Below are 144,179 nucleotides of genomic sequence, written 5' to 3' on the forward strand. Positions count from 1 at the left end.
CCATTATGAGCTACGGAAAGGGCAATGCTGTGCTTATTGTGTGGTAAATCCAGCATATTAACCAGTTCTTTGGTGCCATTCACAGGCTGAAAACCTGTTCTAGAAGACGCTGCTAAACAGGCAGGACTTATCGGGAAGACAAGGCCCTAACACCAGTAGGGGTGCAGCACCTGGCAGCACTGGCAGCACCTAAGGCTGCTTTCACACATTTTTTGCAGTGCGGCTCAACGGATGCGGCGAACAAACTGTATCCGTTGCATGTTTTTCCATGCGGCCCGTCCGTTTTTTGATGGATGCGGCTTGATAATGAGCATGCGCATTGCAACAAACCGCATCCGGTATCCATAGGCTTGCATTGTAAATCGCGCCGGATCCGGCGCGATGCGGTTTTTTCACCGCACAAAAGAACGTGCCAGGCAATGTTCCATCCGGCTGCCGCATGGGCTAAATATGCCGCATCCGGCAAAAAACGGACGCAACGCCAGGCCATGCGGCACAATACAGCGCTAATGCAAGTCTATGCGGGAAAAAACGCAACCAGCGGCAAAAAAAAAACGGTTGCGGTTTTTCAGCAGAGCGCTGTATTGTGCCGCACTGCAAAAAGCGGATGTGTGAAAGCAGCCGAAGATTGGAAATGGGCAAAATGTGAGCGATCGGCGACTCGTCCAGACAAACCGGAAGTAGACAGAAAATATGCATTCTACAAATGGGCAAACATCCCCTACAGAGCCAAGAGCCAAATACACAAAAAGGAGCTGGACGGTCAGTCATGATGAGCCGGTACTGCGCTAGTCAGCTCTCTAGTGCTGCGTTCACACACTGCGGCGCAGGTTTTTTTTTTTTTACAGGTTTGCTATAGGACAACAGCCAACGTTTTTGCCTCCATATTGCTAATTCACAGCAGAACAATACATTTGTCTTGCACTGATAGGGGCCAACACCGCACACTGAGGCCGCGCTCCCGCCCGTGTGCTCCGGGGTATACCTCATGCTGTGCAGTGACGTCACTGCGCCCTCACATCAGCCCTATCGCTGCTGACTGGACTACACTCGCCCCACCTGTGCTGCCTGCAGCGCGCGGCGTGCACGACTAAGTCACGTGTTGCGTTACTAGGTAACCTGTAAACTAGATCACTGAGCGATGATTGGTCGTTCTTCGTTCCCCTGGAAACGGCTCCATGAGACTCGGCGCAGCGCAGGCACCTTAGTTAGCGACTGTCAAAGAACAAGTGTAAAGCGCTGTATGCGGTAAGTAGGTTATATGACATGGCCATGGCTCCGGAGGGGTTACTGAGTGCTGTTCCTTTATTCACCCAGCCCTGACCCATGTATATGCGCTGTACTGTACTATGTATATCCCAGACTCTGTATGTCTGTCTGATCTACATTCTTCAGCGTCATGTAGTCTATTGCTCTCTGTTATCAGCCATTTGACTGGTGGGTTCATTGTAGGCAATGCATAGGAGCATTACAATCAGTGGTTCCGTGGACCACACTCATTTCAGCATCCGGAATTAGCCCTGTTCCATAGGGACCTATAGGGACACGCATCCGGACAATGAATCTGGTTCAAATGTAACTTCTATGTGCTGCTATACTGTTTGCATGTGTATACTCCTCTCCCCCCACACTCCTCTCTCCCACACACTACTCTTCCCCCACACACTCCTCTCCCCCCACACTCCTCTCCCCCCACACTCCTCTCTCCCACACACACACTTCTCCCCCTTCACCCACACACACCACCCTCACACACACCTCTCCCCTCCCACACACTCCTCCCCCACACACTCCTCCACCACACACTCCTCCCCCACACACTCCTCCCCCACACACTCCTCCCCCACACACTCCTACCCCACACACTCCTCTCCCTCCCACACACTCCTCCCCCACACACTCCTCTCCCTCACACACACCTCTCCCCTCCCACACACTCCTCCCCCACACACTCCTCTCCCTCACACACACCTCTCCCCTCCCACACACTCCTCCCCCACACACTCCTCCACCACACACTCCTCCCCCACACACTCCTCCCCCACACACTCCTCCCCCACACACTCCTACCCCACACACTCCTCTCCCTCCCACACACTCCTCCCCCACACACTCCTCTCCCCCCACACTCCTCTCTCCCACACACACACTTCTCCCCCTTCACCCACACACACCACCCTCACACACACCTCTTCCCTCCCACACATCCTCCCCCACACACTCCTCTCCCTCACACACACCTCTCCCCTCCCACACACTCCCCTCCACACACACTCCTTTGCCCCACAGACATGCACACCCCACTATACCACACACACTACCTCCCCACACATAATCTTTTCCCCACTCACGCTCCTCCTCCCCACTCACACTCCTCCCCCACACACCACACACTCCCCTCCGCACACACTCCTTTGCCCCACAGACATGCACACTCCACCATCTCACACATACTACCTCCCCACACATAATCTTTTCCCCACACACACACTCCTCGCCCCACACACGCTCCTCCTCCCCATTCACACGCTCCTCCTCCCCACTCACACGTTCCTCCCCCACACACACTCCTCCCCTCACACACACTCATCCCCCACACACCACACACTCCCCTCAGCACACACTCCTTTGCCCCACAGACATGCACACTCCACCATCTCACACACACTACCTCCCCACACATAATCTTTTCCCCACACACACTCCTCGCACCACACACGCTCCTCCTCCCCACTCACACGCTCCTCCCCACTCCCCACACACCACACACTGCCCTTTACACATGCTCCTTTGCCCCACAGACATGCACACTCCACCATCCCACACAAACTACCTCCCCACACATAATCTTTTCCCCACTCACACGCTCCTCCTCCCCACTCACACGCTCCTCCTCCCCACTCCCAACAAACCACACACTGCCCTCCACACACGCTCCTTTGCCCCACAGACATGCACACTCCACCATCCCACACACACTACCTCCCCACACATAATCTTTTCCCCACTCACACGCTCCTCCTCCCCACTCACACGCTCCTCCTCTCCACTCACACGCTTCCCCCCACACACACTCCTCCCCCCACACACACCCCTCCCCCACACACCACACACTCCCCTCCGTACACACTCCTTTGCCCCACAGACATGCACACTCCACCATCCCACACACTACGTCCACACACATAATCTTTTCCCCACTCACACACACTCCCCCCTCTGCATTCACACACTTCCCCCAAAACAAACACACAAACACTCCTCCTTCCACACATACAAACTCCACACATACTCTTTTTCCCACATACATGCACAATCCCCCCTCCCATACACACACACACACACACACACACACACTTTCCCTCCTCCCCACACACACATACACTCCACCTCCTCAGACATATATGTTTCGCCCAGGGAAGGGGGTGCTCGGTCCCAGGCGGTTGCAAATGGGGATGTCACCCTGGTGGCCGTTGCCTGGTCCCTGGGGCTTCTTTTGTAACAGGGGTATTTTACAGGGGAGATCAGAGTTAATGTTTGTGACGCCATCTGCGGGTTGCGGTTAATGATGGAGAACCGCCGCTGCTGAATGTGGGTACTCCTAGAGCTGGTGGTGATTGCAGCAATGGTGTTAGGCCCTCCGCAGGTAGGGCCGTGCCTGGGAGATGTGTCAGGGTAATAATGGAGACCACACCAGGTTGTCTTGAACAGTCTCTACTCACTCAGGCCCTTGGATTACTGGTTCAGGTCCCTTGGAGTATCAGTGCCAATGTAGTGACCCAGGTTTTCTTTGTTCCCGGCACTCTCTGTTGGTTGGGTCCCCGTAGAGTGGAGCGTTTTGGGCCCGACTGCCCCTTTTGGGGGTACAGTCTCCTTCTCTGTACGGCGGGCAGTGTGGACCCTGTGGGGAGGTAAGTGTCCGAACCCCGATCCTAGTTTACTGCTGATGCCCCCGGATTATTTGGTTTGGTGAAGTCCATGAAGGTGTCCTCACTGGGCAGGTATTTATCAAGCTGTGTAGAACTGGCGCCTGCCTGATCTAGGGCCCTGTGCCACGTGCGTGCTCCGGTCCCAGCGGTACTTGTCCGTACCTGTCCTGGCGACCTCTCTCCCGTGCCCCCGGGCTCACCGTTGCACGGACCCAGCTTCGGCACGTCCGCACACCTCTCTGTGCGCTTCACTTCTCTAGACTGACTCCTGACCCCTCCCACCAGGCTGGCTAATCCTGGGACTGGTTACTTCCATGGCAACCATCCCCTTACATGGTTAACCCTCTATGCCCGGTGTAAAGTGGAGAACTAGGATTTTGGTTGTGCTTTGGTAGTATCGGCACTGGTACTCCAGGTCCCAGGGGGTAGGTCCTGCATCCCCAAGAGGATGCAGTTCCTTGTAGTGCCCTGTGTGGCTCAGGGGCGCTACATTCCCCCTTGGTTAAACACAGCACGTCCTCGGGCTGTAAGCAAAAATAGAGTTTTTATTTTTTTATTTAACCGCAATAAAAGGTAAACAGATTAATGCATAACATTCTTCCCACACAGTGGACGCTCATTTCTTAAACTTTGCAGTAACCTCCCCCATCAACCCACCACCCAAAAGGTCCTGGTCCCCAAAACCCTCTAAGGAGGCAGGTCACCGGACCCAGTGGTGACCAGGTCTGGGCCATCTCTATCCCAGACCTTTCCTCCAATCTGCCTCTCCTTGCTGGTGTTATCAGTGCCCTGATGGCTAAAAGGATTACTCCGGGAGGCACACATGGTGCAACTATTTACAAGACACAAGTTTGTGTTGTCTGCTGCCAGTCCTGCAGCCTGGGTCGATTTTTAAATTAACTTGTAGAAAATCAGGTTATTTTTCCAGGAATTATCACATTTTTCAAAATATTTTCAAATGATTATGCAGATTTTTAAAGCATATAGCAAACATATAACATTTGAACTTTTCAACTGCTGCGGTAGCCTGGTTCCGCTACCACAGCGTGGAGGACTTTGGAAATTGTGAGGGAGTAGGAGGAGCTGGCAGGGACAGATCACGGATCTTCTGCACATCCAAAGCATACCAGCCCCTCTCTCCGTGGTGCCTGGTATACGTGACCACATCACCCAGGTGCAGTCCCTGTTTCAGGTGGTTCAGCACATCTCTGTGGAACACAAATATGCCAGCTTGCATACCGGGCTCCTTTATAAACCCTCAACCTTTCTGCTGGTCAAACTTGTCTACGGTGCCCTGGTACCGGACCCCACGGGCTCCCCAGGTGGCTTGGCAAATCTCGGGCCGTCAATTGCCTTTTCTTGGCAGCCCGGGCCTTCTGCTCCTGGTTCAGCTGCCGGATGTTCACTTGGCAGGCTCTCTCCACCTTCTCATTAACGACAGTCCTCTGTGCCGCAGTAGCCATACCAGACTCCCTCTCGAACCTCACGCTCCCCGAACCCGAATAACCCGCATCCGGATCACTGTTAGCGGATTTCAGGTTGGGCTGGTCACCGGCGCCTTCTCTCGTGGTCGTCGGGTGTTCCAGGGCTGCGTCCTAGCTGGGTCCGGTCCGGTTGTGGACGGAGGCGTTGCTGCCTGGTCTGGTCTGGCCGTGGATGGAGGCGTTGCGGCCTGGTCTGGTCTGGCCGTGGACGGAGGCGCTGCGGCCTGGTCTGGTCTGGCCGCGGTCGGAGGATCCGGTGTTACCAGCAGGTCAGCGGGCACGGGTGTTACTGGTTCCGCGACCATGGGGACGAGCGGGGCAGAGGAGGTTCCCACGCTTTCCGGCTCCTGGTACCGCTCCTCGTGCAGAACCCGTTCTGCTTGGGTCTGAAGCGCCACCACCATCTACATAATCTCCTTGCGCCAGTGCTCGATCTGCTGAATCATCTGCAGCCGCATCCGGAGACCAGCCGATCCAGCTCCACTTCAAGCCAGGGCATAGTTCAGCGGGCTGGAGGGACAGACATCTTGTCTTTTGCAGGAGTGCTGCTTTAGCGCTGCAGAGCTGGTGTCGCTTCCGTATGCCAGGGTGCATTCTGCAGGCGCCCTACCGGCTTCCTGTGTTTAGTTTCACTTTTGCATGTTGCCACTCCCAGGGGGCAGGGTCAGCTTTTCGCGCTCTTTTGGGCACAGTGATGGCGCAGCAGTTTTTCAGAATTAAAGATGTCGACAGTCTTTACACAAACAGTCCATTAAATACAGTGACTTAAGGCACACGTCACCCGTGTTAACGGGCCTTGTTCGTATCCTGTTCGTGACGCCAGAAAAAGAAGCTGTCACGCCCAGGGAAGGGGGTGCTCGGTCCTGGGCGGTTGCAAATGGGGATGTCACTCTGGTGGCCGTTGCCCGGTCCCATGCCCTGTGGCTTCTTTTGTAAAAGGGGTATTTACAGGGGAGATAAAAGAGTTAATGTTCGTGACGCCACCTGCGGTTTGCGGTTAAAGATGGAGAACCACCGCTACTAAATGTGGGTACTCCCAGAGCTGGTGGTTGCAGTAATGGTGTTAGGCCCTCCGCAGGTCGGGCCGCGCCTAGGAGATATGTCGGGGTAATAATGGAGACCACGCCAGGTTGTCTTGAACAGTCTCTACTCACTCAGGCCCTTGGATTACTGGTTCAGGTCCCTTGGAGTATCAGTGCCAATGTAGTGACCCAGGTTGCTCTGTCCCCGGCACACTCTGTTGGTTGGGTCCCCGTAGCGTGAAGCGTTTGGGGCCCGACTGTCCCTTGTTGGGGGTAGAGTCTCCCTCTCCATACGGCGGGCAGTGCAGACCCTGTGGGGAGGTAAGTGTCCGGACCCCAATTCTAGTTTACTGCTGATGCCCCTGGATTATTTGGTTTGGTGAAGTCCATGAAGGTGTCCTCACCGGGCAGGTATTTATCAAGCCGTGTAGAACTGGCGCCTGATCTAGGGTCCTGTGCCCTGTGCATGCTCCGGTCCCAGCAGTACTTGTCTGTACCCGCCCTGGCGACCTCTCTCCGGGGTCACCGCTGCATGGACCCAGCTCTGGCACATCAGCACACCTCTCTGTGCACTTCACTTCTCTAGACAGACTACCGACCCTTCCCACCAGGCTGGCAAATCCTGGGACTCGTTCCTTCCATGGCAACCATCCCCTTACATGGTTAACCCTCTATGCCCGGTGTGGAGTGGAGAACTAGGATTTTGGTTGTGCTTTGGTGGTATCGGCACTGGTACTCCATTTCCCAGGGAGTAGGTCATACATCCCCAAAAGGATGCAATTCCTTGTAGTGCCCTGAGTGGCTCAGGGGCGCTACATATACACTCCCCGCTTTACATACACACACTTAAATACTTCCCCCCCAAAAGAAACACACACAGACACTACCCCCTTCCACACACATACATTCCTCCGCCCACACACACACACATACATAAATACACACAATTGGTGGCACAGTAAAGATAATTAGTGTACAGTACCGATCCTTACAGTATACATCCTTTAAGGTTTAAAGCGCACTAATCACCAGGAGTTTCCTATATAACCTAAAGCCAGTGCTATACTGGCACTATCAGGCTGATTCTATATATACCTGTAGTGGTCAGATTGGATGTATAGCTTTTGGAATATAAGCAAGTAAAGTTTATGAAATGTACAGCTTTTTAATTGGCAGCAACTGCCGAATAGCTAATAGGTGGGTCGGATTTTGCTACCTGTTCCTGCCAATGTCTGCTGTCTGGTCTCTGTAGATGCTATACTGTATGGGCTGCATTTCTAACACACCCCTATCACGTGACAGAAATGACTCATACCTGGAAGGAGCCCATACAGTCCAGCATCTATAGAGGCCAGGCAGCAAGCAGGGGCGGGAATAGATAGCAAAATCCCACCCACATATTAGCTATTTGGCAGCTGCTGCCAATCAAAAAGCTGTACATTTCTGTAACTTTACTTGCTTGTATTTCAAAACCTAAACATTCGAGCTAACAACTAAAGGCATGTAGAGAATCAGCCTGATAGCGCCAGTGTAGCACTGGGTTTAGGTTATATAGGAAAATCCTAGTGATTGGTGCGCTTTAAAATCAATAATTTTCTCCATGTGCCACTGCGCCACTGATTATGGAACAGTTTTACTTTTTTTTTCTGAGCCCCTCAAATCCAAAGTTAGAAATAAATAAAAAAAAATTCCGTCAATCAATTGGACATGTACCACAGAACTTCTCCATGGGTGTTTGCTCTTTTTCCTCTGATGTTGGCAAGACAAAATTTTGGTTGTGAGGATAGAGAGTTTCGGTGGTACACGCACAGTTGGTTGAAGGGAAAATTTGCATCTTTATTATCTGAGGACATCACTTTGGACCAGAAGGACATAGAAGAAAAAGAAAAACTGTTTCACAATCAGTGGAAGAGCGGCAACTTCAGAGTGGAGGAGATACTCAATTTAGTTTAAAAATCAAGTAAAAAGTCCTCTTTAAAAGGAATGGATTTTGAGGCACATGATGATTCCCTAGTTCCATATATGACGGGACATATTAGCTAAATTTGTAGTCCGGCATGGTATGGAACAGTTGGGCATGGCACGGAACAGCTGGGCATGGCACGGAACAGCTGGGCATGGTACCTAAAAGCTGGACATGGCATGGAACAGCTGGGCATGGTACGGACTAGCTGGGCATGGTACGGAACAGCTGGGCATGGTTTAGGTTATATAGGGCATGGCACGGAACAGCTGGTAATAGCACGGAACAGCTGGGCATGGCACGGAACAGCTGGGCATGGCACGGAACAGCTGGGCATGGCACGGAACAGCTGGGCATGGTACGGAACAGCTGGGCATGGCACGGAACAGCTGGGCATCGTGCGGAACACCTGGGCATGGCACGGAACAGCTAGGCATGGCACGGAACAGCTAGGCATTGCACGGAACAGCTGGGAATGGCACGAAACAGCTGGGCATGGTACCTAACAGCTGGGAATGGCACGGAACAGCTGGGCATGGTACGGAACAGCTCGGCATGGTACGGAACAGCTGGGCATGGTACGGAATAGCTGGGCATGGTACGGAACAGTTGGGTATGGTACCTAACAGGTGGGAATGGCATGGAACAGCCGGTGCATGGTACTTAACAGCTGGGAATGGCATGAAACAGCTGGGCATGGTATCTAACAGCTGGGAATGGCATGGAACAGCTGGGCATCGTACCTAACAGCTGGTAATGGCACGGAACAGCTGGGCATGGTACGGAACAGCTGGGTATAGTACCTAACAGGTGGGAATGGCATGGAACAGCTGGGCATGGTACGGAAAAGCTGGGCAAGGTATGGAACAGCTGGGCATGGAACTGAGCACTAATCCACTAAGGAGAACCCCTATAATAACAACAACGTTTTGCAAAAATCTCATCATGTTAGTAGCCATTCATACTCCTTCTGGTAGCCACCAACTTCATCTATATAAGTGTAGCACCCCTGACTACATCAGGGTGCTACAGGGAACTGCATCCTGTCCCCCAGGGTGCAGGGCCTACCGCCCATGGTTCCAGGTTCCCATCAACAGTGTCACTAAGCTCCGCACTACAAATCCCAACCATACCCCACACCAGACCTGTACAGACACACCAGTGGGTTGGAGTCAAGTTGGAGCAGGGCCGCCCACCTAGGGGTCAGGCAGACTGGTGGGAGGGACTGAGTCAGAACAGTGTCAACTCTCAGCATGAGAGGAGCTGGAGTGGTAGCTCCTGGGGAGCTGAAGGAGGAGAGTTGAGAGTTAGCCCTCAAAGAGTGAGGAGCTAGGGAGTTGGAGCTCCCAGGGAGGCGACAGGTTGGGTCACAGACGGTGGTCTGGGACCACAGGAGTCGGGGACCGGTAGTAGTGACGTTGGAAAGGGGTGCAACAGACATAGTCGTGTAGGACTGTCGGCACCAGCAAGCCCAAAAGAACTTACCGGTACCGAGCACAGCGGGGTACAGGACCCTAGATCATGGAAGAGCTTCAAGCGCCTTGATAATTAACCTGTGGAGGATAGTCTCTTTATGAACTTTCCCCAAGAGCTCAGAGATTGAAGGCATCAGCACAACGCGGGGGATAGGGTTCTCCAAACTACACAACCAACTAAAATCCCAAGTGCCAGCCATGAAGAGCACAGCTGCCATACACACGGGTATCGGGGCCCCGAAAGCTTCAAGCCGAGGGGCCACAACGGTCAATCAATTTGTTCAGAGGCAGGGCTCCGGACTTACCAAGTGACACTGGTGGGAGCGGGACCTGGACGGGCCTTCCCCGTAGAGACTGCGGTGCCTAGAGACTTTGGTTTACCATCTGTGTGAGTGTCTGCTTATTCCACCTAATCCAGCACCACGACTACCACAGTAAGTAATCAGGGGCGGCAGATAAGGACAGCACGCTTATAGCTAACATGACAATATTTATTTTAAGCAGATATGGCTACTTTAAGTGTGAAACCAGGAAGCCGCTTCTCTGTCCCAGACTGGCATGCCAACAACTTGCTGATTTCTACAAATGCTCAAAGGCAGCAATCCGCTTCACATCAGATCCGCCAGGAGGCAAGAACTCTTAGGAATGAAACCAACAACCAGGTATCTGTCAGTCACTTTTCCCTAATAGTTTTACATCATGCTCTGAATTTTATTAACGTGCGGCATCCTGCATGTGCTTTCTGGTCTATAAGTATTCAGTATGGACCCTTGGTCAGGATGGCAATGATAAATAGGAAACTTTGGCTTCACGTAATCAGCAATGGGCAAATAACTTCACCGCTTAGTACATTCAGAATGATTGTTCAGTGATTGATAAATAGGGGGAATACTGGACCTTGAAGTAATTTTTCCTATTCTACAACTCGGGTTATCTTCAGGGACATATACAGTTACTATTTAATACTATGTACTCAAGGAAATTTAAAGGGGTGGTCTGAAGGCTGAAGAAATCTCAATCTAAATCGCTACCTATTTATTGCCCCAATCTAAACTAATTTCTAATATGGCTGTATTAAAAATGTCCTACCCTTCCCTGACTACACTAACTACTATTGATTTTCCCCTCCCAAATCCTGTCTGATAATGCTTTGTTTGAGAATCCCAGTGCATGCTGGGATACTCCTGATTTGAGAATCCCAGGGCATGCTGGGATACTTAAACAAAGCTTCATCAGAGCAGGTGGCAGAGGCTGTCGTCACTGTCACAGCCTTTGCCTCCTCCCTGAAATAAAGCGTCATCAGTGATACTGATTTCAGGGGCTGCTCTGTCACTTCCTGCTCTCTGTGCAATCTGCACAGTGACTGTATCCACTCTGTTGCAGTCTCGGGTCAGTAGAGCCAGCAACACAGAACATTGCACACTGTCAGTGCGCTCAGAGTACCCAGCGGCGCCCCCGAAGTGACGTCACTTGCGGGGGCAGCGCTGGTCTTAGCAATAGGATAAAGAGTTGCACACCAGTCACAATGTATAGGGGAATAATGAAAAGCAGAACTGCTATGGGAATACTAGACTGAAAAATACAATGGACTATCTGAAAAAAGTTAAAAACATGAAAATGGTATGTGCATAACTGCTATGAATAATAGGAATGAGAGATGTTTAGCCATTGTATTGATCAATGCAAAAGAGCCCCAAACCAAATGCCAAGGTAATCTCTATTTTTGGGGTCCCTAACCTACGTGTAACCTCACCTGCAGTTAAAAAACTTGCTCTGCATGGGAAGCAAAGGACCAAGCTATATATGTGAAATATCAATACAATGGCTAAACATCTCTCATTTCTATTATTCATAGCAGTTATGCAGATACCATTTTCATGTTTTTCACTTTTTTCAGATAGTCCATTGTATTTTTCAGTCTAGTATTCCCATAGCAGTTCTGCTTTTCATTATTCCCTTATACATTGTGACTTGTGTGCAACTCTTTATCCTATTGTTTAGTTGTATATTTTTGAGTCTTGCACCCTGTTCACACCATTGGTGTTCCAGACGCACATTATTTAATTAGTATGCATTTTCTGTCTGAGAACCCTGCCCCACCCATAGCCATGTGTCTTATTTCACATATATAGCTTGGTCCTTTGCTTCCCATACAGAGTAAGTTTTTTAACTGCAGGTGAGGTTACACGTAGGTTAGGGACCCCAAAAATAGAGATTACCTTGGTGTTTGGTTTTGGGGCTCTTTTGCATTGATCAATACAATGGCTAAACATCTCTCATTCCTATTATTCATTGCAGTTATGCATATTCCATTTTCATGTTTTTCACTTTTTTCAAATAGTTTATTGTATTTTTCAGTCTAGTATTCCCATAGTAGTTCTGCTTTTCATTATTCCCCTATACATTGTGACTGGTGTGCAACTCTTTATCCTATTGTTTAGTTGTATATTTTTGAGTCTTGCACCTTGGTCATACCATGCTGGTCTTAGCATGCCACTATGTACTGTGAGTCAACTAATTATTTTTTTGGATTACGCCCCAACCCTTGATTTTGTAGTTGGTTCCGACTGTTTGATTTGGCTTAATTACCCCATTATCAAATCGCTGTACTCTGTAGACACGCACCAAAAGCCTCAGCAGCAAAATTCCGGTCCCTGTACAGGGTTAAAAAAGTGATAAAAACTAAGTGATATTGAATATCAAAACACCAAAACATATTTTTTGAAATTCGCTCTTAATAAATGGGGGGTAAATATAAGGACAGGTTGGTACAAAAGGAAAGAAAAAAAACAACTCAATAATACATGTAAAAGTGAATTATTTTTATTAATATAAAAGGAATAAAAATGGATCTACAATCATCAAGAAAAATGAGGACGCCAAAAACTCAAGTGGAGCATTATAGTTAATGTGTAAAGGGTGTTTTACACGCTGCGACATTGCTAGCGATCTTGTTAGCGATGTGACACGTCAGATCGCAGATGTGATCTGCCGAGATCAGACATGCGACTGGCGCTAAAAACGACCTATGTGCGATCTCGACAGATCGCATCTGCGACCTGGCGTGTCACATTGCTAACGAGATCGCTAGCGATGTTGCAGCGTGTAAAGCACCCTTAAGACATGATGCACTCATATGAATTTAACAACACAACAGATATTATATATAGTCGTATAATTTTAAGATGCAGTAGAATCAATGTTGTAACAATCAAAATAGTTGTAAAAACCACCTATTGTTAATATAATATAAGATTCAAAATAGTGAGCAACAGGGGTAAAAATATGTAGGTCAGTCCCCCCAAAAATAAAATATAACAATTGGTGTGCAGACAAAAAAAGAAAACAGAAAAAAAAGACTAGCTAGAAAAAAGGAGTTAATATAAAATGAATGAAACTTAAGATTGCTATGTTAAGGGTAATGCAAAAGACTATCTAATTACATATAAACATGAGAAGCTTTAAATATGAAAATAAGACAGGCCATAGCGCATGTAGCTACTTATAGCCTGGAGTGGCGAGCTCAATCAGATAAGTATATTATTACATGAAGATGCAAGTGCTCAAATATAGAGTAATCAGGTCACAGGTGTAAACTCCAGGAATACGACAGATCTCCATGGTGAGTAATAAATGGAAATGTCAGAAATTAATATATAAAAGGAAAAGACAATTTAGTCAATGATTGCATGAAAAACGTACAAGCGTGTGTCCACAGAATGGTGTGTTCCCCAGCTTAGCGCCTTCATCAGGAGTTGTGGTCACATCATAGAGTGCCAGGCTTAAAAATGCTGAGCCCAAACAGATGGATGTTTAGCCTCATCGACACTTGCACTGTTCGGGTGGCTGGTAGGATCTTACTGTGAGTCCGCGTCATGCAAACATCACCGCGGTCACTTGTCCCATTACATGTTCTGTGATGAGCTACGCGGCAGAGCACGCATAGAGATTCTGGGGCAGGGGTAGCACTTGAGCTCCAGTGCACATGCGTGCTGCTGGAGATGTCCCCAGAGAGTATCATGTATAATATGTGGAAATGCAGAATGGTGAAAAATGATCTGATGATGGAATAGACATAACGTCTTAATGTGAAGGGGATATTAATGATATTAAAATGTTAGTGAAATGCGAATATCTGAAAACAGATAATGGATATTTGGACAATGTGTGAATGATGTGTACAAGTGAATATCATCAAGTTGTTAGTCAATGTGTATATATATTATATATGGAATAATAAATATGTACAACACGCAATAGAAAAGTAATAAAACAATAAAGTGCATTATGCATACTCTAGATATTATGGGTATCAGTAGACTGGTGTAATTGGTATTCTAACTACATAGATACAACATGTATGTGAATAAAAATATTGGACATTACAGTGTAAACAGTCATATGGTAATAAATTATATACACCGTGTGCAGAATTATTAGGCAAGTTGTATTTTAAAGGATTTTTTAATATTGATCAACAACTATGTTCTCAATCAACCCAAAAGACTCATAAATATCAAAGCTTAATATTTTTGGAAGTTGGAGTGGGTTTTTTTTAGATTTGGCTATCTTAGGAGGATATCTGTTTTTGCAGGTAACTATTACTGTGCAGAATTATTAAGCAACTTAATAAAAACCAAATATATTCCTATCACACTTGTTTATTTTCACCAGGTAAACCAATATAACTGCACAAAATCAACATTGCGTGCAGCAGCCACCACAGCCTCCCAGACACTGTTCTGAGAGTGTACTGTTTTCCCTCCCTGTAGATCTTACATTTCATGAGGGACCACAGGTTATCTATGGGGTTCAGATCAGGTGAACAAGTGGGCCATGTCATTATTTTTCATCTTTTAGACCTTTACTGACCAGCCACGCTGTGGAATAGTTGCATGCATGTGGTGGAGCATTGTCCTGCATGAAAATCATGTTTTTCTTGAACGATACCGACTTCTTCCTGTACCACTGCTTGAAGAAGTTGTCTTCCAGAAACTGGCAGTAGGTCTGGGAGTTGAGGTTGTCCTTGAAACGTGTGTGTTTTATGCTTTTCCTTTAGGGGAAAAAAGTTTGGCGAAGACACCCCAGATTGAACGTTTAGGGGCGTGGCTTCCCGTGCGATGGCGGCAAACTGAAAAAAACACCTGGGCCGCATAGAGGTGGGTCCCAGACACACACCACAGCGGTTTTGGGGGTTTGCTGCTTTCGGTTCCGAAATCACCTACGACAAGCTGCTGAGCTTCACTCCATCCTCAACCCAAAAAGGTCCCATAAGTTCATCTTTGATGATATCAGCCCATACCAGTACCTCACCTCCACCTTGCTGGCATCTGAGTCGGAGTGGAGCTCTCTGCCCTTTACTGATCCAGCCTCTGGCCCATCCATCTGGCCCATCAAGAGTCACTCTCATTTCATCAGTCCATAAAACCTTTGAAAAATCAGTCTTAAGATATTTCTTGGCCCAGCCTTGACATTTTATCTTATGTTTCTTGTTCAAAGGTGGTCGTTTTTCAGCTTCCTTACCTTGGCCATGTACCTGAGTATGGCACATCTTGTGCTTTTTGATACTCCAGTAATGTTGCAGCTTTGAAATATGGCCAAACGTGTGGCAAATGGCATCTTGGCAGCTTCACGCTTAATTTTCCTCAATTCAAGAGCAGTTATTTTGCACCTTTTTTGCCCAACAAGCTTCTTGCGACCCTGTTGGCTATTTGCCATGAAACGCTTGATTGTTCGGTGATCATGCTTCAAAAGTTTGGCAATTTCAAGACTGCTGCATCCCTCTGCAAATCATCTCACAATTTTGGACTTTTCAGAGCCCGTCAAATCTCTCTTCTGACCCATTTTGCCAAAGGAAAGGAAGTTGCCTAATAATTAAGCACACCTTATATAGGGTGTTGATGTAATTACACCACACCCCCTCCTCATTACAGAGATGCACATCACCTGATTTACTTAATTGGTAGTTGGCTCTCAAGTCTATACAGCTTAGTAGGACAACATGTATAAAAAGTATCATGTGATCAAAATACTCATTTGCCTAATAATTCTGTGCACAGTGTATATAAAGTGCCAGAATATATAAACTAGATGTTCATACAGTCCATACTCAATATATATAAAATGTATATAAGGGTTGAAAGGGTGAATAGCAAGACCTGCTAAGCAAAGTGGTTCACACAAATACTGTCTCTGAAACCCTTTAAAAGCGATGACAAATTTCATTACCGCTATGTTTCAGCTTCTGCTGTTATCTGCCCCGGATGTAGCTGGATGTCGTACAGCTCTGTGACTTGCTTAGTTGCCAGTCTGGGGTACTACACCATATCTGACTTTCACTTGGACGTGAAATCTCTAATATGATAAATTTATTCTGGCTAAATGCAGCCACAACTGGTGGGGCAGATGGGAGTTAACTGTATATGGAGTATATGAAAATATCCAGCTATAATTTTTTTTTTGTGGACGTTGTAGAAATGTTTATGCAGTGTTCTCCCCATAGTGGTGTTTACAGGTATTCACTATGATAGTGTTACAAGTCCTACAGTATAAGCATAGTGTTTACTGTCTGTATAGCAGCTATCAATGATCACTCAAGATGCAGCGACAACACCAGAAGTCAATACAATAGCTAAGGGCAAATCAATAATAAAGTCACTGGAAAAAGTCCTCAAATCGAGGAAGATTTCACTGATGACGAAGACACAGCTCATACATAGTCTGGTCTTTTCTGTAGTAACATGCAAAACCTGGCCAATAAAGAAACAAGACAGAAGAAACAAGGCCTTTAAAAATGTGGCGCTGAAGAAGGATGTTATCAAAACCATGGATGGCAAGAAGAACTAAAAAAAAAATATTTTGGAACAAATCAAGCCAGATATGTCATTTGAAGCAAGGATCACCAAGCTAAGCCTTGCCTACTTTTGACACATCATACGAAGAGAGCAATTACTGGAGAAGGACATAATGGTCGGAAGAATAGAAGGAACAAGGTGAAGAGGAAGACCAGCAACCTGATGGCTTGATACTATCAAGAAAACGGTAGAGAAGACCCCGGTGGACCTATCTAGGCTTGCACAAGATCGATCTTCCTACAGAACGTTCATCCATCAAGAAGCCATGACTTGAGATCAAGCTGAAGGTCGTAAAATAATAAAAGCAGCTATGTAACAGATTACCAGAGATGTTTGTTAACTAGACAAAATTGTTACAAGCAGATTGCAAAACAAAAATAATCATATTATAAGCAGTATAATCTCATGTAAGCTCTGAGTATTTAACAGTTACAAAGCAATAGTTGCAATGAACTGTGAAAGAATACTACTCACGTTAACGGAAACTTGCACAACCTTCCCCAAGGATGCTTCATTTGTATTTCTTAATATGAGAAGTGATGCAAAGTTCCTTCATTTACATACATTTTGGGAACATGCTCTTTTAATCTGTTTGCCTGAGATCTACATTTAGTATATACACCATTTTTTACATAGACTTAAAGAGGACTTGTCACCTGCTCAAAAATAGTTAGTTAATACTCCTATTTTATTTCTGTGGTGACCTTGAGTACTCTGCTTTTTTCTTTCTTAAAATCTGCCTTACAGTTTCATAGAAATAAGCTTTTTTATTTAGTGTTGATTGTTATGGTCTTTATCAAGGGAGGGTGGCCCAAATGATTCTCTGGAAGCGTGTCTTTAGGCTGATCTATATAATTAGCTTGTGAGCCACATACCCTGGACAAAAAACATAAAAATTATTACTAAGTAAAAATGACCACATATTTAGAACAGTATGGTAACTTTAAAAAACCCCCAGCAGAATCTGGAGAAAAAGAAAGATTAAAATAAAAGCAAAACCTGGCCATTTTTTACTTTGTAAACAGCAAACACATACCATAGTTTTGTCCTATCTATCTATCTATCTATCTATCTATCTATCTATCTATCTATCTATCTATCTATCTATCTATCTATCTATATCTATACAGTTAGGTCCAGAAATATTTGGACAGTGACACAATTTTGGCGAGTTGGGCTCTGCATGCCACCACATTGGATTTTAAATGAAACCTCTACAACAGAATTCAAGTGCAGATTGTAACGTTTAATTTGAAGGTTTGAACAAAAATATCTGATAGAAATTGTAGGAATTGTACACATTTCTTTACAAACACTCCACATTTTAGGAGGTCAAAAGTAATTGGAGAAATAAACCAAACCCAAACAAAATATTTTTATTTTCAATATTTTGTTGTGAATCCTTTGGAGGCAATCACTGCCTTAAGTCTGGAACCCATGGACATCACCAAACGCTGGGTTTCCTCCTTAATGCTTTGCCAGGCCTTTACAGCCGCAGCCTTCAGGTCTTGCTTGTTTGTGGGTCTTTCCGTCTTAAGTCTGGATTTGAGCAAGTGAAATGCATGCTCAATTGGGTTAAGATCTGGTGATTGACTTGGCCATTGCAGAATGTTCCACTTTTTTGCATTCATGAACTCCTGGGTAGCTTTGGCTGTATGCTTGGGGTCATTGTCCATCTGTACTATGAAGCGCCGTCCGATCAACTTTGCGGCATTTGGCTGAATCTGGGCTGAAAGTATATCCCGGTACACTTCAGAATTCATCCGGCTACTCTTGTCTGCTGTTATGTCATCAATAAACACAAGTGACCCAGTGCCATTGAAAGCCATGCATGCCCATGCCATCACGTTGCCTCCACCATGTTTTACAGAGGATGTGGTGTGCCTTGGATCATGTGCCGTTCCCTTTCTTCTCCAAACTTTTTTCTTCCCATCATTCTGGTACAGGTTGATCTTTGTCTCATCTGTCCATAGAATACTTTTCCAGAACTGAGCTGGCTTTATGAGGTGTTTTTCAGCAAATTTAACTCTGGCCTGTCTATTTTTGGAATTGATGAATGGTTTGCATCTAGATGTGAACCCTTTGTATTTACTTTCATGGAGTCTTCTCTTTACTGTTGACTTAGAGACAGATACACCTACTTCACTGAGAGTGTTCTGGACTTCAGTTGATGTTGTGAACGGGTTCTTCTTCACCAAAGAAAGTATGCGGCGATCATACACCACTGTTGTCATCCTTGGACGCCCAGGCCTTTTTGAGTTCCCAAGCTCACCAGTCAATTCCTTTTTTCTCAGAATGTACCCGACTGTTGATTTTGCTACTCCAAGCATGTCTGCTATCTCTCTGATGGATTTTTTCTTTTTTTTCAGCCTCAGGATGTTCTGCTTCACCTCAATTGAGAGTTCCTTAGACCGCATGTTGTCTGGTCACAGCAACAGCTTCCAAATGCAAAACCACACACCTGTCATCAACCCCAGACCTTTTAACTACTTCATTGATTACAGGTTAACGAGGGAGATGCCTTCAGAGTTAATTGCAGCCCTTAGAGTCCCTTATCCAATTACTTTTGGTCCCTTGAAAAAGAGCAGGCTATGCATTACAGAGCTATGATTCCTAAACCCTTTCTCCGATTTGGATGTGAAAACTCTCATATTGCAGCTGGGAGTGTGCACTTTCAGCCCATATTATATATATAATTGTATTTCTGAACATGTTTTTGTAAACAGCTAAAATAACAAAACTTGTGTCACTGTCCAAATATTTCTGGACCTAACTGTATATATATATATATATATATATATATATATATAATTGCCTTATTCTGTCTGTCTGTCTGTCTGTCATGCTTCAAAATTGTGTCCTTCCGGTGACATTGTGTCCTTACGGTGACACAAAGCTGATTGGCCGCTGGGCTCGCCATGGCCCCGCCCCCCCCACGGATTGGCCTCTCGCCCTGGCTCTCTGCAGGCCCCGCCCCCCTCACGCAATGCACGCTCGCTCTGGCCCAACTGACACGTAGCTCCGACTCCCAGGTGAGTACACACACACACACATCACACTCACTCTCACACACACCTCACACATCACATCCACACACTCACAACATCCTGGGATATCGCTTGCTTCTACACCGGCTCCGTCAGGATCCCAGCAGCGCCAGACATAACCTTGCGATGCTGGGATCTTGACGGAGCCCGTGAACGCTGGTAACCATTATACACATCGGGTAACTAAGGTCCCTTAGTTACCCGATGTGTATCATAGTTACCAGTGTACACCGGCTCACACTCACTCTCACACACACATCACACATACATCACATCGCATCCACATACTCACAGCATCCGGAGATATCACTTGCTTCTCGATCTCGATACTGTACTGTGAGCTTCCAGGACCTGCCGGAGGATCACATGGCCAGAAGCATGTGGTATCTCCGGATGTTGTGAGTATGAGCGCGTATGTGGGAGGAGAGAGGCTGATCCTGGGGAAGGCTGGGACGGGGAGGCTGATGCTGGAGACAGAGAGGCTGATGCTGGGGACAGAGAGGCTGATGCTGGGGACAGAGAGGCTGATGCTGGAGACAGAGAGGCTGATGCTGTAGACAGAGAGGCTGATGCTGGGATGAGAGAGGCTGATGCTGGGGACAGAGAGGCTGATGCTGGAGACAGAGAAGCTGATGCTGGGGACAGAGGCTGATGCTGGAGACAGAGAGGCTGATGCTGGAGACAGAGAGGCTGATGCTGAGGACATAGAGGCTGATGCTGGAGACAGAGAGGCTGATGCTGGAGACAGAGAGGCTGATGCTGGGGACAGAGAGGCTGATGCTGGGGACGAGAGAGGCTGATGCTGGGGACGAGAGAGGCTGATGCTGGGATGAGAGAGGCTGATGCTGGGGACAGAGAGGCTGATGCTGGAGACAGAGAGGCTGATGCTGGGGACAGAGAGGCTGATGCTGGAGACAGAGAGGCTGATGCTGGAGACAGAGAGGCTGATGCTGGGGACAGAGAGGCTGATGCTGGAGACAGAGAGGCTGATGCTGGGGACAGAGAGGCTGATGCTGGGATGAGAGAGGCTGATGCTGGGGACAGAGAGGCTGATGCTGGAGACAGAGAGGCTGATGCTGGAGACAGAGAGGCTGATGCTGGGGACAGAGAGGCTGATGCTAGAGACAGAGAGGCTGATGCTGGGGACAGAGAGGCTGATGCTGGGGACAGAGAGGCTGATGCTGGGGACAGAGAGGCTGATGCTGGAGACAGAGAGGCTGATGCTGGGGACAGAGAGGCTGATGCTGGGGACAGAGAGGCTGATGCTGGGGACAGAGAGGCTGATGCTGGGGACAGAGAGGCTGATGCTGGGGACAGAGAGGCTGATGCTGGGAGGAGAGAGGCTGATGCTGGAGACAGAGAGGCTGATGCTGGAGACAGAGAGGCTGATGCTGGAGACAGAGAGGCTGATGCTGGGGACAGAGAGGCTGATGCTGGGGACAGAGAGGCTGATGCTGGGGACAGAGAGGCTGATGCTGGCGCAGCATGGCGGATGGAGCACATTTGGGAGTGCGCAGCATGGCGGATGGAGCACGTTTGGGAGTGCGCAGCATGGCGGATGGAGCACGTTTGGGAGTGCGCAGCATGGCGGATGGAGCACGTTTGGGAGTGCGCAGCATGGCGGATGGAGCACGTTTGGGAGTGCGCAGCATGGCGGATGGAGCACGTTTGGGAGTGCGCAGCATGGCGGATGGAGCACGTTTGGGAGTGCGCAGCATGGCGGCTGGAGCACGTTTGGGAGTGCGCAGCATGGCGGATGGAGCACGTTTGGGAGTGCGCAGCATGGGGTATGCAGCACGATGGGGAGTGCGGAGTATGGCGGATGGAGCACGTTTGGGAGTGCGCAGCATGGCGGATGGACCACGTTTGGGAGTGCGCAGCATGGCGGATGGAGCACGATGGGGAGTGCGCAGCATGGCGGATGGAGCACGTTTGGGAGTGCGCAGCATGGGGGATGGAGCACGATGGGGAGTGCGCAGCATGGCGGATGGAGCACGTTTGGGAGTGCGCAGCATGGCGAATGGAGCACGTTTGGGAGTGCGCAGCATGGCGAATGGAGCACGTTTGGGAGTGCGCAGGATGGGAGATGGAGCACGATGGGGGGTGCGCAGCATGGGGGATGGAGCACGATGGGGAGTGCGCAGCATGGCGGATGGAGCACGTTTGGGAGTGCGCAGCATGGCGAATGGAGCACGTTTGGGAGTGCGCAGCATGGCGAATGGAGCACGTTTGGGAGTGCGCAGCATGGCGGATGGAGCACGTTTGGGAGTGCGCAGCATGGGGGATGCAGCACGATGGGGAGTGCGGAGTATGGCGGATGGAGCACGTTTGGGAGTGCGCAGCATGGCGGATGGACCACGTTTGGGAGTGCGCAGCATGGCGGATGGAGCACGTTTGAGAGTGCGCAGCATGGGAGATGGAGCACGATGGGGGGTGCGCAGCATAGGGGATGGAGCACGATGGGGAGTGCGGAGTATGGCGGATGGAGCACGTTTGGGAGTGCGCAGCATGGCGGATGGAGCACGTTTGGGAGTGCGCAGCATGGGAGATGGAGCATGATGGGGAGTGCGCAGCATGGCGGATGGAGCACGTTTGGGAGTGCGCAGCATGGGGGATGGAGCACGATGGGGAGTGCGCAGCATGGCGGAAGGAGCACGTTTGGGAGTGCGCAGCATGGCGGATGGAGCACGTTTGGGAGTGCGCAGCATGGCGGATGGAGCACGATGGGGGGTGCGCAGCATGGGGGATGGAGCACGTTTGGGAGTGCGCAGGATGGGAGATGGAGCACGATGGGGAGTGCGCTGCATGGGGGATGGAGCACGATGGGAAGTGCACACCTCTCCCCAACACACACACACACACACACACGCGCGTGCGCACTGCACAACACACCACACACACACACTGGGAACCACAAACAACTGCCCTACACAGACTCCCACACACACAGACAACGCTGCACACACAAATATACGCACATACCGCACAACACACACATTGCACAAAACATACCTCCCCCCAAAACACACCACACACACAAACCGCGCAACACACACACAACGCTACAGACACACAGCGCTCCACAAACAACGCAACACACAAACAACACCCCTCTCACCCCCCATCACACCCAGACAACATCCAGAACATGTACAGCGCCCTACACAAACACTTGGTAACTACACACAACAACATCTATATATATATATATATAACAAAAATCATACATGAACTACACAATACGTAAATTCTAGAATACCCGATGCGTAGAATCGGGCCACCTTCTAGTATATATATATTTGCCTTATTCTGTCTGTCTGTCTTGCTCCAAAATGACGTAATTACAGTGACAACCGTTGCCACACCGTGCGCACTAAAGAGCCTGTGACCAACGGCTCAGCTAACTGAACAGCCCGAACTACGGGCAGACAGGACGATGCCCGACACTTTTCCCCGCACCCACACGGAGCCCCTACTCCCCGGTGAGTGCTGCACACCTGGGAGCCCACACCAGCAACCCAGCCGACACATACCCACCGCTCGCCTCCACCCCCCGCATACATTACCCCACTTGGCTCCACCGCCCCGCGCTCCGCCCTCCGCATGTATACACTGAACACATACACATGAATAGTCACCTGTCCCCAGTCATGCAGCCCCCAGCACTGACCTCCTCAGCGCTATGGCCCCGCTCGGCTCCACCCCCCACACTTCGCCCCCTGCACACATTACCCCGCTCGGCTCCGCCCCCCACACTCCACTCTCCGCATGTATACACTGAACACACACACGAATAGTCACCTGTCACCAGACATGCAGTCCCCAGCACTGACGTCCTCAACGCTATGGCCCTGCTCGGCTCTACCCCCCGCACTGTGTCCCCCGCACACATTACCCCGCAGGATGGGGGCACATGTCAGGATGGTGGCTGAACCACGATGGGGGCACATACCAGCATTGGGCCACATCACAGCATCAGCCCACATACCAGGATGGGGGCCATACAAGGATGGAGACTATACCAAGATGGGAACCAGTTTTTGGCCATGGACAACTGTACGTTGCGTTTTCAAGAGTGACAATGAGATCCAACGTAAAAGTGCAAGTTGTTGACACCCCTTTACAAGGAAAGTTACTTACAGTTAGTGAAAAGGTCTTCACACAAAATGTAGTGTACAAAAATACATTAGACTCATCTATTAAAACTGTTCCTTCTGTTATTTATCATTTTAAAACCAATAAACAATTATAAGAATACTAAATTAAACCTAACCCATCCAGTCCATTCATTACCTTATTATTCAATCTGCTAACCTACATATACATTCTAGATTACGCGATACGTTAGAATCGGGCCACCTTCTAGTTGATATATGCCATCTGTGGGGTTCCTCTGAGGAGTCCATAAGTGAACATAACAGGATCTGCCACAGAAGATCTGTATAGAGACAGAGATGTGAGCAGATTATTATTGAAGAAACCTAGTAGACTCTGAACAAATTGTGGATGAAGTTCATTTTATGTGGATGTTTTGTATTTACTAAACATTATTTAAAAAAAGTTTGACAGCCCGTTTAGATGTGTGTCCCATCACTGTTAATTTATTCCTTTTATAATTTAAAGAGGTGAACCACCACTCGGACAACCCCTTCTCAGTCAATGTTTCGGTGTCAGTGGTGCTGGCACTGGCTTTCCTAGGGCTCGTGTGATATTATGTCACATGATCCCTGCAGCCTGTCAGGGCCCCCTTTACTGTCCTCCCCTTCTGGTGTAATTATCATCTGGAGGAGCCAAAGCTGCTCTCGGCCTGACTCATTTGACAGTGAAGATGCCTCTGGAGAGGCACTATTGACACCACCAGAATGGCGCCAGCACCGTAGGTGAGTATAGGCGTTATTATTTTACAAGGTGAAAAACATACTGATTGAGAAGTGATGGTCCGAGTAGTGGACTTCCCCTTTACTACAATGAATTTCGTTGTGGTTTGAGCACAGGATCGCATGGTAACCATGAATAACCAAACTGTTCTACTTGATTAGACTAAATGGGATGAAGAGGACAATCGTACCCGACTTTCTGATCGCATTGATGAAGTGGAAAACTGGAAACAAGTGTTGGACAAGTGTCTGATGGAAGTAGATGCTGAAATTGAAGCATTGACACTGGTGAGTCTTAGTTGACATGTCTTGTGTCATCACACAATACCAGGTCAAGTGGTCCACAATCTCTGGATTTTTGTATTGTTCCATCACTCTCAGTGTGTTTCAGCTCTAATTTAAGGATACAACTAAACTGGTGTGTTATCCAACGTGACCTCGTATAAAGTATTTCTTGTACACCATTATACAAATAGCCTCTTCAGTAAGGAAGAGGATTGGGATTTTAATGCCACCTGTTGGATGTGGCAATCCTAAGTCGATATTGAGCCTTTTAACAAGCTTTGCAACATGACTTAGGATAAAAAGCCAAACAGGACACTTCATTTACACCTACATGTTGAGGGATGTTTTCCCCTCATCAGTGCAAAGCAGGAGGTCTAATTTAGCTAGGTGAGAGGCCTCTGAGAGAAGGGTCTAAGGGGATATACCATAGTTTCTCCTTGTGGGAAGGCCAACTTAAAGTAAGGAAATTTATAAGCCATGCAATGCTCCCCTGGGAATGCAAATACTTCCTTCACCATACTAATTAGCCTGTTTATTTTCTGTTTCCCTTTTACTGTAAATTTGCATTGGGTACTCTGCTGGCTGACCATTTATCATCTAATGTGTTATCCCTTGACAATGCAAGAAAGTCTGAAAAAAAGCCCCAGTGATTAGTGTAAAAATGGCAATATTTCTATTTTTTTCTATTTTTAATACAGATCATGAAATGTAAATTAAAAAAAACATCGCCACCCAAAATAAAAAAATAACACAAAATTTAAAAAATAGGTCATATTCTGATGATAGTAGTTGTTTTTTTTGTAACGTTATTGATGCTGTGGGTTCTCCGAGAAATGTGGTCAAATAAATACCTTAAAATATTAAAACATTTTTTCAAATACCTTTATTTAGAAAAAAGGTATTCTTTATCTACTGCACTCTGCCAGAATTTTAAAGATGGCAACTTCCATCTAGCAGTGTGCATGTGTCCTAGGACGGTCTGCATGAAGAGTGAGACAGACGTACTCTCTGCACTGCATTAAAACTGTCAGGCTGACTGAGATGGATGTTCTTTGTGCAGTTTGTCCTGCTGCATGTGCTCTGTAATCTCAGATGGGTGCACACTGATTTATGATAGTTGCCAACATTAAAATCTTGGCAGAGTGCATATAGATATTTTTTTTTAATATTTAAATTTCTATTATTTATTGATTTTATAACAATTATTGGAGAACCCCTTTAAGGCACATATAGCTGGACCAATATTCTATCCAGGTCATCTATACAGGCTGACAGACACCCGACAAATGAACAAAATGCTTGTTTGTCAGTCGGGTGCAATGATTTTTAAAATCATTATTATTGACACCACATGGTCTTGTTTAAATGATGACATGCTGCTGATATCGTGATATTTTATGCGTACAGAAACATGATATTAACTATAGTTCTGAGCACATAGAATTGTGGTCATTTTGTCTAAACATGTCACTGATCAGCCTTCATGGGGTCACAATATTCCAGAATACTACACAAGTAGAAAAACACTGTAGGTGTCTGTGTGCACTGAACATGTGCTATTCAGCATCCTGGTGAGCTCAACTTTAGGCTACATGTGCACACTGTATTTTTTGCCGTTTTTTTTAGTGCAGTTTAGTTCTCAATTTGACTTCCCTCAAAGTCTATGAGAATTCAGATTTGCTGTGCTCACATTGCAGTTTTTGTCACAAACAACAAATAAACTGCAGCATGTTCTATCTTCTTGTGTTTTGTCCTTGCGTTTCTCACTAGTGATGAGAGGAGTCACAAATCAATCCCCCACTGACTCAGGAGCTGGCAGGGGACTGATCCCTGGTATTTGGCCGGATGCCGATCCCGATATAATCTATAAGGACCAGAAAGGGGTAGGAGCAAGCGCTTCATGCTCACCGATCACCCATCTGTCATTGGTTGCAGCCAGACACTCCTGCACCCTGAATGACAGCCTGTCTGACACTTCTAATCACAGACCCAGTCTGCGGGTCTATGTCATACAGTTATATGAATAAATAAAAATTGGCGTAGGATCCCCCCATATTATGATTCCCAGCACAGATATATCCACGGATACAGGCTGCAACCCCCAGCCGTGCACTTACCTTGGTTCTGTATCAAAATAGGAGGAACCGCATGCGGCTTTAAAATAAAAAATAAATAAATAAAACAGTGTGTGGTTACCCCCAATTTTGATAACCAGCCAAGATAAAACCAGACAGCTGGTGGGGATGCTACGCCAATTTTTTTTATTTATATATTTATTTTTACTGTATAATATAGACCCGCAGACCGGGTCTGTGATTGGAAGCGCCAGACAGGCTGTCACTCAGAGTGGGGGCACGTCTGACTGCAACAATCACAGACGGCGGTGGATGGGGGAAACAGTGAATATGTATGAGCCTAATGAGCAGCCCCGGAAGAAGAATGAGTGGCTGCTGGAGCAGGGTACAGCCGCGCCGGTCACTAGGTAAGTAAATTGCACTCTCTTTTATTATTTTTTCTTTATTTTTACTTTTTTTTTTATTTCTCAAGTGCCCGAACCCCGTTGGTGCCTTTGAACCCGCGGGGGCCAGACTTCACAGTTCGGCCCTTCTATCGCTATTTTTCACAAAAAAAAACCCATACCAAAAACCCACCCAAAACGCACCAAAAGCGCAGAATCAGTACAAGCTTTTTTTTTTTTTTTTTTTTTTTTTTTTATACATTTCCAGGCTCTCTGGGACAAGGTGCAGGTTTTGGTGTAGTTTTGGTGCCTTTTTTTGTGACAACAAAACTGCAGTGTGAGCATGGAGCCATACAACACAGAATAGTGCAATGGCTGAGTCCAGAAATGTGTTATCTGTTGAGTGACATTGCTTCCACCAGTCTGAATGTTCTTTTGGTGGATTGCAGATGAAAGATGAAGCAGAACGTGCCCTGCAGGCTAAAAATGTCCCATCAGATGTGGCTATAGAGTGCCTGACCCTACGTGAGAGCCGCCGAGACATTGACCTGGTGAAAGATTCTGTGGAGGATGAGGTACACAAAGAGGTGGAGGTGATTGAAGGTGTTCGGAAGGCGCTGCAGCAGAAGATCAGTGAGGCTTTTGAACAGCTCTGGTAATATAAAAATGACTGATATTGTTACATCTTTCTTTATACAGATCCACATACAGATGGGAAAATTCTTTTGATAAATAATGAAATAAGTAAGCCTGGGATAGAAGTTAAAGCAATATCCTCAAGATAAAGTGTAACCGTAGTTTCTTATATTTTAACAATCAATAGTATATATGAAAATAAGAATTTCTTCGGCGCTCTATTGGGAGACCCAGACGATTGGGTGTATAGCACTGCCTCCGGAGGCCACACAAAGCAATTACACTAAAAAGTGTAAGGCCCCTCCCCTTCTGGCTATACACCCCCAGTGGGATCACTGGCTCACCAGTTTTCTGCTTTGTGCGAAGGAGGTCAGACATCCACGCATAGCTCCACTGTTTGTAGTCAGCAGTAGCTGCTGGCTCTATCGGATGGAAGAAAAGAGGGCCCATATGGGGCCCCCAGCATGCTCCCTTCTCACCCGCGGTTGGTGCTTGTAAGGTTGAGGTACCTATTGCTGGTACGGAGGCTGGAGCCCACATGCTGTTTTCCTTCCACATCCCCTGGAGGGCTCTGTGGAAGTGGGATCTTGCCGGCCCCCAAGCCCTGGGGCCGGGCTCCATCCACAGACCCATAGAACCTGCTGGATGTGGAGCGGGAGTGCCGGTCAGGGACAAGGCCCTGCAACTTTCAGGTACTCTGTGTCCCCGGCAGGCACGGACACTCTCAGGGCTTGCTGAGCGTTGTAGTGCGCCGGGGACAGCGGCGCTGTACGCTGGGGGTTAGGTCACTGCAGCTTTGCTGAGTGACGTTGTGTATTGGGAACTACTGCGCCGACCGCTCCTGGAGCGGCGGCGCAGCTGCGACTTGTGGTGCGCCGGGGGCTTTGCGCCGACCGCGCTTTTACGGCGGCAGCGCTTCTAACTTTAGCCCCCGGCTTCTGCGGCCTAGCGCCGCTTCGTTCCCGCCCCCACCCTGTCAATCAGGGTAGGGGAGAGACGCTGCTCAATAGGCAGCGCCGAGGGCTGGAGCTTTATTTACATGCTCCAGCCCTCTCACTAGGCACAAGGGGAAGCAGACTTCCCGCTCTTCGTCGGTGTACGCCCAGGGCCCGCCCCCCCTCTCCACAAGGACGCCGGCAGCCATTACACATGCGATCTGGCTGGGGAGAGGCAGCAGGCTCTGGGAGACCCAGACTAGAGGGATTTCTGGCGACCACACACCGCTCCTAAGCGGGCGGTAAGCTGCACAGTAGTGCTGGCCCCACTAGTGCCTCAGTGATATATAGTGTACTTTTGTCTTGGTACCATATATATATATATATATATATATAGTTGCACTGTAGGTCGCTTCTTGGCTGGACACCCTGTACTGCTCTGAGGAGGCAGCAACATGTCATCCGCAAAACGCAAGGCTGCCAAGGCACGGGCTGTGTGCACGGTTTGTGCTGCATGTGGGGCTGATCTACCGGCAGGCTCCAATGATTCACATTGTGTGCAATGTTCAGTCCCAGTGGCACTTCGTCAGCCAGAGCCTATTGTGGTGGTAGCCCAGGCAGAGACGCCTGTGAACCCTGCCCCGGTGACGGGGACAGACTTTGCAGTGTTTGCTGATAAAATGTCTGAGGCTATGACAAAAATCCTGGAGACCTTGCAGGCCAGGCCAGTTCCTCAGACCATGGACACTGCTGTGGCTATGCTCTCTGGTCCCCCTCAGTTGGAACTAATCCGTACTTCAAGGGGGTCTCAAGCATCACAAGCTGAAGTCTCTGACTCAGATGACAGTCCCAGGCAGCCTAAGCGAGCTCGCTGGGAAAGACCCTCCACGTCATCACACTGCTCAGGGTCTCAGCGAGAAGAATCTCTCTGTGATGAGACTGAGGACGGTGATCAGGATTCTAATCCTGAGGCCCCTCTCAATCTGGATGCCCCTGAGGGTGACGCCATGGTTAATGACCTTATATCGGCAATTAATAGACTGTTGGATATTTCTCCCCCAGCTCCTTCAGCAGAGGAGGCAGCTGCACAGCAGGAGAAGTTCCATTTCCTGTATCCCAAGCGTAAATTAAGTGCTTTTTTGGAGCACTCTGACTTCAGAGAATCAATCCAGAAGCACGACGCTCATCCAGACAAGCGTTTCTCTAAACGTTCTAAGGATACCCGTTATCCTTTTCCCTCTGAAGTAGCCAAACGCTGGACCCAGTGCCCAAAGGTTGATCCCCCAATTTCCAAGCTTGCGGCTAGATCCATAGTCGCAGTAGAGGATGGCGCTTCACTTAAAGATGCCAACGACAGACAGATGGACCTTTGGTTGAAATCTGTCTATGAAGCTATCGGCGCGTCGTTTGCTCCAGCATTCGCGGCCGTGTGGGCACTCCAAGCTATTTCAGCTGGTTTAGCACAGGTGGATGCTATCATACATCCAGCAGTGCCACAGGTGGCGTCCCTAACTTCGCAAATGTCTGCGTTTGCGACTTATGCTATCAATGCTGTCCTAGAATCTACGAGCCGTACCTCTATGGCAGCCGCCAATTCTGTGGTTTTGCGCAGAGCCTTATGGTTAAAGGACTGGAAAGCAGATGCTGGTTCCAAAAAATGCTTAACCAGCTTGCCATTATCTAGAGACAGACTGTTTGATGAGCCATTGGCTGAAATCATAAAACAGTCCAAGGGTAAGGACTCTTCCTTACCACAGCCCAGAGCAAGTAAACCTCAACAGAAAAAGTGGCAGTCGAGGTTTCGGTCCTTTCGAGGCTCGGGCAAGCCCCAATTCTCCTCGTCCAAAGGGACTCAGAAAGGACAAGGGAGCTCAGATTCCTGGCGGGCTCACTCACGCCCCAGGAAAGCAAATGGAGGAACCGCTTCCAAGGCGGCTACCTCATGACTTTCGGCCTCCTCCCTCCGCATCCTCGGTCGGTGGCAGGCTCTCCCGCTTTTGCGACATTTGGCTGTCTCAGGTCAAAGACCGGTGGGTAACAGACATTTTGTCTCGCGGGTACAGAATCGAGTTCAGTTCTCGGCCTCCACTTCGGTTCTTCAGAACCTCCCCACACCCCAACCGAGCAGATGCCCTGCTGCAGGCGGTGGACTCTCTAAGAGCAGAAGGAGTCGTGATCCCTGTCCCCCCTCTAGAACGGGGGCGAGGATTTTACTCCAATCTCTTTGTGGTTCCAAAAAAGGACGGCTCCTTCCGTCCTGTTCTGGACCTAAAACTGCTCAACAAGCATGTGAACGCCAGGCGGTTCCGGATGGAATCCCTCCGCTCAGTCATTGCCTCAATGTACCAAGGAGATTTCATAGCATCAATAGACATCAAAGATGCTTATCTCCACGTGCCGATTGCTACGGAACACCAACGCTTTCTGCGCTTCGTGATAGGAGACGAACATCTTCAGTTCGTGGCTCTGCCATTTGGTCTGGCGACAGCCCCCCGGGTGTTCACCAAGATCATGGCAGCAGTGGTAGCAGTCTTGCACTCTCACGGACACTCTGTGATCCCTTACTTGGACGATCTACTAGTCAAGGCACCCTCTCAGGAGGCATGCCAACTCAGCCTGAATTTTGCACTGGAGACTCTCCAGGCGTTCGGGTGGATCATCAACTTCCCAAAGTCAAATCTGTCACCGACCCAATCACTAACGTATCTTGGCATGGAGTTTCATACTCTCTCAGCGATAGTGAAGCTTCCGCTGAGCAAGCAGCGGTCACTACAGACAGGGGTGCAGGCTCTCCTTCAAAGTCAGTCGCACTCCTTAAGACGCCTCATGCACTTCCTCGGGAAGATGGTGGCGGCAATAGAGGCGGTTCCGTTTGCGCAGTTTCATCTGCGTCCACTTCAATGGGACATTCTCCGCCAATGGGACGGGAAGTCGACATCCCTGGACAGGAAAGTCTTCCTTTCCCAGACGGCCAAGGACTCTCTGCAGTGGTGGCTCCTGTCCACCTCATTATCACAGGGAAGATCCTTCCTACCACCGTCCTGGGCGGTGGTCACGACAGACGCGAGTCTGTCAGGGTGGGGAGCAGTGTTTCTCCACCACAGGGCTCAGGGTACGTGGACTCAGCAGGAGTCCATCCTTCAGATCAATGTTCTGGAAATCAGAGCAGTGTTTCTTGCCCTACTAGCCTTCCAGCAGTGGCTGGAAGGGAAGCAGATCCGAATTCAATCGGACAACTCCACAGCGGTGGCATACATCAATCACCAAGGAGGGACTCGCAGTCGGCAAGCCTTCCAGGAAGTCCGGCGCATTATGATGTGGGTGGAAGCCACGGCCTCCACCATATCCGCAGTTCACATCCCCGGCGTAGAAAACTGGGAAGCAGACTTCCTCAGTCGCCAGGGCATGGACGCAGGGGAATGGTCCCTTCACCCGGACGTGTTTCAGGAGATCTGTCGCCGATGGGGAAGGCCGGACGTCGACCTAATGGCGTCCCGGCACAACAACAAGGTCCCAACATTCATGGCACGGTCTCGCGATCAAAGAGCTCTAGCAGCAGACGCCCTAGTGCAAGATTGGTCGCAGTTCCGGCTCCCTTATGTGTTTCCACCTCTGGCACTCTTGCCCAGAGTGCTACGCAAGATCAGATCCGACTGCATCCGCGTCATACTTGTCGCTCCAGACTGGCCGAGGAGGGCGTGGTATCCGGATCTGTGGCATCTCACGGTCGGCCAACCGTGGGCACTACCAGACCGACCAGACTTACTGTCCCAAGGGCCGTTTTTCCATCGGAATTCTGCGGCCCTCAACCTGACTGCGTGGCCATTGAGTCCTGGATCCTAGCGTCTTCAGGCTTATCCCAAGGGGTCGTTGCCACCATGAGACAGGCTAGGAAGCCCACGTCTGCTAAGATCTACCACAGAACGTGGAGGATATTCTTATCCTGGTGCTCTGCTCAGAGAGTGTCTCCCTGGCCATTTGCATTACCTACCCTTCTTTCTTTCCTCCAATCTGGGTTAGAAAAAGGTTTGTCGCTCGGCTCCCTTAAAGGGCAAGTCTCGGCGCTATCCGTCTTTTTTCAGAAGCGTCCAGCACGACTTTCTAAGGTGCGCACGTTCCTACAGGGGGTTTGCCATATAGTTCCCCCGTACAAGCGGCCGTTAGATCCATGGGATCTGAACAGGGTACTAGTTGCCCTCCAGAAGCCGCCCTTCGAGCCTCTGAAGGAGGTTTCACTTTCTAGACTTTCACAGAAAGTGGCTTTTCTGGTAGCGATCACATCTCTTCGGAGAGTGTCTGAGCTAGCAGCGTTGTCTTCCAAGGCTCCCTTCCTGGTCTTCCACCAGGACAAGGTAGTGCTGCGCCCCATTCAGGAGTTTCTCCCGAAGGTGGTATCCTCTTTTCATCTTAATCAGGATATCTTTTTGCCTTCGTTTTGTCCTCATGCAGTTCATCGGTATGAGAAGGATTTACATTTGTTAGATCTGGTGAGAGCACTCAGAATCTACATTTCCCGCACAGCGCCCCTGCGCCGTTCGGATGCACTCTTTGTCCTTGTCGCTGGTAAGCGCAAAGGGTCGCAGGCTTCTAAGGCCACCCTGGCTCGATGGATCAAAGAACCAATTCTTGAAGCCTACCGTTCTGCAGGGCTTCAGGTTCCATCAGGGCTGAAGGCCCATTCTACCAGAGCCGTGGGTGCGTCCTGGGCATTGCGACACCAGGCTACGGCTCAACAGGTGTGCCAGGCAGCTACCTGGTCGAGTCTGCACACTTTCACCAAACATTATCAGGTGCATACCTATGCTTCGGCGGACGCCAGCCTAGGTAGAAGAGTCCTGCAGGCGGCAGTTGCCTCCCCGTAGGGGAGGGCTGTCTTGCAGCTCTAACATGAGGTATTTCTTTACCCACCCAGGGACAGCTTTTGGACGTCCCAATCGTCTGGGTCTCCCAATAGAGCGCCGAAGAAGAAGGGAATTTTGTTACTTACCGTAAATTCCTTTTCTTCTAGCTCTTATTGGGAGACCCAGCACCCGCCCTGTTGTCCTTCGGGATTGTTGGTTTGTTTGCGGGTACACATGTTGTTCATGTTGAACGGTTTTCAGTTCTCCGATGTTACTCGGAGTGAATTTGTTTAAACCAGTTATTGGCTTTCCTCCTTCTTGCTTTTGCACTAAAACTGGTGAGCCAGTGATCCCACTGGGGGTGTATAGCCAGAAGGGGAGGGGCCTTACACTTTTTAGTGTAATTGCTTTGTGTGGCCTCCGGAGGCAGTGCTATACACCCAATCGTCTGGGTCTCCCAATAAGAGCTAGAAGAAAAGGAATTTACGGTAAGTAACAAAATTCCCTTCTTTTGTAATACATCTTGATAGAGAAAGCCACTCCTTTCTCCTCAAAGACTGATCAATCATTCTTAAAGGGAACCTGTCATCAGAAATTTAGCTATAAAGCTAAAAGTTCCCCCCTCTGCAGCTCCTGGGCTGCATTCTAGGAAGCTTCCTATAGTTTTTTTGGCACCTTTTATACCAAAATAAACACTTTGTAAACTGGTACCTTTTCGTATGCAAATTTCTAAAATCTTCCATGGGGGCGGGCTGCCTGGGGTCCGTTGCTGTCCTCCTGCAGATTTACGCCGCCCCCGAACGCTGAATTTCAAAAGCTCAGGACGCCGCCCCTGGGTGCCCGTGGTCCCGCGCATGCGTTGTTCCACTGTAGCGGTGCCGTGCACGTGTGACCGCTAGTGACGCTTTGCGCGGGCACGAGGTTATGGGCGGCGTTGTGAGTGTCATCAGTAAGTGCCGCCCATAACCTCGTGACCGCACTTTCCCCTATGACTCCAGCGTTATGCGCAAGCGCTCGCTGGCCTGATGCCCGGACGTCCCCTCCTTCCCATCCTGCTCAGCAGCAGGAAATAGATGGGAAGGAGGGGACGTCCGGGCATCAGGCCAGCGAGCGCTTGCGCATAACGCTGGAGTCATAGGGGAAAGTGCGGTCACGAGGTTATGGGCGGCACTTACTGATGACACTCACAGCGCCGCCCATAACCTCGTGCCCGCGCAAAGCGTCACTAGCGGTCACACGTGCACGCAGTGCACGGCACCGCTACAGTGGAACAGCGCATGCGCGGGACCACGGGCACCCAGGGGCGGCGTCCTGAGCTTTTGAAATTCAGCGTTTGGGGGCGGCGTAAATCTGCAGGAGGACAGCAACGGACCCCAGGCAGCCCGCCCCCATGGAAGATTTTAGAAATTTGCATATGAAAAGGTACCAGTTTACAAAGTGTTTATTTTGGTATAAAAGGGGCCAAAAAAACTATAGGAAGCTTCCTAGAATGCAGCCCAGGAGCTGCAGAGGGGGGAACTTTTAGCTTTATAGCTAAATTTCTGATGACAGGTTCCCTTTAAAATTCTCAATTCACAAGCAAAATGTGTCTTCAGTAAATACAGATATTCCCAATATTGAGATAGGAGATGACAGTTAGTGAACTTCCTGCAAAATGACTGTCTGTCTCAAGCTTCTCCCTCCTCCTTCCATCCTTATAAAATTTTACGAGCACCAACTGTCATCTCCTATCTCCGTGATGGGAAAGTCTGTCTTCACTGAATACAGATTTTACCAATTAATTGAGAATATAAGATCAGTGAGGGAGGAAGAAACAGGGTCTCAGCAAACCCAAATCAGCTTTATAGTGTTGTCAGAAAGCTGAATTAACCCTGTAACTGAGGCTAATATGTCAGCCTGAGTTACATGGGAATTCATTAATAAAAAATACATTTTGTTATGTTAATAGGCCTCAAGATTTTTTTATGATGTCACGGGGGACACAGTTTGTAAAATAAATGAAGCACAAACAAGAAAAAATGGGAAACAAAATAATGAAACAAACGAACAAAAAATACTGTATATCCCATATATAAAAATAATTTTAATGGAGAGAGGTAATCAATTAAATATTAATAGTTTGTGCTACCATATTAAAATAAATAGCAAAAAAATGTAAAAACATATTTTTAATTATGAGTCAGGAAAAAACTTTAGCAGTCTTAAAACTGCTTCTAAAAAATCAATTGAATATGTACCTGGTCATGAATGGGAGAAAGTGGCCCAGTCTTGAACTGGCTGCAAATCTTTATCTACTAGCCTTTAATTAGAAGATTGTATTATTGCCTAAATATAAAGACATGTCATAAAGAAATTATAAAATCCATAATACATCTCTGGATAGAGAGGGCATATCCACCTCCACACAACACTGAACATATGGGATCAATTATAAATAGTGAAGTAAGAAACTAATTAAAACAAGAGAAAGGGAGAGTTGACAGTCCCATTGTCATTGAAGTAAGACCTCCTGGTCTGTACAGGTAATTACTGCAGCAAAATTTGGTAGGAAAGAAACCACAAGTCTTTTACACAAAGGAGGAGAACTGCATTTCCAGGCATAACCTTCATTTCATCAAAGTATCTTTGGTAGACACTCTGTCTCCGGTGTCCAAATATGAATATTGGAGTTTTGCATGCATCTGATATTTATGAGAGATAGATTTTCGGCATCTGATTGAAGGGACAAACATAATGCATTCATTCACGTCACCATAAGACCGGCAGAACCCCTTCAATTTAATATTGGCTAATTGTATGATGCTATACATACCATGTTTCTTCTCTATAGTAGGATAAAATCGTGATAAGAAACATGACCACGATATCTTTTGCCTGGGACCTCCAGGGGCAGATATCCTGTAAATTGGGGATCTCATAAAATTCTGAAGGGCTGAGCACATCCCCACAAACAGCCCCACATGCGCTCATCAAGGGGAGGTGTGCGTAACTTTGATCTACTAAAAAACAGAAATTGGGTTTGTTCCTTTGTCAGTTCTTGGAACATGCAGCTTGCTGTAGTTTCTGTCCTTTTTATTTAAGGTGTTCCTCCCTCATTGCAGCAACATCAGGTTTAGTAATTTTCTTTTGTTTATTACTTTCATTCTATGTATTATTTGTTCCCCTTTATAGCTTGATTTGTAGATTTTTATAAACATTGTCTACTTTTCAGAATAAATACCGTATTTTTCGGTTTAGAAGACGCACCCCAAATTTAAAGAAATTTAAAGGGTAAAAAAAATGGTGTCCGTCATATAATCCGGTGGTGTCTTACCGGGAAGGGGGGCATTAGCGGTGGTGGAGCAGTGTCAGAGAAGGCAGAGGCATTGGTGGAGCAGGGCGATGCTGCGGGCGGTGCAGTGAGTGTTCCAGATGCTCTCTGTAAGGTAGGCAACATCCAGAAACTGTCGGCATTGCAGGCTTCAAAGAAATGGCGCCTGTAGTGTGCGCGTGCACAGATTGAGCTATCGGCTCAATGACAAGCCGAGATCTCATCTGTGCACGCGCCACTTCTAGGTGCCAGTTTCATTAAGTCTGCCGCTAGGAGATCTGTGGGCCGGAAGCAGCGGGTGCGCAGATGAAATCTTGAGCTGAGTGCTCCATCTGTGCATGCGCCGACTCCAGGTGCCATTATTTAAAGCCCGCACTGCCAGCATTTTCAGGATGACCCCTTCCTCACCGCCCGCAGCAAAGGGCTAGCAGCACAGTGGCCGAAGTCCCAGCACAGCACCCGCAGCCTGCAGCATTGCCCCTGCCTCCTGCTACACCTCTCCACCACCTCCTGGTAAGCTACAAGACGCACACCTCATTTTCCTCCCAAATATTTTTGGAGGGGTTATTATGGGGCTTCGCAGTGACAATACCAAGGTATATATATTCCATGTGTTTGAACTCGGCTGTATATATACTATACCCTCACTGTGAGCTCCCCAATAATTGGCTTAGTAGTGGAAACAGCCGCAGCCTCATCCATTAAATGTTAGTCAATTGCGTAATTGTCCTGATGATTGGGGGCATCAGAGTGCTGTTTGTAACAGGCCACGACTTTGAATATGAATGATAGCCAGGAAATAAATGTGAAGAGAGCCTAAAGCTAAAAGCTTTTTCTTCAGTGTTACATTTACTGGGTATCACTTTTAGTCTACTACAGGAATCTCGTCAACAGCTAAACTGGGATCAGAGAGGCAAAGTGGAAACGTTGGATATAGACCGAACATGTCTCTCACTTACCAAAAATTCTCCCAATATATCGCTGAAAGTGGATCCGACCCGTGTACCACATGGGTAAGAATTTAAAGAGTGTGATTGATTATCTTGTAATATCAAGGCTGTAACTATAAAGAGGTTGTGGTCTGTCATCTGATGCTGATATTTATGATAGCAATTGTAGCCATTTCTACTGTATGTCAGTATCTTATTGGGTATGAAGTGACATGAGATCAAGGCTGCTGTTCTGCATTGCTCACACAAGTACACATTATGGAGGAATAACCAATGTGCACTTGTTGCAGAACGAGACCCTGCTGGCGATACAGTGGCTTCATCAACAGAGCGGAGGCTTCATTTCTGCTCTGCAGATGAGGCAGGACAGCCGATGTGATGCTGATTGACAGCTGGCTCCATGCTACCTTTTCGAGGGAGCCGGCTGTCAATCAGCATGATGCCTGGTCTCCCGCTACATCTACAGAGCAGAGGGACGAGAAGCGGAAGCAGCTGAATCGCCGTCAGGTGCGGTCTGTGACTGCTCTGTGCCTGCGAAAAATTATGCCAGGCACAACAGGCAGGTAGGTAGCAACTAACTGACTGTTAGCTCTTAGGCAGTCCTGTAAATACCCTTTAAAGATCTAAAATTACAAGGCTTTGAAGGCCTTCCATATGACTTATTAGAAAAAAGACATCTCAGAGGAGTTCTCATTTATATGTAAAAAAAAATGTTTAAAAGAACTGAGAGTCCTCAGTGGTTGATACCTTTTAATGGCTAACTGAAAAGATGGTAATAATAGCAAGCTTTCGAGACTACTCAGGTCTCTTCATCAGGCATGGTATAACACAAAATCTGAAGAGTCACATCTTTTCAGTTAGCCATTCAAAGGTATCAACCACTGAGGACTCTCAGTTCTTTTAAACAATTCTTTTATCTCTACTGGCTAACACGGTACAAAGATATAGTTTACGTCTATCATTTATATGTATAAATTCATGTGTAGTCAATACAAAGGACTGGCACATGAATTTTTCCTTCCACAGACCATACTAAGGACTCATTACTGGTGGAAGATAGGTAATTCCAGCACCTAAATAGGAAAGGGTTCTTTACAGTTAGAGCAGTCAGAGTGTGGAATGCCCTACAACAAGAGGTAGTAATGGCAGACACTATAACAGCTTTTTAAAAAGGGCTGGATGATTTCCTCAGTACACACAACATTGTGGGTTGTAGATTATTTAGTGACAAAAAAATAGATAATTGGTAAAGGAAGGTTGAACTTGATAGACCTAGGTAATTTTTCAACCTGTGTAACTTTGTAAAATATAGTGCTCAAAATGAAATAATAACTACCTAGCAATATAATGATCCAGGCCCACTCCCCCTCAAGTGTAGTGTGCCCCCCAACCAAGCTAACATCCCTTTAGTCTGTGCAGTTTTATTAGAAAAGTCTCCATAAAATTATTTACTGTATTTAGGTTGTCCTGCTGCTAGGAACCCCATCAATTAGCTGTAACCTGCAAAGGAAACTAGTGGCAAGTCTTAGGCCATGTTCACATGCAGCGTTTTTTAATGCAAATTAAAAGCTGCTTTTTACAGCACTAGGAAAAAAACCTGAGATTTAAGAAATCTCCTGCACACACTTGTTTGTTTAATTTCCAGACAGAAATTTAGATCTGCAGCATTATTAAAATCTGCAACATGTCTATTCTTTCAGCATTTTTACACAGGTTTTTTCAACCAAAGAAAGGCAATGAGAAAGTGAAAAAGCAAAAAACAAAAAAAGTTTATTAAGCATGTATTGCAGACAAATTATACATGTAATTTTTCATTCCCTATGTCACCATTGTATATATAGATATATAGGGGTGCACCCCTGTATAGAATGAAACAACTTATCCACAAGTGATAGAAAGGGTGCATGAAAACCCCCAAATTAATAAAATTGTAATACTTTATTAAGCTAAAATTAGCATACTATCCACTGGGAGGCAGCATCATACCAAGTATAATAATAATCTTTATTTCTATAGCGCCAACATATTCCGCAATTCCGCAGCGCTTCAGAGGTATCAACAGTTGTCACAATATGAATAATAAAAATAAATTTATAGTAGTAAATAAAGTGATTGTCTGGTCACTAGTAAGGTTTTTCCTTTGCTTATGGTTGCTCAGGAACATCCCACTGTTTGTATTACTGGCGCTTAAGCCTACAGAGTATACCTATTTATGTACAAACTATTGCCTGCATATGCATATACAATTTATGGTTGCTCGAGATATCTTATTACCTAATGCTCTTTTATTCACACACACACACACACACACACACACACACACACACACACACACACACACACACGCATGACTGTGAGTGTTTCCCACTCTATTTTACTATGTTTATTAGTATAACTGTATTTTTATAGTGACATCTGTTGATACTTGGTATGATGCTGCCCCCCAGTGGACACCTTGCTAATTTTAGCTTGCATTTTAATACACCCTATGTATCCCTTGTGGATAAGTTATTTCAAATCACATGTAATCTGCACCCAGAAAATGCTGCAAAAACACCGCAAAACGTACATTTCGCAAGCAGCATTTTTACTGCATAGAGAGCAGGTTCTGACTTCAGCAGAAATAATGTGTGTGCACATAGCCTTAAGCTCCACCAAAGAGAAAGTGGAAAATTACATTCAGGACATTCAAATTATTGTTTACTTACCACTAGTTTTCTACAAATAATGCCCCTGCATATATAATTGAAAAATTCTGTCTACGGCCTCATTCAGACTTTCAATTTTTCCACGTATGAAAAAAAACGAACCACCTTTTTGGCTCAGAGTTTGATCATTGTGGAACAATTTTACACACAGACCCATATACATGAATTGCCAATTTGATCTGATCTTTGGATCAAAATTGGACATGTAAATATGATTTTCCATGGATTGCATGTGACTGAACCTATAGACCATAACATGTATGAGTACTATCTGTAAAAACCACGAATCGCGCTCATACACAAAAATCAGATGTCTAAATAAGCCCTAAGTCATAGAATACCATAGACTTCTTTATATATGCTGGAGATGACCACTAAGTATCGTATCTTCTCAGGTCAACTACTCCCCAGGAATGGGAACAGTTCAGCCGTTACAACAAGGACAGAGCAGAAGCTGAGCTTAGAGCCTCTGCACAACTGAGAGAAGCCATTGCTTTGACAATTGCACAGGTAAAATTCTGATCATTTTATTCTAAAAAACATTTAGATGTAATTGCATGAGCACATAATATTATAATGTTCAAGAGGTGAGATTTCCTCTAATCTAATTCTCCAACCAGAATTATGAAAGAAACCTTGCATAACAAATGGAAATAAATCTATCAGTGTCTTCACAATCTACAGCCATGGATGGGCTCCACCATTGACAGCTGTAGACTTGCTATAAGCCCAGTGAGCCATGCCCCCAGCTAAGGATATATATATGTCTGTCTAGAATGTATGGGCTACTGGTGGTATATATACTGTATATATCTAGAATGTATGTTCTTCTGCTTGTATACAGTGTGTCCACCCATATCCTGTCCACTGCCATTAACTTGAGAACGGCGGCAGCTATAGGCATAGAAGTGGTGTCTAGGTACAGTAAAGTAGCCATGTGTTACGCAATGAAACCACCTATAGCGCCACCTGGTGGAAAACAATGGAGTTAGCATTTTTATTTCGAAAATGGAACGAAATAGAGAAAAAAAGTGAATTACAAAGTTGTAGGGCACCATCAATTCAATACGAATCGACACCTTGCATACAGAAATGCTATGATTAGAACGTGTATAACTCACAAGGCTGCGGACGTGAAGCGAAACCTCATGGAGACCTTCCTACAAGTCATTGGGTACGGTGGGTGCGTGGAGTGGCCTCCAAGCTCACCTGACCTGACCCCATTGTACTTCTTTCTGTAAGGTCACATCAAACAGCAGGTGTATGCGACCCCTCCACCAACATTGCAGGAGCTACGACGACGTATCACAGATGCTTGTGCAAACGTGTCACCTACCATATTGCACAACATGCAGCAAGATACAGTATGCTGTCCAGAGTCCAGCATATTAACATTGAGGTCCTGCGCAGGCGCACTTTGATCTGCCCTGAGTAGGGCAGATCAAAGTATTGTAGTGCGTCTGTGCAGGCCCTCAATGTCGGCCAGTGTAGATGACGTAGAACACGTCATCCACACTAGCTTCAGAAGAAGGAGGACAAAGATGGCCGAAAGAGGAGACGCGGACCTAGAAAACAGAGACGCCCATCCGACCAGTCTGCTCCACACCGACCATTAGGTATTATAAACATCCGGTGACAGGTTCCCTTTAACCCAGGGATCTCAAACTCGGTTGGGTGTATGGGCCGCACAGAGGAAAAAAATTATTTTGGGGGGCCGCATACTTTGCAGGACAAAGTAACATTTTTATTGGTACCATATATATCTATATATATAATTGCCTTATTCTGTCTGTCTGTCTGTCTGTCTGTCATGCTTCAAAATTGGGTCCTTCCGGTGACATTGTGTCCTTACGGTGACACAAAGCTGATTGGCCGCTGGGCTCGCCATGGCCCCGCCCCCCCACACGGATTGGCCGCTCGCCCAGGCTGCGCCCCCACACGGATTGGCCAGCCGCTCGCCCAGGCTCCGCCCCCCCCCACAGATTGGCCTCTCGCCCCGGCACCCTGCAGGCATTGGCAACTCGGCCACGCCACGCCCCGCCCCCCTCACGCAATGGACGCTAGCTCTGCCCCCCTCCCCCCTCCCGCGCATTCCCCGAACTGACACGGTCACGGCTCCCAGGTGAGTTCTGTACAAGCCCCGCCCCCCACCCTCCCAACGGGAGCCCACATCAGCGTACGCCGCCAACCCAGCCGACACTTACCCTTGCATTGCTGGCCTTGCCGCCATATGCTGGTGTGGGCTCTCGTGCGAGTGGGGGACGTGATGCGCTGGTAACCATGGTAGCATAGTTACCAGCACATCAAGGTCCTGCAGCAGCGGAAGATCCACACGCACACACATAACAGCACACACACACACATACACACACATCAGATCACACTCACTCTCACACAAACCTCACACACACCTCACACACACATCACATCGCATCCACACACTCACAGCATCTGGCGATATTGCTTGCTTCTCGGCCTCGATACTGTGCTGCTGTGACCTTCCAGGACCTTACGGAGGATCACATGGCCAGAAGCATGTGGTATCTCCGGATGTTGTGAGTATCAGCGCGTATGTGCGATTTCGTCAGTGTCGGTGTGTGTGAGTGTATGCGATCGGGTGTGTGTGAGTGTGTGCGATCGGGTGTGTGTGAGTGTATGCGATCGGGTGTGGGTGGGTGGGTGTGGGTGAGTGTATGCGATCGGGTGTGTGTGAGTGTATGCGATCGGTTGTGTGTGTGAGTGTATGCGATCGGTTGTGTGTGTGAGTGTATGCGATCGTGTGTGTGTGAGTGTCGGCAGAGGAGCACGGCGTGCTGGAGGAGGCTGGGAGCAGAGAGGCTGATCTTGGGGAAGGCTGGGAGTGGGAGGCTGATGCTGGGGGAGACTGGGAGGGGAAGGCTGATGCTGAAGGAGGCTGGGAGGAGAGAGGCTGATCCTGGGGAAGGCTGGGAAGGGGAGGCTGATGCTGAGGGAGGCTGGAAGGAGAGAGGCTGATGCTGGGGGAGGCTGGAAGGAGAGAGGCTGAGGCTGGGAGGAGAGAGGCTGATGCTGGGGAAGGCTGATGCTGCGGGAGGCTGGGAGGGGAAAGCTGATGCTGGGGAAGGCTGGGAGGACGCAGGCTGGGAGGAGAGAGGCTGATCCTGGGGAAGGCTGGGAGAGGGAGGCTGATGCTGGGGGAGGCTGGAAGGAGAGAGGGTGATGCTGGGGGAGGCTGGAAGGAGAGAGGCTGATGCTGGGGGAGGCTGGGAGGACGGAGGCTGGGAGGAGAGAGGCTGATCCTGGGGAAGGCTGGGAGAGGGAGGCTGATGCTGGGGGAGGCTGGAAGGAGAGAGGCTGATGCTGGGGGAGGCTGGAAGGAGAGAGGCTGATGCTGGGGGAGGCTGATGCTGGGGGAGGCTGGGAAGAGAGAGAGGCTGGGAGGAGAGAGGCTGATGCTGGGGAAGGCTGGGAGGAGAGAGGCTGATGCTGGGGACAGAGAGGAGAGGCTGATGCTGGGAGGAGAGAGGCTGAGGCTGATGCTGAGGGATGCTGAGGCTGGGGTAGGCTGGGAGGAGAGAGGCTGATGCTAGGGACAGAAAAGGCTGATGCTGGGAGGAGAGAGGCTGATGCTGGGAGGAGAGAGGCTGATGCTGGGAGGAGAGAGGCTGATGCTGGGAGGAGAGAGGCTGATGCTGTGTGCAGAGAGGCTGATGCTGCGGGCAGAGAGGCTGATGCTGCGGGCAGAGAGGCTGATGCTGGTGCAGCATGGGGGATGGAGCACGATGGGGGGTGCGCAGCATGGGGGATGGAGCACGATGGGGAGTGCGCAGCATGGGGGATGGAGCACGTTTGGGAGTGCGCAGCATGGCGGATGGACCACGTTTGGGAGTGCGCAGCATGGAGGATGGAGCACGTTTGGGAGTGCGCAGCATGGCGGATGGACCACGTTTGGGAGTGCGCAGCATGGGGGATGGAGCACGTTTGGGAGTGCGCAGCATGGCGGATGGAGCACGTTTGGGAGTGCGCAGCATGGCGGATGGAGCACGTTTGGGAGTGCGCAGCATGGCGGATGGAGCACGTTTGGGAGTGCGCAGCATGGCGGATGGACCACGTTTGGGAGTGCGCAGCATAGCGGATGGACCACGTTTGGGAGTGCGCAGCATGGCGGATGGAGCACGTTTGGGAGTGCGCAGCATGGCGGATGGAGCACGTTTGGGAGTGCGCAGCATGACGGATGGAGCACGTTTGGGAGTGCGCAGCATGGCGGATGGAGCACGTTTGGGAGTGCGCAGCATGCCGGATGGTGCACGATGGGGAGTGCGCAGTATGGCGGATGGAGCACGTTTGGGAGTGCGCAGTATGGCGGATGGAGCACGTTGGGGAGTGCGCAGCATGGCGGATGGAGCACGTTTGGGAGTGCGCAGCATGGCGGATGGACCACGTTTGGGAGTGCGCAGCATGGTGGATGGAGCACGTTTGGGAGTGCGCACCATGGCGGATGGAGCACGTTTGGGAGTGCGCAGCATGGCGGGTGGAGCACGTTTGGGAGTGCGCAGCATGGCGGATGGAGCATGATGGGGGGTGCGCAGCATGGCAGATGGAGCACGTTTGGGAGTGCGCAGCATGGCGGATGGAGCACGTTTGGGAGTGTGCAGCATGGCGGATAGAGCACGATAGGGAGTACGCAGCATGGCGGATGGAGCACGTTTGGGAGTGCGCAGCATGGGGGATGCAGCACGATGGGGAGTGCGCAGTATGGCGGATGGAGCACGTTTGGGAGTGCGCAGCATGGCGGATGGACCACGTTTGGGAGTGCGCAGCATGGGGGATGGAGCACGATGGGGAGTGCGCAGCATGGGGGATGGAGCACGTTTGGGAGTGCGCAGCATGGCGGATGGACCACGTTTGGGAGTGCGCAGCATGGAGGATGGAGCACGTTTGGGAGTGCGCAGCATGGCGGATGGACCACGTTTGGGAGTGCGCAGCATGGGGGATGGAGCACGTTTGGGAGTGCGCAGCATGGCGGATGGAGCACGTTTGGGAGTGCGCAGCATGGCGGATGGAGCACGTTTGGGAGTGCGCAGCATAGCGGATGGAGCACGTTTGGGAGTGCGCAGCATGGCGGATGGACCACGTTTGGGAGTGCGCAGCATAGCGGATGGACCACGTTTGGGAGTGCGCAGCATGGCGGATGGACCACGTTTGGGAGTGCGCAGCATGGCGTATGGAGCACGTTTGGGAGTGCGCAGCATGACGGATGGAGCACGTTTGGGAGTGCGCAGCATGGCGGATGGAGCACGTTTGGGAGTGCGCAGCATGCCGGATGGTGCACGATGGGGAGTGCGCAGTATGGCGGATGGAGCACGTTTGGGACTGCGCAGTATGGCGGATGGAGCACGTTGGGGAGTGCGCAGCATGGCGGGTGGACCACGTTTGGGAGTGCGCAGCATGGCGGATGGACCACGTTTGGGAGTGCGCAGCATGGCGGATGGAGCACGTTTGGGAGTGCGCAGCATGGCGGATGGAGCACGTTTGGGAGTGCGCAGCATGGCGGGTGGAGCACGTTTGGGAGTGCGCAGCATGGCGGATGGAGCACGATGGGGGGTGCGCAGCATGGCGGCTGGAGCACGTTTTTGAGTGCGCAGCATGGCGGATGGAGCACGTTTGGGAGTGTGCAGCATGGCGGATAGAGCACGATAGGGAGTGCACAGCATGGCGGATGGAGCACGTTTGGGACTGCGCAGCATGGGGGATGCAGCACGATGGGGAGTGCGCAGTATGGCGGATGAAGCACGTTTGGGAGTGCGCAGCATGGCGGATGGACCACGTTTGGGAGTGCGCAGCATGGCGGATGGAGCACGTTTGGGAATGCGCAGCATGGGGGATGCAGCACGATGGGGAGTGCGCTGCATGGGGGATGGAGCACGATGGGGGGTGCGCAGCATGGGGGATGGAGCACGTTTGGGAGTGCGCAGCATGGCGGATAGAGCACGATGGGGAGTGCGCAGCATGGCGGATGGAGCACGTTTGGGAGTGCGCAGCATGGGGGATGCAGCACGATGGGGAGTGCGCAGTATGGCGGATGGAGCACGTTTGGGAGTGCACAGCATGGCGGATGGACCACGTTTGGGAGTGCGCAGCATGGCGGATGGAGCACGTTTGGGAGTGCGCAGCATGGGGGATGCAGCACGATGGGGAGTGCGCTGCATGGGGGATGGAGCACGATGGGGGGTGCGCAGCATGGGGGATGGAGCACGATGGGAGGTGCACACCTCCCCCCAACACACACACACACACACACACACACACGTGCACTGCACAACACACACACACACTGGGAACCACAAACAACGCCCTACACAGACACCCACACACACAGACAACGCTGCACACACACAACACCCAACACACAAACACCGCAGCACACACAAATATACGCACATACCGCACAACACACACATTGCTCAAAACATACCTCCCCCCAAAACACACCACACACACACAAACCGCACAACACACACACACACACACCGCTACAGACACACAGCGCTCCACAAACAACGCAACACACGCAACACACATACAACACCGCTCTCACCCCCCGCCACACCCAGAACATGTACAGCGCCCTACACAAACACTTGGTAACTACACACAACAACATCTATATATATATATATATATATATATAACAAAAATCATACATGAACTACACAATACGTAAATTCTAGAATACCCGATGCGTAGAATCGGGCCACCTTCTAGTATATATATATACAGTTAGGTCCAGAAATAGTTGGACAGTGACACAATTTTCGCGAGTTGGGCTCTGCATGCCACCACATTGGATTTGAAATGAAACCTCTACAACAGAATTCAAGTGCAGATTGTAACGTTTAATTTGAAGGTTTGAACAAAAATATCTGATAGAAATTGTAGGAATTGTACACATTTCTTTACAAACACTCCACATTTTAGGAGGTCAAAAGTAATTGGACAAATAAATCAAACCCAAAAAAAAATTTTTATTTTCAATATTTTGTTGCGAATCCTTTGGAGGCAATCACTGCCTTAAGTCTGGAATCCATGGACATCACCAAACGCTGGGTTTCCTCCTTCTTAATGCTTTGCCCGGCCTTTACAGCCGCAGCCTTCAGGTCTTGCTTGTTTGTGGGTCTTTCCGTCTTAAGTCTGGATTTGAGCAAGTGAAATGCATGCTCAATTGGGTTAAGATCTGGTGATTGACTTGGCCATTGCAGAATGTTCCACTTTTTTGCACTCATGAACTCCTGGGTAGCTTTGGCTGTATGCTTGGGGTCATTGTCCATCTGTACTATGAAGCGCCGTCCGATCAACTTTGCGGCATTTGGCTGAATCTGGGCTGAAAGTATATCCCGGTACACTTCAGAATTCATCCGGCTACTCTTGTCTGCTGTTATGTTATCAATAAACACAAGTGACCCAGTGCCATTGAAAGCCATGCATGCCCATGCCATCACGTTGCCTCCACCATGTTTTACAGAGGATATGGTGTGCCTTGGATCATGTGCCGTTCCCTTTTTTCTCCAAACTTTTTTCTTCCCATCATTCTGGTACAGGTTGATCTTGGTCTCATCTGTCCATAGAATACTTTTCCAGAACTGAGCTGGCTTCATGAGGTGTTTTTCAGCAAATTTAACTCTGGCCTGTCTATTTTTGGAATTGATGAATGGTTTGCATCTAGATGTGAACCCTTTGTATTTACTTTCATGGAGTCTTCTCTTTACTGTTGACTGACAGATACACCTACTTCACTGAGAGTGTTCTGGACTTCAGTTGATGTTGTGAACGGGTTCTTCTTCACCAAAGAAAGTATGCGGCGATCATCCACCACTGTTGTCATCCGTGGACGCCCAGGCCTTTTTGAGTTCCCAAGCTCACCAGTCAATTCCTTTTTTCTCAGAATGTACCTGACTGTGGATTTTGCTACTCCAAGCATATCTGTTATCTCTCTGATGGATTTTTTCTTTTTTTTTCAGCCTCAGGATGTTCTGCTTCACCTCAATTGAGAGTTCCTTAGACCGCATGTTGTCTGGTCACAGCAACAGCTTCCAAATGCAAAACCACACACCTGTAATCAACCCTAGACCTTTTAACTACTTCATTGATTACAGGTTAACGAGGGAGATGCCTTCAGAGTTAATTGCAGCCCTTAGAGTCCCTTGTCCAATTACTTTTGGTCCCTTGAAAAAGAGGAGGCTATGCATTACAGAGCTATGATTCCTAAACCCTTTCTCCGATTTGGATGTGAAAACTCTCATATTGCAGCTGGGAGTGTGCACTTTCAGCCCATATTATATATATAATTGTATTTCTGAACATGTTTTTGTAAACAGCTAAAATAACAAAACTTGTGTCACTGTCCAAATATTTCTGGACCTAACTGTATATATATATATATATATATATATATATATATATATATATAATATTGATTTTTTTTACATACCTTTGGATCACTGATTTGGCACATTTTTCACTTGTTTATTATAGCAAATGTGCACATTCTTTGTTTAAGTATATAAAAAAAAATTTGACAGTAAAAAAATTATGTCATGCCTTATTTTGAGTTTTTGTCCCCATCTTGTAGTAATATGCCCCATCCTTGTCCCCATCCTATAGTAATGTGCCAATCCTTGTCCCCATCCTATAGTAATGTCCCCAGCCTTGTCCTCATCTTATCGTAATGTGCACATCCTGTAGTAATGTTTTCATCCTTGTCCGCATCCTATAGTAATATCCCCAGCCTTGTCCCCATCTTATTGTAATGTGCCCATCCTATAGTAATGTGCCAACCTTGTCCCAATCCTATAGTAATGTTCCCCATCCTATAGTAATGTCCCCATCCTATAGTAATGTGCCCACCTTGTCCCCATCCTATAGTAATGTCCCCAGCCTTGTCCTCATCCTGTAGTAATGTCCCCATCCAATAGTAATGTGCCTATCCTTGTCCCCATCCTATAGTAATGTCCGCAGCCCTATCCCTATCCTATAGTAATGTTTCCCATCCTTGTCCCCCTTGTTGTAATGTACCTATCCTATAGTAATGTCCGCAGCCCTATCCCTATCCTATAGTAATGTTTCCCATCCTTGTCCCCCTTGTAGTAATGTCCCTATCCTGTAGTAGTGTGCTCACCTTGTCCCCATCCCATAGTAATGTGCCCGCCTTGTCCCCATCCTATAGTAATGTCCCCAGCCTTGTCCCCATTCTATAGTAATGTCCACATCCAATAGTATTTGCCCATCCTTGTAATTTCCCCATCCTTTAGTAATGTCCCCAGCCTTGTCCCCATCCTATAGTAATGTGCCCACCTTGCCCCCATCCTATAGTAGTGTGCCCACCTTGTCCCCATGCTATAGTAATGTCCCCATCCTATAGTAATGTGCCCACCTTGCCCCCATCCTATAGTAGTGTGCCCACCTTGTCCCCATTCTATAGTAATGTCCCCATCCTATAGTAATGTCCCCAGCCTTATCCCCACCCCATGGTAATGTGCCCACCTTGTCCCCATCCTTTAGTAATGGGCCGGGGGGGGGTTGGCAGTGGCAGTGGGTGAAAGTGGGCAGTGGCACTATAACTTACCAGTCGCTCTTCTCGGCTTCCACAGACGCCGGAGTGAAGCTGAGGGGAGCGGTATCCGACCCCAGATCCACAGTGATTACAGAGATCGATCACAAGGCCTGTGTTCTCCAATCAGAGCTGGGGGCGGGTGAAACAGAGGTCACCTAGCTCCAGCCAATGATCAGTGCTGTAGCTGCACTGATCATGGCTGGATTTCAATGTTTCAACCATTTTCAATGGCTGAAACATTACAGTGGCTGTGATTGGCTGAGCGGCATTTGTCAACCAATCACAGCCTCCGTAGGTCTGGGGAGGAGACACCACCCCTCCTGAGGTCAGGCAGAGGTCCCCTCCTCTCCGAAATCTAAGGTATTTGCAAGGTGATCACAGCCTCCGGGGCTGCGATTTCGCCATGACGTACTGGGTTCCCTCGGCTGCCTCATCCCTGCTTCCGTGCCCCCGGTGTCTATCGTGGCAGGTGCAGGGGCCGCCCGCAGCCCCTGTCAGCGATTTATGTCAGATGGATGTTTTGCCAGCGCTGCGGCCCCTGCACCTGCCGAGATTGTCAACAGGGGAATGGGCCTGGGGGCCGCACGAAGCAGCCTGAGGGGCCGCATGCGGCCCGCAGGCCGCGTGTTTGAGACCTCTGCTTTAACCATTTTACAACCTAGAACATACCCATATGTATCTGTCCCATTAATGTGGGCTCGTACAGAAAGCCCTCATTATTCCCCTCACATGTCTGCTGATCTGATCATCAAGGACATGCAGCTAAAAGACTCGGGTGGATCGGGCTCCTGTTAACTAGTTAGATCACTCTGTCAAACTGATTGCGTCATTCTCCGCCTCCATCAGCAGCCTTGTGACGCAATCTTGGGGTGCCAATGGGTTTTCATGAGAGTGTGGGGTCAGATGATGACTACTGTTACTGTCATGACTCACTTCCTGTGAATGCTGGCAGAGCGCTGACATTCACAGGAGATCAGCATTTCTGCTATACAGAGTGGTGATGAAGCACTTCTCTGAACAGCAAAAGCGATCGGACTGTGCAGTCTTTCACTGAACGTGTCTCTGTGCAGCGTACACCCGTGGCTGTGATTCTGCACGGAGACAAGTCTATTTTTTTCTGGCATCACTGATGACCCACGGACCACACTATGGTGTGATCCGTGTGTGATCCGTGAAACACGTACCAGAAAATCACGGACATATTAAATATTAAATATTTTCAACTTACCTTGCCTGCGATTCGCTGTGCAGCCTCCGCTCTCGGCAGCTCCTGTCTGACTCATGAATGTTCATGAGAGCAGGAATAGCCGACCAGGAAGTAGCTGCAGAGAGCGGTGGGCGGACGCTGGAGAGCCCAGGAGTTCAGCACCATGGACAGCAGGAGCGAAGGCAGGTGAGTAATGTCCATATGCAATCATGGATCACGGATCACGGATTGCACATGGACAACACACGTGTGTCGTGAATCACGGAACACGGAGGGACATGTGTGTGTTTTACACGTCAGTGAAGAACGTCAGTGTTTTTCACTGACGTGTGAAACGGGCCTAAGGCCCGTTTCACACGTCAGTGAAAAACACAGACGTTTTTCACTGGCGTGTAAAACACGCACATGTCCCTGCGTGTGCCGTGAATCTCGGCACACGTGGGTTGTCTAAGTACAATCCGGGCTCCGTTCTCTGTGGCCCGTGATTGCACTTAGAGATTCACTCACCTGCGCCCGCTCCCGCTGTCCTTGGTGCTGATCGCTCCCGCGACGCAGCATCCGGCCGGCGGTGACCCCCGCAGCAGCTGCTTCCGGGTCGGCTGTGTCGCGCATAATGAATATGCGCGACAGTAATCAGCCGGCTTAGAAGCAGCAAGCTGCACGGGCTGCAGAGGACATCGCTGGATGCCGGGTGAGTTAAAATGTTTATTATTTTAAATGCACGTTTTTTTCTGGCACGTGTTTCACGGACCACACCACTGCGTGGTCCGTGGAACATCAGTGATGCCAGAAAAAAATGGACATGTCTCCGTGCAGCAATCACGCACACGCGGGTACGCTGCACGGAGACACGTGCAGTGAAAAATCACTGACGTGTGAGCAGACCCATTCATTAGAATGGGTCTGCGTATGTCAGTGATTCTGGTACGTTTAAAAAAAAAGCACAAACGTCCCAGAATCACTGACGTGTGAAAGGGGCCTTAGACACATTGAAATAAGCCATCACTGAGCCCCAGATCCCAAAAAATAAGAACACTACAGGTCTCGGAAAATCCTTTTCTTTTTCTTCTACAATCTTCTGAATTGTGTGAGATAAAAGTAAAACTATGCATGTTTGGTATCTACAAGCTTGTATTGACCTGGGAAATCTTAAGGACGGTTTTACCACATAGTGAACATGGTAGATAAAAAAAAACAAAAACAAAAAAAACAATAGTGCAATTGCAATTTTTTTTGCATTTTCACCTCACTTGGAATTTTTTCCTCGTTTTCCAATACAATATGGGGCACATTGAATGGTATCATTCAAAAGTTCAACTCGTCCCGGGAAAAAAATAAGCCTCATATGGCTATATTGATGAAAAAATAAAAAAGTTATGGCTCTTGGAAGTAGGGGAGGAAAAAACGCTGGTAGGTAAAAGGATTAATAGTAGAAAGTTATAAAACATAAAATTACATGACCGCTATTGTTCTCTTTACTAACAGACGAATAATGAGCTGGAAGCCCAGAGAGTGGCTGTGGAGTTTGCCTTCAGGAAAAGGATCCATGAATTTGAGAAAGCTCACAATGAACTCAAGTGGCAAGAGAAAAATGTAAGTCTGCAATTGATCTGAGCAATTTTTTATTCAATGAAAGGTGACGTAACGTCTCAGTAGTTAGTGCTGATGTTTTTCAATACTGAGGCTATGATAGTCCACTCCACCTTATTGCTACCAATGTGCAGTGATTCATAAAATGTTGCTGCCAATGTCAGGTTAGCTCAGTAATGTAGCCACTCTCCAACATCAATAAAGGGAATGTATAATCAGAAAATGACCTTTTATTTACATCAGGTTGTTGTGTTAAATGTATTTATTTTTTATATTATTGGAAATGGAGTTTTCTTATTCAAACATGTATTAAAACAAATAGAAATATGTAAATTTTTACATAGTCCCTGGGACTATTTGAGGCTCTGTTCTTTACAACAAACGTTTCAGACTCATTTTCTTTACAGGTAGGATAAAGGGGGCTTTACACGCTACGATATCGTTAATGTTTGGTCGTCGGGGTCAAGTTGTTAGTGACGCACATCCGGCGTTATTAACGATATTGCAGCGTGTGCCACTGACCAGCGACCTTAAGCGACCTCAAAAATGGTAAAAATCGTTCACCATGGAGAGGTCGTCCCAAACTCAAAAATCGGTAAGGGTTGTTTATCCATGTTGTTCATCGCTCATGCGGCAGCACACATCGCTGTGTGTGACACCGCAGGAGCGAGGAACGTCTCCTTACCTGCCGCCGGCCACAATGCGGAAGGAAGGAGGTGGGCGGGATGTTACGTCCTGCTCATCTCCGCCCCTCCGCTTTGATTGGCCGGCCGCTTAGTGACGTTGCGGTGACGTCGCTGTGATGCCGAACGTCCCTCCCCCTTGAAGAAGGGATTGTTCGGCAGTCACAGCGCCGCCGCCGACCAGGTAAGTATGTGTGACGCTGCCGTAGCGATAATGTTCGCTACGGCAGCGATCACAAACAATCGCATGCGCGATGGGGGCGGGTACTTAGACGCTCGCTATCGCTACAAATTGCTAGCGATATCTCTACCGTGTAAAGCCCCCTTAACAGTGACAGGTAACACATCAATCAAAATAAGTGATCTCACAGATCCCCCTCCCTTCAAAATGACTTTTGCACATGTTCATTAGATGCTTTAATACAGTACAAATGCCAGGGTCTGAGTCACTCTGTTGATGCTTATATACATGTAGATTTCCTGCTAGAATAGGCAGTACAGTGGAACCTCGGTTTACGAATAACCCGGTTTGCGAGTATTTCGCTATACGAGCAAAGCTTGCTGTAAATTTGTAACTCAGTTTACGAGCAAGCTTTGCTGTACGAGCAAATACTCACCGCACACACTTCCGGTTCCGTACTTTCACCGTGCTCTGACCTGCTCTTGCAGTCCGCACAAACACACACAAACACACACATATTATGCTCACCTTACCTTCCGTTGTAGTTCGCCGGTACAGGATGTGTATCGGGTAACCAACGCGACAAGGGAGGAACTTCCGCTGTCAGCCGCTTCTCAAAGGCAGCGCGCTGACCAATCAGAGGCAAGCGGCATATGCCTTTGACGTCAGCGCTCTGGCAGCGGAAGTTCCTGTACCGATGAACTACAAGAACTGGGAGGCGGCAATGGAACGGAAGGTAAGGTGAGCATAATATTGTGTGTGTTCGTGCGTGTTTGTGTGTGTGTGCGTGTTTGTGCATGTGTGGAATGGCACAATAGGGGACCAGGATGGGACATTGCACAAGTTCTGGAACAAATTGTCTGAGCTTGCATTATTTCCTATGGGAAATTTTGCTTTGCTAGACGAGTAACTTGGTTTACTAGCACACTCCCACAAAGGATTGTTCTCGTAAATCAAGGTTCCACTGTATTAATAGCCCATGTGGCCAGTATAAAAATTAAAAGATTTCACATTTTTTAATATAGATTGTAACAGTTTTTCACATTACAATGTGTATTAAAAAAAAAAAAAAGTTTAGTCTTGCAAAATATACAAATATTATTTAGAAAAATACACAACATAAATGTATGATTTAAACAGTATTTCATTTTTTAAAGACATTAATTTTTAACTGTAAAACTTTTTTTTTTTTATTATAAATATTTTCTCTACTGATTGTTGTCTCACATTTTTTTTTTAACAGACCAAAGATGAGATTGAAGAATTGGAGGAAGACATAAGACGTTTAGAAAAGGATCTAAGAGACAAGAGTGGGCCTTTAAAACTGGCCCACACACGGCTTGAGACCCGTACATACAGACCAAACATAGATCTTTGTAGGGACACGGTAAGACATGTTTAACAATGAATACAGTTAGGTCCAGAAATATTTGGACAGTGACCGAATCTTCATGATTTGGGCTCTGCAGGACACTATTTTTTATTTAAAATGAAACAACTGAGATGTGATTGAAGTGGAAACTTTCAGGTTTAATTAAAGGCGTTGAACAACAATATCCTGTGAAACGTTTAGGCATTGCAACCATTATTCTACAAAGTCTCCTCATTCCACGGTCTCAAAAGTAATTGGACAAATTCACTTTACCATAAATAAAATGTTCATTTTTCATACTTTGTAGACAATCCTTTGCAGGAAATGACTGCCTGAAGTCTGGAAGCCATGGATATCACCAAACGCCGGGTTTCCTTCTTTGTGGTGCTTTTCCAGACCTGTTCTACAGCTGACTTCAGTTTTTGCTTGTTTGTGGGTCTTTCTGACTTACGTTTTGTTTTAAGCATGTGAAATTCATGCTCTATTGCATTAAGATCTGGTGATTGGCTCAGCCATTGCAGGATATTTAATTTCTTTGCCTTATAAAACTCCTGGGTAGCTTTTGCTGTATGTTTGGTGTCATTCTCCATCTGTACTGTGAAGCACAGTCCAATCAACCTTGTTGCATGTGGTTGAATCTGAACAGAAAGTCTCACCCTATACACTTCAGAATACATCCGGCTTCTTCTATCTTCAGTCACATCAATAAACACTAGTCACCCAATACCATTTGAAGTCACGCATGCTCAGTGCCATCACGCTGCCTCCACCATGTTTTACAGAGCATATGGTGTGCTTTGGATCATCTGCTGTTCCAAGCCTTCTCCATACTTTCTTCTTCCCAACATTCTGGTGCAGGTTGATCTTAATTTCATCTGTCCAAAGCATGCTTTTCCAGATCTGGGCTGATTTATATAGATGTTTTTCTGTCAAAGTCTAACCTAAGCTCTCTATTTTTAAATGGTATGGCTCAACTCCGGGGTTCGATCCAAAACCTCTGGTTTTATGGTCGGTTTCCCTCTCCCGTTGGACCACAGCATGTTTTGTATTGGTACAACTGCTGTTTGGTCTTTTGCCCTTCCCCTGCCTTGTCTTTCTGTGTTTCTTCTCAGGTGTGTTCACTTCCTTGTTTTATTTGTCCTATCACATCTTGGGAGGCACTAATTTTATGCACCATACACATGTCTGAGTGCTGGCTATATTCCTAGGTGGATGGATGTTTGAAATCCCAGCTCCTCAGTTTTTTAATAATCTTGCTGAATTATCACTTTTGCTTTTCCTTGTGGTTTGTTTGTGTGTTTCCTTCCCAGCTTTCTCCCATTCTATTTAATTTGGGATTTGGAGGGGTTCCACTTTATTCGTAAGTCTTTTTGGGTTTCTTTAATTTTTTTACATCTTCCCTGTATGACTATGTGAACACATCTTTAGCACTGTGTCTCACCGTCTGCCTGTGTGCACTTTTTTTTAATATTTTTTGGTATTTTGTGTTACACTTTGTTTATAGTTTAGTGTGTAGTTAAGGACAATCAGGTTTAGCCGACATTGAGTGTGGGTGCCATTGGGTAACTTTAGAGTACCAACCTCCTCGGCCAGGCAGGGACAAAACAGGGTCAGGTTTAGGGTATTCCTAGTTTGTACAGGGACCTGTGGTTAACATCTTCCCTGGTTTGTTCTTCCCCATGTGAGTGGAAGGGCTCAGTCTTAACATTAAGGCTCATTAAATGGTTTGCACCTTGTGGTGAACTCTCTATATTTGCTTTCATGAAGTATGATAGACTTTTTGACAGACTTGTGCTTTACACACTGCGACATTGCTAGCGATTGCTAGCGATGTTGCGAGCGATAGCACCCTCCCCCGTCGTTTTTGCGATATGTGGTGATCACTGCCGTAGCGAACAATATCGCTACAGCAGGGTTACACGCACATACCTGCTTAGCGACGTCGCTGTTGCTGCCGAACAATCCCTCCTTCACGGGGGAGGTGCCTTTGGCGTCACAGCGGCGTCATTAAGCGGCCGCCCAATAATAGAGGAGGGGCGGAGATGAGCTGCCGAAACATGCCGCCCACCTCCTTCCTTCCTCATTGCCGGTGGACGCAGGTAAGGAGATGTTCGTTGTTCCTGCGATGTCACACATAGCGATGTGTGATGCCGCAGGAACAACTAACAACCAGCGGCATGCACCACCAACGATATTATGAAAAGGAGCGACGTGTCAACGATGAACGATTTTTGACATTTTTGCGATTGTTGTTCCTAGGACGCTACGATGTCGCTAATGACGCCGGATGTACGTCACTAACGACGGGACCCTGACTATGTATCGTTAGCGATGTCGCAGCGTGTAAAGCACCCTGTAGATGCTGAAACACCTACTTCCAGGAGAATGTTCTTCACTTGGGTGGATGTTATGAAGGGGTTTTTCTTCACTGTGGAAAGGTTGCTGCGATCATCCACTTCTGTTGTCTGCCCTGGACGTTCAGGCCTTCCTGAGTTGCCAAGCACACCAGTGCGCTCTTTGCTATTTTTGCAGAATGTACCAAACTGTTGATTTGTCCACTGTTAACATTTCTGCTATCTCTCTGATGGATTTCTTCTTTATTTGAGCCTAATAATGGTCTGTTTCTTTTCCTTTGAGAGCTCCTTTGACCATATGTTGTGGGTTCACAGCAGCAGCTTCCAAATGCAAATGCCACACCTGGAATCAGCTCCAGACCTTTTACCAGCTTAAAGGGAATCTGTCAACAGGTTTTTGCTAACTCATCTGAGAACAACATGATGTAGGAGAGGAGATCCTGAATCCAATGATGTATCACTTAGATTACTGGCTGCAGACATTTTGCCAAAATCTGAATTTTTAGGTATAGTCATCTTGCAGAGTCCAGAGGCTTGTTACCACACATACCAGGCTCTCTATAGAGATTGTACATTGACAGTGTGGTGCCAATGACAGTAGGGGGCGTGTCGGACTGGTCCTGCTGCTTAAATAAACATAGCAAATAAAAAAAAGGACTAAGACAAAACTGGCATGCCTGAACTTTCTGTGTTAACCCTTGCAGCATCCTGGCTTCAGCTTACATAACAAAAACCAGCAGACAAATTCCCTTTAATTGATGAGGGTACAGCCCATGCCATGCAGCCCAATAAAGAGCATTGGAGATAATTGTCCAATTACTTTTGGTCCCTTGAAAAATAGCTGCTACATATTAAAGACCTGTAATTCCTAAACCCTTACTCCAATTAGGATGTGAATACCCTCAGACTAAGGGGTACTTTGCACACTATGACATTGCAAGCCGATGGTAGCGATGCCGAGCGCGATAGTCCCCGCCCCTGTCGCAGCTGTGATATCTTGTGATAGCTGCCGTAGCGAACATTATCGCTACGGCAGCTTCACATGCACTTACCTGGCCTGCGACGTCGCTCTGGCCGGCGAACCACCTCCTTCCTAAGGGGGCGGGTCGTGCGGCGTCACAGCGACGTCATATGGCAGGCGGCCAATAGAAGCAGGGGGGCGGAGATGAGCGGGACGTAAATATCCCGTCCCCCTCCTTCCTTCCTCATTGCAGCCGGGACGCTGGTAAGGCGATGTTCTTCGCTCCTGCGGCTTCACACACAGCGATGTGTGCTGCCGCAGGAACGAGAAACAACTTCGTAACATCGGTCCTTCCGAAATTATGGAAATGACCGACACTACACCGATCACACGATTTCGACGCTTTTGCGCTCGCTAATCGGAGTAAAGAGGATTCACATACTCCGATGTCGACAGCGATGCCGGATGTGTGTCACTTTCGATTTGACCCCACCCACATCACACCTGCGATGTCGTAGTGTGCAAAGTACCCCTAAGGCTATGTCCGCACTTTGCGTTTTCACCTGCGTTTCAGCTGCTTTTCTGCAGCGTTTTGAACTGCAGTGTTTTATGCCAAAATGCATGCGTTTTGATTTTCCAGCAAAGTCTATGGGAAAAGTGGATTTCTTGTGCGCACTTTGCAGTTCAAAACGCTGCCTTTAATTTGCATAATTTTGGGCAAAAACTCAGTGTTCAAAGAAGCAGCATGTCAATTGTTTTTGCCATTTGGGCTGCGTCTTGCTAACATTGAAGTCAATGACAAGTTGTAAAAAGCAAGCAACATCAAAATTCCAGCATTTTACATGCTTTTTGGCTGCAGAAAACATGCGTTTTGGACTATATAAATGCATGCGTTTCTGACATCAAAATAATGGAATAATATGTCCCTTTACACACACACACATAGTCCGACAATTAAATTAATGAAAAATATTAATTTATTGGAATTATAGCGATATATAGTATAAAACCGCTATAATTATATTAAATATAACTATTTTCATTATGATTTAAATAAGTATATTGTTTTAATTTTTTTTTACCCTTTTTTTATATTGTTTGTATGTCAAAACTTTATTTAGTAGTGTCTTTGTAATCAAAACGCATCTGACTTTAAGCAATGGAAACGCAGGTAAAAAGCGCTAAAAACGCGGCTAAAACGCGGTAAAAACGCACGCGTATTTACCACGATTTTGTGGGCAAAAGCAACTTTGTCAAAAGCAATTTCTGCCAGAGGATGCGTTTAGAACTGCAACTAGCTCGACGCAACGTGCGCACATAGCCTTAAGCTGAAAGTCTGCACTTTAAGACAATTTCTTTGTCGCTCCATTGGGAGACCCAGACAATTGGGTGTATAGCTTCTGCCTCCGGAGGCCACACAAAGTATTACACTTAAAAGTGTAAAGCCCCTCCCCTTCTGCCTATACACCCCCCGTGCATCACGGGTTCCTCAGTTTTCATGCTTTGTGCGAAGGAGGCACACATGCACGCATAGCTCCACATCTTAGTCAGCAGCAGCTGCTGACTATGTCGGATGGAAGAAAAGAGGGCCCATAACAGGGCCCCCAGCATGCTCCCTTCTCACCCCACTCTTGTCGGCGGTGTTGTTAAGGTTGAGGTATCCATTGCGGGTACGGAGGCTGGAGCCCACATGCTGTTTTCCTTCCCCATCCCTTTAGGGCTCTGGGTGAAGTGGGATCCTAATCGGTCTCCAGGCACTGGGACCGTGCTCCATCCACAGCCCCTGGGGACTCTGCTGGACAAGGAGCCGAGTATCGTCAGGGACAAGGCCCTGCTACTTTGAGGTACTCTGTGTCCCCGTGGGGACCGCGCACAGAAACACTGCAGCATTGCTGGGTGTGTTAGTGCGCCGGGGACCGCAGCGCTGACCGCGCTTGTGCCATCACACACTGCAGCGTGGCTGGGTGTGTTAGTTTACTGGGGACTACCGCGCTGACCGCGCGCTGCCATTTCACACTGCAGCGCGGCTGGGAGTGTTAGTACGCCGGGGACTACCGCGCCGACCGCGCTTATACGCCGGCCGCGCTTATAACTTTAGTCCCCGGCTTTTGCGGCCTAGTCTCACTTTTTTCCCGCCCCCAGGCCCGCCAGTCAGGGGAAGGGCGGGACGCTGCACAGGACGTCAGCGATGAGGGCTGGAACATGCTTTGCATACTCCACCCCCCTCACTGTGCACAGTGGGGCACCAGATTCCCGCACTTTCTAGGGCACGCCCACGGCCCCCTCCTCTCCTTAGGACGCCGGCAGCCATTCCTGTCAGCTCATGAGAAAGCCGCGGAGACACCATCACATGTTTCTCAACGCTGGCAGGAAACTAGCCAGGTCTTTCACCGGGAAGGAACAACCACGGGAAGGGCAGTCTCCAGTCAAGGAGACCACCTATACCAAACATGGTATCCATCCACAGACAGCCGTTTCGGGGTATTTGCCCCTCATCAGTGTGGAGTAGGAATCTGGCTAGTGGGGGCAATGCCTAGTAAAAGACTACTTAAGCAAGCATTGTTGACCTTAGGGAGATCAACATATCCACTGCGGAGACACCATCACGTGTTTCTCAACGCAGTGATTCTAGAGCAAAGCCCCCTGGGAAGTATGCAAATGAGAAAGCCGCGGAGACACCAACACATGTTTCTCAACGCTGGCAGGAAACTAGCCAGGTCTTTCACCGGGAAGGAACAACCACGGGAAGGGCAGTCTCCAGTCAAGGAGACCACCTATACCAAACATGGTATCCATCCACAGACAGCCGTTTCGGGGTATTTGCCCCTCATCAGTGTGGAGTAGGAATCTGGCTAGTGGGGGCAATGCCTAGTAAAAGACTACTTAAGCAAGCATTGTTGACCTTAGGGAGATCAACATATCCACTGCGGAGACACCATCACGTGTTTCTCAACGCAGTGATTCTAGAGCAAAGCCCCCTGGGAAGTATGCAAATGAGAAAGCCGCGGAGACACCATCACATGTTTCTCAACGCTGGCAGGAAACTAGCCAGGTCTTTCACCGGGAAGGAACAACCACGGGAAGGGCAGTCTCCAGTCAAGGAGACCACCTATACCAAACATGGTATCCATCCACAGACAGCCGTTTCGGGGTATTTGCCCCTCATCAGTGTGGAGTAGGAATCTGGCTAATATCCACTGCGGAGACACCATCACGTGTTTCTCATTTCTCATTTGCATACTTCCCAGGGGGCTTTGCTCTAGAATCACTGCGTTGAGAAACACGTGATGGTGTCTCCGCAGTGGATATGTTGATCTCCCTAAGGTCAACAATGCTTGCTTAAGTAGTCTTTTACTAGGCATTGCCCCCACTAGCCAGATTCCTACTCCACACTGATGAGGGGCAAATACCCCGAAACGGCTGTCTGTGGATGGATACCATGTTTGGTATAGGTGGTCTCCTTGACTGGAGACTGCCCTTCCCGTGGTTGTTCCTTCCCGGTGAAAGACCTGGCTAGTTTCCTGCCAGCGTTGAGAAACATGTGATGGTGTCTCCGCGGCTTTCTCATTTGCATACTTCCCAGGGGGCTTTGCTCTAGAATCACTGCGTTGAGAAACACGTGATGGTGTCTCCGCAGTGGATATGTTGATCTCCCTAAGGTCAACAATGCTTGCTTAAGTAGTCTTTTACTAGGCATTGCCCCCACTAGCCAGATTCCTACTCCACACTGATGAGGGGCAAATACCCCGAAACGGCTGTCTGTGGATGGATACCATGTTTGGTATAGGTGGTCTCCTTGACTGGAGACTGCCCTTCCCGTGGTTGTTCCTTCCCGGTGAAAGACCTGGCTAGTTTCCTGCCAGCGTTGAGAAACATGTGATGGTGTCTCCGCGGCTTTCTCATTTGCATACTTCCCAGGGGGCTTTGCTCTAGAATCACTGCGTTGAGAAACACGTGATGGTGTCTCCGCAGTGGATATGTTGATCTCCCTAAGGTCAACAATGCTTGCTTAAGTAGTCTTTTACTAGGCATTGCCCCCACTAGCCAGATTCCTACTCCACACTGATGAGGGGCAAATACCCCGAAACGGCTGTCTGTGGATGGATACCATATTTGGTATAGGTGGTCTCCTTGACTGGAGACTGCCCTTCCCGTGGTTGTTCCTTCCCGGTGAAAGACCTGGCTAGTTTCCTGCCAGCGTTGAGAAACATGTGATGGTGTCTCCGCGGCTTTCTCATTTGCATACTTCCCAGGGGGCTTTGCTCTAGAATCACTGCGTTGAGAAACACGTGATGGTGTCTCCGCAGTGGATATGTTGATCTCCCTAAGGTCAACAATGCTTGCTTAAGTAGTCTTTTACTAGGCATTGCCCCCACTAGCCAGATTCCTACTCCACACTGATGAGGGGCAAATACCCCGAAACGGCTGTCTGTGGATGGATACCATGTTTGGTATAGGTGGTCTCCTTGACTGGAGACTGCCCTTCCCGTGGTTGTTCCTTCCCGGTGAAAGACCTGGCTAGTTTCCTGCCAGCGTTGAGAAACATGTGATGGTGTCTCCGCGGCTTTCTCATTTGCATACTTCCCAGGGGGCTTTGCTCTAGAATCACTGCGTTGAGAAACACGTGATGGTGTCTCCGCAGTGGATATGTTGATCTCCCTAAGGTCAACAATGCTTGCTTAAGTAGTCTTTTACTAGGCATTGCCCCCACTAGCCAGATTCCTACTCCACACTGATGAGGGGCAAATACCCCGAAACGGCTGTCTGTGGATGGATACCATGTTTGGTATAGGTGGTCTCCTTGACTGGAGACTGCCCTTCCCGTGGTTGTTCCTTCCCGGTGAAAGACCTGGCTAGTTTCCTGCCAGCGTTGAGAAACATGTGATGGTGTCTCCGCGGCTTTCTCATTTGCATACTTCCCAGGGGGCTTTGCTCTAGAATCACTGCGTTGAGAAACACGTGATGGTGTCTCCGCAGTGGATATGTTGATCTCCCTAAGGTCAACAATGCTTGCTTAAGTAGTCTTTTACTAGGCATTGCCCCCACTAGCCAGATTCCTACTCCACACTGATGAGGGGCAAATACCCCGAAACGGCTGTCTGTGGATGGATACCATGTTTGGTATAGGTGGTCTCCTTGACTGGAGACTGCCCTTCCCGTGGTTGTTCCTTCCCGGTGAAAGACCTGGCTAGTTTCCTGCCAGCGTTGAGAAACATGTGATGGTGTCTCCGCGGCTTTCTCATTTGCATACTTCCCAGGGGGCTTTGCTCTAGAATCACTGCGTTGAGAAACACGTGATGGTGTCTCCGCAGTGGATATGTTGATCTCCCTAAGGTCAACAATGCTTGCTTAAGTAGTCTTTTACTAGGCATTGCCCCCACTAGCCAGATTCCTACTCCACACTGATGAGGGGCAAATACCCCGAAACGGCTGTCTGTGGATGGATACCATGTTTGGTATAGGTGGTCTCCTTGACTGGAGACTGCCCTTCCCGTGGTTGTTCCTTCCCGGTGAAAGACCTGGCTAGTTTCCTGCCAGCGTTGAGAAACATGTGATGGTGTCTCCGCGGCTTTCTCATTTGCATACTTCCCAGGGGGCTTTGCTCTAGAATCACTGCGTTGAGAAACACGTGATGGTGTCTCCGCAGTGGATATGTTGATCTCCCTAAGGTCAACAATGCTTGCTTAAGTAGTCTTTTACTAGGCATTGCCCCCACTAGCCAGATTCCTACTCCACACTGATGAGGGGCAAATACCCCGAAACGGCTGTCTGTGGATGGATACCATGTTTGGTATAGGTGGTCTCCTTGACTGGAGACTGCCCTTCCCGTGGTTGTTCCTTCCCGGTGAAAGACCTGGCTAGTTTCCTGCCAGCGTTGAGAAACATGTGATGGTGTCTCCGCGGCTTTCTCATTTGCATACTTCCCAGGGGGCTTTGCTCTAGAATCACTGCGTTGAGAAACACGTGATGGTGTCTCCGCAGTGGATATGTTGATCTCCCTAAGGTCAACAATGCTTGCTTAAGTATTCCTGTCAGCTCTTCTGACGCTGGAGAGGGGAGACAAGCTCTGGGAGACCCAGGCAGGGATTCTGGTGATCACACAACCGCTTTGAGCGGGCGGTAAGCAGCACCTGAGGTGCTGGCCCCACTAGTGCAGAAGTGTACATATAGATTATATGCTTATAGGCTATACTTTACACTGTATGGTGCACGGTTGATTTTTGGCTATATACCCTCCTGGATTGCTCAGAGGAGACAACAGCATGTCGTCCGCAAAAAGCAAGGGTGCCAAAGCACAGGCTTACTATGCTGCCTGCGCCGCATGTACGGCTATACTACCGGCAGGTTCCACCGACCCTCATTGTGTGCAATGCTCGGCCCCTGTGGCACTTTCTCAGCCGGAGCCTCTGCTACTGGTGGCCCAGGGGGAACCACCTGCTAACACTGTCCAGGTGACGGGGACGGAGTTTGCAGTTTTTACTGATAGACTTTCTGAGACTATGGCTAAGATACTAGAAGCCTTGCAGTCCAGACCGGTATCTCAGACCATGGGCACTGTTGAATCATTGCACCCTGGTCCCCCTCAGTTGGAACAACAATGTGCTCCCGGGGTGTCTCATAGATCCCAGGGTGAGGTCTCTGACACGGACCGCAGCCCCAGACCGCCTAAGCGAGCTCGCTGGGAAATTCCCTCGACATCATCACATTGTTCAGGGTCTCAGCGGGAGGACTCTCTGTATGATGAAGCGGAGGGAGCTGATCAGGATTCTGATCCTGAGGCCGCTCTCAACCTTGATACTCCTGATGGGGACGCCATAGTGAATGATCTTATCGCGTCCATCAATCAAATGTTGGATATTTCTCCCTCAGCTCCTCCAGTGGAGGAGTCAGCTTCTCAGCAGGAGAAATTCCGTTTCAGGTTTCCCAAGCGTACAACGAGTATGTTTCTGGACCACTCTGATTTCAGGGAGGCAGTCCAGAAACACCGAGCTTGTCCAGATAAGCGTTTTTCCAAGCGCCTTAAGGATACACGTTATCCCTTCCCCCCTGACGTGGTCAAGGGCTGGGCTCAGTGTCCCAAGGTGGATCCTCCAATCTCCAGACTGGCGGCTAGATCCATAGTTGCAGTGGAAGATGGGGCTTCACTCAAAGATGCCACTGATAGACAGATGGAGCTCTGGTTGAAATCCATCTATGAAGCTATCGGCGCGTCTTTTGCTCCAGCATTCGCAGCCGTATGGGCACTCCAAGCTATCTCAACGGGTCAAGCGCAAATTGACGCAGTCACACGTACGTCTGCGCCGCAAGTGGCGTCCATAACCTCTCAGACGTCGGCATTTGCGTCCTACGCTATTAATGCTGTCCTGGACTCTGCGAGCCGTACGGCGGTTGCATCCGCCAATTCGGTGGCAATACGCAGGGCCTTGTGGCTACGGGAATGGAAGGCAGATTCTGCTTCCAAAAAAGTGCTTAACCAGTTTGCCATTTTCTGGCGACCGCTTGTTTGGTGAGCGATTGGATGAAATCATCAAACAATCCAAGGGAAAGGATACATCCTTACCCCAGGCCAAACCAAACATACCCCAACAGAGGAGGGGACAGTCGAGGTTTCGGTCCTTTCGGGGCGCGGGCAGGTCCCAATTCTCCTCGTCCAAAAGGCCTCAGAAGGATCAGAGGAACTCCGATTCATGGCGGTCTAAGTCACGTCCTAAAAAGACCGCCGGAGGTGCCGCTACCAAGGCGGCTTCCTCATGGCTTTCGGCCTCCTCACACCGCATCCTCGGTCGGTGGCAGGCTCTCCCGCTTTTGCGACACCTGGCTGCCACAGGTAAAAGACCGTTGGGTGAGAGACATTCTGTCTCACGGTTACAAGATAGAGTTCAGCTCTCGTCCTCCGACTCGATTCTTCAGAACATCTCCGCCTCCCGAGCGAGCCGATGCTCTCCTGCAGGCGGTGGGCACTCTGAAGGCAGAAGGAGTGGTGGTCCCGGTTCCTCTTCAGCAACAGGGTCACGGTTTTTACTCCAACCTGTTTGTGGTTCCAAAGAAGGACGGGTCTTTCCGTCCTGTCCTGGACCTAAAACTGCTCAACAGACACGTAAAGACCAGGCGGTTCCGGATGGAATCCCTCCGCTCCGTCATCGCCTCAATGTCCCAAGGAGATTTCCTTGCATCGATCGATATCAAGGATGCTTATCTCCACGTACCGATTGCTCCAGAGCATAAGCGCTTCCTGCGCTTCGCCATAGGAGACGAACACCTTCAGTTCGTGGCACTGCCGTTCGGCCTGGCGACAGCCCCACGGGTTTTCACCAAGGTCATGGCTACAGTAGTAGCGGTCCTCCACTCTCAGGGTCACTCGGTGATCCCTTACTTAGACGATCTGCTGGTCAAGGCACCCTCTCAAGAGGCATGCCAACACAGCCTCAACGCTACTCTGGAGACTCTCCAGAGTTTCGGGTGGATCATCAATTTTCCAAAGTCAAATCTGACACCGGCCCAATCGCTGACATATCTTGGCATGGAGTTTCATACCCTCTCAGCGATGGTGATGCTTCCGCTGAACAAACAGCGGTCACTTCAGACAGGGTTGCAATCTCTCCTTCAAGGTCAGTCACACCCCTTGAGGCGCCTCATGCACTTCCTAGGGAAGATGGTGGCAGCAATGGAGGCAGTCCCTTTCGCGCAGTTTCACCTGCGTCCTCTTCAATGGGACATCCTACGCAAATGGGACAGGAAGTCGACGTCCCTCGACAGGAACGTCTCCCTCTCTCAGGCAGCCAAAGCTTCCCTTCGGTGGTGGCTTCTTCCCACTTCATTGTCGAAGGGGAAATCCTTCCTACCCCCATCCTGGGCGGTGGTCACGACGGACGCGAGTCTGTCAGGGTGGGGAGCAGTCTTTCTCCACCACAGGGCTCAGGGTACGTGGACTCAGCAAGAGTCCTCCCTTCAGATCAATGTTCTGGAGATCAGGGCAGTGTATCTTGCCTTAAAAGCGTTCCAGCAGTGGCTGGAAGGCAAGCAGATCCGAATTCAGTCGGACAACTCCACAGAGGTGGCTTACATCAACCACCAAGGCGGAACACGCAGTCGGCAAGCCTTCCAGGAAGTCCGGCGGATTTTGATGTGGGTGGAAGCCACGGCCTCCACCATATCCGCAGTTCACATCCCGGGCGTAGAAAACTGGGAAGCAGACTTTCTCAGTCGCCAGGGCATGGACGCAGGGGAATGGTCCCTTCACCCGGACGTGTTTCAGGAGATCTGTTGCCGCTGGGGGATGCCGGACGTCGACCTAATGGCGTCCCGGCACAACAACAAGGTCACGGCATTCATGGCACGATCTCACGATCACAGAGCTCTGGCGGCAGACGCCTTAGTTCAGGATTGGTCGCAGTTTCAACTCCCTTATGTGTTTCCACCTCTGGCACTGTTGCCCAGAGTGTTACGCAAGATCAGGTCAGACTGCCGCCGCGCCATTCTCGTCGCTCCAGACTGGCCGAGGAGGTCGTGGTACCCGGATCTGTGGCATCTCACGGTGGGACAACCGTGGGCACTACCAGACCGACCAGACTTGCTGTCTCAAGGGCCATTTTTCCATCTGAATTCTGCGGCCCTCAACCTGACTGTGTGGCCATTGAGTCCTGGATCCTAGCGTCTTCAGGGTTATCTCAAGAGGTCATTGCCACTATGAGACAGGCCAGGAAACCAACGTCTGCCAAGATCTACCACAGGACGTGGAAGATATTCTTATCTTGGTGCTCTGATCGGGGGTTTTCTCCCTGGCCATTTGCCTTGCCCACTTTTCTTTCCTTTCTTCAATCAGGATTGGAAAAAGGTTTGTCGCTCGGCTCCCTTAAGGGACAAGTCTCAGCGCTCTCTGTGTTCTTTCAGAAGCGTCTTGCCAGGCTTTCTCAGGTACGCACGTTCCTGCAGGGGGTTTGTCACATTGTCCCTCCTTACAGGCGGCCGTTAGAACCCTGGGATCTGAACAGGGTTCTGATGGCCCTTCAGAAGCCACCTTTTGAGCCTTTGAAGGATATTTCTCTTTCTCGCCTTTCGCAGAAGGTGGTCTTCCTAGTAGCAGTCACATCACTTCGGAGAGTGTCTGAGCTAGCAGCGTTGTCATGCAAGGCTCCTTTCCTGGTGTTTCACCAGGACAAGGTGGTGCTGCGCCCGGTTCCGGAATTTCTTCCTAAGGTGGTATCCACCTTTCATCTCAATCAGGATATCTCCTTACCTTCTTTTTGTCCTCATCCAGTTCATCAATGTGAAAGGGATTTGCATTTGTTAGATCTGGTGAGAGCGATCAGAATCTACATTTCCCGTACGGCGCCCCTGCGCCGCTCGGAGGCACTCTTTGTCCTTGTCGCTGGTCAGCGTAAGGGGTCACAGGCTTCCAAATCCACCCTGGCTCGGTGGATCAAGGAACCAATTCTCGAAGCCTACCGTTCTTCTGGACTTCCGGTTCCCTCAGGGCTAAAGGCCCATTCTACCAGAGCCGTGGGTGCGTCCTGGGCTTTGCGGCACCAGGCTACGGCTCAGCAGGTGTGCCAGGCGGCTACCTGGTCGAGCCTGCACACTTTCACCAAACACTATCAGGTGCATACCTATGCTTCGGCGGATGCCAGCCTAGGTAGACGAGTCCTTCAGGCGGCGGTTGCCCACCTGTAGGAACGGGCCGTTTTACGGCTCTATTACGAGGTATTATTTTACCCACCCAGGGACAGCTTTTGGACGTCCCAATTGTCTGGGTCTCCCAATGGAGCGACAAAGAAGAAGGGAATTTTGTTTACTTACCGTAAATTCCTTTTCTTCTAGCTCCAATTGGGAGACCCAGCACCCGCCCTGTTCCCTTCGGGCTGTTGTTTTTTTCGTGTACACATGTTGTTCATGTTGAATGGTTTCAGTTCTCCGAAATTTCTTCGGATTGAAGTTACTTTAAACCAATTTATTAGCTTTCCTCCTTCTTGCTTTTGCACTAAAACTGAGGAACCCGTGATGCACGGGGGGTGTATAGGCAGAAGGGGAGGGGCTTTACACTTTTAAGTGTAATACTTTGTGTGGCCTCCGGAGGCAGAAGCTATACACCCAATTGTCTGGGTCTCCCAATTGGAGCTAGAAGAAAAGGAATTTACGGTAAGTAAACAAAATTCCCTTCATTTATTATATCCTGAATAATAAATAATAATCTTTATTTCATAAATAATCACACAATTAAAAAGATGTGCACAGTAAACAGACAGACTATAGCAGCATAATATTGCACATAATAGAGTCAGTCCTGGAATAAAGTGACATTTGCTATTACGGTAGACAAGGTTATATTCTAACTGGCAATACACTATGTCCAGAAAGGGGACTTCAGTATCTAAATAATGGTTCTATCATGGAAACTTCTCTTTCAAGCCCCTTTCCGATACCTATTAAACGTAGGGGTCACTCTATCGCCAATAAGTAATACACTTCATCAAGATTAATCACAAGAAAATCACCAGAATTAAATCCGTTCTGTACCATATGATTCTAAGACTGGTGGGTGACGGATCCGTCTCCTGCTCTGATCGTACCAGCTGCCTGTGGCACGGAGCAATCCCACCAAGGGGATATCCCCGTTATGCCGTGTACTTGCTAGACTGGTCGATATTCAAGCTCCCATAACGGATCGGTCAGCCACAAGACCAGAATATTTCATCATAGTAAGTCACAAAAAAATCCCTGGACTGCGTATACTCTGTGCTTAGTAACCCAGTGACCAGTGGATGATGGATCTGTCAATAAAGTAGGTCAAACCTTATTCCCAAAGGGGACATTAATCAAATACATTCACTACAGACGAGCCGGTTGCTTTAAGTACAAGCCACCTCCACCAAGGGAGGTATCCGCACTGCCATGTAGATACTACACCGGTCAACGTCCCGATAGTCAAGACAGATCAATCAAACACAAGTCCGTGGTTTACCTGGGTAAATCAATATAACATGCCGCCAGCCTCTTACCCCGACGTACGTTTCGCGCCCAGCTTCAACGGGGGGCACCCCCCGTTGAAGCTGGGCGCGAAACGTACGTTGGGGTAAGAGGCTGGCGGCATGTTATATTGATTTACCCAGGTAAACCACGGACTTGTGTTTGATTGATCTGTCTTGACTGTCGGGACGTTGACCGGTGTAGTATCTACATGGCAGTGCGGATACCTCCCTTGGTGGAGGTGGCTTGTACTTAAAGCAACCGGCTCGTCTGTAGTGAATGTATTTGATTAATGTCCCCTTTGGGAATAAGGTTTGACCTACTTTATTGACAGATCCATCATCCACTGGTCACTGGGTTACTAAGCACAGAGTATACGCAGTCCAGGGATTTTTTTGTGACTTACTATGATGAAATATTCTGGTCTTGTGGCTGACCGATCCGTTATGGGAGCTTGAATATCGACCAGTCTAGCAAGTACACGGCATAACGGGGATATCCCCTTGGTGGGATTGCTCCGTGCCACAGGCAGCTGGTACGATCAGAGCAGGAGACGGATCCGTCACCCACCAGTCTTAGAATCATATGGTACAGAACGGATTTAATTCTGGTGATTTTCTTGTGATTAATCTTGATGAAGTGTATTACTTATTGGCGATAGAGTGACCCCTACGTTTAATAGGTATCGGAAAGGGGCTTGAAAGAGAAGTTTCCATGATAGAACCATTATTTAGATACTGAAGTCCCCTTTCTGGACATAGTGTATTGCCAGTTAGAATATAACCTTGTCTACCGTAATAGCAAATGTCACTTTATTCCAGGACTGACTCTATTATGTGCAATATTATGCTGCTATAGTCTGTCTGTTTACTGTGCACATCTTTTTAATTGTGTGATTATTTATGAAATAAAGATTTTTATTTATTATTCAGGATCTATGTACTCCTTTTTGAAGAAATATTATACGAAGAATATTTTTTCATAGTGTTGCTACAAGTGTATTATGGGAGTGTCCGGTTACCTTAAGACCTCTTGTGTGTTAATAATATTTATTATATAACTACCTTGAATACAGTATGTTTTGACAAACGGCTAAAATGCCAAAACCTGTGTATTAGGCCGGGGCCACACGGGGATTACTGCGATCCACTTGCATGACACTCGGCTCGTGCTGGCAGTACAGCAGAGCCGAGTGTCATGCGTGTGTCCTTGCAACTGAGCTCCGTTCGTGCGAGCAGACCTTAGCTGCGGGGGGCGGGCCGGCACTCAGGAGGGGAGGGAGGGATTTCTCTCCCTCTCTCCTGCGTAACCGGCTATTGCCATTCTCGCACTGCACTAGCGGTACACCGGTGTACCGCGAGTGCAGTGCGATTTTTCTCTCGCCCCATTCACTTGAATGGGTGCGAGAGAAAGAGTCTCGCATTACAATCGCAGCATGCTGCGATTGTTTTCTCAGTCCCATTAGGGCTGAGAAAATAATCGCTCATGTGCGCTGACACACAGGCTAGAATTGGTCCGAGGGGAATGCGATGTTCTATCGCACTCCACTCGCACTGTTTTTCTCGCCGTGTGGCTTAGGCCTAACTATCCAAGTATTTCTGGGTGTAACTGTATAATGCAAATAGCCTCTTGAACTAGAGCGATAAAAGACTTGAACCACAGTGCCACTTATTGGATGCTGCAATCCTAAAAGCCAATATTGATCTTTCTCTATCGCTTTCATTGGGGGACACAGGACCATGGGTGTATGCTGCTGTGACTAGGAGGCTGACACTAAGTGAACATAAAAAGAGTTAGCTCCTCCCTGGCAGTGTACACCCCGAGCCGGAGGCGGAACTATGCCAGTTTTTTGCTTAGTGTCGTAGGAGGCTGAAGTGGGCCCATATCTCTGTGGGCCAACCTCAGCATAGGCTATTGCGTTTTTCCCGTTTTTTTCGGGCTATACGGCGCCGCTCAGCATTCTCATCATTTTACTTTTTTGTCTCTTCTCAAGGGTTAAAGACCCTGCTTCAGAGAGAACTCTCGCCCCAGGGTTGCCTGAGGGCTCGAGACGCCAGGCCCTATCCCCCTCCTGCCCCATGGTACCACCCCAGGGGCTGATTGGGGACCGATATTATTAATTGTTTTAAGGGCACACACTCCCCGTCGACCCCCTTGGTACCGTCCGAGGGGGTGTTTCTGGTGGAGGTGAAGAGGAATCCCTGAGGATGTCAGACTGTGACAGCGCAGGAGCGCTCACATCAAGGGGTCCTCTGTCACGAGGCCTCCCCCAGCGTTCACCTGATACAATGGGCCCAGGCTTAGGATCTGGCACTGCAGCGCAGGAGCGCTCCACAGTCTCCATCACGGCCCCTCAGCATCCCTCAACACTTACCGGGGGCCGCAGCATCATGGAGGGGACATATGGATCCGAGCGACGCGCGTGGACGCAGGTAAGAGCTGCTCCGCGCGCAGCGCTGCGCTCCCGGCGGCCGCCACTCACTAATTTAGTCCCCGGCTTCGGGCCTACCCCGGGCCGGAGCGCTCCGCCCCCCGTTTGCGCGCGCGCCGCCTCTGGCCCGCCCTCCGCATATTCTGCCCGGAGACAGCCACCTCATCTGCCAGCACGCCCCCCTCCAGCAGTAAAAAAAAAAGAGGCAAAAGCCCGCGTTTTTCTTTCCAACGGCTCACCTCAGCACAGGCAGGCCGGTGAGCAACAGCATTTTTTCTGCTGACCCGGGAAGGACACAGGCCAGGGTGAGTGCTGCTTCTCATTGGGACTAGCGACACTTTGTACTTTTTTTGGTATTTCTTCCAACTATCTCCTATCTCCTCCCTAGTGTCCCTAGTAGGAGTCTCCTGAGCAGCCATGCCTAACTCTAAAGGGTGCTTTACACCAGGCAATCTATCGTGCGATAGATCGTCGGGGTCACGGTTTTTGTGACGCACATCCGGCATCGCTGGCGATGCCGGCCTGTGTGACACCTCCTAGCGACGCAGTATCGCTCACAAATCGTGAGTCGGGTACTGCTCGTTAGGTTCCATAATATCGGTTACTTTAGTTGACCATCGTTTCCGTGGTAGCACACGTCGCTCCGTGTGACACCACGGGAACGATGAGCAGCTCACCTGCCTCCCGCGGCCGCCGCCGTCTCTATGTGGAAGGAAGGAGGTGGGCGGGATGTTTACGTCCCGCTCATCTCCGCCCCTCCGCTTCTATTGGCCGGCGGCTGTGTGACGTCGCTGTGACGCCGAACGTCCCTCCCACTCCAGGAAGTGGACGTTCGCCGCCCACAGCGAGGTCGCACGAGAGGTAAGTATGTGTGACGGGGGTTACTAACTTTGTGCGACACGGGCAGCGATTTGCCCGTGACGCAAAAAGGACGGGGGCGGGTACGATCGATTGTGAAATCGCACAATCGGTCGTACCGTGTAAAGCAGGCTTAAGTCGTCCCGATCCAAACAGGCCCCCTTTATAATGCATTTTGCGTGCTCGTCCTGCAACGAAAAATTCTCCCAAGGCCAGGCTACCTCCCTCTGCGCAGCTTGCGCTCCCGATACGCAGCCCACGCAGATTGCCCCAGACGCCGCCAGCCCCCCACGTCCACGCCACTACTGCAGCAGTACAGGACGCCCCGGGCTCCAATGCGCTCCCTCCCCCGGAGTGGCTGACTTCTCTCTCCCAGTCGGTGGATTCTCTGTCAAGAGCATCCCTGACCATCGCGCAAGCTTTGCAGTCGCTCCCTACGCTCAGCCATGCCACACAAGTCCAGCCGGCACAGGACGACAGTCGTGCTGACCCCGACCTGGCTACTGGAGCGCGGATGCGAACCCGCATGGTCTCGTCTTCCAATTCCTCCCAGAGGTCCCTCTCCCCTCCAAAGCCCGAGTGCCACTCGTCTCCGAGACCGTCTGATGATTCAGGGGAAGAGTCGGATGCAAACTCCCTGCTGGACTCGGATCAGGCAGCCGATGTCAGGCATATGGTGGACAGCCTGGTCGACACGGTGAATACGACGCTGAAGCTACAGCCGGACTCTGCAACCGCCCAGAGCTCACAGGTATCTTTCAAACGACTTAAACGTGTTCACAGGTATTTCTGCGATCATCCGGAGTTCGCTGAGATCTTGCGCAAGCACAGACAGCAACTGGACAGGACGTTCAACAACGGTAAGTCGATTGATTTACACTATCCCTTCCCCGAGGATCTCAGGAAGGAATGGGCGGGCTCACCGGTGGTCGACCCTCCGGTCTCCCGCCTGGCCTCACATACAGTTCTATCTCTGCCACACGGAACATCGCTACGTGATGCCACGGACTGGAACATTGAGAGATTCGCCCGTTCGGCTTTTGAGGCGGCAGGCGCGGCCCTGTCACCGGCCTTCGCCGCCGTCTGGGTAGCTAAGGCCATGGTGACCTGGGCCGACACCCTTCGCAGAGGCCTTCGCTCGCAGTCTGGCGATCCCGAGCTAGTCAACATGGCGGCACAGATTGCCCTGGCGGGTGAGTACATCATTAACGCATCTCTTTCTACAGCCAATTGCGCAGCACAAGCGACCAGCAACACGGTGGCTATCCGCCGAGCGGTCTGGCTCAGAGCCTGGAATGCAGACGCGGCTTCAAAGAAATCCCTTACCGCCCTCCCGTTTGCAGGAGGCCGACTGTTTGGGGACAGGCTCGACCAGATTATCGCCGAGGCTACGGGAGGAAAGAGCACCTCCCTTCCCCAACTGAGACCAAGGCGTATCCCACGCCGCCAGCCGACCTCAGGTTTTCGCCCTTTTCGCAGCTTCAGTTCCCCGACACAGTCTAGGAGGAACAGATCCCCGCAGAGAAGCAGGAGGAACCCGTCTTTCAAAACAAATCCCTCCTGGCGTTCCAGACCACGCCAGCCTGCCAAACCAGCATCTAGATCTCAGCGATACTCCTCCAAATGACTCGTGGTCTTCGCGCGTCAGCGCAGACCAGGTAGGGGGGCGCCTTTCTCTCTTCCAACACGTCTGGCTCCCCTTGATCACAGACGCTTGGGTCAGAGAAATCCTAGTCTCGGGTTACAAGATAGAATTTACGTCAATTCCTCCAAGTCGCTTTTTCCTTTCTCATCCTCCCGAGTCGGATGCGTGAGCTCGCCCCTTTTTTCACGCCATCGAATCTCTGCACCTCTCAGGGGTCGTGATTCCGGTCCCAGATTCGGAACGGTTCAGGGGAGTCTATTCCAACCTCTTCGTTGTCCCCAAGAAGGATGGCACTGTGCGCCCTGTTTTCGACCTCAAGATCCTCAACAGGTACGTCAGAACCCGAAGATTTCGCATGGAGTCCCTCCGGTCGGTGATTGCCTCCATGGAGGTTGGCGAATTCCTCGCCTCTCTGGATATACAGGACGCATATCTGCATATCCCGATTGCCCACCAGCACCAAAAATTCCTGCGCTTTGCCGTGGCACACGATCATTATCAGTTCACTGCCCTACCGTTTGGTCTTGCGTCTGCGCCTCGAGTGTTCACGAAAGTCATGGCTGCTGCCATGTCGATCCTGCACTCCAGAGGTGTTTTGGTAATTCCATACCTGGACGACTTACTGATCAAGGGGTCCTCTTTCAACGACTGTCGTCTAAGTGTCCAGGTCACCATCGACACTCTATCCCGTCTCGGTTGGCTCATCAATCGGAAGAAGTCCTCGTTGACCCCTGCGCGCCGGATTACCTTACTAGGCATTGAGTTCGATACCATCCAAGGACGCGTGTTCCTTCCACAGGAAAAGATTGTCTCCCTCCGGAAGGACGTCCAGACCCTCCACCTCTCCAGAGCGGTGTCCATACGCTTCGGTATGAGGGCCCTCGGTCGAATGGTGGCGGCAATAGAGGCGTTTCCGTTTGCCCGCTTCCACCTTCGCCCCCTTCAGCTTTCTCTGCTGCACAATTGGGACAAGTCTCTATTCACCTTGGATCGCAAGATACTTTTGTCCCCGGAAGTCAGCCACTCGCTGCGCTGGTGGACCAACAGCCAGAATCTCGTCAAAGGAACGTCGTTCGTACCGGTGCACTGGAAGACAGTCACCACCGATGCCAGCCTTCTGGGCTGGGGAGCGGTCTTCCATCAACACACGGCTCACGGTCAGTGGTCCTACCAGGAAAGCCGGCTCCCGATCAATGTGTTGGAGATCAGAGCGGTCCTACGAGCCCTGCAAGCCTTTCAGCACCTTCTCCAGGGGTCTCCAATCAGGATACAATCGGACAACGCCACGGCGGTGGCATACATCAATCATCAGGGCGGCACGAGGAGCGTCATGGCGATGAGAGAGGTGAAGAGGATCATACAGTGGACAGAGTCTCACCACGCCAGGATCTCCGCGGTACATATCCCCGGCGTGGAAAACTGGGCGGCCGACTACCTCAGCAGACAGGGTCTGGCGTCGGGCGAATGGTCTCTCAACAGAGAGGTTTTCGAGCAGATCTGCCACAGGTGGGGGACTCCGGATGTGGACCTAATGGCCTCGCGGTTCAACAATCAAGTCCCACAGTTCATATCCCGCTCCCACGACAAGCAGGCGCTAGGAGTCGACGCCCTCATTCTTCCGTGGAATCAGTTCAGACTACCGTTCATCTTCCCGCCGCTGCCACTGATCCCAAGAGTCCTCAAGAAAATCAAGGCAGAGGGCATTCCGGTGATTCTCATCGCCCCAGAATGGCCCAGGCGAGCATGGTTCGCAGAACTCGCACAGCTCGTCGCAGACACCCCATGGCGGCTTCCGGATCGGCCGGACCTGCTGTCTCAAGGTCTGCTCTTCCATCAAAATTCAGGGGTTCTCAATTTGACGGCATGGCTCTTGAATCCTGGCTATTAGCCCAGTCAGGATTTGCTCCAGGAGTGATTTAGACTATGATTAGGGCTCGAAAGCCTTCATCTTCAAAGATCTACTACCGCACCCGAAGGGCCTTTTTTCAGTGGTGCGAGGTCAACGGAAATCTCTCCCCGCTAGTTCTGTAAATCCTGATGCTTCTAGCGTTCCTTCAGGTAGAGTTGCAAGCGGGTCTCTCACTGGCAACCATCAAGGGGCAGGTGTCGGCTTTGTCTGTTCGTTTCCAAAGAAATCTAGCATCACGTCCGCAGGTCAAGACGTTCATCCAAGGTGTCGCTCATCTGAATCTGCCCTATCGGGCTCCGCTAGAACCATGGGATCTTAATCTGGTTTTAGGATCCCTCCAACTGGCTCCATTTGAACCGCTCAAAGAATCTTCATTCTCACACTTATCCTGGAAAGTGATCTTTTTGGTGGCGGTCACTTCAATCAGGAGAACGTCTGAACTGGCAGCTCTTTCGTGCCGTTCACCTTTTCTTGTTTTTCACCAGGACAAGGTTGTCCTGCGTCCGTCTCCGGAGTTCCTGCCGAAGGTGGTGTCTCCTTTTCACCTGAATGAGGATATCGTGCTTCCATCTTTTTGTCCGGCATCCACTCGCTCCTTGGAAAGGTCACTACACACTCTGGACTTAGTACGAGCGCTCAGGACTTACGTCTCGAGAACTGCGCCTTTCCGTCAGACAACCTGTTCATCCTGCCTTCTGGTTCCAAGAAGGGCATGCCGGCATCCAAGGCTACCATTGCCAGATGGATCAGGTCAGCCATTTCGGAGTCCTACCGAATCAGGGACAAGTCCCCTCCAAGGGGAGTAAGAGCCCATTCCACCCGTGCAGTTGGGGCGTCTTGGGCAATCAGGCACCAGGCTTCAGCCAAGCAAGTCTGCAAAGCCGCAACGTGGTCCAGTCTTCATACCTTCACCAGGTTTTACAAGGTCCACACCTGCCTTGGGAGAAAGGTGTTGCAGACGGCCGTCGCACACCTCTAAAAAGGTAGTAAACATTGTACAGAGCGTTCCTACAGAATTTGTGCGTTTGTTTTGGATCTGTAGGACGGCTTATGTACCCACCCAGGGACTGCTTTTGGACGTCCCATGGTCCTGTGTCCCCCAATGAAAGCGATAGAGAAAGAAGGATTTTTGTGTACTCACCGTAAAATCTCTTTCTCTGAGTCTTCATTGGGGGACACAGCACCCACCCTGTTTGGATTGTGAAGTCTTCATTTACCGGATGTTTCCCGATGTTGTTTGCGGGTCACCTTTGTTTCCATCCGGCTATTATATATATACACGTGTTTTTCACCACACATTTTTCTCGTGTATTACATTGTTTAGTTATGGTTGTTCAGGTCTCTCCTACTACTGCTTTTGCACTAAACTGGCATAGTTCCGCCTCCGGCTCGGGGTGTACACTGCCAGGGAGGAGCTAACTCTTTTTACGTTCACTTAGTGTCAGCCTCCTAGTCACAGCAGCATACACCCATGGTCCTGTGTCCCCCAATGAAGACTCAGAGAATGAGATTTTACGGTGAGTACACAAAAATCCTTCTTTTATTGGGAACCTGTCATGTAATAACACACTAGTAACCTGCAGTTACAAGGTAAATCTACAGGTTAATAGTATTTGGGGACATAACCGGATCCCTTTAAAGAGCTTTACCACTTGACCTAACATAAAAATCCAAACCAGACACTCCATTTGCAGACACGTTTCATGGTGTTTGCCCCTGATCAGTGCAAAGCAGGAGGTCTGATTTGGCTGTGTGAGATGCCTCTGTCAGAGTGTCTAAGATGTAATGTCTCTCCCATTGGAGCGTACCAGGATGATATGGAGAATTCTAGTCTATGCAGTCCTATTAGAATCTAAAATAAGCAAATAGTCTCTTCAGAGTGGAAGAGAACTTGAACTATAGTACCACATGGATGTAGCAGTCCTAAAAGGTAATTTTGACCTCTTAACAAGCCTTGCCACATGACTAAGTATAGAAGCCAAAACAGACACTCCACTGGCAGATACATGTTTCTGGGTGTTTTCCTTACATCAGTGCAAAGCAGGTCTAATTTAGCTGGGTGAGAGGCCTGTGACAGAGTGTTTAAGGGATATATTTTGTCTTTGTGGAGAGATGAGTATATGGGGCGACTAGTCTTATGTAGCAGGAATTGTATAATTTAGCATGTCATGCAATGGTATAACATTTTTCATTTGTACTGTAGGTGCAGTATGGGCTGACAGATGAGGTCCACCAGCTAGAGGGCACTATTGCTGCTCTGAAACAAAAACTTGCCCAGTCACAGTAAGTTTCACTTGCTTCCACCATGCCATTATTAACCCCACTATCAGATACACCAGAAGCCTCACTGTTTAATGCTTTTATGTTAAGGTCTGCTAAAGTGAATTTACACACTGCAAATTTTGTTTGCAGAAAGCTTTGCAAATGTCCCCTCTATCTTAGGGCGGCTTTGCACGTTGCGACATCGCAAGCCGATGCTGCGATGTCGCACGCGATAGTCCCCGCCCCCGTCGCAGGTACGATATCGTGTGATAGCTGGCGTAGCGAACATTATCGCTACGCCAGCTTCACATGCACTCACCTGCCCTGCGACCGTCGCTCTGGCCGGCGACCCGCCTCCTTCCTAAGGGGGCGGGTCGTGCGGCGTCATAGCGACGTCACACGGCAGGCGGCCTATAGCGGTGGAGGGGCGGAGATGAGCAGGATGTAAACATCCCACCCACCTCCTTCCTTCCGCATATCCTACGGAAGCCGCGGTGACGCCGGTAGGAGATGTTCCTCGCTCCTGCGGCTTCACACACAGCGATGACCGTCGCGTCAGCGTAATTATGGATTACGCCGACGCTGCACCGATGATACGATTACAACGATTTTGCGCTCGTTAATCGTATCATCTAGGCTTTACACACTACGATGTCGCATGCGATGCCGGATGTGCGTCACTTTCAATTTGACCCCACCGACATCGCACCTGCGATGTCGTAGTGTGCAAAGCCCGCCTTAGGCAGTCATTTCAGATAGATGGAACTGATATTCAGTCAGAGAAATATAGACAGCAAAACCAGCGGCATTAGGATAAGTTCACACACTGTGGTTTTTTTTTTACGCTGCGTTTTTGTGTGGTTTTGGCCACTAAAAACGCACGAAAACGCATAAAAACGCACCCTGCGGCAAAAACGCGCAAAAAACGCATAGGTAAACGCATGCATTTTAACCGCGTTTTGGTGCGTTTTTGATCTCTGCGTTTTTCTGCGTTTTTCCAATGCATTGCATGGAGGGAAAACGCAGAAAAATGCAGGAAAGAATTGACATGTCCATTATTTTTTTTAAGCTCAAAAACACAGCTTAAAAAAAAATTTGTGTGCGGACAGCAAAAATGAAAACTCATAGACTTTGCTGGGGAACCAAAGTCATGCAGTTTTTAACCCAAAAACGCACTCGAAAAACACGCAAAAACGTCCCGAAAAATGCACTGTGCGCACATAGCCTTAGTGGTCTGTGCAAGCTTTCTATTTGTATGGCTTTTTCTGGCTCCCCCGATGCAATTTTTTTTAATAACAAGAAAACTGTGCTCATCTTCCCTGGGCACAGCATTGAGTCTATACTGCTCTCTGGGTTTATTTTTGTCTGCAGCCAATAATTGAGCTCTGTTTGCGTTCAAAGCACGACTTGCTGAGTAGCGGTGTTAGGCGGGCTTTGCACGTTGTGACATCGCAAGCCGATGCTGCGATGTCGCACGCGATAGTCCCCGTCCCTGTCGCAGCAGCGATATCTTGTGATTCCTGGCGTAGCAAACATTATCGCTACGCCAGCTTCACATGCACTCACCTGTCCTGCGACGTCGCTCTGGCCGGTGTCCCGCCTCCTTCCTAAGGGGGCGGGTTGTACAATGTCAGAGCGACGTCACACGGCAGGCGGCCAATCAAAGTGGAGGGGCGGAGAGGAGCAAGATGTAAACATCCCGCCCACCTTCTTCCTTCCGTATAGCTGGCGGCGGCAGGTAAGGTGATGATCCTCGCTCCTGCGGCTTCATACACAGCGATGTGTGCTGCCGCAGGAACGAGAAACAACATCGTACCTGTCACGGCAGCGTAATTTTGAAAAAGTCGGAGCCTACACCGATGATACGATAACGACGCTTTTGCGCTCGTTAATCGTATCATCTAGGATTTACACACTACGATGTCGAAAGTGACGCCGGATGTGCGTCACTTTCGATTTAACCCCACCGACATCGCACGTGTGATGTTGCAACGTGCAAAGCTGCCCTTAGGCGAAGTTCACACTCCCATTGTTTTGCATCAGTCACAATCAGTTTTGTGACTGATGTGACTGATGCATTGCAGATTGTGGTACAACTGATCGGACGGATCAGTTAAAAAAACAGATCCGTTACCTGGCAAAGGGGAGAGAGAGAGAGCCCCCCATCATCACCGCACACACTGGCCCTACCGCCCATCATCACCGCGTACACCAACACTACCGCCCTCATCATCGCTGCACACACTGGCACTACCGCCCTCATCATCACCGCACACACAGGCACTACCGCCCCCATTATCACCGCACACACACCGGCACTACCTGAGTGACGTCATCACTGACAGCGCGACCCACTTCAGTTGCTCCATGGAGCCCACAGCGAGCTGCGGTGTTCTACGGCCGCTCCTGTCAGCTGTCGATGTAGCAGAGCTGAAAGCGTTGTGGGACCTCGTGTGGATTATGCCGGACATGGAGAGGTATTTGGGGATTAATAAAGTGGTGAAAGAGGGTGTTTTTATGTCTTTTATTTCAAATAAAGGATTTTTCAAGGAGTTTGTGTTTATTTACTTTCACTACAGCTTAGTGATTGGTGGTGTCTCATAGACGCCTGCCATCCCTAAGCTAGAACTTAAGCGGGCTTTACACGCTACGATATCATTAATGAATTATCGTCAGGCTCCTGGTGTTTGTGACGCACATCCGGCGTCATTAACGATATCGCAGTGTGTGACACTGATGAGCGACCTTAAACGATCGCAAAAGCGGTCAAAATCGTTTGCCGCTGAGAGGTCGTTCTGAAACAAAAAATCGTTTTTTGCTTATTAGCAATGTTGTTCGTCGTTCCTGCGGCAGCACACATCGCTGTGTGTGACACCGCAGGAGCGACGAACATCTCCTTACCTGCCTCCACTGGCAATGCGGAAGGAAGGAGGTGAGCGGGATGTTACGTCCCGCTCATCTCCACCCCTCCTCTTCTATTGGGCGGCGGTTCGCTGGCCAGAGCGACGTTGCAGGGCAGGTAAGTCCATGTGATGGGGTTAAGCGAGGTTGTGCGGCACGGGTAGCAATTTGCACGTGTCGCACAACCGACGGGGGCGGGTACGATCGCTTGCGATCTCGCTAGCGAGATCGCAGCGTGTAAAGCCCGCTTTAGTGGCAGCTATGGGCTGCCATTAACTCCTTACTACCCCGATTGTCACCGCATCAGGGCAATCGGGATGAGTCGGGTAGAGTCCCGGGACCGTCGCATCTAATGCATGCGGCATTTCCGGGTGGCTGCTGGCTGATATTTTTAGGCTGGGGGGCTCCCCATAATGTGGGGCTCCCCATCCTGAGAATACCAGCCCTCAGCCGTGTGGCTTTACCTTGGCTGGTATCAAAATTGAGGGGGACCGCACGCCGTTTTTTTAAAATTATTTATTTTACTGCAAGACCACCGTCGGCTGTGATTGGTTGGCTCATGGTGGGGGTAGCTCGTCTAACTGCAACCAATCATAGGCGCCAGTGGGCGGGGGAAGCAGTGAATCCGAGATGGAATAATGAGCGGCCAGCATTTTCAAATCCAGGAGTAGCCACCTGAGCAGTGTGACAGCCATGCAGCGCCGCACCGGTGATCGATGAGTATGAAGGAGGGAGAGGGAGGGTCAGACCGACAGAGAGAGAGAGACCGACATCGACAGAGAGAGAGAACGACATCGACAGAGAGAGAGAGAGACCGACCGACAGAGAGAGAGAGAGAGTGAGAGAGAGAATTTTGTACTAACCAGAAAGGAATTTCCACTTCTGAGCATGCTCTGTTGCTAAAAACGGATCCGTCTCCGGAATCAGTCATTTAATGGATTCCGACGAATTCCAGCGCCCATAAGCTTCCATTATAACCATGACGGATGCCGATGGAATCCAGCGCGGTGCGTTTTTTTTGCAGCTCCAAAACATGTTACATTCTGCTTTGCTTTCGCCCAACTGTCAGTCATTTCATGACTGATCAGTCGCATAGCGGATGCAACGCAGGGCCATCAGTCACAATCCGTCGTTAATACTAGTCTATGGGGAAAAAACTGAAGCTCTGCAGGATTCAGTTGTTTCTCAAAACGACGGATTGTCACTGATGGAAAACAACGGAAGTTGAACTTAGCCTAAATGTGACATCAGTGCTGCACACTAACAGTATCTGGGAGAAGTGGTGTGGACTCAAACCGCCAACAGCAGCAATGGCGGCATGGTGCAATATTTAAATAAAGAAAAGGGGGCACACCATAGAGGATGCAGGAGGAGGAATATACACAGAGGACCCGACCCACAAAGGCCCGCCCCCGATGCACACCTCAATCAAAGTTCAAGTGCATTTCTGCAACTTTGATTAAAGATATTTCAGCAACCAAGCATCTGATCTTTGAACAAAAAGTATGCCTGGATTCAGCATCCTAATGCCAGTATGGGACTGCCTTTACTTCATATAGCAAAATCCTGCTGGTTGGTTCCCTTTAAATCACAGGGTAGAGTATTCATAAGTTATATAGTTCACTCACTCTCTCACTCTAATTAATGGTTGTAGTATGTTAGACTGCTTTCACACTACGTTTTTTTAACATGCGCCCTGAACGTTTTTTTACTGCAAAAGCGGATCCTGTTTTTCCAAAGAGAAACGCATGCAAACGCAAGTGTTATTTTACAGGATCCTGTCACTTGAAATTATGGGCGGGTATTGGAGTCATGTGATCGGGAGTGAGGGGAACTGAACGAGACAGACTGGAAATTCAGATGGAGAAAGAGAGAGGGAAGAAGAGAGAGAGATAAAGAAAAAGAGAGAGAGAGAAAAAGAGAGAGAAAGAGAGAGAGAGAGAAAAAGACAGAGAGAGAGAGAGAACAAGAGAGAGAAAAAAAGAAAGAGAAAGAAAAAAGAGAGAAAAAGAGAGAGAACAAAAGATAGAGAGAAAGAAAGAAAAAAGAGCGAAAAAAAGAGAGAGAAAAGAAGAGAGAAAAAGAGAGAGAAAAAGTGCGAGAAAAAGAGAGAGAGAGAGAAAGAGAGAGAGAGACCGACACACAGAGAGAGAGAAAGACCGACCGACAGAGAGACCGACAGAGAGACCCGCAACACACATCCGTTTAATTTGTACGTGTGCGGTATGTATTTGCACGTACTGGAGACACGTACACACGGAGACCCATGTTATTCAATGGTAGATGGCACACACACGTAAAATCACACGGAACGTGTGTCCGTGTGGTAAGTACGTGTGTGCGCTTTTCTACACGGACGACATGTCCGTTTTTGGCCGGCAGCACGCAGGCACGGACCCGCTTTAGTCTATGGGTCCGTGCCTGCACGTACCGCACACGTTTTTACACTAGCGATGTTATTTATTTATTTTTTTTAAATTAAAGTCAGTATACTTACCTTTTTTTCTGCTGTTCTCAGTCATACTTACATTGGCGCTCGGTTTTTCTTTGTCGCTCCATTGGGAGACCCAGACAATTGGGTGTATAGCTTCTGCCTCCGGAGGCCACACAAAGTATTACACTTTAAAAAGTGTAACCCCTCCCCTCTGCCTATACACCCTCCCGTGGATCACGGGCTCCTCAGTTTTATCCTTTGTGTGGAAGGAGGCACACATCCACTCATGCATTCTCAGATTAGTTATATCGGTTGGAAGAAAAGAGGACCCCCACGGGGCCCCCTGCATGTTCCCTTCTCACCCCACTATGTCGGCGGTGCTGTTAAGGTTGAGGTACCCATTGCGGGTACAAAGGCCGGAGCCTCATGCCGTTTTTCCTTCACCATCCCTTAGCGGCTCTGGGAGAAGTGGGATCCTGACCGGTCATCCATTCACTGGGACCGGGCTCCCTCCGCAGCCCCTGTGGGAATCTGCCGGACAGGAGTCTATTCATCCTCAGGGACCGGGCCCTGCATCTATAAGGTACTCTGTGTCCCCATGGGGACTGTGCATGGAGCGCCTTCTTCCCGGACGCTGCAGCAGCCGCTGATTTGTGAAGACCGGCGGACTTCCGCGCCGACCGCGCCTGCTTGTCGGCCGCGGTCTTAAATTTAGTCCCCGGCTTCATCGCGGCCTAGTAGCAAAAATCCCGCCCCCGGGCCTGCCTGTCAGGGGTAAGGGCGGGACGGCCGGCCTGACGTCGGATGTGAGGGCCGGAGCATCCTGTATGTTTCCTCCCCCCTCACTGATCACTGTGGGGACCCCAGATTCCCGCACTTTTTCTAGCACCGCCCACGGCTCCACTCCTCCCCTGAGAGCTCCCGCAGCCATGTTTTTGGCATTCTGCCGGTGGAGGATTATCAGAGAAGAGCTCTGCAGCTCTGGGAGACCTAAGGCAGGGAATCTGGAGGACACACACTCCGCTTTTTAGAGGTCGGTAAGCCACACCGGTCACCCGGTGCTGGTCCCCCCTAGGGTGCCGGAATAGATACGTATTTATATACATATTTCTGTTCGGTCGGGCTGTATACCCCTTCCCATATACCCTCAGTGATCACTCTCCTAGGAGACAACAGCATGTCGTCCACAAGGAGCAAAGGTGCTAAGGCACAGGGTTTTTTTGCGACATGTACCTCTTGTGGGGCTATGTTACCTGCGGGTTCCACCTACCCTCACTGTGAGCAATGCTCGACCCCTGTTTCGCTTGCTCAGCCGGAGCCTCGGTCACTAGTGGGCCCCTCAGCTCAGGTAGACCCCCCCTGCTCCCCCTGTCCAGGCGGCAGGGACAGAGTTTGCTGCGTTTGCTGAGAAACTCTCTGAGTCACTTTCACAATCCATGGCTCAGTCTATGGACAAATGGTCTGCCAAGCTGCTAGAAGCTTTGCAGTCCAGACCGGTCCTTACACAGGCCCCGGTCCCCGTTGGATCGTCGCCTCCAGGCCCCTCTCGGTCCGCGCCGCAGCGCGCTCCCAGGTTGGGCCCTAGGTCCCACGCGGAGGACTCCTGCCCGGACCACAGTCCCAGACCGGCTAAGCGGGCCCGCTGGGAATCTTCCCCGACTTCTTCACACTGCTCGGGTTCCCAGCTTGAGGACTCTCTGGAGGACGAGGCGGACGTCGCAGCTCAGGGCTCTGAACCTGACTTTGCCCTCAATCTTGATACCCCTGAAGGGGACGCCTTAGTAAATGATCTTATCTCGTCCATCAACCAGGTGTTAGATCTGTCTCCCCCGCCTCCACCTGTAGAGGAGTCGGCTTCTCAGCAGGAGAAACACCAGTTTCGGTTCCCCAAACGTACACGGAGTGCGTTTTTCGATCACTCTAACTTCAGAGATGCTGTCCAGAAGCCCAGAGCGGTTCCGGACAAGCGCTTTACTAAGCGCCTTACTGACACACGTTACCCCTTCCCCTCTGACGTAGTTAAGGGTTGGGCTCAGTGTCCCAAGGTGGATCCTCCAGTCTCTAGATTGGCGGCTAGATCTGTGGTATCGGTGGCAGATGGTTCATCGCTAAAGGATGCCACTGACAGGCAGATAGAGCTCCTGGTGAAATCCATCTATGAAGCCACGGGCGCGTCTTTTGCCCCGGCCTTTGCAGCCGTGTGGGCACTCCAAGCTATCTCAGCTTGTCTGGCTGAGATTAATGCAGTCACACGTAATTCTGCTCCGCAGGTTGCGTCTCTGACTTCTCAAGCGTCAGCTTTTTCTTCCTACGCCATGAACGCAGTCCTAGACTCTGCTAGCCGTACAGCGGTGGCATCCTCTAATTCTGTGGCAGTCTGCAGGGCCATGTGGCTGCGCGAATGGAAGGCAGACTCGGCCTCCAAGAGGTTCTTAACCGGTTTGCCGTTTTCTGGCGACCGATTGTTTGGCGAACGATTGGATGAGATTATTAAGGAATCCAAGGGAAAGGACTCCTCCTTACCCAAGTCCAAACCTAAGAGACCTCAGCAACGAAAAATTCAATCGAGGTTTCGGTCCTTTCGTCCCTCCGCCAAGTCCCAATCCGCTTCGTCCAGCAGGCCGGAGAAAGGCCAGAGGAACTCCTATGCGTGGCGGTCTAAGTCACGCCCCCAAAAGGCCGCCGGAGGCACTGCCTCCAAGGCGGCCTCCTCATGACTCTCGGCATCCCCGAACCGCATCCTCGGTCGGTGGCAGGCTCTCCCGCTTTTGCGACGCCTGGTGACCACATGTTCAAGACCGATGGGTGAGAGACATTCTGTCTCACGGTTACAGGATAGAGTTCAGCTTTCGTCCTCAGACTCGTTTCTTCAGAACCTCTCTGCCCCCCGCTCGGGCCGACACACTTTTTCAGGCAGTGGACGCTCTGAAGACAGGAGGAGTTGTGATCCCTGTTCCCCCTCAGGAACATGGTCGCGGCTTTTACTCCAACTTGTTCGTGGTGCCAAAGAAGGACGCATCATTCCGTCCCATTCTGGACCTCAAACTACTCAACAGACATGTGAGCACCAGACGGTTTCGGATGGAATCTCTCCGCTCGGTCATCGCCTCGATGTCACAAGGAGACTTCCTAGCATCGATCGACATCAAAGATGCTTATCTCCATGTGCCGATCGCACCCGAACATCAATGCTTCTTGCGTTTCGCCATCGGGGACGAACACCTTCAGTTCGTGGCATTGCCTTTCGGCCTGGCGACAGCCCCACGGGTGTTCACCAAAGTCATGGAATCCGTTGTGGCGGTTCTACACTCTCAGGGCCACTCGGTGATTCCCTACTTAGACGATCTCCTAGTCAGGGCACCTTCTCGGGTGGCGTGTCAACACAGCCTTACCGTCGCTCTGGCGACTCTCCAGCAGTTTGGGTGGATAATCAACTTCCCAAAATCCAAGTTGACACCGACCCAATCACTGACTTACCTCGGGATGGAGTTTCATACACAGTCAGCGGTAGTCAAGCTACCGCTGGACAAACAGCTTTCTCTGCAGGCAGGGGTGCAATCTCTTCTTCGGGGTCAGTCACACCCCTTGAGGTGACTCATGCACTTCCTGGGGAAGATGGTGGCAGCGATGGAGGCAGTGCCGTTCGCGCAATTCCATCTGCGGCCACTCCAATGGGACATTCTCCGCAAATGGGACAGGAGGTCGACTTCCCTCGACAGGAACGTCTCTCTGTCCCTTGCAACCAAGACGTCTCTTCAGTGGTGGCTCCTTCCCAATTCTCTATCGCAAGGAAAATCCTTCCTACCCCCAACCTGGGCTGTGGTCACCACGGACGCGAGCCTGTCAGGGTGGGGAGCGGTTTTCCTCCACCACAGGGCTCAGGGAACCTGGACTCCGGTAGAGTCCTCCCTTCAGATCAATGTTCTGGAGATAAGGGCAGTGTATCTAGCCCTATTGGCTTTCCATCGGTGGCTGGAGGGCAGACAGATCCGTATACAGTCGGACAACGCCACTGACGTCGCATACATCAACCACCAGGGCGGCACGCGCAGTCGTCAGGCCTTCCAGGAAGTCAGGCGGATTCTGCAGTGGGTGGAAGCCACAGCCTCCACGATCTCCGCAGTTTACATCCCGGGCGTAGAAAACTGGGAAGCAGATTTTCTCAGTCGTCAGGGCATGGACGCGGGGGAATGGTCTCTTCACCCAGACGTGTTTCGAGAGATCTGTCGCCGCTGGGGAACGCCGGACGTCGATCTCATGGCGTCACGACACAACAACAAAGTCCCGGCATTCATGGCCCGGTCCCAAGATCACAGAGCTCTGGCGGCGGACGCATTAGTTCAGGATTGGTCGCAGTTTCGACTGCCTTATGTATTTCCTCCTCTGGCGATGCTGCCCAGAGTGTTACGCAAGATCAGGTCCGACTGTCGTCGCGCCATTCTCGTCGCTCCAGATTGGCCGAGGCGATCGTGGTACCCGGATCTGTGGCATCTCACGGTGGGTCAACCGTGGGCGCTTCCAGACCGCCCAGACTTGCTGTCACAAGGGCCGTTTTTCCATCTGAATTCTGTGGCCCTCAACCTGACTGTGTGGCCATTGAGTCCTGGCTCCTAGCGTCTTCAGGATTATCTCAGGATGTCATTGCCACTATGAGACAGGCCAGGAAACCAACGTCCGCCAAGATCTATTACAGATCTTGGCGGATCTTCTTATCCTGGTGCTCTGATAATGGTTTTTCTCCCTGGCCGTTTGCCTTACCCACTTTTCTTTCATTCCTTCAATCCGGAATGGACAAGGGTTTGTCACTCGGCTCTCTCAAGGGACAAGTATCGGCGCTCTCAGTATTTTTTCAAAAGCGCCTGGCCAGGCTTCCGCAGGTCCGCACGTTCCTGCAGGGAGTTTGCCACATAGTCCCACCTTACAAGCGTCCGCTGGAACCCTGGGACCTTAACAGGGTGCTAACGGCTCTTCAGAAACCACCTTTCGAGCCGCTGCGGGATGTCTCTTTATCACGTCTTTTGCAGAAGGTGGCATTTCTGGTGGCAGTTACATCACTCCGAAGAGTGTCGGAGCTTGCAGCGCTGTCATGCAAAGCCCCCTTCCTGGTTTTTCACCAGGATAAGGTGGTTCTGCGTCCTGTCCCGGAATTTCTCCCTAAGGTGGTATCTCCTTTTCATCTCAATCAGGATATCTCCTTACCTTCATTTTGCCCTAATGCAATTCACCAATGCGAAAAGGATTTGCACTCATTAGATCTAGTGAGGGCACTCCGGTTCTACGTGTCTCGCACGGCGCCCCTGCGCCGTTCAGATGCGCTCTTTGTCCTTGTCGCTGGCCAGCGTAGGGGTTCGCAGGCTTCCAAGTCAACCTTGCCTCGGTGGATCAAGGAACCGATTCTTGAAGCCTACCGTTCTTCTGGGCTTCCGCTTCCTTCAGGGCTGAAAGCCCATTCTACCAGAGTCGTGGGTGCGTCCTGGGCATTGCGGCACCAGGCTACGGCTCAGCAGGTGTGTCAGGCAGCTACCTGGTCTAGTCTGCACACTTTCACGAAACACTATCAGGTGCATACCTATGCTTCGGCAGACGCCAGTCTAGGTAGGCGAGTCCTTCAGGCGGCGGTTGCCCACCTGTAAGAGGGGGCCGTTTCGGCTCTTTTTATCGAGGTATTCTTTTACCCACCCAGGGACTGCTTTTGGACGTCCCAATTGTCTGGGTCTCCCAATGGAGCGACAAAGAAGAAGGGAATTTTGTTTACTTACCGTAAATTCCTTTTCTTCTAGCTCCTATTGGGAGACCCAGCACCCGCCCCTGTGCCCTTCGGGCTGGTTGTTCTTTTGTGTACACATGTTGTTCATGTTGAATTGTTCTTTTGGTTCATGGTGTTCAGTTCTCCGAACATCCTTCGGATTGATTTTACCTTAGACCAATTTATAAGTTTTCCTCCTTCCTGCTTTTGCACTAAAACTGAGGAGCCCGTGATCCACGGGAGGGTGTATAGGCAGAGGGGAGGGGTTACACTTTTTAAAGTGTAATACTTTGTGTGGCCTCCGGAGGCAGAAGCTATACACCCAATTGTCTGGGTCTCCCAATAGGAGCTAGAAGAAAAGGAATTTACGGTAAGTAAACAAAATTCCCTTCTTTTCTTCCCCGGCTCATACCGCTCCCCGATCACCAGCGCGGCGAGGAACAGCTGTGCAGAGAATACGCGGCAACAATTACTTTGAATATGCCGGCCGCTCATTAATCAATCTCGTATTCCCTGCTTTCCCCACCCACAGACGCCTGTGATTGGTTGCAGTCAGACACGCCCTCCACGCTGAGTGAGAGCTGTCTCACTGCACCCAATCACAGCAGCCGGTAGGCGTGTCTATACTGTGCAGTAAAATAAATAAATAAATAATTAAAAAAAACGGCGTGCGGTCCCTCACAATTTTAATACCAGCCAGATAAAGCCATACGGCTGAAGGCTGGTATTCTCAGGATCGGGAGCCCCACGTTATGGGGAGCCCCCCAGCCTAACAATATCAGTCAGCAACCGCCCAGAATTGCCGCATACATTATATGCGACAGTTCTGGGACTGTACCCGGCTCTTCCCGATTTGCCCCGGTGCGTTGGCAAATCGGGGTAATAAGGAGTTATTGGACGCCCATAGCTGCCAATAAGTCCTAGATTAATCATGTCAGGCGTCTCTCCGAGATACCTTCCATGATTAATCTGTAAATTACATTAAATAAACACACACACCCAAACAATCCTTTATTAGAAAAAAAAACACTAACAAATTGCCTTGTTCACCAATTTAATAAGCCCGAAAAAGCCCTCTCCAGGATGGTCCAGCGTAGCTTCCAGCTATGCTGCATGGAGGTGACCGGAGCAGCAGAAGACACATCCGCTCCTGACAGCTCCACGCAGCTAATGAAGGGAATAGCGCGATCAGCTGTATTCAGCGTTGGCCGCGAGTAACCTCAGTGACAGCTCAGCTGATTGCGCTATTCCCTTCATTAGCTCTGTGGAGCTGACAGGAGCGTCTGTGTCTTCTGCAGCTCCGGTCACCTTCATGCAGCAGAGCTGGAAGCGACGCTGGACCATCCTGGAGTACGCCGGACATGGAGGGCTTTTTCGGGCTTATTAAATTGGTGAACAATGCAATTTGTTAGTGACATGTCACTTCTTCCGTGCGCTTTGCCGGCAGCCCCTGCTCTGTCTATGGCAGGAGCTGCATGCAGAGCGCACGTTCTCTGCTGGCACCATGCGCTTCAGAACGGAGCTTTTCAGCTGCGCTCTGAAGCGCACCTTTTAGGTGCGGTGCAGAGCGCACACGTGCACACATAGCCTTATACTTTGAAGAAGAGTCTATCCCTCAGACAAAAGCTGATGGTTTAGAGACTTTTTCAATGCCCACAAAGCTAAAACAGCTGACATCTCCGTTATGTACTGATGAAAAATGTTTGGACACTGCTGATGTCCTTCCTGAAAAAGCATTCGGTATATCTGATAAGTGCTTACGTATGCGTTTCATTAGCAGACCAATTGTACAACCAATATACTGTATACAACATGCCTGGCACTCAATCAAGTATACAACATGATCAGTGTTACAATTAAGAAATGTATTAATGTTGTACACACTGTTATTGGACATAGAAGAAAAGGTTTTTGATTTTTTTGCAAAATTACAGCATTTGCAATGACATGCCCCACACTTAAAAAAAACATTTTTTGATACAACCATCCTTTACTGCTTTGGGATAATAATATCAATATTTATTCACTTGTATAGCGCCATTAATTCCACACAGGTAAAATATATCTTTGTACCGTGTTAGCCAGTATAGATAAAAAAAAGTTTGTTTAAAAGAACTGAGAGTCCTCAGTGGTTGATACCTTTTAATGGCTAACTGAAAAGATGGTAATGATAGCAAGCTTTCCAGACTACTCAGGTCTCTTCATCAGGCATGGTATAACACAAGTTTAAAAGAACTGAAAGTCCTCAGTAGTTGATACCTTTTAATGGCTAATTGAAAAGATGGTAATGATAGCAAGCTTTCCAGACTACTTAGGTCTCTTCATCAGGCATGGTATAACACAAGTTTAAAAGAACTGAAAGTCCTCAGTAGTTGATACCTTTTAATGGCTAATTGAAAAGATGGTAATGATAGCAAGCTTTCCAGACTACTCAGGTCTCTTCATCAGGCTCAGTATAACACATGTGTTATACCATATATTTGTGTTATACCATGCCTGATGAAGAGACCTGAGTAGTCTGGAAAGCTTGCTATTATTACCATCTTTTCAATTAGCCATTAAAAGGTATCAACTACTGAGGACTTTCAGTTCTTTTAAACAAACTTTTTTCATTAACTCCATAGCACTTTACACACTTTAAATTCCCTATCTGTATGTCTTTGGAGTGTGGGAAGAAACCAGAGTACCAAGAGGAAACCCACGCAAACACGGGGAGAATATACAAACTCCTTGCAGATGTTGTCCTTGGTAGGATTTGAACCCAGGACCCCAGCGCTGCAAGACTGCAGTGCTAACCACTGAGCCACCGTCCCACCCCTGGAATAAATCCCCCCCCACTCCACCCCCTGTTCAACCCTAGAGCACCAAGAAATGAGCACAAACAAGAGTGATAATACATCCGCCACATCTTTTCATCACCAAGGTAGTTTTAATATTTTTTCCTATTTTTTGTTGTTCAAACGCGGGTGTGTCTTATGTGGGCTTTACACGTTACGATCTATCGTGTGATTGCACCAGCGATCGTACCCGCCCCCGTCGTTTGTGCGTCACGGGCAAATCACTGCCCGTGTCGCACAAAGTCGTTAAACCGCCGTCACACGTACTTACCTGCTGAGCGACCTCGATGTGGGCGGCGAACATCCTCTTCCTGAAGGGGGAGGGACGTTCGGCGTCACAGCGACGTCACACAGCCGCCGGCCAATAGAAGCGGAGGGGCAGAGATGAGCGGGACGTAAACATCCCGCCCACCTCCTTCCTTCAGCATAGCTGGCGGGTGCCGCGGGACACAGGTAAGCTGTGTTCATCGTCCCCAGGGTGTCACACGGAGCAATGTGTGCTACCCTGGGTACGATGAACAACCGGCGCAATGTTAAATAAACAATTTTTTAAAACTCAGCGACGAGTACACGACTCACGATTTGTGAGCAATTCTGCGTCGCTCGGAGGAGTCACACGAGACGACGTCGTGAACGATGCCGGATGTGTGTCACGAAAACCGTGACCCCGACGATGCATCACACGATAGCTCGTCTCGTGTAAAGCCCACATTATAGCCAGAGTGTCTCGTAGTCAGAAAATCCAGTAGATGTTATTACGAAAGTTCTCAATACAATTAGCAGTGATGACTGTCCCTTAGAATCATTTTCCCTTAAGAGCCTAAGTAATGCTAGTCTCGAAATAACTTCACACAGTCATATTCAGTAGTCCAACTGGATTAATTGCCCATTCTATTCCTGCAGAGATGCCTTGGATGCTCTTTACAAACATCTTGCTCGTATAGAAGCCGACATCAAGTGTAAGGAAAATTCTCTTAGTCTTGACAAGAAGTGTGTAGATAGTCGTCGAAAGCTCATCCTTCCTGTGGGGCAGTATGTTGCAACAGTGGACACTTTCAACCGCACCACCAACCGCAATCTCTCCCCCCTGAAGAGTCGTCAGCTAGAGCTGGCCTGAATTGATTTGCAGGAATTAGTTAATGAATGTCTTCTCTTGTTTTGGTGTACATGCAGAACAGACTGTTAATGTTTGAGGTGGAATTAAACCATTAAAATAACAAGACTCTGTTTTATTCTTCATCTAGTAATGTTAAATTACATTTTACCTGCTTCACTTTTGCAGTGGATCCATTGCTCAGTGACTACTCAGAATAAACTTGACAAATGCAATCAATTTTCAAAAGTGCTTGTGCTCCAAGAAAACTTGCAATGTTGCTTTAGCCTCATTTTTTCAGTTTTAGAAAGGTAACAAGAGAAAGTGGACTGTACAATTTGTTGTGCAATTTCTCTTGAGTACACTGATACGCCATATGTGGTGTAAAACTACTGTTTGGGCGCATGGCAGGGCTCGGATGGGAGGGAGCACCATTTGACTTTAGAGCGCAAAATTGTCTGAAATAGACAGTGGACGCTATGTTTGATTTAAGAAAAATAAAAAAAAAATGAGCCAGAGCGTGAGTTGGTATAGTGCACATTATAAGTGCATGTTCACACTAATCATATGACAAAGAAAACCCAAAATAAGAATAATATTAACATATACCTTACTATAACTAATAAATACAAATAAATAAAAGGATAGTGTATATTCACTACAGTTCAAAAGTTTGATGTCACCCAGACAATTTTGTCTTTTCCATGAAAAATCACACTTTTATTTATTTTATTAGTTGCATAATGAATATAAAATATAGTCCAGACATTGACTAGGTTAGAAATAATGATTTTTACTTGAAATAATAATTTTCTCCTTCAAACTTTGCTTTCGTCACAGAATGGTCCTTCTTTCGTCACAGAATGGTCCTTTGCAGCAATTCCAGCTTTGCAGACCTTTGGCATTCTAGATGTTAATTTGCTGAGGCAATCTGGAGATATTTCACTCCATGCTTCCAGAAGCCCCTCCCACATGTTGCATTGGCTTGATGGGCACTTTTTGCGTACTATACGGTCAAGCTGATCCCACAACAGCTCAATAGGGTTGAGATCTGGTGACTGGGCTGGCCACTCCATTACAGATAGAATACCAGCTGCCTGCTTCTTCCTACATAGTTCATGCATAATTTGGAGGTGTGCTTTGGGTCATTTTCCTGTTATAGGATGAAATTGGCTCCAATCAAGCGCTGTCCACAGGATATGGCATGGCGTTGCAAAATTGAGTGATAGCCTTCCTTATTCAAAATCTCTTTTACCTTGTACAAATCTCCCACTTTACTGGCACCAAAGCAACCCCAGACCATCACATTACCGTGTCAGGAACTCTTCCTTCATCTTTTCAATTGTTGTGTGTCTCACAAATGTTCTTCTGTGTGATCCAAACACCTCAAACTTCGAATCATCTGTCCATAACACTTTTTTCCAATCTTTCTGTGTCCAATGTCTGTGTTCTTTTGCCCATATTAATCTTTTCCTTTTATTAGCCAGTCTCAGATATGGCTTTTTCTTTGCCACTGTGCCCAGAAGGCCAGCATCCCAGAGTCGCCTCTTCACTGTACACATTGACACTACCGTTTTACGGGTACTATTTAATGAAGCTACCAGTTGAGGACATGTGAGGCGTCGATATCTCAAACTAGGGACTCTAATGTACTTGTCTTGTTGCTCAGTTGTGCAGCGGGGCCTCCCACTTCTCTTTCTACTCTGGTTAGAGCCTGTTTGTGCTGTCCTCTGAAGGAAGTAGTACACACCGTTGTAGGAAATCTTCAGTTTCTTGGCAATTTCTCGCATGCAATATCCTTTATTTCTAAAAACGAGAATAGACTGTCGAGTTTCACATGAAAGTTCTCTTTTTCTGGCCATTTTGAGAGTTTAATAGAACCAACAAATGTAATGCTCCAGATTCTCAACTAGCTCAAAGGAAGGTCAGTTTTATAGCTTCTCTAATCAGCAAAACTGTTTTCAGCTGTGCTAACATACTTGCACAGGGGTTTTCAAGGGATTTCTAAACATCCATTAGCCTTCTAACACAGCAAACACAATGTGCCATTAGAATACTGGAGTGGTGGTTGTTGGAAATGGGCCTCTATACACCTATGTAGATATTGCATTAAAAACGTTTGAAGCTAGAATATCAGTTACCCATATTTTGCACTGACGAGGGGCAATCACCCTGAAACACCGTGTCTGCAAATTGGGATTCTGATCTGTCATATATCCTAAGTCATATGAAAAGGCTTGTCAGAAGGCCACTTTTGACTTTTAGGATTGCTACTTCCAATAGGTGGCGCTAGAGTTTGTCTCCTTTCCTGGAGAGACAATTTGAATAATTCCCAGAGGGGCATTGCAACTATAAGTCCCCTTACCACTGACAGCCAGACTGGTTTGTCAGGTCTCCATAAGGAGGATAGTCTTCCCCCGTGGTCCCCCATTAGCTTCTCATAAGCCAGATCAGTTACCCATATTTTTCACTGACGAGGGGCAATCACCCCGAAACACCGTCTCTGCAAACTGGGATTCTGATCTAGCATATATCCTAAGTCATATGAAAAGGCTTGTCAGAAGGCCACTTTTGACTTTTAGGATTGCTACTTCCAATAGGTGGCGCTAGAGTTTGTCTCCTTTCCTGGAGAGACAATTTGAAGCTAGAATAGTCATTTACCACATTAACGTATAGTGTATTTCTGTTTCATTTAATGTTAGCTTCATTGAAAAAAAATGTGCTTTTCTTTCAAAAATAAGGAAATATCTAAGTCACTCTAAACTTTTGAACTGTAGTGTAAATAAACATAGGGTACTTACTAAACACAATTTTGATCAAAAAAGCGTAAAGCCAAACCACCGCGACAAGGTGTACCCAAATCGGAACGGTACCTACACTCTCTAATATTAAAACCTCATCATGTGTCAACAGACATCAATCTGAATAAGGGCAGAGAATGACTGGGTCCCAACAGGACACACAGCCATGGGATGAAATGCTCAGCTCACTGGAAATGGGGGCCACACCCTATTTGTATTGGTTACAAAACACTAAAGAAAACCAAAAAAATGAGCCGGAGTGTGAGTTGGTATAGTTGTTAATATTCTTATTTTGTTTTTTTTTTCTTATGGCGAGTGTGAACATACACTTAAAATGTGCAGTATACCAGCTAACGCTCTGGCTCATTTTTTGTTTTTTTCTTTAGTGTTTTGTACTTAGTACAAATAGGGTGTGGCTCCCATTTCCAGTGAGGTGAGCATTTCATCCATTGCATCCCATGGCTGTGTGCATACAGTCAGGACCCAGCCATTCTCTGCCCTTATTTAGATTGATGTCTGTTGACACATGGCAAGGTTTTAATATTAGAGCGTGTATGTACCGTCCCGATTTGGGTACACCTTGTCGCAGTGGGATGGCTGTACGCTTTTTTGATAAAATTGTGTTTACTAAGTACCCTATGTTTATTTTTTATGCACTATGCTTTTATTTATTAGTTACAGTAGGGTATATGTTAATATTATTCTTATTTTGGGTTTGCTATGTCTGATTTGTAGAGCCCCCGATGTGCCTAATCAGGGGAAACACTCAACAAATGACCCCATCTTAGGAACTCGATCCCTAAAGGAATTTATGTGGAGGTTTGATGAGCACATTGAACCCATAGTTGTTTCATAGAATTTTACAATATTGAATCGTGACAATGGAAAAATACCTTTTTCCCCGAAAAAAGATTTCTTTAGCCCCACATTTTTCATTTTCCCCAATGTAACAGTAGAAAATGGGACATACAGTTTGTTGTGCAATTTTCCCTGAGTACACTGATACCCCATATGTAATGGAAAACTATTGTTTGGGTGCAGGGTAGGGCTCAAAAAGGAAGAAGCACCATTTGACTTTTGGAGCTAAGAATTGACTGGAATAGATATCGGATGCCATGTCGCTTTTGCAAAGCTCCTGATCTCTCTAAACAGTGGAAACTCTGCACAAGTGATCCCATTTTGGAAACTACACCCCTCAAAAAAATGTATCTAGAGGTGTGGTGAGCATTCTCAACTCACAGGTGCTAAACAGAATTTTAAATCGTTGGACAGTGCAAATTAAACATTATTGTTTTTCCCCAAAAAATGTTATTTTACCGTCAAATTGTTCATTTTCAGAAGGGTATTGGGAGTACAGGGTTACCCCATATAATGTCAAAAACTGTTGTTTGGGCACATGGCAGGGCTTGAAAATGAAGGAGCGTTATTTGATGTTTGATATTCGAAACTGCCTGGAATAAATTGCTGCTGGCATGTCGCACTTGGAGAGCCGCGTAGGTTGCAAAACATCAGACCCCCCCAAATATGACCCCATTTTGGAAATTACACTTATCAAGGAATTTATCTAGAGGTGTGGTGAGCATCTTTAAACCATTGATGCTTCAGAAAATGTTATAATATTGTGCCATTAAATAAAAGATTACACATTTTTTTTCAATTAAATTGATGTTGAAGGTTCACATTTTTAATTTTAAAAAGGGTAACAGGAAATACTGGACCATAAAATGTGTTACTAATTTTTCCTGAGTACGCCAATACCCTATACGTGGTCGTCGGAAACTACTTTTCAGGCACATTGGAAAGCTCGGAAGGGAAGAAGCACCATGTCGTCGGTGCAGATATTGCTGGAATGGCTTGCGGATGCCATGTCACATCTCTAAGGTAAACAATAGGATAAAGAGTTGCACACCAGTCACAATGTATAGGGGAATAATGAAAAGCAGAACTGCTATGGGAATACTAGACTGAAAAATACAATGGACTATCTGAAAAAAGTGAAAAACATGAAAATGGTATGTGCATAACTGCTATGAATAATAGGAATGAGAGATGTTTAGCCATTGTATTGATCAATGCAAAGGAGCCCCAAACCAAACGCCAAGGTAATCTCTATTTTTAGGGTCCCTATCCTAGGTGTGACCTCACCTACAGTTAAAAAACTTGCTCTGTATGGGAAGCAAAGGACCAAGCTATATATGTGAAATAAGACACATGGCTATGGGTGGGGCAGTGTTCTCAGACAGAAAATGCATACTAATTAAGATTTTGGGCTCCTTTGCATTGATCAATACAATGGCTAAACATCTCTCATTCCTATTATTCATAGCAGTTATGCACATACCATTTTCATGTTTTCACTTTTTTCAGATAGTCCATTGTATTTTTCAGTCTAGTATTCCCATAGCAGTTTGCTTTTCATTATTCCCCTATACATTGTGACTGGTGTGCAACTCTTTATCCTATTGTTTAGTTGTATATTTTTGAGTATTGCACCTTGTTCACATCATAGTGTCCCAGCCGTACATTTTTTAACATCTCTAAGGTGTCAGGACAGCAGAACCCCCTGAAGTGGCCCCATTTTACAAACTACCTCTTAATGAAATCATCTAGCGGTGCAGTGAGCATATTATTGAAACCATATGCTTCATAAAATTTTATACCATTGGGTGGTGTAGAAAAAAATAATTTTTACCATTAAAATGGTGTTTTAGCCCCAGAGTTTAAATGTTCACAAGGGTAAATAGGTAAAATTGACAACATAATTGTTGCGCAAATTCTTCTGAACATGGCAATACCCTATATGTGATTGTACAGTATTGCGTGGGAACACAGCAAAACTTGGGAGGGAAGGAGCGTTATTTGACTTTTGGAGTGCAGATTTTCCTACATTGCAGACTTAATTTGCAGAAAGAGTCCCAAAGTGCCAGAAAAGCAAAAAAAAAACCCCTTAAGAGACCCCATTTTGGAGATTACATCCCCTTGGCAATTCATATATGAGTGTAGTGTTTTTGTCTCCATGGGAGTTTTCCAGAAATAATTAGCAATGGATGTTAAGAGTGAAGATGCAAATTAGCAATTATAGTGCCCAATACATCGTAGTATCCAGTACATTGTGCCCAGGTCAGGTTTCTGGAGATACACATCCCATAACTCTTTTATTTTCTACATTATTTATATAAGAACATTCCATGACAGATGACATGTTCAGGGATACCATAAATTCCTCATTAAATGTCACCTGCTTAACCCAGCAAGAAGTAAGTTGATGCCTCAAAATAACTAAGGCCTCTTTCACTCGTTAGTGATTCTGGTACGTATGTTACTGTTTTTATACATACCAGAATCACGGACATATGCAGACCTATTAAAACTAATCTGTCTGCGCACACATCAGTGATTTTTCACTGACCGTGTCTCTGTGTGGCATACCCATATGTCCGTGATTCCCGCACGGAGACATGTTTGTTTTTTTTCTGGCATCACTGATGTCCCATGGACCACACTATGTTGTGATCTGTGAAACACATACCAGAAAAACACGTACATTGAAAATAAAAAGCTTTTTAAACTCACCTTCTCCAGCAACGCTGTCTTCAGCCGCTGCTCTCTGCTGCTAACAAGCCGGCTCATTATTCTCATGCATATGCATTTATGCACCGCATAGCTGACCCGGAAATAGCTGCAGTGGTGAGAGACACAGTGGCCGGACACATCATCTGGGAGACTTCAGCACCACGGAGAGCAGGAGCAAGGACAAGTGAGTTTATCTCCATGTGCTATCACTGATCACGGATAGCACATGTAGAAACCACGTGTCGTGAATCACATCTGTGTTTTTCACTAAGGCTGGAAACACATCTATGCGAGTAAAATCGGTCCGAGTTGGCTGAAAATAACTCGGCTGATTTTAGTTCACGTTAGGTCAGAGTGCAATGCAACTGCACTGCGATCTTGAGATTTTTCTCATGATTGCAGTGCGTGTACAATGCGTGTGTGATGCGTATGTGATCCTTTTTTTTCTCAGCAGCTGTCATCTGCCATTCAGCTCTGCTACATGGCCGCTGACAGCAGACACAGACACCCATGTAGCAGAGCTGAATGGCAGATGACAGCAGACACAGACAGAGCCGCACGGTCAGAATGAACTCGAGTGAACTTCACCCGACTTCATTGTCATCCCGTGGCTCTGTCTGTGTCGCGTCCTGATTAGCGGTCACCCGTGAAGAACTCACCGGTGACCACTAATCCCCTGAGTGACTGAATTGAGCAGCGCGATTAGCGCTGCCGTCACTCAGGTTACCCGTGGCAAGCTGGATCCTCCCCCCGTGACCGCAACTCACCTGTGACTTCATTGCTGTCACTCGGGTGACTTGCTGTCACTGTTAGAGGACCCAGCGGTGGCCGCGAGTAACCTGACTGACATCAGCTGATCGCGCTTCTCACCTCAGTTGCTGCGTGGAGCTGTCAGGAGCGGCGGTGTCTTCTGCAGCTCCTGTCACCTTCATGTAGCAGAGCTGGAAGCGACGAGGGACCTCCGTGGATTACGTTGGACAAGGATGGGTTTTTTGGGTACTTAATAAAGTAGTGAACGAGGGTCTTTGTTATTGCTTATTATTTCAAATAAAGGATTTTTTCACTGTGTGTGTTTATTAACTTTAATTTACAGGTTAATCATTGGGGGTGTCTCATAGACGCCTGCAATGATTAATCTAGGATTTAGTGGCAGCTATGGGCTGCCATTAACTGCTTATTACCCCAATTGCCAAAGCACCAGGGCAAATCGGGAAGAGCCGGGTGCAGCCCCAGAACAGTCGCATCTAATTGAAGCGGCCATTTTGGGCGGCTGCTGGCTGATATTGTTAGGCTGGGGGGCTCCCCATAACGTGGAGCTCCCCATCCTGAGAATACCAGCCTTCAGCCGTATGGCTTTATCTGGCTGGTAATAAAATTGGGGGGGACCGCACGCCGTTTTTTTAAATTATTTATTTATTTTAATGCACAGCATAGACACACCCACCGGCTGCTGTGATTGGTTGCAGTGAGACAGCTATCACTCAGCGTGGGGCGTGCCTGACTACAACCAATCATAGGTGCCGTGGGCGGGTAAAGCAGGAATACGAGATTGAATAATGAGCGGCCGGCTTTTTCAAAAGAGTAGAAGCCGCTGGAGCAGTGTGAACGCCGTGCAGCGCCGCGCTGATGATCGGGGATCGGTGAGTATGAGAGAGGGGGGTAGAGGGATAGACCGACATGGACAGAGAGTGAGGGACAGAGATAGTGACCGACCGACCGACCGACAGAGAGAGAATAGAGACCGAGAGGGACAGACCGACTGACAGAGAATAGTGATTGACAAACATTGTGAGACATCACTCGTTTCCAATGTTTTAGGAAACATGCGAGAAATGTATTTAGAAAATCGGATGTCACTAGGATGGTGTGAGTGCCGTCCCGTGACATCCGATTTTTTACACGCTCCCATAGACTTGCATTGGAGAGACTCGCAGTAGAAACTCGCAAAAAAGCAACATGCTGCGATTTTTTTTCTCAGTCCGATTTGGACTGAGAAAAAAATCGCAAATGCGAGCTGAATCATTCACTAATGTGTCCGATTCCAATGCGAGATTTTCTCGCATTGCTCTACTGCGAGAAACTCGCAAGTGAGAAGCAGCCCTAACGTGTGAAACCGGCCTAAACTAGATAAAGCTCCAGGCCCAGATGGCATACACCCCTGAGTACTGCATGAATTAAGTACGGTGATAGACAGTCCATTATTTTTAATCTTCACAGATTCCACAATAACAGAAACTGTACCACATGAGTGGCACATAGAAAATGTGGTGCCAATATTCAAAACGGGGACATAATCTGAGCCTGGTAATTATAGGCTTATAAGTTTAACCTCTATTGAGTGTACAAACGAAGAGGGTTTCCTAAGAGATACCATCTTAGTATCTCAAGATGAATAACCTCGTGATCCAGTATCAACATGAATTTATGACGGAACGGTCCTATCAAGCTAATTTGATCAGCTTCTATGAGGAGGTAAGTTCCAGACTGGACCAGGGAAATGCAGTGGATGTCGTCTATATGCATTTTTCAAACACATTTGATACAGTGCCATACAAAAGGTTGATACATAAAATGAAAATTATGGGAATAGGAGAAAATATATGTAACTGGGTTAAGAACTGGCTCAGTGATAGGAAACAAAGGGTGGTTATTAACCCCTTAACCCCCAGGCGATTTTCTGGGGTTTTTTTTGTTTTTTTTGCTCACCTTCCAATAGCCGTAACGTTTTTATTTTTCCTTCAATCTTATGAGGGCTTATTTTTTGTGGGATGAGTTCTACTTTTAAATAAAACCATTAGTTTTACCATATAGTGTACTGGGAAATGGCAAAACAATTCCAAGTGTGGAAAAATTGCAAAAAAAAATGCAATTGCATGATTATTTTGGGAATATTTTATTCACCGTGTTCACTATATGGTAAAACTGATGTCAGTGTGATACCTCATGTTGATACGAGTTCATAGACACCAAACATGTATAGGTTTACTTTTATCTAAGGGGTTACAAAAAATTCAGAAATGTGTTCCAAAAAAGTGGCGTCATATTCCGCGATCCATAGCGTCCTGTTCTATCTAGGAAGTCGGGCCTCGCCTTTGCTAATCTATATTTTCTATCTGTGTATTGTGTTTTCTTACATCACCGTTGGCTTTATATGTCAGGGGCTTGCTATTTCTTTGGGGACTACTCTGAGATAATTTTCCTCATTTCTAAATGTGAGGTGTAGTTAGTTTCTCCGGCTGTGACGTGGCGTCTAGGTGTGTTTAGGAATGCTCCACGGCTACTTCTAGTGTAGTCTGACAGATAGGGGATTGCGGTCAGTTCAGGTCCCAACTACTCTTGTGTGTTTTCTGCTGATGGGATTTTCTGTGATTATCCATGGTGACAAGATGATAACAGCAGTGCATGCGGTCGCTGAAGAGAGCTGTGTGATATAGTCCTCTAAGGACCTAGCGCAGGAACAGGGCACTGGGGGGTGCTTAAGCCCCATCAGTAAAGCCCGGAGGGTGGACGATTTCACATCCCCTGGCCCAAAGAAAGCCCGAAGGTGCAGCAGCACGATAGAGCCCTGGACCGCAACTAAGCAGACGGTTCCGCTGACAGGCTCGCGCTGCCCGCAATAAGTGAAGGACAGACAAAGACAACTTGGACAAGGGTCACTGTAGGGCTCCAAGCCACAGAGACCCATACACTAAAGCGCTACCAGGAAGGCCTCCAGCCACCCGGGAGGGTGCATTTCCTCACTGTTCCCAGGCTGACCGGACCACCATCATCTCTGGACCAGACTCCGGGCTTGTAACAAGAACTGACCAGTAAAGGTAAAGGAAACTACAGCCCTGTGTTGTCCAGTTATTACCGGCGTCCTCAGTCCTGCACCCCAACGTTACAACACTATAGACTACTACCACCAGCATCCTCCCTGGGGCCACAGCTCTGCCTGTGGAGAGCTGAACCATCCGAGCTGCATTGTCATCCACCCCAGCAGAGAAGTCCCACAGCGGTGGCTAATACTGGCTGCACACCACAGGTGGCGTCAGGAACGACTACCCCTATCGGCCCCATGCCCAGCCTTTTATTGACACTCGGGGTCACAGAACCGGGCAAGGCCACTGCAGTGTCCCAGGAGAAGCACCACGGCCCAGCGACGAGTAATCCCCGACCCCATGGGCGTGTCAATAAAAAGTAGATTTTGGGTACTCACCGTAAAATCTCTTTCTTGGAGCCTTCATTGGGGGACACAGGAAACCATGGGTGTATGCTGCTGGGACTAGGAGGTGACACTATGCAAATAAAAAGTTAACTCCTCCCACGTAGTATACACCCACTGACTGGAGCTGAGGAGATCAGTTTGTGTAAAAGCAGTACGAGGAGAAACTTGAATACCAGAAAATTCCGGATCTATTGAAGTCTTAGAAAAAGGGCGGGTGCTGTGTCCCCCAATGAAGGCTCCAAGAAAGAGATTTTACGGTGAGTACCCAAAATCTACTTTTCTTTATCGCTTCATTGGGGGACACAGGAAACCATGGGACGTCCTAAAGCAGTCCCCAAGGGTGGGAAGAGAAAAAACCCGAAAACAGGGTTAGCAGAGACAAAATTCCTTGACCAGAACCTGGTCCTAGACCCCGTAAGGAAAACGCTACCCGGCCAGAGGCCGAAGTATAGGAGAAGCGTTAGAGTACTAGAGAGTACTAAGAACTAGTGTAAAATAAGTGAGCTAGGGATAGGACGATTAAGGAGACACTGCATCCTCTGAGGTCTGTACCTAAGAAGGGTAAGGGTCTAAGGCGACCGATAGCAATAGGTCGGGCTCGACAGACCCTGGTACTACGTTTGAAACTGTAAGAGAGCGAAAAACTAGGGCACCTGGTGGAGGTAGGAGCCAGAAGGTGGAGGCCAAAGGAGCCTTGGCCCCTTATAGCCGCAGAATGACTAAAAAGGGAACCGACTACCTAAAAGGTTGCAAGGGAGTCGGGATACTCGAGAAGCGTGTAGGGGAATTCCGCCATAGGGGCACTTGACCCGTTGGTTTCACAGCACCCGAGGAAGTGATGTGACCCTAGTGGAATAAACAGCCTGCGGGCGGGAAAATAATACGGGAGATAATTTTCCTGTGTATGGAAGCTGTGAGGTCCGGATAAAAATGACAAGGTTAAGGAGTCAAAGGAATTCCCAGGACCGACTTACGCTGTGACGTGGCCGAGAAGGGAATCCGAGCATCTACAGTAACGTGACTGGGAGAGACCCGAACTCTGTAGTCGGGTACCGGGTTATCATTGGAGTGAATCATGGGTAGGAGAACCCCCATGGGGGACGGCTCCTGAGGAAGACAAAGAGGCACAAGACCTGGGATGTATGACCTGGAGTGGGAGAAGGAAGGCCCCTTCTGAGGGGGACCTCAAGAAAGGCTCGGACTAAGTCGTTGGCTTAAACGCTAGCCGGCCAGGGGAGGGACGCCTATTCCTGGAAGTTGGAGTCTAAATGGTCTGGTAGGAGCCCTGCTTGAAAAGTGCAGGGGTGCACAAACGGCTACGACCAAGCGGTGGAAAGCGGACGTGGAATCTGGTATGGCGGAGACTACAGAGAGATCTAGCATATCTCCACGAGCCATCTAGAAGGCTACGAGGGAAGTGAGGCAGACCCGGGACCAGAGGAAAAGAGGACCCCTCTTGGCCTGAAAACTGAATCAGGTCATGTCTAGGTGTTGGTGAAGACGACTCGCTGTAGTGCCGAGTGTTTGGGTGGAGACACCCAGTGGTCTGAGTAATCAGGGCTCCCTGGAGGATTCTGTTACGGAAAAAGGACAGAAGACAAACATTGGAACCTACAACCTGTCCAGAAGAGTGAGCCCAGTGACTGGGCCCTCAGGATACTAGAAGTCCCTTAGGGAAACTGGTCCTCCGTGGAATCGATGATTGGACGCTCCTGTGTCTGGTTCTCAACTTAATCTGTTGACTGAGAAGGGACTGCGGAATCTGATCTCTATCTGAAAGAGAGAGAACGTAAGTAACGACCTATGGATTTGGATATGTACAGTACCTGGCCGGAACCCTAGTGGAGGGCGCAGCCAAGGCTGGTCTAAGCCAGAAAATAGGCGGATACCAAAAAATACTATGAACCACCCGAGGAGGGTGGCAGGAAGTAAAAACGTACAACATAGTGGTTAGCCTACAGAGTTGTACCCTGCTTACATCTTTTGGAAACCAAAATGACTGCTGTTTCATGAAACGATGGAGCCAACGTATGGTCAAGGGAGAAGAAATCTTACCTTGTGGCTACCTTATATGCATGTGCGAGGTCGGAGAAAGTCTCGAGTCGCTGGGAAGTGACCAGAAGAGAGCTGCTGCTGAGCCGCGTCATGGGGTCCGTGCTTGCTGCCGGGAGTGAAGCACACGACCCTCCGGGTAAATGGTCGCGTGTAGCCTTACCTCAAGGTTACTCCATACGTATGAATGCAGATCACTGGGAAGTGAGTAAATAGCTGGTGCAGGAAGGAACGACAATGAACTGGTCCAAAGGACCCTGGCTTACCTCCTGGTCACCTGACTGGATGGTTTGAAGTAGGAGAGAGTCCTGGGTCACTGGGGAGCGACCTATTGACAGTTGCAACCGTGGCGCATCATGGGGTCCCTGCAGACCCAGTCCTCGCTTCAGTCGGAGATGAGGGAGAAAGCTGACCCACTAGGTGACTCAGTCTGTTCGACTCCCTGGGTCGAGAGTAGAGAAAACACATACCTGTTACGGTAACCAGCCTCTGGTGTGGAGAAAAACGCTAGCCCCCTGGGTAGCGGGCAGGATCATCGATCAGGAGTACTGGCACTGAATGTGACAGCTGTTCCCGTGCTGCCTCATGGTTCACTGTAAAATAAATCAATAGCGCAATCTAAGAGCACCCGATGTATTTGTGTTAGATTAGTGTAGTTAGAAGCTGCTCACCTGCTTTAGTTGTGCGCCCTCGCACAACCTCGGTGATGAGCGTGTAATTCCTCTGGTTTTGAGGGGCTGTGGTAACTGGTGTTATCTGATCCTTTTGGCTGGATGGAGCTGGAGGCTTAACGCTGATGGCTCCTGGTTCACCGACTCCTTTGATCCTGGAGCTTTCAGGTCGGCTCTCCGTCCTCCCGCTGGATTAATCAAAGTGAACTGATAGATTCTGTGATCCTCAGCAGCTCTTTGCCGGATTCCCCTTCAGGAGTAGGCAATGTAGATAATGGTGATGAAACCGGTCTTTGAGCGCTAATGATGGATCAGATTCTAAATGTTCTTTTGAAGATTAGGCTTTATTGTTAAAAAGATAAAGCTCTTGTTATCACTTCACAACGCGTTTCAGCAAGATCCCCTTGCTTTCCTCAGGTGTAACAAGAGCTAATACACATGAAATTTATAGGTGAACAACCCCTTGAGTGGGGCTTATGGGTGTGACATACATACAGATAATTAAACCCATAATTGTTAAAAAGGATTTTTTTGAATAATTTGTTTTAGAAAGATTATTTTTAAATTATTTTTAAAATTATTTTTAAAAAGGAAGTCGGATAAATTTGTAATACATTTCTTAGTAAAATCTCTAAACATAATAAAATGACTAAAACCATAAAACAATTATGTCTATTGGAAAACACGGTTTACACAAGCTTCTTATAAATATATATATAAAAAAATAAAATAAAAATTATAAAAATATATATATATATATGTATTATAATAAAATAAAAAATTTTTTGTTCAACCCTATTTTGCCCTTTACTCTATGCACACACAATACATATGTATATATGCACATATACGCTCACGATTCTATGTGCCCCCCTATATGCATGCATACACATACATCTACCCATACACGCCAACCCTTAACTAGCTTTTTCTTTAAGTATATCCTCCTATTGTTTTATTTTCTAAATTATATAGTCATTATGAATGTGATCATTGTTTGGCAACATTATCTAACATTATATTGTGGCCTTCCGGAGCTAATGTACCCAATTTAAAGATCCAATAGCTCTCCTTTTTAATGAGCTTATTCAATGCCCTTGGATCTTTATTATCAATAGAATCTATTATTGTAAGTTTCATTTTTGGGTCCCTATTGTGTACATTGTTATAATGTCTTGATACACTATGTAAAAGGTATCCATTTTTAATATTGTGCCGATGCTTGTTCAACCTTGCATGTAATTCTTGAATAGTTCTTCCTACGTATTGGATACCGCAGGGGCACTCCAATAAGTAGACTACATATGTGGAGTGGCAATCATACCTTTGTTTTATTGTAAAGGTTTCCCCTGTTGTTTTTGACATATAGGTTTTTTCTCCCTTAGTGATTACCTTGCAGCATAGACATTTTGGTGTATAGCATGGGAAGCATCCCCATTGATTTGGGTTGCTCATCCCAACAGCTATGGATTTTTGAATCATATTACTTGGTGCAATTAAATTGCCCAGGTTCCTATTTTTCTTATATATAATAATAGGTCTATCTGGTATATGATCTATTAATATAGGGTCACTTTTTAATATGAACCAATATTTTTTAATTAGCTTTTCAATATAGGTTCTTGGTTGACAAAATGTGGTAACAAGACTCCATTTGGGCAGTTTGGTTTTTTCTTCCTTATTTATGTCATTCACTAGCTTGGGTTGTACACATATTTTCTGAGTCAGAGGATTTGTTTTTTTGTACGCATCCTGTATTAATTTTTTGGGGTATCCTTTTTCCAAGAATCTTTGTTTCAGTATTTTACATTCATTCATATAGTCTATGTCTATCGTACAGTTTTTTCTGATTCTTCTATATTGCCCATATGGTATATTTTTGACCCATCTCGGTAGGTGTCCACTATTGTATTTTAGATAACTATTTACATCTACTGGTTTGAAATGTGTGGATGTAGTAATTATTCCATTTTCATTTAGATTTATCTGTAAGTCTAGGAATTGGATAGTCTTAGTGGAATATGTGGCTGTAAGCGTTAGGCCCCATTCGTTTCTGTTGATGTCCTCTATAAATTCTGTAATTTCTTCTATTGGGCCTTTCCATATAATGAAGAGGTCATCAATGAAACGACGGTAATGTGCTATATGTTTTTTAAAAATGGAATTCATGATGTAGACGGACTCGAATGCACCCATGAATAGATTGGCGTAGCTTGGTGCGAATCGCGTCCCCATCGCACATCCCCTGATCTGTTGGTAATAGGCACCCTCAAAGGTGAATACATTGTTCTCTAAAATGAATTTTATTGCTTTTAGAAGAAAATTCCTTTGGTCTGCTGAGATTTCCATATCATTTAGTAGTGCCTTTTCAATGGCTGATAGACCCCTGCTGTGTGTAATGTTATTATATAGTGAACATACGTCCATTGTGAGGAGTACACTGTTCCCCAATGGGGGTAGGGCTAATACTTCCCTAATTAATTGGGTTGAGTCTCTTAAATAGGATTCTAACTTAATCACATAATCTTGGAGAAATAAATCCACATAGTGGGATAGGTTACTGGTTATTGAATTAACCCCTGAAATAATTGGACGTCCTGGTGGATTAATTGGGTCTTTATGTATCTTTGGTAGATAATAGAAATAAGGTGTTGAGTATTTTGTAATATCCAAGAATTTTTTCTCTTTTTTATTTAGTATTCCTTTTTGTGAGGCTTCTTTTATAATCACATTATATTCCTCATAGATTTGAGGTGACGGATCTTTGTCTAGGGGTGTATAATAATCATTATCACTAAGAATCTTTTTTCCTTCATCTACATACCATGTTCTATTCATTACTACTACCCCTCCCCCTTTATCTGCTCTTTTTATAATGATATTTTTATTTTCTCGTAATGTTGTAATAGCCCTTTGTTCTTCTTTAGTGAGGTTCTTTTTTGTTACTGTGTTATTGAAGGATCTGATATCCTTCAATATTAATTGTTGAAATGTCTCGATCTGAGATCCTTTATGATGTAGCGGATAAAAATTACTCCCTGAGTTTTTTGGAGCAACATGTTTATTATTCATTTCTGTTTTTGTTTCATTGCTATCCTGTTTTGTTACAGGTTGCTGTTCTAATTTCCCTTTTTCCTCAATTAAGAAGTGTCTTTGGATGGTAATTTTTTTAAAAAATTCATTTAAATCAAGATAAAGTGAAAATGTGTCCAATCCTGCTGTTGGGCTGAAGGATAGGCCATGACTTAAGAGGGATTTTTCCCCATCTGATAAAATATGGTTGGAAATGTTGAAAATCCCGGTTGTGTTTATAGATTTATTATTATTTTTATTATTAATTTTATTTCTATTTTTTGATTCATTTATTTCAGTTGTTTCTGTTTGGCTTTTTTGTTTTTTTACTAATCCATTTGATGATATAAATTTATCTCTGTTATGTGTGCTTGGTTGTCTCTTTAATTCATCTATTGAATTTTTGTTTTTTTCTGAGTGGTTTTCTGATCGTTCATTATTTCTTCCCTGGTTACGTCTAGTTCCTCCTCTGCATCCTCTCCTTCTCTTTTTCTCTTGAAGTGTTGTCCTGGGGCTACCCGAAAATAATGAGTAATTTTCATATTATTTATATTATTTGGTTTATTCTGACTGCTTTCACTTGGGGGGCTGATCGGTTTTTCTATTTTAGGGGGGGAGGTATCTGGTTGTAGGAGGTTATGTGATTCATTATCTCCGTGTATTGTGAATAGAGACAGATCGAGTAACTGAATACTGTTCTCTCCTTCTTCATTAGATTTATTTATATCGTCACTATTTTGTACTCTAGCTATTTTTGTATTGAGGATTTCATCCCTGTCATCGTTAATCCTTTCCATTATGATAGATGATATTGGCGGGATTTCATCCTTTTTTGTAGATGTAGTCCCATTGCGTTTCATGGGGCTGCTGTGATTAGATATTATGTCGGTATCTTGGAAATGTGGTTTTTCCATGGTGGGAAATTTAAGAGGAAAAACGAATAGAGAACTAAATAAAGAAAAAATTAATAAGAATAAAAATAAAAGTACCAAAAATATAAAAAATATAGAAACCAATAGCTGTTTAACATCGGAAAAACAGAGGAACTATTATGAAATTCACAAATCCAAATTAAAAAATGGCAGAATAAATAGTAAAAGATGCGATACTCCCACCATGGAAAAACCACATTTCCAAGATACCGACATAATATCTAATCACAGCAGCCCCATGAAACGCAATGGGACTACATCTACAAAAAAGGATGAAATCCCGCCAATATCATCTATCATAATGGAAAGGATTAACGATGACAGGGATGAAATCCTCAATACAAAAATAGCTAGAGTACAAAATAGTGACGATATAAATAAATCTAATGAAGAAGGAGAGAACAGTATTCAGTTACTCGATCTGTCTCTATTCACAATACACGGAGATAATGAATCACATAACCTCCTACAACCAGATACCTCCCCCCCTAAAATAGAAAAACCGATCAGCCCCCCAAGTGAAAGCAGTCAGAATAAACCAAATAATATAAATAATATGAAAATTACTCATTATTTTCGGGTAGCCCCAGGACAACACTTCAAGAGAAAAAGAGAAGGAGAGGATGCAGAGGAGGAACTAGACGTAACCAGGGAAGAAATAATGAACGATCAGAAAACCACTCAGAAAAAAACAAAAATTCAATAGATGAATTAAAGAGACAACCAAGCACACATAACAGAGATAAATTTATATCATCAAATGGATTAGTAAAAAACCAAAAAAGCCAAACAGAAACAACTGAAATAAATGAATCAAAAAATAGAAATAAAATTAATAATAAAAATAATAATAAATCTATAAACACAACCGGGATTTTCAACATTTCCAACCATATTTTATCAGATGGGGAAAAATCCCTCTTAAGTCATGGCCTATCCTTCAGCCCAACAGCAGGATTGGACACATTTTCACTTTATCTTGATTTAAATGAATTTTTTAAAAAAATTACCATCCAAAGACACTTCTTAATTGAGGAAAAAGGGAAATTAGAACAGCAACCTGTAACAAAACAGGATAGCAATGAAACAAAAACAGAAATGAATAATAAACATGTTGCTCCAAAAAACTCAGGGAGTAATTTTTATCCGCTACATCATAAAGGATCTCAGATCGAGACATTTCAACAATTAATATTGAAGGATATCAGATCCTTCAATAACACAGTAACAAAAAAGAACCTCACTAAAGAAGAACAAAGGGCTATTACAACATTACGAGAAAATAAAAATATCATTATAAAAAGAGCAGATAAAGGGGGAGGGGTAGTAGTAATGAATAGAACATGGTATGTAGATGAAGGAAAAAAGATTCTTAGTGATAATGATTATTATACACCCCTAGACAAAGATCCGTCACCTCAAATCTATGAGGAATATAATGTGATTATAAAAGAAGCCTCACAAAAAGGAATACTAAATAAAAAAGAGAAAAAATTCTTGGATATTACAAAATACTCAACACCTTATTTCTATTATCTACCAAAGATACATAAAGACCCGATTAATCCACCAGGACGTCCAATTATTTCAGGGGTTAATTCAATAACCAGTAACCTATCCCACTATGTGGATTTATTTCTCCAAGATTATGTGATTAAGTTAGAATCCTATTTAAGAGACTCAACCCAATTAATTAGGGAAGTATTAGCCCTACCCCCATTGGGGAACAGTGTACTCCTCACAATGGACGTATGTTCACTATATAATAACATTACACACAGCAGGGGTCTATCAGCCATTGAAAAGGCACTACTAAATGATATGGAAATCTCAGCAGACCAAAGGAATTTTCTTCTAAAAGCAATAAAATTCATTTTAGAGAACAATGTATTCACCTTTGAGGGTGCCTATTACCAACAGATCAGGGGATGTGCGATGGGGACGCGATTCGCACCAAGCTACGCCAATCTATTCATGGGTGCATTCGAGTCCGTCTACATCATGAATTCCATTTTTAAAAAACATATAGCACATTACCGTCGTTTCATTGATGACCTCTTCATTATATGGAAAGGCCCAATAGAAGAAATTACAGAATTTATAGAGGACATCAACAGAAACGAATGGGGCCTAACGCTTACAGCCACATATTCCACTAAGACTATCCAATTCCTAGACTTACAGATAAATCTAAATGAAAATGGAATAATTACTACATCCACACATTTCAAACCAGTAGATGTAAATAGTTATCTAAAATACAATAGTGGACACCTACCGAGATGGGTCAAAAATATACCATATGGGCAATATAGAAGAATCAGAAAAAACTGTACGATAGACATAGACTATATGAATGAATGTAAAATACTGAAACAAAGATTCTTGGAAAAAGGATACCCCAAAAAATTAATACAGGATGCGTACAAAAAAACAAATCCTCTGACTCAGAAAATATGTGTACAACCCAAGCTAGTGAATGACATAAATAAGGAAGAAAAAAACAAACTGCCCAAATGGAGTCTTGTTACCACATTTTGTCAACCAAGAACCTATATTGAAAAGCTAATTAAAAAATATTGGTTCATATTAAAAAGTGACCCTATATTAATAGATCATATACCAGATAGACCTATTATTATATATAAGAAAAATAGGAACCTGGGCAATTTAATTGCACCAAGTAATATGATTCAAAAATCCATAGCTGTTGGGATGAGCAACCCAAATCAATGGGGATGCTTCCCATGCTATACACCGAAATGTCTATGCTGCAAGGTAATCACTAAGGGAGAAAAAACCTATATGTCAAAAACAACAGGGGAAACCTTTACAATAAAACAAAGGTATGATTGCCACTCCACATATGTAGTCTACTTATTGGAGTGCCCCTGCGGTATCCAATACGTAGGAAGAACTATTCAAGAATTACATGCAAGGTTGAACAAGCATCGGCACAATATTAAAAATGGATACCTTTTACATAGTGTATCAAGACATTATAACAATGTACACAATAGGGACCCAAAAATGAAACTTACAATAATAGATTCTATTGATAATAAAGATCCAAGGGCATTGAATAAGCTCATTAAAAAGGAGAGCTATTGGATCTTTAAATTGGGTACATTAGCTCCGGAAGGCCACAATATAATGTTAGATAATGTTGCCAAACAATGATCACATTCATAATGACTATATAATTTAGAAAATAAAACAATAGGAGGATATACTTAAAGAAAAAGCTAGTTAAGGGTTGGCGTGTATGGGTAGATGTATGTGTATGCATGCATATAGGGGGGCACATAGAATCGTGAGCGTATATGTGCATATATACATATGTATTGTGTGTGCATAGAGTAAAGGGCAAAATAGGGTTGAACAAAAAAATTTTTATTTTATTATAATACATATATATATATATATTTTTATAATTTTTATTTTATTTTTTTATATATATATTTATAAGAAGCTTGTGTAAACCGTGTTTTCCAATAGACATAATTGTTTTATGGTTTTAGTCATTTTATTATGTTTAGAGATTTTACTAAGAAATGTATTACAAATTTATCCGACTTCCTTTTTAAAAATAATTTTAAAAATAATTTAAAAATAATCTTTCTAAAACAAATTATTCAAAAAAATCCTTTTTAACAATTATGGGTTTAATTATCTGTATGTATGTCACACCCATAAGCCCCACTCAAGGGGTTGTTCACCTATAAATTTCATGTGTATTAGCTCTTGTTACACCTGAGGAAAGCAAGGGGATCTTGCTGAAACGCGTTGTGAAGTGATAACAAGAGCTTTACCTTTTTAACAATAAAGCCTAATCTTCAAAAGAACATTTAGAATCTGATCCATCATTAGCGCTCAAAGACCGGTTTCATCACCATTATCTACATTGCGTGCTGCCTCATGGGACAGAGATGGATGGAGTTCTCGCCTCGGTCAGAGATGAGCGGAAAAGCTGAATAAAGCACTTAAGTCAGTTGCCGTATCTGGCCTCTGGTTCGGAGAAGTGCTGGTCCAAACGCTAATGGACAGGCTCATCAAAACACTGTCACGCTGTAGTGTACAGGTGCATATAGAAATGCTGACACACAAGATAGAGGTCACATGCAAGAAAACTGTAGCACACCGCATGTTGGGTAGGTGCGTAGAGATACACTGGAGAGTGGATGCTGACGCGGCTCATCAAATCCTTGTCACGCTGTAGTATACAGGTGCATATAGTCAACAGGTACACGAGATAGGGGGCTCATTCAAGAAACACTAGCACACCGGATGGTGGGTAGGTACATAGAGACACTCTGGATAGAGGGTACTGGCACCCTGGAAGGTGTACCGACATATAGAGACCGTGGCACACAAGCAAGTGAACAGACTTGTGGAACTGTCAATCTGGATGCTGCATGAAATGGTCTATATACACAAAATTCCTTTTTTCTGCAGAAACAGACAGGTGCGATTAGAGACCTGACCCCCCAAACCGTGGGTGGGTTCACACAACACTGGTACGGTGGTGTAAACAGGTGCGTAAAGAGACACTGGCGCACTAGATAGAGAGCCGGCTCGAGAGGACACTGGTACACCAGAGTAAACAAATGCGCGTAATAACGCCGGCCAACTGAATAGAGGGCAGGGTCCCGAAGGCATCTGTGTATTGGGGCAGACAGGCATGGCACAGAGACTGACACCTGGTTATTGGGGTACACAGACACTGGCACACTGGATAGTGGACAGGGACAGGAAAACGCTGGCGCGGAGATGTAGGTCAGTGCATAGAGACGCTGACACACTGGATAGTGGACAAGCGGGAGAAAGACGCTGGCACACAGAAGACACTGGCACACAGGTGAAGGCCACGGGCACACAGGTGTAGACCATTGTAAGCGAAACACTGGCACACTGGGTAGCGGACAGACACATGGTACTACTGGCACACTGTATAGTAGACAGGTAAATGGAGACACTGGCACACTAGCTAGTGAACAGGCTGAGGTTTAAAACAGTGGACGGGTCGGTGACCCTGTGATAGGCGGGTATATGACCGCAGATAGGACATGAGAAACATTAACCCACGAATAGGAACCCTACGTGAGGAACGCTGACACACTAGGTAGTGGGACAGGAAAATAGGCAGGAGCACAAGAAAAACACAGACGGTGGAAGTGGATAGGGCCCCAGTACGCTGTAATACCCCTGGAAATGGAGTGCGTATAGGAGAGTGACATCGTGCACCTGTAGAGGAAGGGGGGGGCTGTTAATATTCCCGGACCGAAGTCGCTCTATAACCATGCGCTGTATGTTAGAGGGGGGACAGCTCACTGCAAGTGAACTGCACCAGGAATCCGGTGTAGGTGCTCCTGGAGTAATGACAGGAGAGCCGGTTTTGCGGTCTGCTGAGGGTTTTTTTTTTTTGTTTTTTTTTTACAATCTTGCCGGGACCGGGAGTCTGAGGCGAGTGGTGCTGGGCAGCCTGGAGCGCTGACTGAGGGGGCCCTGGGATGCACTGGCTGTCTGCGGGGACGCTGAGGCTGCGGCGGTGGGGTTACTTACCGAGCCGGGAGGCTGGAAGTGTGGGCCGGAGCAGCGTTCCCCGGGAGATTCGGCGCCGGAAGTGACGTCAGGCGCCAGGAGAGAGGGGGGCGGCGGCGATTGCACAGGGGAGCCTGAAGAATTTGAAAAGCCCGCGCGCGCGGGCAGAATTCCCGGCTGGGGGCGTGGTCAGGCGAGCGCGCGAATGCAGAGGGCCGCAATGAAGCCGGGGACAAAATTATTACGGTAGGCCGCTGGAGGAGACGCCGGGCCGCAGGGGACGCCGGGCCGCAAGGAGCCGGGGCCTAGGTTTTAAGGGTAGGCCGCGGAGGGAGACGCTGGGCCGCAATGGAGCCGGGGCCTAAATTTTAAGAGTAGGTCACCGGAGGGGACGCCGGGCCGCAGAGGAACCGGGGGTTAAATTTCTAAGGGCAGACCGCCGGAGGGGGCGCCGGGCCGCAGTGGAGCCGGGGGCTAAGTTGCTAAGGGCAGGCCGCCGGAGGGGACGCCGGGCCGCAATGGAGCCGGGGGCTAATTTCTAAGGCCAGGCCGCCGGAGGGAACGCTGGGCCGCAAGGAACCGGGGCTAAATTTCTGAGGGCAGGCCGCCGGAGACTAAGGTGAGGGGATCTAGGGGGGAAAAAGGGAACCCCTGACCCAGGTGGAAGACTGTGGGCTTCTATACCCGGGATCCCTCCCCATAACCCGGGACGGGGAAGAAGGAGGGGGATTGGATTACTTATCTGAGTTCCTGGCTTGTCTTGAGGTGATCCTGGATCCATCCTGGAAGGCGAGCGAAGACATCTCGACGGTCGTCCCGGGCATAGTCTAGGGGAGACCGGAAGGGTACCTCTCCATCCTGGGTACGGTCTTCGTCCTCCTACCCCACAATCAGGCTCGGGAGCGAGAGAGTCTTTGGGGAGGGGGGCAAGGACCATCCGCCTGTCCCTCTGTGCGGATGCCCCCCAAACAGTCTTGAGAGTGTTAGGGGGGTAGGGTCCTGCCAGACAGACACGGAAGACAACGGAAGTGGCGGACGGACCCCACTTCTGTGCGACCGGTCTCTATGTGGGAGAGCAGGGTGAGCGATTACACCCTGTCGCCCGACGAGCTGTGTCTGAAAAACAAAGGGAAAAACATTAATAAAACACAACAATACAAACCTGAAGGGCTGAGAGTAGCCCCTGCGTGTCCAACCTCCTCGGACACTAAGCAAAAACTGATCTCCTCAGCTCCAGTCAGTGGGTGTATACTACGTGGGAGGAGTTAACTTTTTATTTGCATAGTGTCACCTCCTAGTCCCAGCAGCATACACCCATGGTTTCCTGTGTCCCCCAATGAAGCGATAAAGAAATTTTCTTGCTTCCCGTTCCGGAGTACAACCTGACTCAGGTGCTAACTACCTGTTGTCTGTGAGGTGGCTCCTAACTTCCCCTGTGGGTGCCCTGCCTCCCAGTGCCTGAACTAGTGGGAATGAGGTCCCATACCTCATGATGGCCACCCCAGCTCCTACCCTAGCCCAGTCTCAGTGACAGAACCCCCATGTTATGTGTTTATTGAGTGTGGTTGTTTACCGGTGATGACCTTCTCCGTATCCGCGATGAATACTGCACACCGGGTAGCGTACATGGGTTATTACCAACTCAGCTGGGGTCCGACTGCTGGGTCTTCCAGCTGTCTAGAGAACAGGGCTCTGAAATTTAGTGAATAAGTTGTCGTGTGTGTACACATGAGGAATAACACTATTTCTGGCCATAAGATGACTTGTGGCCTTTATTTTTCACCAGTGTTCTCCTCTCTAATTTTTAGTTGTCTCTGATCTAGTGGGAAGAGACAAGTTGTTATGGTGTCTCCTATACACAGTACACAGAGGGATTCCTGATCTTTTCTCTGCTTTACACATGTTTAGAAGTAGCAGCAGCATGAAGGACATTATACAGCAGTACTCAGCAATGTAGCTGTGAAGTCAGCTCTTGGAATAGGTTTACCTACTTTCTAACTACAGCACAATATTTCTGTGTCTCTTCCTGTTTTCTCACCCTGCTCCTCGCATGAACAACTGCCCGGAGCCACAAACATTTATTATCAGGGGTCTGTAACAGTCCAATCTATCAAGATATAACATTATTTTACCCCATCTTAAATACAAAAAGAAAAGAGTTGAAACATAAGAATATCATTTATCGGTTGCTGCAGTACGCACAAGAAATTCAATAAAAATATATTGAAACATCGTATGTGCTTTACAATGGTGTACATAAAAATGAAAGCTCAGGTCTACAGTTACAAGTCTCAGAAAATGGTGCCACATACCAAAATGTTATATTCACAAAAGTTTTTAACTATTTTTCGCAACCAATATAAATGTTACAAGCTTGGTATGTCATTTTTCAGTATATTAAATTGTAAAGTGAATGGTGTCACTGAAAACTACAATTCACTACACAAAATATAAAGCCCTCAAATGACTTTCTCAGCTAAAAATAAAAGGATATGTCTCTTGGGAAAAGGGCAGTAAAACATAAAGGCTCAAAGACAAAAAAGATCCCAATCATGAAATAATTGTGGGATAGACACATATGAAAAGTAAATAATATGATGGCAGACGAACTATAAGGCCTATTTATGCTGCCAGCATTGTAGGTTTCGTCTGTCCCTATAAAATGAGCGCCCTCTAGTGGTAGCTCAATGCAGACAAAATTGTATCATTTGTGTGATGTAGATGGAAAATGTTGGCAAAGTATTTGAGATGGAGGGTCAAGGGGCGAAATTTGTTCACTAATTCTCTTGAAATTGTTGATATTTATACATTTACATATAAGGTGATGATAGATTTTCCATGTATAACAGGAAGAACAGCAAACAGAAAGATTTATGCTTATCAGGGGAACAAGGCCATGTGTATTTTTTTTAGTCAGTCCACTTTTCTGAGTGTCGTGGGGTGGGGTACTCGGGAAGATATTTTGAGTTAGAACAATTAGCAAATTTATCCCCATTCAAATTAATTTTTATTATTGATATTAAAAAAAAAAATTCCAACCGTACAAACAAACACACAATGTGCGTGTAGTGTGTAAGTACACATTTGGTATTTTTGAAGGTATTTTGAGGCATTGTACGTCAATCTCAGCTGCACCAGCCTTTGCGTCGGTTACAGAGGAAGATGCCGTACATCGTGGGAGCGGAGGAAGGAGAGTAGTATGTTTGTTAGCTGAATAATGGAGATTGTGAGCCAGGATGTCATCAAATTCTCTAACCCTATACTTTTGTCCATATAGTGTATATGTATAAAAACACTAATTTATGTGTTACCATTTACTCATCGTATTATTTCCATACATTCCATAAACCCCCATAGACTTTATTATGCATAATTATAATTAATATCATTACCTGCAGGGCTTGTTCTTAGCACATTCTAGAATGTTATGACATCACAGATTCATCACCATGGTCACCTCTGCCTGGATATTATGACATCATGAAGGTTATATAATGGACTGCCCACCCAGACTTCATTTGAGGGTTATAGAAGGAGTAGAGAGTGAGTTTGTGTGTCATATACTCCTGTTCTGTCCTTATTTCCCATTTCCTATCTATATAAGTTTCTGATGTCTTATGACAATCTTCCTCTATTTTCCAATTCTCATATCCCATGCATTTTTTGATGAGAAAACCTTATATTTGTTAATTAGCCAGTAGTTATGCAATATTTACTATTAATTTAATTGGCAATTGCCCCTGCAGTCCAGGCAGGGATGATGAGGGAAGACAGAACTAATCCCCCCATTCACGGGCCACGTGGTTGGCTGCTGCGGAGGGAACCCCCCTGCACTCCAGGAGTGACAGCCGGAATCTAAATGATTAGATCTGATCATTGTGTAAGGAGTCTCTGTAGAGTAACGGTGTGAAGTCAGGGCTCAGTCATGTTCCTTTCTGTACCATGTGCTGTCAGTATTTGTCACTGACCCTTATATTCTACTAGAAATAGGCCCGATGCTATCGCATCATGGTGAAATGAACATCTGTCTATGTTTAGTGGTGCTGACAGGAGCAGTGGTGCGTGGGGCTGTGGGCATACAGATTTGTTGGGGGGCTGGAGGCATACAGATCTGGTGAGGGGGGCTGGAGGCATACAGCTCTGGTGAGGGGGCTGGGGCATACAGATCTGGTGAGGGGGGCTGGGGGCATATAGTACTGGTGAGGGGGTAGGGCATAAAGATCTGGTGGGGGGCTGGGGGCATACAGTTCTGGTGATGGGGGCTGGGAACATACAGTTCTGGTGAGGGGGGCTGGGGGCATACAGTTCTGGTAAGGGGGGCTGGAGGCATATGTGCCGCACCCACGTCAGCAGCCGAGCTGCTCGGATCCGGATCTGCGGTGGCTCGAGGGGCATCCTGACCTGGGGGTCGTGCGGCCACGCAAATGAAGGGGATATTTACAGGGAATGGTGTATCTACAGTTCGTGACGCCACCCATGGTGTGTGGTAAGGTGGAGTACCACCGCTGCAGCTGGGGAGTACCCGGTGGCGATGGAGTGGGCAGCTAGGTGTTTAACCCCTCCACGGGTAGGGGAGAATGCCCCGGGACTCGGTGATAGTGACGGGGATGTGCCGTTAGGGAGGTAAGGGTCACTTGCGTACTCACTCAGTCCATAAAGCTGACACCGACAACTTAGTAAACCAAAGTTCTGGACACTGCTGCCGCTGAGGGGAGCACGTTTGGGTCCCATTCCTGCTGGTGTTGCCTGATGATCTGTGACCTTTCCCTTGGTACCTTGTTCTCTTCTTAGTTGGCCCCTATAGCTTGAAACTAGTCGGGTCCCGGTCCCCAGTGTGGCTAACTGAGGGAGCTTGCTCTCAGGGTTCACGCTTGGGATTTCCTGGACCGTTTTAGTGGAAAGTCCTATCCCCCTCGTTGCGCTAGTACCCCGATTTTGGAGTGGGTGGAGAGCGGATCTTGAGGGCTCTGTTCTCGTCATGTGAATTGTCAGGTTGCCTGAAGCTACTCCCTGACTTAGGATCTATGTACACCGTCGTGCCCTGGTCCCAGTCCTGTGATGGTACAAGGCCACCGGCTGTCCTCCACGACAATGCCGTGCCCCTTGTCACGATCCCCTGCGACCAGCGGTCCAGCTCCTACTATACCCAGACTACCATCTGCTACCTGGTACTTCCAAGAAGCATGATGGAATAGGGTTACAGAAACTGACGATTATGTATGTAGATGGAGCTGGTAACATGTCAGCTTTGGGGCGACTTGTGGACCAATATCCCCCCTTGACTGACTATCGAGGAAAAACTGTGGAAACTTACATCAGCTTTTTTTTTTTATAGAATAGAAACGCATAATATGTTGATAGTAAAACTGGATGGACGGTCCAAAAAAAGATTCCGGATCCGGAATACTAATGAAAATTAGTTGGTTTTGTGCAGATGAGAAAACAAAATGTTGTGTGAATATTGCCTAATTATGTCATGCAACGAAACTGAGCGATGTTTATTAAATGTTTCAGGAAATCTAATTCTAAGCTATTGTTTGATTTTCAGCTGCAGGCGTCAAACGCAGGTAAAAGTCTATGTCAGTATGTAACCTGCCTGATATAACGCTCGGCCATCTTCACTAGCCCATAGTTACTGTACAGAGTAGTGGAGCGCATATGACATGCCCGCACTGGGGCCATGGGGTTACTCGTTACCGGGCCGTGGTTCCATTTCTGGGACGCTGCGGTGGCGGAAAGGCCCGATTTCATTATCCCGGCGGTGTTAGTTAAAGTAGAAATGATGGGGATGGTAGGTCGTGACGCCACCTGTGGTATGCGGCAAGATAGGTGTCGCTGCTGTGGGATGGGGTCTCTGAAGCAGATGGTGACGCAGCTCGGTTGGTGCAGCTCTCCACAGGCAGCGCTGGGCCCCAGAGCAGATGGGGGTTGTAGTAGGAGATGGCGGGGGTGCAGGGCCGAAGGCTTAGGCGAATAACTGAGCGACACAGGGATGCAGTCTCAAGGTTTTTACTCACTGTAGCAGGTTCCAAGGTAACATGACTAGTCAGTGACCACCTTTGGAGTGCTGGGGTTTCACTGTGATGGGCTCCAGCCGATCCTGAATAGTTCAGAGGTCAAGACCGGTGTACCTTTCTAGTGTTCCCTCCCTGGTCATTTTCCTGTGCTGACTTCTCTCCCGCCTGTCCCATGTCTACTCACACAGTGCCCTGAGCCGGTGTCCGCGGCCCCTGTCGAGTGGCTTCAAGCTCTATCCCATGGCCCTATATGATCACCTTCCAGCGGATTCGTGTGCGAGTTGGCTTTGGTATTAGATGTGTCCTCAGCCTCTGGTTTTACTAGAGGAGCACGTTGGTTCTTCTCCTCTAGTCTAGGGACCAGTCCCCGTTCTGCAGCCAAGCCCTTCCACTCCAATGCTGTATGTGGAACGAGGCCACGGGAGTATGGCGCACTTCCTGTGGGCTCTAGGACCCCTTCTGTCTTGTGCCTGGGTCGAGCTGCACCAGCTCCAGACCACAGGTCTTTACTCCTCCACTTGTCCTTCACAACTCTCTAACTTTCTGTCCCAGACTGCTCCCACACACTAGACTTCACCCCCCAGCCTGGCTCTGACTGTACGTTCCAATGGAGCATCAAAGGTGCAACTTTCCCTAACCACGGTCCAGGGAATTGTTGTGTGTTTATGTGTGCATACAGGTGGATGACCTCCTCAGGATGGGATACTACACCTCTGGCTGAGATGCAGTACCTCTGTGGTGACTGAAGCCTCAGGGGCTCCACAAATACGTGTACTCCGCTCCATCCTATAGAGGCATTTCAGAACGGGAGGTTCCAGCAGACATATTACCATCAATCAGTAGAGCATTCTCTATACTGTGGAGAGGGGATGCCTGCAGCTGAAAAACAAACAACAGCTTAGGCCCCTTTCACACGTCAGTGATTCTGGGACGTTTGTGCTTTTTTTTAAACGTACCAGAATCACTGACATACGCAGACACATTATAATGAATGGGTCTGCTCACACGTCAGTGATTTTTCACTGCACGTGTCTCCGTGCGGCGTACCCGCGTGTGCGTGATTGCCGCACGGAGACATGTCCATTTTTTTCTGGCATCACTGATGTCCCACGGACCACGCAGTGGTGTGGTCCGTGAAACACGTGCCAGAAAAAAACGTGCATTTAAAATAATAAACATTTTAACTCACCCGGCGTCCAGCGATGTCCTCTGCAGCCCGTTCTGCCTGCTGCTTCTAAGCCGGCTGATTACTGTCGCGCATCTTAATGATGCACGACACAGCCGATCCGGAAGCAGCTGCTGCAGGGGTTACCGCCGGCCGGGTGCTGCACCGCGGGAGGATTCAGCACCACGGAGAGCGGGAGCGGGCACAGGTGAGTTGATTGCTAAGTGCAATCACGGGCCACGGAGAACGGAGCCCGGATTGCACTTAGACAACCCACGTGTGCCGTGATTCACGGCACACGCAGGGACATGTGTGTGTTTTACACGCCAGTGAAAAACGTCACTGTTTTTCACTGACGTTTGAAACGGGCCTTACAATGAGATTTCCTGAAGTATTAAAAAAATGTCGCTCAGTTTCGTTGTATGACTTATAATTAGGCAATATTCATACATGTTTTTTCTCATTTGCACAAAACAAACTAATATTCTTTAGTATGGTGGATCCGATTGTCATCTTTTTTTTGATCCATCCATCCATCCATCCATTTTTGCCATCAACATATCCGTTTCTATTGTTTCTATTGTATACAAAAAAGCTGATGTAAGTTTCCCCGTTTTTTTCCAGTAGTCAGTCGATGCATGAGCTTGGCCCACAAGTCGCCCCAAAGCTTAGTCTTTTTGAAGTGTCAGTACTTGTGGGGGTGTTCTACTGAGTGAGGGACTGTGGCGCTATCACTCCGTTTAGGGGCTGTGGGGTCTGTCTTACTGAGAAGGAACCATTGGAACTTTTATTTTAGGACACTGTGATAGGATGCTAAGGACCGGAGGATTTATTGTGAAGACTCATTGGATCAGTATTGCTACAAGGGATAATGGGATGAATTTGTGTTCTTAAGTCTTTCAGAATCTTTCTATGTATTTTTCACAATATTATGGTCTGAGAATAAATGTATAACTGGGTGTGAGAATGTTGGATGCTGCCAGCTGTAATAGGAAAACAGACAACTGTATAAAGTCTATGAAACATTTCATCTTGTTACATTGTACATCACACACTCATAGGCTGCCATTACACTGGACAATGAGATAGATTTATTATATTAGCGCACTGTATGGGCAAAGAGCCAGTCTGTGCTCCATGACGCATTCATATACTTCATATTCAGCACCTGGCACGTGATCCTGCCATCTGTGGACAACTCAAGGCGGCAGCTGACTTTGTTTTCTACTTCTTGAAAAATAAAATATGTGGAAAATGTTTATAAATTCTTTGCATATTCTGCATCTCTGAAGTCACGTACATTTTTTCCATATTTATTTGTGTTAAAAAAAGGGACAACGTTTGGTAAATCTGCCTAAATGTAACACAGAGGTCTGAATATTCCAGGGTAGTGTATGCTCCATAGTTCTAATGTAGCGCCCCTGAACCCCTCAGGGCACTACTAGGTACTGCATCCTGACAAAGATGCAGAAAGAGGAGGACAATCGAGTGTATATGCAAACAAATTGTTTATTATAGAAAAGACACACGCAAAACAGCAGTAAGAGATAGATTAAAAACAACTACCACTGAATCAAGGGGGGCATACAGTGTGACAAGGATAATACGTGTTAGGTACCAGTAGCCGTGGGGGAGGTGAACAAAGTAGTAAATTTATATTAAAAAGCCAAAATGAATATAGTATGGCAGTAGGACCCACTGTTCACAATCCCAAATAGCCGTGGGAGAGGTGGAGTGTTGAAAAAGAAGCTGTTTGGATGGTACAATTGGCACAATTAAGTAACAAATAGCCGTGGAAGAGGTAGAGAGTATTGGTTATGATGTCTCACTATAATCGTGGGAGAGGTGAAGAAGTACACCTAAATGGAGAGTAGCCAACACACTGGGGTGGATCGACACTACCAGCACTCTGTTTTACTTAATGTCCCAGTATACAAAGTACAAAAAATTCAGTGCCGAGAAGGGTCTAGCCATAGACTCTCTTTATGTTATTGGGATTCTTGGTTATCTTTATGCATTTGCACTTTAGGTCCCTTGATACAATGTCTCCCATGGTCCTCTTGGCTAGTACATTACACATCTTGGGTCATTAATTATAATTACCTTCTGGTACCTTATAGTCCTTGGTTATGATGTTTTTTACATGCAATTCCACACACTCCGGTCGTGGCTAGACCCTTCTCGGCACGGAATTTTTTGTACTTTGTATACTGGGACATTAAGTAAAACAGAGTGCTGGTAGTGTCGATCCACCCCGGTGTGTTTGCTACTCTCCATTTAGGTGTACTTCTTCACCTCTCCCACGATTATAGTGAGACATCATAACCCATACTCTTTACCTCTTCCACGGCTATTTGTTACTTAATTGTGCCAATTGTACCATCCAAACAACTTCTTTTTCAACACTCCACCTCTCCCACGCCTATTTGGGATTGTGAACAGTGGGTCCTACTGCCATACTATATTCATTTTGGCTTTTTTAATATAAATTTACTACTTGTTCACCTCTCCCACGGCTACTGGTACCTAACACGTATTATCCTTGTCACACTGTATGCCCCCCTTGATTCAGTGGTAGTTGTTTTTAATCTATCTCTTATTGCTGTTTTGCGTGTGTCTTTTCTAAAATAAACAATTTGTTTGCATATACACTCGATTGTCCTCCTCTTTCTGCATTCTATTGCGAGTGGTGCATATACGCCGCTAATACAAGTGTGCTGGTGGCGTATTTACCTTATGGCTCATGTTTGGAGAAATTTTCTCATATTATGATTATTATTTATTATTATGGTGCCATTTATTCCATGGCGCTTTACAAGTGAAAGGGTATACGTACAACAATCATTAACAGTACATAACAGACTGGTACAGGAGGAGAGAGGACCCTGTCCGCGAGGGCTCACAGTCTACAGGGAATGGGTGATGGTACGATAGGTGAGGACAGAGCTGGTTGCGCAGTGGTCTACTGGACTGAGGGCTATTGTAGGTTGTAGGCTTGTTGGAAGAGGTGGGTCTTGAGGTTCCTCTTGAAGCTTTCCACGGTAGGGGAGAGTCTGATGTGCTGAGGTAGAGCGTTCCAGAGTATGGGGGATGCACGGGAGAAATCTTGTACGCGATTGTGGGAAGAGGAGATAAGGGAAGAGCAGAGAAGGAGATCTTGTGAGGATCTGAGGTTGCGTGCAGGTAGGTACCGGGAGACTAGGTCACAGATGTAGGGAGGAGACAGGTTGTGCATGGCTTTGTATGTCATGGTTAGTGTTTTGAACTGGAGTCGTTGGGTGATGGGAAGCCAGTGAAGGGATTGTCAGAGTGGCGAGGCTGGGGAGTAGCAAGGGGAGAGGTGGATTAAGCGGGCCGCAGAGTTTAGGATAGATTGGAGGGGTGCAAGAGTGTTGGAAGGGAGGCCAGAGAGCAGGAGGTTGCAGTAGTCGAGGCGGGAGATGATGAGGGCATGCACTACTGTTTTGCTGATTCTTGGTTAAGGAAAGCACGGATCCGGGAGATGTTTTTGAGTTGTAATCGGCATGAGGTGAAGAGGGCTTGGATGTGTGGCTTGAAAGATAGAGCAGAGTCGAGGGTCACTCCAAGGCAACGAGCTTGTGAGATATCATATCCTGACAAAGATGTAGGGCCTACCCCCAGGGACCTGGAAGACCAGTGCCGGTACCACCAAAACACATAACATCCCCAGTTTCTCACTCCCAATTAGGGATGACTGACTAGTCCGGGACCCAATGGATGGCCACCCAGTTGAAGGGGATGGACATGTCTATAGACTGGGTCGTGTAACAGTGACCGAGGTGGAAAAGGAGAGTGGTTGCCAGGGAGGGTACAGCAAGGTACCCCTGCAACCAGAGCACTGACGGCGCACAGGGCTCTAGGTCAGGCGACAGCTTCAGGCAACCTGACAAATACCTGCACAGTGAGGAGACCTTCACGGACCTCACTGACCCAAGAATCCGGGGACACCAGCAGTAAAGATTGAGCCAGGGACCAGAACAGAACACCAATCCTACAGGATTCTCATTGCCCGCTGTAGGTACGAGAGACTGCCAACAGACATTAAGGGACCCACAAACGCTCCAGGCCACGGGGTCCCACAAACCAGTGAGAGGTGCCGGGGAAATAGACTATCAGGTCACCACTCCGGCACTGGGACAAAAGGGACCAGGAGTCTGAACCAGCCGTCCTCAGTGCCACAGCTCAACATCCCTGTGAGTAAGCAGAAGTTGCACTGCATTCCCATCGTGTTGTCTCCCTTCTTTCTGCAACGGACCCCTCCATTCACTCCCTGGGGCCCGTCCCTACTTGCAGAGGGCCTACCATCCAGGCTGCCACCATTAGCCCCAGTGGTAACAGACTGTGCAGCGACGGTTCCATCACCATAACCGCAACCCGCAAGTGACATCACAATATAAACTCTTTCATCTGCCCAGTATATAATCCCTTTTAAAAAGCGTCTCCAGGGTCACAGAACCGGGCATCGGCCATTATACAACCGTGACACAGCATTCCCGTACATATTCGGCCCGAAAAAAACTTTACACGTACTGCATTTTTTTTATCATCTCCACCAGTTACCAGGAACTGAGATCGAACAGGGCAACTCCCTACAATCAATTCTCTTATTGTACAAACCCCGAGAACCTTAAAAAACTGCCATAACCTGATTACGACACGGAATTTCACCGGATTCAATACGCTAACCACGTCTCTCCCCATTGGAGTTTCTATTACAGTGATCACCACTGGTACCAATCATTGCTGCCTCACACATGAGAGCTACAAACCAAAACCTTTCAACTGTTTATTAAGCATACAGATGAGCTGGCGATATGTGACCAAGGTCCAGAAAAGGATGGAAACGTTTTTCAATTGTTGCTATTTATGTCCTGTCATCTGAATTTTTTGTCTTAATCAAGCAATAAAAAAATAAAATTAGCATCCACTTAATAAACTAGTCTTTTTGGTTCCTAACTAAGAGAGTGCAGTATATTGTTATATATACACTGTATAAGACAGTATTAACAATGACTATTATGACTTTTAATAATTACTTTGTGTATATATAATACTAGTAGAATTATACGGTGTTGCATGGCTCTATTTGGCTCAGCTGTTTGTTTGTGCTTAAAAACTTTGCTACTGATATGAAGCCAACATGTCAGAGATGAAACCCAGTATAAAACTATCCAAACTGCCTGATTTCCTCGTAGCAAATTTGGTGCAGATTCGTCCAATTTTTTGGCTGTAAATTAAAATTTGCTTTTGTGTTCTGTTACTTTTTCATGTATCACAAGAACAGGCACTCTTAGAGTACAGTGGAACCTCGCTTAACGAGTAACCCAGTTAGCGAGTATTTCGCTTAACAAGCAAAGCTTGCTGTAAATTTGTAACTCAGTTTACGAGCAAGCTTTGCTGAATGAGCAAAATACTCAGCGCACCCACTTCCGGTTCCATACATCCATCATGCTCTAACCCGCTCTTGCAGTCCGCACAAACACACACAAACACGCACAAACACACACAAACAAACATGCACGCACACACACATATTATGCTCACCTTGCCTTCCGTTGCATCCCTGGCCTCATGGTTCTTGTTGTTCGCCGGTACAGGATGTGTATCGGCAACCATTGCGATGAGGGAGGATCTTGCTCTGGCAGCGGAAGTTCCTCCCTCATCGCGATGGTTACCCGATACACATCCTGTACCAGCGAACTGCAAGATCCATTAGGCAGGCGATGGAACGGAAGGTAAGGTGAGCATAATATGTGTACCTTCCGTTCCATCGCCGGCCTCATGGTTCTTGTAGTTCGCCGCTACAGGATGTGTATCGGCAACCATCGCAACGAGGTAGTAACTTCCGCTGTCAGCCGCAACTCAAAGGCAGTGCGCTGGCCAATCAGAGGCAAGCGGCTCCTGCCTTTGAAGTCAGCGCTCTGGCAGCGGAAGTTCCTCCCTCGTCACGATGGTTACCCGATACACATCCTGTTCCAGCGAACTGCAAGTTCCAGGAGACCGGCGATGGAACGAAAGATAGGGTGAGCATAATATGTGTGTGTGCGTGCGTTTTTTTTTGTATGTGGAATGGCACAATAGGAGACCAGGATGGGACATTTAACAAGTTGTGGAACAAATTGTCTGCATTGCAATGATTTCCTATGGGAAATTTTGCTTTGCTGAATGAGTAACTTGATTAACAAGCACACTCCCAGAACGGATTGTTCTCGTTAACCAAGGTTCCACTGTATTGAAACCAGTGTAAAAGCTTTTGAAGTGCATGATTTATCTATTAAGTGACATTGTGGCTCAGTGGTTAGCACCACAGTTTTGCTGCACTGGGCTCCTGGGTTCAAATCCCACCAGAGACAAGATCTGCAAGGAGTTTGTGTGGTTTTGCTCTGAATACTCCAATTTCCTCCCAAACTACAAAGACATACTGCTAGGGAATTTACATTGTTTTTTTTGTGACCTCCAGTGTGGACAGTGTTTCTGATTTATGTAAAGCGCTGTGGAGTTGATGGTGCTATGGTGAAAATATATATCATAACACTGGGCCTGCAGCCAAAATGAGATCGAGGGTGGGGAGGTGCCCAAATCTCTACATAGGGTTGCCCCTAACTAGACAATGGAACCTGGTGGAAGAACAAACTGGCATGAGTGGTGCAAACCTACCCTGGAATGTTAGTCATACCTCCCAACCATCCTGGATTCTGTGGGACTGTCCCAATTTCAGGACTCTCTCCCTGCAGTCCTGCAGATCACAGCTCCTCCCCTCAGTGCAGTGAATATATTAAATCAAATTCTTATCTGCTCTGGGTTACCAGGATACCAGGATTCAAACTTGTGAACTCATTCTCTATAGGCAGCAGCTCTACCATTGAGCCACTGCCTCTAATGAAAAACATAGGAAGATTTGGTAATCTTGACCTCTGTATTGCAGCCAGAAAAACCAGAAGCAGCTACATAGATAGATAGAGGGATAGATAATCTAATATATAAAGCTGAATGTGTGTGTGTGTGTGTGTGTGTGTGTGTGTGTGTGTATGTGTCCAAGATTGGCATCTGCACCGTCGCAGCTACAGCCACAAAATTTTGCACACTCACACGTCTGGACCCCGAGAGCGTCATAGGCTATGTTGTGAGGTGAAATTTTAACCCTGCGCATTCCAATTTACCAATCAATTTTGCCCCTATCTACAAAATGGGGAAAAAGTGAAATGAAAAGTGTATTCGCACCGTCGCATTTACAATCACAAAATTTTGCACAGACACCTCATGTGACCCAGGGAACATTGTAGACTATGTTTTGACAGGAAAATTTAACTGCGCGCTTTACAGTTACTCTCCAAAAAACATGCCTTCATTAAAGTAAATGGAGCCTGGAACTACAGGTTATTAGTAGGAGCTGTGAATGGTTGCTATAGGAACAAAAGACATTCATAATATAAGAAGCTTATATGTGAGCTAATAAGATGACGGTGGGGAGACGGATAGAGAGAGACAGACAGAGAGAGAGATAGACAGACAGAGACAGACAGGGAAAGAGACAGAGATAGAGACAGACAGGGAAAGAGACAGACAGAGACAAACGGTGAAAGAGACAGACGGTGAAAAGGAGAGACAGACCTGGAAAGAGACAGACCTGGAAAGAGAAAGATGGAGAAAGAGACAGACAGACATGCAGACAGGGACAGAGACAGGCAGACAGAGAAGGAGGAAACAGCCAGAGAGACAGACAAAGATAGATGGGGAAAGACACAGACCTTGATAAAAACAGACGGGGAAAGAGACAGAGAAATAGAGAAAGACAAATACAGGCAGACAGGGAAAGAGACAGACAGGAAAAGACACAGACAAAGAGACGGGGAGACAGACGGGGAAAGAGACAGACCTGGGAAAGAGACAGACCTGGGAAGAGGCAGATGGGGAAAGAAACAGAGAGATAGAGACAAAGAAAGAGACAGAGACAGGCAGACCTGGAAAGAGACAGACCTGAAAAGAGACAGACCTGGAAAAAGACAGACGGGGAAAGAGACAGAGACAGACGGGGAAAGAGACAGATCTGGAAAGAGACAGACGGAGCACATTACTTGGCCAATTTAGTTAAATTAGTTAAAAGTGTGGAAAATCTATGGTGTTGAAATATATGTTGTGAAATGCTTCTATTAGCTTAGTTTTTGCCTTTTAATAATTACATTTCTACCTAATTGTTTTGTGGTTTTTGTGTGCAGAATACATTTTTGTTAATGCATTCTATTTTGTTAACAGCAGTTATTAACCCGGGCGAAGCCGAGTAGTACAGCTAGTAGATAGATAAATAGAGGGATAGATAATAAATATATGATAGATAGATAATAGATAAATAATAGATAATAGATAGATGATAGATAGACAGATAGATAATATATAGATAATAAATGATAGATAGATAATAGGTAGATAAATAATAGATAGATAATAGATAAATTGATAATAGATAGATACTAGATATATATATATAATAGATGGATAAATAGATAAGGCCTTGTTCACACACTGTGTTTTTACCCACGTTTTTGCAGCGTTTTTGCTGCAGAAATTTCTTGAGAAAATGGTTGTACCTTCCTGCAGATATTCCCCAGCAAATCCTATGGAAAAAAAATAGCTGTGCGCACACTGCGTTTTTTTCTCAAGAAAATTCTTTCTGCAGAATTTCTTGAGAAACAGAATGTGCATGTCACTTCTTTTCTGCAGGTACCTACGTTTTTTGCCATAGATAATGGTAAAATAATAAGAGACCAACCTGTGGAAAAAACGCACCAAAAACACGTCAAAAACGCATCAAATCATGCATGCGTTATTGGTGTATTTTCTGAACGCAGGTGCGCTAATCTTTCACTCTCAAGAAATTTCTAGAGAAAAATGCTTTTTCTAGTGCGTACAGGGCCTTATAGATAGATGGATAATAGATAGATAGATACTGCATCTCTGTGTAGATGAAAGTAAGAATCAGATTAATTTGTTCCCATAAAACTACTATAAAGAACTGAGAAAAAAATACAAATATACTGTATTTATATATATAAAAAAACACCTTTATTTGCACCCCCCTGGATTCAAACCAGCAACTTTCAAACATGTCCATAGCAGCTCTTAGCTGTTGAGCCATTAGGAATAATGATATTAGAGGGAGGATTTTATATAGATAAACCTGCAATGCAGCCTCTTACACAGGACACAGAGCTCCATTGTACAGAGCAACATTTCTGTGTCCTGTGTTCTAGAGGGAGAGGAAAAGTTTTTTTTTCTTCTAATACAATTTCTAAAAATAATAAAAAAATTAAAACAATATAATTTTGATTGCACTTTTTTTTTAATAAAATAATAAACATCACAAGTCCCTGTAATTGTAACGACCCGAACAAGACAGCGATCAGATTATTTATGGGGATTGGTAAATGGAGTAAAAAATGGCGCAATGTATTATTTTTCTCTTTTAAACCCATAAAAAAATTAATAAAAATGTATTGTTTAGGCCATGTTCATACATAGCGTAAATGCTGTGTTTTTTCTGCAGGTATCCGCACCACATGCACAATAACAATCTTCTCTGATTATTTCGTGTTTGCGGTAGTTTTTATACATTGTTCCCCTTATTTCATACATCTTTGGTGCAAATGTGAAGCTTATAAAGAAAAAAACCCTCAAATCCGCATAGATCAGCGGTGTCTTTAGACATAAAAGAGGCGGAGATTCATGATGTCTCATCCACTTTGCTTGGACATTTAGCATAAATGCCGGAATTTTCTGATGTTTTTTTGCACATAAATTCTGCTGTGTTTAATTGTCCAAGCAAACTGGATGTGACTGCATGAAAAGACGCCTCTGAACTCTGCGGTTTTGGTGCTTTTTTTTCCTCTACATGGTTCTATGTGGAACTTAAAAAATGGCAGGAGAAAACTGCAGCTACTTTTATAAATGCAGAATCAAAGCTTCTTTGTACTATAAGGCTATGTGCACACTTACCGGATTTTGCCGCAGATTTTTTGCGGTTTTGCTGCATGTTTCGCTGCAGAAAATGTTCATAACATCTCTGCAGTGAATCACCAGCAAAACCTATGGGCAAAAAAAATCCTGTGCGCACTGGGCGGAATTTGACAGCTGCATGTTTTGCTGCGGGATTCCCGCAGCAAAAACAATTGCATGTCAATTCTTTTCCGCACATCGCTGCGGGATTTCACTCCATTGACTCCAATGTTAATCGTGAAATCCCGCAGGGAATAACGCAGGAAGCAAATTCTGTGCGGTTCACTGCGTTTTCCTGCGTTATTGCATGCGGTATTTCGCGGTTTACCTCCGGTAATGTACATCGCTGCCTGTGGTTTTGCAGGGAAGTGATGTCATTACAGGAAGAGGAAGCGGAGCAGAGAGTAAACACACACAGATCACACACACAGACATCACAGACATAGAACACAGACACAGACACATAGAACACACATAGAAAGAAAACGGAAATATAGAAAACAAAGAACGTGGGCTCCGCTGTATATTTACCTTCCAGCCGAGGTAAGCACACAGCGGCGGCCCGGTATTCTCAGGCTGGGGAGGGAGAGGGGCAGGGTTAATGTCCCCCGCCTCACTCCCCCTCCCGCAGCCGAGAATATCAGCCGCAGCTGCCCCGGGACTGTCGCATGCATTATGCGGCAGCACCGGCGTGTCCTCGGCTCTTCCTGCCGCCGTGTAGCAGTGGCAGCAGGGTAATACAAGGGGTTAATGGTGGTGGATCACCGCCATTAACTCCAGGCTTGATCATGGCAGCGTCTATGTGACAGCTGACATGATCAACCCGTAAGTAAAGTGAATAAAACACAGACACCGAAAAATCCTTTATTTTAAATAAAACAAACAAGCCTCGTTCACCATTTTATTAACCCCTCCCGCACCAAAGCTCCGGAGTAATCCACAGCTCCGACGTCCTGCGCTGCTTACATCCAGCCGCGACTGTCACAGACACAGCGCTGAATGAATGCAGCAGACAGCAGAGGTAATTACCGGTCATTTCCCACGGCCGGTAATATGAACTCACTGCCGACCGTGGGAAATGTAGCGATCTGTCCTCTATCTATCTATCTATCTATCTATCTATCTATCTATCTATCTATCTATCTATCTATCTATCTATCTATCTATCTATCTATCCCTCTATCTGTCTGTCTATCTATCTATCCCTCTATCTATTCTTCTGTCTATCTATCTACTATCTCAGAATTAAATGACTTTTTTTTTTTTTTTCAATGTGCTTTATTGCATTGAATGCAATAAAGCACATCCCAACCCGCACGCAGCAAAACCGCGGCAATACCGCGAACAATACCGCGGTGAAACCGCAGCAAACCGCGGCAAACCGCATGTGGTTTTTTTGGGTGCGGTTTGCCGCGGTTTTTTACCGCGGGTGCGGTAATCTTTGAGAGCATGCGGAATTTTCTCAAGAAAATTCCATTTCCCAGTGCGCACATAGCCTAAAAATCACTTAAAAACGCAGATTCACATCTGAACCAAAACCCATTAAATAATGGAGAAAAGGCATAAAAAATGCGGCAAAAATGGATTGTCTAGTTTGGTGCAGACAGGGGCAGAAACAAAAAACATCTGATTTATGCAACGTGTGAACATGGCCGTACAGACACAAATAAGCAACATGTATGAAGTGATGCTTATATAAATATAAGAAAATTCTGGCTGCTATGACAATGAATGAACAGTCCGGGGCATCTGCTGAATGACCCTTACTGCAAATGGGTGTGACTAGTGGTGTGGCTAGAGGTGTGGGCAAAATTTGAAACGGCGCGCACAGATTTTGTCCCTCTTTTTGTTCTTCAAAAGTTGGGAGGTATGTCTTAGTACCCAGAAAAAGGCAAAATAAACGGCACCCTACGTTGCACCCAGCGCACATGCTCTATCCCTGGACATGAGGGTCATGCTGCAATACAAGGGTTAAAATAGAGAGCACCGAACTGCGCTGCCCTGCGATGGACCATATTTATTATACATCATAGGGGTCATTAATTACATAAACCATGACCAAATTTTGCCCACCTGACAAGTGGTTTTCAAACTATTGCAAAAATACAACTGTCAGCATGCTCTGAGCTGCTGGGAGTTGTAGTTCTGAAACAATTATAGGGCCAAAGGCTTTCAATTCTTGATGGAAGTTGTAGTTTTGCTGTCCAGAGGCTATTAGCGCATAGTGGGAGTTGTAGTTTTGCTGTCCAGAGGCTATTAGCGCATAGTGGGAGTTGTAGTTTTGCAACGTGATAACCCCAAAGGGTATCGGGGCTTGCAGGGAGTTAGAACCAAATTCTGTCACACCTTGGTGAGAATTGTAATTTTGCAACAGCTATTGAGCCAGAGGCTTCGAGACTTGCTGGGAGTTGTAGTTCAGCTCTAGAGCCAAGAGCCATCAGGTCTGGCTTTGAAGTTGTAGTTTTGGTATCCAGAAACTTTTAGCGCATAGTGGGAGTTGTAGTTTTGCAAAGCAAAAGGGTCAGAGGCTGTCAGGGCTTGCTGGGACTTGTAGTTTTCCAACAGATTTGTACAACAGGTTGCATACAACCGCACTATAAAGCCTGCTTTACACACTTCAATAGATCTTTCAATCCGTCGTCGGGGTCAAGTTGTAAGTGACGCACATCCGGCATCGTTCGTGATGTATTTGCGTGTGAAACCTACATGCGATCGATATTGAACGAAAATACGGTGATCGCATACACGTCGTTTATTCCTCATACATTGGACGTTTGGTAGTACGAAACTAGTGAATTGTAACGTGTGACATCCCTCATACGATTTTGGTGTCTGAGGCTATGTGCGCAGGTGTGCGCTCTGCACCGCAGCTTAACAAAGGTCTGCTTCAGAGCGCAGCTGAAAAGCTGCGTTCTGAAGCGCCTCACAATGTCTGTCATGCACTAATCTCTGTCAGTCCGTCACTATCTCTGTCCCTCTCTCTCTGTCCATGTCAGTCTATCCCCCTCTCTCATATACTCACCGATCCCCGATCCCCGGCGCTGCACGGCATTCACACTGCTGCGGCGGCTTTTACTGTTTTGAAAAAGCCGGCCGCCCATTAAACAATCTCCTATTCCCTGCTTTCCCCGCCCACCGGCGCCTATGATTGGTTACAGTGAGACACGCCCCCACTCTGAGTGACAGGTGTCACACTGCACCCAATCACAGCAGCCGGTGGGCGTGTCTATACTGTGTAGTGAAATAAATAATTAAATAATTAAAAAAAACGGCGTGCGGTCCCCCCCAATTTTAATACCAGCCAGATAAAGCCATACGGCTGAAGGCTGGTATTCTCAGGATGGGGAGCTCCACGTTATGGGGAGCCCCCCACCCTAACAATATCAGCCAACAGCCGCCCAGAATTGCCGCATACATTATATGCGACAGTTCTGGGACTGTACCCGGCTCTTCCCGATTTGCCTTGGTGCTTTGGCAAATCGGGGTAATAAGGAGTTAATGGCAGCCCATAGCTGCCAATAAGTCCTAGATTAATCATGTCAGGCGTCTATGAGACACCCTCCATGATTAATCTGTAAGTTACAGTAAATAAACACACACACACCCGAAAAAATCCTTTATTAGAAATAAAACACACAAACACATTCCCTGGTTCACCACTTTAATCTGCCCCAAAAAGCCCTCCATGTCCGGCGTAATCCAGGATGGTCCAGCGTCGCATCCAGCGCTGCTGCATGGAGGTGACCGGAGCTGCAGCAGACACAGCCGCTCCGGTCACCTCCACGCAGCTAATGAAGACAGCCGCGCAATCGGCTGAGCTGTCACTGAGGTTTCCCGCTGTCACTGGATCCATCATCACCTCACACACCGGTACTACCGCCAACATCATCACCACACACACCGTCATTACCGCCTCCATCATCACCGCACACACCGGCACTACCGCCCCCATCATCGCCACACACACCGGTACTACCACCCCATCATCACCGCACACACCGGCACTACCGCCTCCATCATCACCGCACTACCGCCCCCGTCATCACCGCACAAACCGGCACTACCGCCCCCATCACCACCGCACACACACAGGCACTACCGCTTCCATCATCACCGCACACACTGGCACTACCGCCTCCATCATCACTGCACACACCGGCACTAACGCACCCATCATCACCGCACACACCTGCACTACCGCCTCCATCATCATCGCACACACCGACACTAACGCACCCATCATCATCGCACACACCTGCACTACCACCCCAATTATCACCACACACACTGGCACTTCCACCCCCATTATCACCGCACACACCGGCACTACCTCCTCCATAATCACCGCACACACCGGCACTACCACACCCATCATCACCACACACACTGACACTACCAGAGTGACGTCACCGCTGACAGCGTGACTCACGTCAGTTGCTCCATGGAGCTCACAGAGAGCGGTCGTGTTCTACGGCCACTCCTGTCAGCTTCTGATGTAGCAGAGCTGAAAGCATCGTGGGCCCTCGTGTGGATTTCGCCGGATCGGACCAGGAGGGGTATTTGGGGTTTTTAATAAAGTGGTGAAAGAGGGTGTTTTTTTGTCTTTTATTTCAAATAAAGGATTTTTCGGTGTTTGTGTTTATTTACTTTCAATACAGTTTAGTGATGGGGGGTGTCTCATAGACATCTGTCATCACTAAGCTAGAACTTAGCGGCAGCTATGGGCTGCCATTAACTCCTTATTACCCCGATTGCCACCACACCAGGGCAATTCGGGATGAGCCGCGTAGAGTCCCGGGACTGTCGCATCTAATGGATGCAGCATTTCCGGGCGGCTGCTGGCTGATATTTTTAGGCTGGGGGGCTCCCCATCCTGAGAATACCAGCCCTCAGCAGTGTTGCTTTACCTTGGCTAGGTATCAAAATTGGGGGGAACCGCACGTTGTTTTTTTTTAAATTATTTATTTTATTGCACGATATAGACCCGGCCACCGGCAGCTGTGATTGGTTGCAGTGGGACAGCTGTCACTCAGCGTGGCTGCGTGTCTGATTGCAACCAATCATAGGCGCCGGTGGGCGGGGAAGCAGTGAATACGAGATGGAATAATGAGCGGACAGCATATTCAAAAGCAGGAGAAGCCGCCGGAGCAGAGTTACAGCTGTGCAGCGCCATGTTGGTGATCGGTGAGTATGAGACAGGGGGTGAAAGGGAGAGACCGATCGACAGAGAGAGAGAGATCGACATTGACAGAGAGAGACTGACATCGACAGAGAGAGACCGACCGACAGACATAGAGAGAGAATTTTGTACTAACCAGAAAGAAATTTCCACTTCTGAGCTTGCTCTGTTGTTAAAACGGATCCGTCGCCGGAATCAGTGATTTAACGGATTCCAGCGTCCTTAGGCTTCCATTATAACCATGATGGATACCGACGGAATCCTGTACGGTGCATTTTTTTTTACGCTACAGAAAACGTTACATTCTGTGTTGCTTCTGTCTTGACTGTCAGTCATTTCACGACTGATCAGTCGCAGAGCAGATGCAACGAAAGGCCATCAGTCACAATCCGTCGTTAATACAAGTCTACGGGGAAAAAAATGAAGCTCTGCAGGATTCAGTTGTTTCTCAAAACGACGGATTGTGAGTGATGGAAGTCACAAGAACAGATGATCAGTGGGGGTCTCATTGCTCACATCGGAAACGATGCGCAAGTGGGACCGAGGACTAATGATGAGACATAGTATCACAAATAAACATTTACATTAAAGTACCATATAGATTGCATTGTCTCTGATAGGAGTTGTTTCTTTCTATTGTTCATCTTGTCTTGACGCCATGATTACTTTTCCCTTTCACAGCTCGTCTCTGCAGACTTCCATCTTCTTCAGTCTTCTGCAGCACATCCTGACACAATGCCCTTAAAAATATCAGAATGAATAAAATACTCCTATATAAAAATATCTGCCCTACATTGTGCCCTTGAATAATTGCCCCTCACTGTGTTCTCTGCACAAAGAAATGCCCACACACTGTCTCTCTTGTGGTACATGCCCTCCACACTGCCCTCTCCTTTACTGAGCCCACTCTTCCCACTGTGTCCCCTTATACTGCCCAGTCTTTATACTGTGCCCCCTCATCAAACTCTCCTTCCTCACTATGGCTTCACACTGTCCCCTCATGCTACCCCCTCTCCATACCACCCCCCCTCCACTTCCCAGTCGTTATTTTGTGCTCCCTCACATTTTTCTCATTCCTGTCTCCTCACTATCTCCGTACACAGCCCCCTCAGTCCCCATATTGTGTTCTTATACATTTTCCCCTCGCTCCCCATACTGTCTCCGCACCCATCCTGCCCACTTGCTCCTCATACTGTGTCAAATCTGTTCCCTCACTCTTTATTCTGTGTCCTCAAAATTTCTTTCCTGTTTGCTCCCCATACTACATCCATATACATTCCCCCAATCGCTCACTATACTATGCATGTATACATCACCCCTCACCCCATACATCAGCCCTCACCCTCTCTCTCCCCATACTTCCCCCTCCCCATCCTCTCCCCCCCATACTATGTCCATAGATACTTCCCTCTCCCCAGACTTTCTCCCCCATACTTTCTCCCTCATACTGTGTCCACAGATACTTTCCCCATCCTCTTTCTCACCATACTGTGTCCACAGATACTTCCCTAGCTTGGGATGAACTCCTTCAGTGTGCCTAGGCCCACTTCTAATAGCTTGGGATGAGCTCCTTCAGTCAGTGTGCCTAGGCTCATTCCTGATAGCTTGTATCCCTAGGCTCTTTTCTATCAGGAATGAGCCTAGGCACACTGAAGGAGTTTATCCCAGGCTATTAGGAATGAGCCTAGGTACACTGACTGAAGTTCATCCCAAGCTGTCAGAAATGAGCCTAGGGACACTGAGTGGAGGAATTCATCCTAAGCTATAAGGAAAGAGCCTAGGCGTACTGACTGAAAGAGTTCACCCCAAGCCACCAAGAATGAGCCTAGGCACACTGACTGAAGGAGTTCATCCCAAGCTATCAGGAATGAGCGTAGGCACACTGAGTGAAGGAGTTCATCACAGGCTATAGGAAACGAGCCTAGGCACACTGAAGGGGTTCATGCCAAGCTATTAGGAGTGAGCCTAGGCACATTGAATGAGTTCATCCCAGGCTATTAGGAATGAGCCTAGGCATACAAGCTAGTAGCCTTGGATGAACTCCTTCAGTGTGCCAAGGCTCACTCCTAATAGCTTGGCATGAACCCCTTCAGTGTGCCTAGGCTCATTCCTAATAGCTTGGGATGAACTCCTTCAGTCAGTGTGCCTAGGCTCACTCCTAATAGCTTGGGATGAACTCCTTCAGTCAGTGTGCCTAGGCTCATTCCTGGTGGGTTGGGATGAACTCCTTCTTTGTGCCTAGGCTCATTCCTGATAGCTTTGGATGAACTCCTTCAGTCAGTATGCCTAGGCTCACTCCTGATAGCTTGGGATGAACTCGTTTTTTGTGCCTAGGCTCATTCCTGGTGGCTTGGGATGAACTGCTTCTGTGACCCGCAACACAGACCCATGTTATTCAATGGTAGATGGCACACACACGTAAAATCAAACTTCAGTGACAGCTCAGCTGATCGCGCTATTCCCTTTATTAGCTGCGTGGAGCTGACAGGAGCGGCGGTGTCTTCTGCAGCTCCGGTCACCTTCATGCAGCACAGCTGGAAGCGACGCTGGACCATCCTGGATGACGCCGGACATGGAGGGCTTTTTCGGGCTTATAAAATTGGTGAACAAGGCAATTTGTTAGTGGTTTTTTTTCTAATAAAGGATTGTTCGGGTGTGTGTGTTTATTTACTGTAATTTACAGATTAATCATGGAAGGTATCTCGGGGAGACGCCTCACATGATTAATCTAGGACTTATTGGCAGCTATGGGCTGCCAAAAACTCCTTATTACCCCGATTGCCAATGCACCAGGGCAAATCAGGAAGAGCCGGGTACAGTCCCAGAACTGTCGCATATAATGTATGCGGCAATTCTGGGCGGCTGCTGACTGATATCGTTAGGCTGGGGGGCTCCCCATAACGTGGGGCTCCCCATCCTGAGAATACCAGCCTTCAGCCGTATGGCTTTATCTGGCTGGTATTAAAATTGGGGGGGACCGCACGAGTAGTAAGGGGGCCATATGTCTCGTCAAATCTGACAGGTGCCCCGCCCCTATCAAACCCTATCAAAGTGTATTAAACACACCCCCTCCCCTCTCCTGACAGGCCCTATATTTTATAGGCTTTTGATTAGGCTTTTGATTAGGGATTTGATAGTGCAACTACACAGGCCCTATATTTTATAGGCTTTTGATTAGGCTTTTGATTAGGGATTTGATAGTGCAATCCTGATAGTGTAAATGCTTAATCCCACTATTTTATTCACTGATTATGAGAAATCTGATTTAGTGTAATTGTTTGGAATCATACCATTTTATTCAGTGTGGTTTTGTTGCAGAATTCATTCTGCTAGTGTAATTTGATTGGGCATATTATGTATATGGCCAAATTTATTTTATAGGCGTTTGATACAGAATTCATTCTGATAGTGTAATATGGTTGGGCATATTATGTATATGGCCAATTATACTATTACGCGTCTTATGCTATATAGCATTTCTTATAGCACCCATTCTGATAGTGTAATTTGGTTGGGCATATTATGTATATGGCCAATTATACTATTACGCATTTCTTATAGCACCCATGTAGAAAGTTTGTGTTTTATACTGTTTGTATAAAAATGAAAGACAGGTTGTGTTTTATACTGTTTGTATAAAATGAAAGACAGACACACTATCAAAATTTAAAAAGTTTATTGCTCAGAATTTAATTACATTCAGTTGCACATCAATTCAGTAGGAATGCAAAACGTCATATACATTACACTTGTAAAACAGTACAATATAAAATTATAATCACTGGCATAATACACTATTTAATAATACACATATGTTACGTCTCTTACATAATTATTTAGAGCATCACAATTCATCAGTCCAGCTGTTACATTGTGAGCCACATTGATTGCAGTATCGGGAAAGTCCTTTTTTTAGGCAGCAAACTTGCTTGTGTCAAACCTAATGGAGAATGTAAAGATTGAATTGGACGGCGTGGTGTCGATAGAGTCTGAGGTTTAGATATGCCACTAGCTTCATTGATGGGCATTTTTAAGCTGTCTAAAAGCGCTCTAGTAGTGGGATTACCCACTATGGTAGACGGTATATTTAACTCGGCCATTGCCTGCATAAACGTATTCCATCCCTGGGGTAAATTTCTGTTAGTCAAGGCATGGCTCTGTGTTGTA

The 144,179-nt window shown here is 47.4% G+C and overlaps 1 protein-coding gene across 1 annotated transcript; it reads left to right on the forward strand.

The window, feature by feature from the left end:
- Positions 1 to 1,144: 1,144 nt before the first annotated feature.
- Positions 1,145 to 94,918, forward strand: TEKT2 (tektin 2). Its single transcript, XM_075334064.1, has 10 exons — positions 1,145 to 1,248; positions 10,378 to 10,535; positions 24,814 to 24,939; positions 27,844 to 28,049; positions 37,986 to 38,129; positions 41,170 to 41,284; positions 53,056 to 53,163; positions 55,268 to 55,411; positions 79,722 to 79,801; positions 94,602 to 94,918. Exons 2-10 carry the CDS (start codon positions 10,380 to 10,382, stop codon positions 94,813 to 94,815), a joined length of 1,293 nt encoding a protein of 430 aa, XP_075190179.1. The 5' UTR covers positions 1,145 to 1,248; positions 10,378 to 10,379; the 3' UTR covers positions 94,816 to 94,918.
- The last annotated feature ends 49,261 nt before the right edge of the window (positions 94,919 to 144,179 follow it).

This window comes from Anomaloglossus baeobatrachus, chromosome 2, assembly GCF_048569485.1.
Source record: "Anomaloglossus baeobatrachus isolate aAnoBae1 chromosome 2, aAnoBae1.hap1, whole genome shotgun sequence".
NCBI classification, from domain to species: Eukaryota; Metazoa; Chordata; class Amphibia; order Anura; family Aromobatidae; genus Anomaloglossus; species Anomaloglossus baeobatrachus.

What these genes read in the sequence shown, in the direction of transcription:
- TEKT2 (XM_075334064.1), top strand. Translation starts at nt 10,380, where the DNA reads ATGGCTACTTTAAGTGTGAAACCAGGAAGCCGCTTCTCTGTCCCAGAC. An exon ending in GAGGCTTTTGAACAGCTCTG is followed by an intron (nt 28,050 to 37,985) that starts GTAATATAAAAA and finishes TATCACTTTTAG; the next exon opens with TCTACTACAGGAATCTCGTC. An exon ending in CCGACCCGTGTACCACATGG is followed by an intron (nt 38,130 to 41,169) that starts GTAAGAATTTAA and finishes GTATCTTCTCAG; the next exon opens with GTCAACTACTCCCCAGGAAT.